We start from the raw sequence: 143,478 nt of genomic DNA, 5'->3' as shown, positions 1-143,478 counted from the left end.
GAGTCATCCAGACAACTTCCCAAGGAATAGAACTCACACGGGAAGCCTAGGAGGTCACTTCTTACACCTATTCAATGAACAGATCGTTGTTCTAAATAGGCTCAAAGTTTTCTGTTGAATCTAAGATGATTCCCTCCACAACGAACTGAAGTGGCAAGCATAACCACAGTATTGGAATGAGGTGAGTGCCAAGAACTTCCGGGCATCACAGTTTGGGGGACAGCACCAGGGAGCTGTTGATACCAGCCTGCGCCTCATGGTCCAAAGATGCTGCCCTGTCCAGTGCAAGGCAGGTACCTCTGTGTCCAGGATACCCCAACACCGAGATTTCCGAGACACTGCCTACTGTGCCCAGGGCCCGGAAATAAAGGGAGAGAGACACAGGAATGGTGAGTCTGAAGCCATTGTCACGTTATGCCCCTCAGATAAGAAGGAAATGGCTGACAGCAGATCACCTGGGCAGAGAGGGAGGAGGGGCAGGGGAAGGGTCTAGGTTGTCATGGACATGTCCCCGGAGCTCTGCTTCCTACTTGCTCCTCTCAACCGGAGAGACAGGGCTCTCTGCCCAGGGCTGAGAATGAGCAGCAGCTGTGCCCTGGGGGTGCTAGCAGGGCCCACAGCACCCCCCGCTGCCTGAGGACTAGGGGCACTTACAGAAAGGGGACCCTGGAGAGAGACAACTGCACCCCATGCTCCCCTCATCACAGACAGGGGACTCATTACTGCCCGTGAGCCTCCTCTTCAGGATGCAGCCTCTGTTCCACAGTGAAGCCCTGAGCCCAGTGAAGTGGTCTCCACCAGATAGCTATAGTTTGGGGGTGCACATAAAGAATCAGGAGATGGGGTGAGCAAGAGTTTTGGGGAAGGGGGGGACCCTGAGGTTTTTCCCGGAGGGAAGCTGGTCCCAGGAACTAACATAATAATCCATACGTTTCCAGTGCTGGACAGAGTCAACTTCTGAGCAAGAGCCCCAGACGGTGAGGACAGCTGAGTCAGCAGACCATACTCAGGACCATAGAAAATGGGGTACAGCGACACACCCAGTGCCAGGGGACCGGAAGAGAAAGGACGGCCGTGTGTGAGCCCCCAGGACACTTCCCCGGAACTCAGCGGCAGCCACTTGCGCACTGAGCAACAGGGATGAGAAAGGCTGTGGGCAGTGAGCAGGTATGGGCGGCCCACAGGTTTTTCTCCCACTTCCCTGTGTGCCCTGAACACAATGCAGGCACCAAGCAGATGTCCCACAGTGAGGGTCATAATCAGCCTCAGCTCCAGACTAGAGCCCAGAGATGGAGAGCCCGGCGGCCTGACCTGGAGCCCCAGAATCCCTCCTAGATCCCTAGGAGTCCTTGGAGTTCTGTGGGTCAGGAGTTTGGGAACACTGCGTAGGGGTTGCTGCAGCCAAGCTGCTCCCGGTCACCAGCACGGTTGCTGTTTCCAGTGCAGGGGACAGTGGCCATCTGTCCCGGGCTCTTGGACACCGAGTGGCTGGGTCAGCCCTGCCTGGGCCAAAGACGCCGGCAGGGGGAGGGACAGGTAGAACCGAAAGCTGGGTGAGTGAGGGAGTGGAGCAGAGCTGAGGGGTTCCCCACTAATCTTTCACCCAGGGCAGGTCAGCTGTCACCTGTGCAGAGTGAGGAGGACAGTGGGGAGAGAAGCGCAAGACACAGGCCAGATTGCTTAAGAGTGCTGTCCTCTAAGAGTCCAGCAGGGGGCTCCCCTGAGTCGCTCTTATTCTCTCCCTGTGTACCTATGGAGGGAGGGGTTTCTACAAATTTGTCCTTGCTCCCGGACACTCCTGGGCAAGGTCTCTGTGGCAGAATAATGCCTACCCCCCTCCGCCCCCAAAAAGATGATCATGTTCTAATCCTTGGAATCTGCCCAGACGTTGCCTTATATGGGGAAGGGTTATTAAAGTTGCAGACGGGGATGTGAGCAATCTGGCTGCGACATCTGTCACCCCGTTAATCACCAGGGTTGATTCCGCTGATCCAGCTGGCTAGGCAGGTGTCCCCTTCCTCCCTCACTGCTCCATAGGGGACCCTCCTGAAGCTGTGTGCTCGGTGCAAGAGGATGACCTTCCCCCATAGAGGAGGACCTTTCTTCAGTCAAGGGCATACAAGCAGCTGCACTCCCCTGTAGATCCTGCAAACCAGAACTCAAGGTCCCTCTGTAGGACAACGCAGGGCATTCAAACTTCCAAGACTCCAAACACATCCAAAGGAGGCAGCTCATGTGGCAGGCTGCCTTTCTAGAAAGAAAAGAGGAGGAAAAGAGAAGAAAAAACATTAAAAGAGAGGAGTTGGTATCTATCCTAATAGTCATCTCTATTTCCTGATGCTAGATACGGGCGTTACGTTCTTCTGTGCCTCGCCGGATCCTCAACGCTGTTCAGTATCCTTTTCTGATCTTTCGCCGGGCTCTGGGAGCTGCACTCAGTGGCAGGATTGATATACGCGATTTATTCACTATTGCCAGAGTCAGGAAGTTCATTTTTTTCTTCTATATTTCATTGCTAGTTAGGCCAAATCCATTCTTGAAAGGCCTTTAATTAGTCCCTCAACACCTACTCAGCAGTGTGAAACTAGGCACTAGGATCCATTGTAGAAGTGTGATTTATAAGCCTTTGGGAAGGTAAGGCTCTCCCCTAGAAATGCTGACTACCAGTCTCCTTCACCTCATTGACAAAGTACAAGTAGGCTAATAAAATCGGACACTGGGGCGCCTGGGTGGCACAGCGGTTAAGCGTCTGCCTTCGGCTCAGGGCGTGATCCCGGCGTTCTGGGATCGAGTCCCACATCAGGCTTCTCCGCTGGGAGCCTGCTTCTTCCTCTCCCACTCCCCCTGCTTGTGTTCCTTCTCTCGCTGGCTGTCTCTATCTCTGTCGAATAAATAAAATCTTAAAAAAAAAAAATCGGACACTGTCTGAGTCACAAAAATATTTCTGTGTATCTTAGAAAACCAACACTTTTTTTCTAGCCTGTAGATTAAGAAACCTAAGACCAGAATATGTTTTTAAAATAAGACCCAATTCAATGATTTTAATATGAGTATCTTTATTGAATCACATCATTTTAAATTTGTAAATCCAGAAGTTTCTATATAGTGTTATAAATGATTTTGATTGTACGTATGGGAAGTGTTCAGAGAGTTTTAATAACCACTTTGGATTTGTTCCTTCCTGTTTTTTTATAGATCTCTAGAAATGTATGATCGTAAGTCAAATTCTAGCATCAGAAAAGAACAGTTGCCTTAATTTATCTCTGATGATGGACCCATCCTCTGTATTCGACTCATCATTATGGGCAGTCCTGGCAGGTAAGATGGAGTACAAGATATTTTTAAATGACTTGTCTTAATTTTATTTCTTACAGGACTGGCTCAAGTTGCAAACCTAAATTGATTAGTTTATAAGCAAAGCAACTACATTGTTTTTAACCGTACCCTTTTTGGTATGCCTGAAGCTAATCTACTCCCTACCACTCGGCAAAATACTATTTTATTTAGGAGCATAAGAAAACAGAAAGTTTGACATCTTGTTTCCTGAATCTATTTAAAGACAGTTTTAAGGGGAGAGAAAAAAAAATAGCTTCATTTTAACCGAGTATTCAAGACTCTTCTGATTACGGTACTGCTAACAGTACTGTCACCCCTGAAACACGCATGAGAGAACGCATGAAAAGTGCTAATCGAGCTCCATGTTTCCCTTCTTTGCGGACAAAGTGGCAAAACACTTCAACGTTCCGCGTGTAAATTTCCACCCATCTGAAGAGTAATCAGTACTACATACATAGGTTATTTCTTTCCTACACAATTTTAAATAACACAAATAAACCCCATTTAATTTTGACATTTTTAGAGCTCTGCTGTCCTTTAAAAAGAAAAGGTTTCAAAAAGATATCATTTTCCAAGCAGAGTCTACTTGTTCATGAGACTAACGCCCAATCCCGACGCTGAGTGGTGTCGCTTGCTCAGAAGTGCCAAGTGTTCAGGCGTGGTCAATCATGAAGTCACCAACCCACTTTAAAGGTGAGTTGCAAGACACAACCCCCAGGGTCTGTGTTCCTGCCTGGAAGACAGAAGGATCATGTTGAGTCAGTGGTTGCGGCGGCAAAAGGGCGCACCCTTGGAGGCTCCATGTCCCATCCAGAGTGGTTAGAATTTAAAACTATGGATCCTGGGGCACTTGCGTGGCTCAGTCGGTTGAGTGTCCAACATTTGATTTAGGCTCCGGTCATAATCACGGGGTCATGAGGTGGAGCCCCATATCGGGCTCCGTGCTGAGAGTGCAGCCTGCTTGGGATTCTGTCTCCCCTCTTACTCTCGCTGCCCCTCCCAGCTCACTCTCTCTCCCTCATTCTGTCTCTCTCCCCTCACATAAACACACACACACACACACACACACACACACACACCCATCCCTCCCTCTTTTTATATATTTATGTATATTTTAGTAGGTCAGTAAGTCAAGCTTTTAAATACAAGTGCAACATCTCCTAGATTCTCATTTCTTATGTGATGATTTCTGAGTTTTCTGAGAGTGGTCAGCAAATATTGTCTCCTCCAAATTCAGTTTCTGGAATAGCACAGGTCAGTCTCCTAAGAACAGCTGTTCGAGCTGATGAAAATACAAGGACTGTGCCTCTTTGGGGCTCAGCCAGTCTAACAAGGTCATAAAGAGTTATAGGGTTAAGACAGGAGAGAAGTAGGGACTGGAGAGATGACCTCAGAAACTGTGGCCACTTTCTCCCAAAGTGTTGGCCCACCCCCCGGTGAACAGGTCAGAAAGGCTGGAGACCGTGAACAGACTGACAGCCTCCGAGAGAGACAAGGACAGGAATTGGAGAGAAGACCCTGCCAAGGACAGGGTACTTGAGATAGAATTTTGAGTGTCTACCACTCAAAACTGAACAGATGTGATTCATAACACTATATGTCAAGACATGAAGCTACAATCAAATGGACACTTACCATCTGTGTTTTGGATGACACGTGATTTTCTAAGGCGCTTGTATAGGATTGGACTGTATCATTTTCTTCAAGCCTAGAAAATAAGTGTATAACACCTATATTCAGAAGGTAATAAACAGGAAACGTTAACATTTTATGCAGCCAATGAAACACAATATAAAACAAAACAAAATACAATGTTAAGATAGTTACTTCAGTTGATAGGCTTTTCTTAAAAGATTTACTTATGAATTAAAGAGAGAGGGAGAGAGCAAGCCCATGTGCACATGGAGGGAGGGGCAGAAAGAGAGAGAGAGAGAGAGAGAATCTTAAGCAGACTCCCCACTGAGCACAGAGCCGGACCTGAGCAGAAACCAGGAATCGGGCGCTTAACGGACTGAGCCACCCAGGCACTCCAAAAGTTTGTTCTTTAAACAAAATAAGTTCAATTTTTGGCTTCCTTAGCATGAATCCCAATAGCCACAAACCATACATCACAAAACCCTATTTTACTGTTACTGGAGTAGACTAGACTTTTTTTCTTTACAAACTTTCAGGGTTTTGATCAAGTGACCGATTCTGCTCATTTAGTATCTTCTGATTCCACTTTCAGAGAGCTAATAACCGGTTTTCACATTGGAGGTGATTTCGGCTCAACTTACATTTTTGCCTCTCTCATAGCTATGCCCATGGCGGGGGTGACTCTCCGTAGACTCTGGAGAAAGGAGGAGGCTGCCCTGCAGTTTCCTGCAGGATAGAGTAGGAGCCAATGATGTAGTGACTTCACATTGAGTAAGAGTCCGCTTCTGGTCTCTTTTGACCAATCTGCAAATTGTGGGTGGGAGTCAAACTGGAAGAGATAGGATAAGACTTCATTTAAAAATTTCCATAGATTATATATAACGCCTTTGCTGATCAATATACATATATTGAAGAACTTTTGCATTTCAAAAAATGCCTTTGCTGATCAATATATATTGAAGAGCTTTTCCACTGCAAAAGATGCCTTTGCTGATCAATATATATTGAAGAGCCTTTCCATTGCAAATCTGTGCTACTTCCTATCGAAAGGTTACCATTTTAAACTTCAGTCATGGATGAATTACATATTTTTTTCTTAAGAAAGAGGTGAGTAGTAACACTGGAATTCTATCATGGGTTATTCTGGATCGTCTTGATTCTAGGTAGTTGAGTCTTAAGGAAACATTTGGAATACTGTTTTGCCGTGAGAGAGGACCACAACAGTGACAGAGACAAAATACAGAGTTTACTCTATGCCAAGGATGGTCTATGCATTTTAATTGAACACCCGCTTGCTCTCTCCTAGACAAAGGACAGGTAGCCCAAGAAGAGAGAGCCGTGACAGTTACTGACCTGAGTTAGTTCCTGTGTTTTTATTCATTTGACCCCAAATGACTAAATGAATAGCGAAAAGGTGACCATTTTGAAGCTGTCTTACCGCTCGTCTTCCTTGAAAAATTCTTACTTCTTTCAAGATTCTTCCTGAGAAGGACAAGAAGCTCGCATCAAATTTCAAATCCCAGAGTCGAAGTTCCTGTTGTATCTCCTTATTTCTGAAAGTTAAAATATTTCCACAGGATCAAACCTCCTTCAAGGAAATAAGCAAAAGCAATGATCCATTTGCAAAATTCTCCTGTAACCTAAGATGCCTTGCTGTTTGTCCTCTGTGCTGCCATGTTGCAGAGAAGGTCCCTAGTATTCTGACATCACGTCTTCACTCTCACATTTGCGCTTAGCATCTTTCTAGTTCATTCTCCCCCTCCAGGCCTCCCCAAACGTTGCATTGACAGAACAAATGGAGTTGTTCCCCCAAGAGGTCATTTTCTTCCAACCTGCCGCTTTTTAGTTTGAAAATCGGAGATGCCAGGAATTCTGCACAGGTCTCAACTTCAGAACACACACACACACACACACACACACACACACACACACACACAGAGGGAGAGAGAGAGAGAAAGAGAGAGACAGCACTTACGTCTGTATAGTATTCATCAATTTTTGTAACTCATGCTGCCTTTTTTCCGGATCCAACCTCATATGAAGAGCCAAGTCTCTCATCACCTTGTAATTTTTGTGCAGCTCATCTGTTAGACCTTTAAAAAAAATTAAAAGGATATTGCTCAACAAGCAAGAATAGATTTATACATGAGAAGTCTTGCTGGTTTTATCTGGAAGAGGAAGAGCCAACGGGGAGAACGAAGCTCTGGGTCCTACGGAGTACTGGGAAAAGCGTGTGCCTCCACATCGTACCATCCGGGGCTGGAGCGGGGCGGTCGTCTATGAGGATTGCGTAAATCTGCAGTACCGGTCAGGTTGCACAGCTGAGGAACCAGCAGTATAGGCTCGTGGGGCGTGTCCTGCTGGCTCTTTCTCCATCTGCCTTTGCTGATCAAGAGTGGCTGATTCAGTTCAGTGACCACTTGATCATATCGCTGCTCAAGAGAGGCAAGAAAGAGCACTGGAAGTTGGTACAGCCACTCTGGAAAACCGTGTGGAGGTCCCTTAAAAAGTTAAAAATTGAGCTACCCTATGATCCAGCCATTGCACTACTGGGTGTTTACCCCAAAGATACAGACGTAGTGAAGAGAAGGGCCATATGCACCCCAATGTTCATAGCAGCAATGTCCACAATAGCTAAATCGTGGAAGGAGCCGAGATGCCCTGCAACAGATGACTGGATTAAGAAGTTGTGGTCCATATATACAATGGAATATTACTCAGCAATCAGAAAGAATGAGTTCTCAACATTTGCTACAACATGGACGGCACTGGAGGAGATAATGCTTAGTGAAATAAGTCAAGCAGAGAAAGACAACTATCATATGATTTCTCTCATCTATGGAACATAAGAACTAGAATGATCAGTAGGGGAAGAAAGGGATAAAGAAAGGGGGGGTAATCAGAAGGGGGAATGAAACATGAGAGACTATGGACTATGAGAAACAAACTGAGGGCTACAGAGGGGAGGGAGGTGGGGGAATGGGATAGACCGGTGATGGGTAGTAAGGAGGGCACATATTGCATGGTGCACTGGGTGTTATACACAACTAATGAATCATCGAGCCTTGCATCGAAAACCGGGGATGTACTGTATGGTGACTAACATAATATAATAAAAAATCATTATTAAAAAAAAATAAAAAAAAAAAAAAAAAAAAAAAAAAAAAAAAAAAAAAAAAAAAGAAAGAGCACTGGTGTGACTGTCACCCGAGCCCTAGTAAAGTCACATACGTAGGTACAACAGTGCATTTCTGGATCACCAATGGAGGCCCAGGGGTGTGCTGGGATACCGTTTCCCCCGGTTTAAGAACACATTGAGATACTCTTCATGTTCTCTTAATTGAGATGTCCCAGGGATGGCCTCTTTTTGTCCTATAAGGACACGTGGCCGAGGAGAACGGGACTCACAAACATCATATTGGGGTCATTACACTAGCCTTCTCTGACTTCATAGAGGTCGATGTGGGACCAACGCTTGGACTATGTATTTCTCACTACAGTACTGTCTTAAAAATTGTTAACACGTAGAGAACTTTCCAGAGGATTCCCAAACTAACGGGGGACAGCAAACCTGGTCACTTTCTGGAGCTGCAATCCCACAGCTATGCCAAACATGCCTCCTCTGTCATTTCCCCTAAACTCTTCCAGCAGGAAAAGGCATTTGCCAAGACATCCTATCCAGAAGGTCCTATCCCTGGGCTCCAAATTCCTGTACAACAAAGTGCCTTTACTCTCCAACACAAAGTGATGACTGGTCATAGATCCTTTCATGCTGATCAGTGAGGTTCTCATCTGTAATCAGGTAGCCACATGAATTCTGGTATGATCTATTAAGCATCTTGAGAACGTCAAAGGAGTTCCTACCTTTCCTACCTGGGACAAGAAGACTTCAAATCCAGTGTTCATGGCTCTTTCCCCCTCGAGCTGAACTACTACCTTTAATTCTCATGATCTTGTTGCAGACCATGTATATTTTTTTCCTTAAAATGGTCTGTAGTTATTTGAAAGGCAGCTGGGATTCACCCTCATTCTCCTGGTTCTAGAGTCTTAAAGCAGGAACTTGTCCAGGTAGATGTATAAATATGTGTGCAGAATCATAGTGTCATTTTAGGGCCTCAACCCCCCACTCCTACCACCCAGGCTAGCAAAGCCTTTGTACGAGCTATTCTTCCCGTTGAGCATTTTGGGAAACATACTATTATTGCTCATAGCTGTCCTGTGACATCCTAGAAGGATCTCCCACAACATCAACTTCTGCATCTAAATAGGAGTTCTGTTGTCCCACTTTGCATTATTATGAAACCTTTTTTGAAAGCCTGGTTTGTACTTTCCTTCTAAGGGCTCATCTACAGATTCTGGGATTTTTCAAGATCTTATGACAACACGACAACAACTTTGCCATCTGTTTATTAGACGGAGTTCTCACCAGGGCATCCCGAGACTACCCAAGTCATTTCAATTATTTCGGCCCATCTGTTTTGCTCAAGTAAACCTGCTGAAACTATGGTCTTATGTTTCTTTGACATCCAAGGCTCCTCCTATCAACACAGGCCAAGAAGGTAGTTTGCTTTCACGTAAATGCTCTTTCAAATGATTCCCAAACCTACTGCTCTGTGATGCCAGCATGTGTGCACTTTTACATATATATATATGAACTATTATACATCTAATATATATCTAATATCAAATATCTAATAGCAAATATTTATCTAATATCAAATATATACTATCAAATATCTGTCTAATATATGTATATATGAACTTCTATGTACTAGTCATGGTATAAGATGTAAGATATTACAAGGAACAAAGCCAACATCGTTCTGCCCCAATGGAACTCCGCCTACCGGTGATGGGAGAGATTCATAAAATAATCACTCACATATAGAATTACAAATTTGGATGGGTGCTCTGAAATGCAAGGGGCACAACAGAAGGGCGGGCACAAAGGCCTTGAGGTTGTAGGCTGGTGCGAGGGGGCCGGGGGGTACAGATGATGTTGGGATACCCAACATGGCTCTTTTCAATCAATGACCTTTGTGGTGAAATGTGGAGAATGAGCAAGCAAACATCAGCCGGATATCCCTGTCTGCAACTCCATCAGAGCCTATGTCAACCCAACAATCCCCAAACCAGCTCCTCGCACAGACTCTCCCATTGCAGTAAATGACGCCAGCCTCCACTCACTTCCTCAGATAAAGCCAGAGTCTACTCTTCCTGTCCCTCACTACATCTGAGCTATCAGTGAGTACTACCCATTTGCACCTACCTCTCCCACTCTAATCCAGGTTACCATGATCACGGACCTAAACAGACTTAACCACCTCCCTACTGGTGTCCCTGCCTCCCTTTTTACCCACATACAGCCCATTCCCTGTACATTAGACGCACATCTGTAAAATAAGATACATCATTTCATCCATCTGTGTAATACCATTTGACAATAAGATCCAGTTTGTCCAGGTAGACAGGACTTTATACAACGTGGCCCCCACCTCATCCTCTGACCTCATATCCTACAATTCATACACGCCCCTTCCTAACCATGTTTACTTTTTGACAGAACACTCTAGCCTCATTTGGGATCTGAGGACATCAGGCCCATCCTGGAAGTGGGGTCTCTTCTCTCCTCCCCGATGTGCACACAGCTTGCTCCTTTCTGACACGCACACACCAGCTACTCAGAGACTTCTGTGACCAGCAGTCTGAGCCACCAGATATTCTCCGTAATACCTCTTAATTATCTGCATATATCCTTCAATATAGGTTTTCTTCTTGTCTGCCGTCTCTTTTCCTGCCACAAGGATGCACGTTCCTTAAGAACAGAGAACTCAGTGGTCTTAGGAATGTATACCCAAGATGTGTCCTGGGCACTCATTACCTGCTTTTTGGATTGAAGAAACAAGCACCAAGTGGGGGGCACAAGTGGGGATGATGCCATAATAGCACCATTCCCTTGGAGGGATGTCACGGGGCTCTGTGAAGCCCCAGTGCTTCCAAGTAACTAGATTTTGGATTCCTAAAAAAAAAAAAAAAAAAAAAGCTTGAATTTTTCTAAGTTATAAGTTCTTTCCATTTGTTACAAATATCTGTAATTCCTTGAATTCTCTTATCTGCCAAAGCTAGAAAATCAACTTCAATTTGTGTATCTTTGTTCACTAAGCGAAGTTTACTTATTTCTTTGTGAACCAAGATTGAGGAATTCATGAGTTATGAGACTTAGCACATAAGTGACATCAATTCAGATGATAATTGGTCTTTTTCTTCTTTTTGAACCAACTTCTATAGGGCTGAAATTTCAACATAACGGGGCGCCTGGGTAGCGCAGTCGTTAAGCGTCTGCCTTCGGCTCAGGGCGTGATCCCAGCGTTACGGGATCGAGCCCCACATCAGGCTCCTCCGCTATGAGCCTGCTTCTTCCTCTCCCACTCCCCCTGCTTGTGTTCCCTCTCTCACTGGCTGTCTCTATCTCTGTCAAATAAATAAATAAATAAATAAATAAATAAATAAATAAATAAATCTTAAAAAAAAAAAGAAATTTCTACATAAGGAAAAGGGTTCCTATCTGAAGTCTTGACATATTTTATTTCCTACCCAATAATCCAGCATTTTATAAAACTACCATAGCCACTTCCAAGACTTACTGGAGAGGTCATATTGGAGCCATTCTAATTATATGACATTACCCTATCTATAAGGCCCTCTAATACGTGGAAAATAGGTATAAGTCAAGTTATAATAACCCCAAAGAGAAATTTTATAATCTATATATTTACTATAAGATTATGACTTATTATGATGTAACACAAGAGCATAAGTTATACATCTATTATGAGACATACTTGAATAAGAAAAAAAGATTCAGATACATTGAAAAAGATTTCCTACTGTTTTGTAGTACTCTACAAAGGTGATTTCAGCGCCATCTGTTGTTTTAAATGTGGTTCTGGGAGTCTCGTCCCAGTTAATAGCATCCACCCGATAGGTTTTGTTGTTGTATCTGTGGAATAATCACAACATAGGGAATTTTTCCTAACGTATTCGTTGCATGGGATCATGCAAGAAATAAGAGGCTTTAAATCCTACAAGTAATTACAGGATATATCTACCTTATTATATATATTATATATATTTATTATTCTTAGTATATTCACCAAGTCGTACAGCTTTCAACACAACCCGAAGAAATACAACCCTGAGCAGTCACTCCTCGTTTCCACTAAACTCCCCCAGTCCTACTAGTTTAGTGCTCGTCCTACACATTTGCCTACCCGTCCTATTTCACATGAATTGAATCATACAATATGTGACCCTTCCTGACCGCCTTCTTCCACTTAGCATAGTGTCTTTCAAGGTTCATCCCGGCCGTAGCGTGTTCTGGCACTTCATTTTTATTGCCAAATAATATATCATTTTATAGACATACTACATTTTTCAGTTAATGAACATTTGAGTTGTTTACACTTTTGAGCTATTATGAATAAGGATATTATGGAAATTCACGAACCAGTTTCGGTAGACGTAGGTTTTCATCTCTCTTGGGGATAGAAGCAGGAATAGAATTGCTGGATCATATGGTCACCCTATCTTTAGCATCTTGAGAAAGGGCCGTACTGTTTTCCAAAGAGACCATACCATTTCACATTTCTACCAGCAGTGTTTGAGGGTTGGTTCCAATTCTTTTCACATCCTTGTCAACACTTACTATCCGCCTTTTTTTATTTTAGCCATCCTCGTGGGTAGGAAGTGGTACTTCACTGTGGTTTTACTTTGCACTTCCCTGATGGCTAATAATGTTAGTATCGTTTCATGTGATTATTGGTCATTGGTATATTTTCTTCAGAGAAATGTCTGTTCAGGTTCTTTGCCCATTTTGAAAAGTTGGGTTGTCTTTTAATTGACTTGTACATATATAGATGCAAGCTATTTATGAGATAGAATGAGAGAAAACATTTGCAAATCACCTGTCTGTTGTTTTCACTTTTGACTTTGAAGAATGGACATTTTTAATTTGATGAAGTCCATTTTTCTTTTGTCCTCCCTTCTTTGTTCGTGTCTTGTAAGATTTGCCTCACCCAAAGTGAAGAAGATTTACTCCTATAGTTTCTTCTAAGAATTGTATACTTTTAACTCTTATGTTCAGGTCTATTTCGAGTTCATCTGGAGTTGATTTTGTATATTGTGTCAGGGAGGGTCAGGTGGATATCCAGTGGTCCCCGCAATGTTTGCTGAACAGAGTATCCCTCTCATAATTAAACTGTCTTGACACTTGTGATGAAAAATTAACTGACTATAAACGTGAGGGTTAACTCTGGGACTCTCAATTCTCTTCCATCGATTTTTATGTCTGTCCTCATGCCACTGTCTTGATTACTAGAGCTTTATAGTGAGTTTTGAAACTGGGAAGCAGGAGTCCTCAACTTTCCTCTCACAATGTTGGCTAAGCCGCTTTAAACCCACACTCTTCAATTTAAAATATCTGGTCTATGCAGAAGCTTTTTATCTTGATGGAGTCCCACAAGTTCATTTCATCTTTTGTTTCTCTTGCCTTTGGAGATGTGTCATGAAAAAGGCTGCTGTGGCCGATGTCGTAGAGGTTGCTGCCTATGCTCTCTTCTAGGATTTTGATGGGTTCCTGTCTCACATCGAGGGTGGGGGAATGGGATAGGCTGGTGATGAGTAGTAAGGAGGGCATGTATTGCATGGTGCACTGGGTGTTATACGCAACTAATGAATCATCGAACTTTACATAAAAAAAATTATAAAAAATAAAAAATAAAAAAATAAAATATCTGGTCTAAAGGAAGAGTAAAAATTAAAAACTTCCTTCAAGGGGAAATTTGCTCATGGATTATAATTAAGCCCTGATTTAAAAAAATAGACACAAAGCAAAAAAAGAAATTTAGAAGGATCATATTCTGTTATTGCAAGAGAGGGTTCAGAGCAGATGACTGGATCAGCATCAGGAATTCAAGAACAGCGAAGTCTACAATGGGCACGTATCCCTCTCTCATGCTATAGAACCGGATGAGAAAAGCATGGACTGGTTCCGGCCACTGCCGTGCTAGGTCTGCTTCTGAACTTTAACACTGAGTGGTTTGAAACCTATGGGAACACCTCTTATGAGGGGAGAAGAAGTTAAAGTGATGGGATAGGTTTTGTTTTGTTTTGTTTTCAGGCAGACTTACATTGTAGAAACAACTGATCCGACTAATTGTTTAGGAACTTGCTCCCGAAGCTCTTGCTTTTTGGGGAAGCCATCGCGAAGATCCGATATTAAATCCGTTTGCATTCGGAACAGTTTATGGCTCACATCAGCACAGAGGGTGATGCTGGTTTCGTACTCAAGACTAGAAGTCACGTATCCAGGCCAGATCACCAGCCTGCAAACAGAACACACTAGATGTAAGCATCAAACTCCAAGCTCGGAACATGGAAGTGCCTCAGGGCCGGCAGTCAGGGTCTAAAATTGGTGCTTAGAAGTCAAGTAAGAAATGGTCTTTCGAAGGACCTTTTACCTGACGTGCTAGCTAAATGATCTTGGTTAAACCATTTGTATCACCACCGACAGGCTCACACACATACATACACAAGCATATATATGTGTATGTCTACCTGTGAGAATCTATAGGATATTAGGTGTATAAATTATAGACATCATGTGAAACTTTCTACTTTATACCAACTTATGATCGCTGAACTCAGTGGCCTCACGCTTGTTATAGTAGTTGCGACCAACTTGCTCCAATTCCATCATCTTCAAAATTCTAGAAATTGGAAGAATAGGTTTTGTTGAAAGTACCGTATGTATTATTAAGTATTTAGTAACACACGCGAGGATACATTCGGGGGGAAAACATCTGCCAGCAACTTTGTCTTACAAATGGTTAACAGGAAGTGCCTGGTATAAGTAAATTACATTGCGAGGGAGATATTAAGGTTCATTTAACCTCTGTTTCCCCCCTTCTTTCCATAACATACAACAAACGGTCATGGAAAGGCCATTACAAGGTCCTCCATTCCTAGAAATGAACCAAAATGGCTTTTGCAGACTATGTGCCTCTAATTTTAATTTTGAGTGTTCGTCCATCACTGTGAACATAGAAAACAAGTGCATTTCCTCCAGGGAGAAAAATACATGGACGTGCATAGCTGATGTCTGTTCCTCCTCCTGGCCAGGAACCAGGCATGGGATGTGGGGGTAGGCAGGGAGAACAACACTGAGGATGAGCCACAGAATGTAAACATGTCTACGTGAGCTTCAGGTGCCATTTCATCTCCAAGATCCTTTGCTTTCCCAGAACGAGGAGGTGTCAAGAACACAAAATTCTAGGAGCCAGCATCTGTGTTCGATGCCACTGACACAGTAACACGCAACCAAATCTCCAGGAAACTAAAGCTTATGAACACACCTTCTAAAGAGAAGGTTGTAATAGCGTAAACAGTCCGGCGAGGTGGGCATGAGTTCACTGGTGAATTCGATGGTCACCTTCACAACCTATTTTTTCAACAGGCTGACCAATTCCATTTTCTGAGATCAAGAAAAAAAAAAACACAAACAAACAAGAAGGTCTAGCAGTGCTTCCAAGCATAGTAAGCTTATTATTGGACCACAAATCAACATGTCACTTGGGTACCCAACATATGAGCATGGCAGGAGCCATCTGGCCCCCAGAGACAGATTCAGGGAGAAGATAGGATTTACGAGACCAAGTGAGGAGTCAGAATTAAACATTTACAGCTACTTTTTTTTTTTTAAGCTTAACAAGCTCCTGTAAATTATTCATTTGGTAAATATAGAACTTTATTGAAGAAAATATTAAGTTCTTCTAAAAATCTTTTTGCTGAAGGTTGAGAGAGAGCAAGAGATACAGACTAAATCATTCCATACTTCATCAGCATTTGAGCCATATTTGTCATTGAAAAAGTAAAAAAAAATTATATGTATCTATTGCTCTCATATTCATTGTAAGCACTGAAAAGAGGCATGAGGGAACATCAGTTATAACCACACATAGCATGTGGGTGTTGTTACAAGTCCTATGGGCAAGAGATCTTCCGGTCTCCTCAAACCATCGACAAAAATGGTATATTTGGGGGCACCTGGGTGACTCGGCCGTTAAGCATCTGCCTTCGGCTCAGGTCATGATCCCGGGGTCCTGGGATTGAGCCCCTCATCGGGCTCCCTGCTCGGCGGGAAGCCTGCCTCTCCCTCTCACTCTCCCCTTGCTTGTGTTCCCTCTCTCGCTGTCTCTGTCAAATAAATAAAATCTTTTAAAAAAATTTTAAAAAATGGTATATTTGTTCTAATACAGTGAAAATATGACAGAAAGAGAACAAATGTCAAGAAGGTGTCTGGGGCGCCTGGGTGGTTCAGTGGTTAAGTGTCTGCCTTTGGCTCAGGTCATGAATCTCATGGTCCTGGGATCGAGCCCCACAGCAGGCTCCCTGCTCCGCAGGGAGTCTGCTTCTCCCTCTCCCTCTGAGCCCCCCCACCCGCACACTCTCTCTCCCCCCTCCAATGAATAAAATCTTTTAAGAAAAAAGAAAAAGAAAATGTCCAATAACAGTACTTAACCGGTGATAGTAGTTTGTGAGGTAATAATAAAGAGCTTCCATCAAATATATGGCACTTTCCAATTAACTCTTTATGCTGCAAAAGCAGTTCTGAACGAACTTTTCCATCCTCAATGTCTGGCATGTAGTCAATGTTGTACTTATATGTGACCCGCTGGGGGCGAGAGGTCACTCGGAAATGGTTTGTGAACAGCTTTACGGGTCTACCCTGCGTGCCTGCAAAAACGGAGCCACATGTCAATAATGAAACCAGCTGACCAACTGCACCCAAGACAACGTGGACATCCCGAGACTGAGAGCCAAACTTAGGCCAAACAAGGACATTAACCACCAAACACATCAACATTTATATACACCTGATGTCTAGAATGCAGACCACCCATTTAGATGGGTCCTACGTAAGCGTATGTTGAGAGTTAAAATAGAAGATTAACATATTTAACAACAAGATCAAAAGAAAAATCTTTAACACACGGCTTCCAAAAAGTGGGGGGGGGAGGGGAAGGGGGAACCATAATGTAATAATGTAAACATTGTAATAATGTTCAGTTTAAAAAGAAAATCTCAGTGGGTCCAAAGAACTGGGTCATACTCTCTTAGTGGCTCTAAAAGGAAAACAGAAAGATGAAGAGTCCATCTGGGACTCTAAAATAGGTCTTCGTTTCTGCAGAAGTGGGTGCTCTTACAACAAGGAGAACAGACAGGAGGGAACCTCCCGTCACGGCGACGGGACGAAGCTCCGCACGCACCCTTAAACGCAAACGACACCCCAGCACACGGTTAACGAGAGCCATTCCCTAACCCTGGGTTGCTAATGGCCAGCACACCTGCTGTGGACTCGCTCACGTGGTCCAAGTACTGCCGGGTATCCACCACATGGTCTCGAAAAATGCCCCCAAAACGGTTTTTCTCCCTCGACGACGTCGCCTGCAGTGTAGCTGCCAGCTGCGTTTCCTCCACATGGAAACACTTGTGAAAGCCATGAGTTTTAGGTGATAAAAAAGGGGAGAAGTAGAACAGGACACTATCAAACCCCAGCTATTAAATAAAACTAAGTTAAGGTCACTGGAGGTAGGAAAGAGGATTGATTGTCCAAGGATCCAAACCATGGTATCTCAGTCATGGGTCACCCGAAAGGGGGAATGTGATCCGGAAGCTTCTCCCAACAAGACCCCAATCCACATCAGTGGATTGACCACCCCCCCCACCCCACCCAGTCATCGGTGCCGTGGCATTTGCCTTCATCAGGCACTTGTCCAGAGTGCAAGCTTCAAAGCAGAAACTTTGTCCCTTCTCTACTGGCTTTATAGGCCAATCACCTGGCACCACGCTGCCCTCTCACAGGCACCAGAAAATGCTGACTGACTGAACAGGCTGTTTAAAAAATAATAAAAAAATAAAATAAATAAATAAATAAATCTCTCTTTCTCTCTCTCTCTCTCTCTCTCTCTCTTTCTCTCGACAGGCAGGCAGGCAGGCAGGCACCTGGGTGGCTCAGTCGTTAAGCATCTGCCTTTGGCCCAGGGCGTGATCTCAGGGTCCTGGGATCGAGCCCTGCATCGGGCTCCCTGCTCCGCTGGGGACCTGCTTCTTCCTCTCCCACTCCCCCTGCTTGTGTTCCCTCTCTCGCTGGCTGTCTGTCAAATAGATAAATAAATAAAATCTTAAGAAAAATAAATTTTAAAAAATCTATGAAATGCTTTTGATACAGAACTGATCTTTTTTTTTTTTTTTATTAACAGCAACTGGGAAAAGCTTTTTTTTTTTTAAATCACCTTGTAATATGCATACAGGCCTAAGTATTTTCCAAGGTCAATATTTGGAGGACAGTGCAAAAGAATATTTCAAATATTGTGAAAGAAACCTATATTATCCATAAACCCTATACCCCTGAATGGCTAATATAGTCCATGCTCTGGACTGCAAAAACTGGTTCTCTTCAAAATGTTACTTCTGGAAGCTATTATTCCTAGTTTATGAAGATCTTATACCAGAGTCTGAATTTCTATAATAGAAAAACTATTAGGGGTGCCTGGGTAGCGCAGTCGTTAAGCGTCTGCCTTCGGCTCAGGGCGTGATCCTGGCGTTCCGGGATCGAGTCCCACATCGGGCTCCTTGGCTGGGAGCCTGCTTCTTCCTCTCCCTCTCCCCTGCTGTGTTCCCTCTCTCGCTGGCTGTCTCTATCTCTGTCACATAAATAAATAAAATCTTTAAAAAAAAAACCAAAAAACTATTAAATTTCATTTTACATATAAATTTTTATAATGCTTTTTATCAAACTCAACTAACTCCAGACCCACCCAGCAATCAAACTTATCACAAATTTCAGTGAAACAAAACAGCTGGCCCCATTAGTACTTGCTACATATAATGGACTTTACGTGAAGCATTAATCCTAACTCTTCAGACACGATATAGATGACAAAAATAGGTATTTTACTATTGTGTATTCACATTTATAATTTCATGGCATCTGGATTTTGTATCAGTTTATTATAAAAATATCTACAATGTAACACACCAAAAGCAGAGACAACAGAAGCAAAATTGGACAAGAGGGAATTTAAGCTAAAAAAGTTTCTGTACAACAAATGAATCAACAGAAGGAAAGGCACTTATGGAATGGGAGAAGATAGTTGTAAACCATGTACTGAGATACGTGGGGTTAATTTCCAAAATATATAAGGAACTCCTACAACTCAAGAGTGGAAAAAACTCTAATAACCCATTTTTTTTTTAATTGAGAAAGGACCTGAGTGGACATTTCCCCAAAGAAGACATAAATGGCCAACAGGTAGATGAAAAGATGCTCAGAATCATCAGGAAATTGCAAACCACACAGTGAGCTATCACTTCCCATCTGTAAGTATGGTTTTCTATATATAGAAAAAAAATCCAAAAAACAAAACAAAAAGACAGCAAGTGCTGATGAAGATGTGGAGAAATTTAAACCCTTCGAGAATGCAAAAATGGTACAGCTGCTATGGAAAACAGTGTGGAGATTCCTCAAAACACTTAAAAGTAGAACCACGACACAACCCAGCAATCCCACTTCTGGGGGATTCTTTCAGAAGAATTGAAATCAGAATCTCGGAGAGATATTAGCACTCCCATGTTCACTGCAGCAGTATTAAAAATAGCCAAGCCCTGGAAACAACCTAAATGCCCACCAATGAATGAACGGGTAAAGGTAATGTGGCATATTCACACAATATAGTATTATTCAGCCTTAAAAAAGGGGGGGGGGTGTCCTGCAATACGCAACAACATGACCTTGAGGACATCCTGCTAAGTGAAATAAGCCAATCCTAGAAGGACAAATACAGCATAATTCCATTGATAGGAGACATCGAAAATAGTCAAACTCCTAGAAGCAGAGAGTAGAATGGTGGTATTCAGGGGTGGGGGTGGAGGGACGGGGAGTTGCTGATCAACAGGCGTAAAGTCTCCATTATGCAAGAGAAGTTCTAGAGATCTGCTATTCAACATTGTACCTATAGTTAAAGAGTGCTGTATCGTACACTTAGAACTACTTTAAAGGATAGATCTCACGGACATAGTGAAGAGAAGGGCCATATGCACCCCAATGTTCATAGCAGCATTGTCCACAATAGCTAAATTGTGGAAGGAGCCAAGATGCCCTTCAACAGACGAATGGATAAAGAAGACATGGTCCATATATACAAAGGAATAATACTCAGCCATCAGAAAGAACAATTACCCAACATTTGCAACAACATGGACGGCACTGGAGGAGATAATGCTAAGTGAAATAAGTCAAGCAGAGAAGGACAATTATCATATGGTTTCACTCATTTGTGGAACATAAGGAATAGCAGGGAGATCGGTAGGAGAAGGAAGGGAAGAAGGAAGGGGGGGTAAACAGAAGGGGGAATGAACCATGAGAGACTATGGACTCTGGGAAACAAACTGAGGGCTTCAGAGGGGAGGGGGGTGAGGGATTGGGATAGGCGGTGATGTGTATTAAGGAGGGCACGTATTGCATGGTGCACTGGGTGTTATACACAAACAATGAATCATGGAACACTACAGCAAAAACTAAGGATGTACTGTATGCTGACTCACATAACATAATAAAAAATTTAAAAAAAATAAAGGATAGATCTTATGTTACCTATTCTCACCATAATTAATAACAATTTAAAACTTAATGGGGTGCTGGGTGGCTCAGTCAGTTGAGTATTCGACTCTTGATTTTGGCTCAGGTCAGGATCTCCTGGTCGTGAGATCGAGCCCCCACGTCATTCTCCATGCTCCATGCTTATGCAAATAGGAGCAAATCCGAGAATCAGGTCTGAGGTCTAATTGCATTAACCAAATGCTTGGCTAATATAGGAGCCTTTGCGTTCGCCTGTATAAGGATCGCTTCCCACTAAGAGGATAACGCAATGCAGGAGGTGCTCAAGGAGCGGCTCAACCTCCCAGTGCAGTGATTTACCAACCCAATCATGTTCCTAGAGTTCCTACTGCGCTTGGAGTTACTATATACAAACGTACTGTCCAAATCTGAAAAGCAATTCTATTAAACAACTGGCTAGGCTGATTGTTGTCAATCTCCATTTCTTTTCCATAAGCCTTAAAATACAGGGGGAATAAAATGCTGACTGATCAATTCATTGCAGAAAAGAAAAATAGTGGCGGGCCGTACACTCTTCCCATCCTGCCAAACCCCAAGGGGATCCTGAGGTTCTCTGCCTGGAATGTTATCACTGTGATGCGCCTTCATGGATTAAACGTCCCCCGTCCCTCACCAGATCCCTCTCTTTTTTACCTGGAGGCCGAGCTGCTCTTCTTGGCCTTCTTCGTTGTGCGGGCTGAAGCACTTGGCTTTTCACTTGCAGTGGCCGGGGGCTAGGAGGAATTTGGCCAGTTTGCTGGGTCTGCATGTTTTGGGGAACAGTCAGAAAGAGTGGTGTTAACGGTATTTGTTCATCACCCAAAAATTATTTGCCTGCAATGTGCCAACGCACTATCAGGGCATGAAGCACGTTCCCTTGTAAAGGCTCACGTGCCGGTGACGGAAAATAAAAATAATGACTTATATAGCATTCGCATGTTCATTGCCAGGGAAATGAAGAAAAATAGAACAAAGCAAAGTATGGAAGATTGGGCGTTGCTGGGAAGGGGGGGTGTGAAGGGGGTTGGTTAAGTTAACACGAGATGAAGCAGAGCCTCACCGAGAAGTTGAGACGGAATCAAAGACCTGATGGAAGAGAGTCACAAGGTCACACAAGCCACAGGTAGAGGAAAAAGAGCAAAACTTCTAAGGCGGAAATGTCCAAGGAAGGACAAGATGGCCCCTGTGCCGGGAGCAAGGGGGAGAGAGGCAGGAGAAGTCGGGGAGGTGGTGGGAGGGAAGCCGTTTTGAACAATGTGCCTCTAAGAAGTCAGGAACCCATAGAAGGGAGAGCGTTGGGCAGAGGAGCTGCATGGACCGATTTATCGCGTTCTGTGCTGGGAAACACGGAAAGAAAGACCAGGGCAAAAGCAAGACCAGTTAGAAGGCCATTTGCCGTGTCCAGCAAGGGATGCTGGTGGTTTGGACCAGAGGGTGATCTCAGAGGTGGTGAGATCTTGTCAGATACCAGATTTTTTTTTTTTTTTTAGTTGGGAGACAACAGCATTTCCTGATTGTTCATGAGAAGGGTTTGGGAGGAGTCCACTATGGAGCCAAAGACTGCGGCCCCAGCAACTGGAAGAATGGGGCTTCTTCAAATGAAGTGAGTGGGACATGTCTGGGAGAGCACATCGGGAGTGTGGGGATGTCTGTGGGGGTTCAGCTGCTCGTTTGGAAATCACTCCCAAAGAGGGGTCATCGGCTAGGGCCAACATATTCAGAAACCTTTCCATCCACTCAGGTGGGAAGTCAGTCCATTTGCATATGTGAAAACACCTGAGAGGGAAGCAGTCGAGGAAAATAAAGGAGATTTGCATAAAGGAGACTGAACAGGACTGAGCTCACCGGTGGCACGGCGGCTCCAGGTGGCATGGCGGCTCCAGGTGGCACGGCGGCTCCAGGTGGCGTGGGTTGGGAGGGCGTCCGACCACGGGCTCTGCCTCGGGCTCGGGTCCCGGCTCGGCCCGACACTGCCGTCCTGAAGGTGAGGAGCCCGAAGGAGACAAGCCCTGGAAGAGCACGGTTCTGTTAGACACCACTTCCTACAAACTAGGACTTTAAACACAGCATCACGTACTAACTACCCAGGTTTTCCAGTCACACCAACAAGACTCAGAGAAGGGTCCTGTCGCAAAAGGCAGGAACCTGGTAAAACAGTCTTAAAAATTTAAGACAAACCGTCAACTAGGATTCTTTTCCTCGCACAGAAGGACAGGACCCCATGGGTTACAGTGCTTGCTTGTAGGAGTCAGGTGTGCAGAGCTCTCGCCTACCACATACCCCCGTGGCACAGTGAGGAGCCCAGGTGCGCCCTGGACACCCCCCACCACACACACAGGCACACACACCCTGCAACCCGAACGGGTCCTCCCGACTCCGCTGACACAACTCACCTCCCTCCTCAAGAATTAGGCTCCTCTGCGGGTGGCGTACCCACGCTCTGTGGCCTGGGGTTCCTCTCCTCCAGTCCCACGGGGTCTGAGTGCGGACATCCGCAGGGCCAGGGGGGCTAAAGCTTCTCTCCAAAACGGTTAGCGAGCCTTTTCTAGGACTGGCTCTGTACCCTGTCACCAAGTGGTTGTAGGACTAGCCTAGCTGCCTTACGGGAGGCTCCCGCAATCAGCAAGACTGGTGCCCACCGGGTACCCAACTCAATTCAATTTCAACCCTGATGGCCCCGCCTCTTCCGGCCCTGCCTCCCTCCTGCCCCAAATAAGGCCGACCTTCATGTTCACCTGGCGGGTTTACAGGTGCTCTGAGTTTCCCTGGGATGGTAGTGGGTGGGTCTGCCTGCTCTCCGGCCCCACCTTACCTCACCCATCAACCATCCCCGGATTAACCTAACAGGTGACGTTAGGAAACGTGCACTTGGAGCTCCAGAAACTTAGGCCCTTACGCTTCATATTTTAACCCATAGCCTGCTGTTGCCAATACAACTAAATTGTAATCACTGTGACTATGCTTGGATCCAAACCTAGGCTCCTCTGTCATCGTCTCCTTGGCCTCGATCCCTACAAAGTGGATTTGCAGGGATGTGTAAGTTTGTAAGTATGGGGAGTCATTTTTTTTAAAATATTTGTTGTGTCAGTCTTTTTTTGTTGAGTGTTTCCAAGTTTCTGTCATTCTTTGATTTTGCTACTTAAAACATTTTTAGGGGCACCTGGGCCTTTCAATCGGTTGAGGGTCTGTCTTCAGCTCAGGTCATGATCCCGGGGTCCTGGGATTGAGCCCCTCATCGGGCTTCCTGCTCAGTGGGCAGACTGCTTCTCCCTCTCCCTCTGCCACTCCCCCTGCTTGTGCTCTCTCTCTCTCTCTGTGTCAAATACATAAATAAAATCTTTAAAAAACATTTTAAAATCACCAATTCTTTAATTTTTGTAATTGCATTGTTTTGCATTTAAATCCTTGATGCACACACTGTATACCCATTGTATTTTTTAATTTTTATTTTAATTCCAGTTAGCATACAGTGTTATTGTAGTTTCACTGGACACCCATTTTAATTAAAAGACTTTTGCCACTTTTTCTTGAATAATCCTAACCTTACCCACTGCTTTGAAGCCCCACCATAATTCTGTAGAAACCTGTGTTCTCCCGTAGCTCTAATTCCACACTCAATTCTGCATTGTCTGGTGTGCCAGTAATACAATGTTTTGTTTGCTATATCTTGAAAATATTCTAAAAACTAGAAAAGCCTAAGTAGGCGAAACACTTGAAAACCCCTGGCTATTTTTTCAAATGAATTATAGTCATTGCAGTGAGTTCCAGAATACGATAGATTCTATGGTCCTGTTACTTTGAGGTTGGATTGAATTTAGACATTGATTTACTTTTTCTGAGTTGCACAGCCCTCACTAGGATTTTCCTGGAAAATCCTTGTGCTCATAAATGATTCCGAGGAAGATGTTTGTGGGTGTCCAGGATCCTGTGTCGATAGCACCATAGAAACTGGCCCAGGTCCTTCCAGACAGTGGCCATGACTAGTGTGTGTTCTGGTTTGCTTAAGAGTCTGGTTTGTCTGGTGAAGGGCAACCCGGGTGAGAGGGTATAGGGAATCCGAGGAGAAAACTCTGGAATATTGAATTGGATGGAACACTCCCAGACATCACTTGTGGCCTCGGTGTGTGCCCTGCCCTGAGTCCAGCCCAGTCCTTGGGTATAGCAGGCTTCTAGTAAATATTTCCCGAACCTGCATTAAGCACACCTGAAATGCATCTTTTGGTAAGTACCTACCTCTTCGTGGGACTTGGGACTCTTTCCAGTAGGTCTTCTTTCCTGCTCTTCAGAAAAAGTCGTACCACTTTCTGCCCCCTGGTGTTACAGGTCATGCACTGGGTATTCTCCCAAGTTCACAGAGTCTACACCACTACTTATGGTTGGTCTTTCACCAGCAGAATGTAAGGGCCTCGAGGGAAGGGACTTGGTCTGTTCTTTCTCTGCTCCTTCTCCGGTAGATAAAATAGTGCCCGGCCAAGACGATGCGTTCAATTCACATGTCAAAAGTCAATAGATGGATGCACGAATGATTCAATGTAATGATGAATCCAGTGGGAAATCTGATTTATAACTCTTATAAACAACCCCAAATGCCAGAGAGTTGATCTAATTATCATTAGGCCCCTGATGACTTGCAGGAAGCTACCGGTGTTCTTTCTGGGCAAAAAAGGAGGGGAGGGGCGCCTGGGTGGCTCAGTCAGTGAAGCCTCCAACTCTTGGTTTCAACAGAGGTCGTGATCGCAGGATCACGGGACCGAGCCCCGGGTCAAGCTCTGTGCCCAGCGTGGAGTCTGCTTGAGATTGTCTCCCTCTGCCCCTCCCCCTGCTTGCTCGCTGTCTCTCTTTAAAATAAATAAATACATCTTTTTTAAAAAGGAGGGGAGGGCAGTGGGTGAGAAGGTGGTATTTAAGCTGGAAAATCGGGGATATACAGGCAAAAAGCGATAGATAACTAAATGCAATTTGGAAAAATATTTTAAATATCTTGGATCTAGACATACATTAATGTATGTATGTATGTGTTTACACCTGTATGGACAAAACACAATCACACACCAAAATAAGCCTAATGAAAACCAGCCAATGGAAGAGGAGGATGAATTGGAATGTGAAAAAAATACATAGAATAAATAAAGAGGTGGTTCTTTAAGAAACCAAAAGAGGAGCCAAACCACCATGCAGCCTACTTAAGACAAAAAGAAAGCACTGAGAATCTTTGAAAAGAGAATGAAGAAACGATCACAGAGAGAGAAGGGATGATGAAAGAATAATTAGCATGCCTCTGCAAATTAATAGAGAAACCTGGGTAAAAGGAAGGGTATCCTACACCATCCCGTGTAAAATCACCTCGATCACTCTCTCCCTCCTGGCTTCCCGTTCCCCTCCCCCAGCGTGCCCCCAGACGTCTGCTTCCAGGAGGGTACATCTCAAACAAGTAAACAACCACAAAAGAACACAAGATCATTTCTGGAGGTGAAGGATATGTTTAGTACCTTGGTTATAGTGATGATATCACGGGTTCGTGCATATGACCAAATTCATCAAGATGTAAACAGTAAACGTGTGCAATTTGTTGTAAAAAGGGAGAGAGAGAGAGAATATAAAGTTAATGCATTTCAGTGAAGACTATACCAGGAGGCTTTTGCTGTGCTTGAATTTTCCCTGCAAGTTTCAAATTGTATCAAGTTACTTAAAATGTTCAAAGGGCCTAGAGGTGGTGAGTACAGCTTATATATATGTATATATATATTGCATCGACTGAGAGAAGAGGCAGAGCCGAAATAGATACAGAAGCATTTGTTTGGGGTTTCAGAATTGCAGCTCCCAGAGCACAGATTTGGGCAGCAACCCCCAAAATGTTGAGAACAAAAGGCAAGAAAAATGTACTTTAAATTAAATCTTACAGCTTGCAGCCCACAGATAGATACCTGAAATATGCAGAGCGGGACGACCCTCAAAGAGTTCGTGGCCCCCTTAATACCTTCATGTATATATCTCATTAAAGACTAAAAGTAACATTATCTTGACAATAGCCAAATCTTCAAGGTCCTGTAAGACCCTGCTTTCCGCATACAGAAATTCCTTAGAAACCTAGGTCACCTCTACCATCTCTCCCTCCACGAAACTTAAAATATGTAATCAGCCATCCCTCACACCTGTAGCTGCCGCTCTTTCTACGCACAGGTCCCGTCCCCGTGCTGTAATTAAATCACCCTTTTGCACCAAAAATGTCTCAAGAATTCTGTCTTAGCCATTCACTCACAAACCCAAAACTTCAAATCACATCATTTACATCCACGTCCCCCCCATCCCAGGAAAAAAAAGTAAAAGGTTGTGGGTTTTTTTTTTTAAGATTTTATTTATTTATTCGAGAGGGAGAGAATGAGTAGGGGGAAGGGCAAAGGGAGAGGGAGAAGCAGACTCCCTGCTGAGCAAGGAGCCCCACATGGGTCTTGCCATCCAAGGACCCTGAGGTCACGACCTGAGCTGAAGACAGACTTAATTGACTGAGCCACTCCGGCGTCCCAAAAGTAAAAGGTTTTTAAAAGACAAACGGGAATGCTCGTATACGCTATTTACAAGGAATTCAGATTACAAAGATTCGTGTCGGTAGCAGAAAACTAATCTCGGCTGAACATACCTGGTTTCAAAGGCTATTGCTAAGCAAAATCTCTTACTCTAGAGAGTTCCAGGTGTTTGGGTCGGGTCCCTGGAATATTTGCAGTCTGGCCCAGTTCAGACATTCACGGTTCTCCTGCAGGTGAGGACGTGCGTGCGTGAGGCCCATCTCCTTCCTGGTATCTTGTTCCATTTTAAAACCCCTTGACATAAGTGACTATTTCATTTCACCTTTTACAATGTAATGTATCGAAGAAGATAATATTAAGAGGCCAGAAGTGAAGTTTGGGCTTAGGTCCACGTTATGTGAAAAGCACTAAGGTCCCAGTAAAACTCCAAGGAGGAAAGTAAGAAGGAGGGATAGGCAGTGGTGCTATCATCTGTACTTAAAAGTGTAAATAAAATGCACATGATCCCTAAATGGAGACCTTGTTACCACCGGCTCAGAGCTGAATGCGGCAAGCCCCATCCTCTGCACGGTTGAGATCGCCTGTGATAAATGGGAGCTCTTTGGAATGCCGGAACCCGCCTGTGCCGCCAATATTAAAGAGTTCTGTATCCCAAGAGGACAGTGGAAAACCCCAGCTCTGATTCAAATGCTGTGGATGTGTTGGCAACTAAAACACACCCAGGCTGGGGTTCTGAGAGAATTCTGTGCAGCTTCCTGAGACGACAGCTGGAATTCGGATTAGTATACGTCCTGATTCCAGGGCTGGATGTGACCTCTTAGGCACACATGCTATTGGCATGAAGGAACTCAGATTATATGGAAGCATAAAGAAACTATTAGGTCTTGAGTGGTATTGAAAAGTCATTCTAGAAAGTCGTGTGCAACAAAATTACTCTATAAAATGACATATGCTAAGAGTGGGGGTATTTCTGGGAGCATGCCTCTAGGATTGGTAGTAAAGCAACCTGAGGACCTGCCTCCAATGTAAAGCCAAATGTTCTGGATCTTTCCCCCACTGAATTAAAGCAAGACGCTTAGCTCTCGAAGGGAGTTGTCATATGGCAGGACTTCGTATTGATGAGGTCGTAGAATACAGGGGAGGTTCAGTGGGGTGGAGTCCGGAGCCAAGAAAGAATTCTTGAGGCATCTTTGGTGCAAAATTGGTGGTTTATTAAAGCACGGGGACAGGACCCATGGGCAGAAAGAGCTGCTGCCCCGGGTTGTGAGGGGTGGCTGATTATATACCATGGGGTTGGGGGAGGTGAGGACAAAGGGAGGTTGAGAAAGTACTTTCCTATGTTAAAGAAGACTCCCAGGACACTGGAGGCCTTGCTATTGTCAAGTTAAGGTCCTTGAGCCCTCTAGGAGGTGTTACTAGTAAGATGGTTGGGAGCTTCCCTGGAGAATGTTACTTTCCTCCTATCACGTGTCCTTACCAATGGGCTGCAGGTCCGGAAAGAAATTCCGTTTTATTTACATTTCCTTCTGCCTTAGTTTCCCTCAATTTTATGGAGGGGATGGAAATGTTAGGGCTTCAGGAAACTGAATTATGGGTCTCTGGAAGTTAGGCTATTGATAAGAAAGCTTCTTCCTTGTAAATCACTAGGACGTGTGTAAACTGAGGGAGACTCAGGCCTCCCAGGATTGTGCTGTCAGTTAATCATTTGTTTTTTCCTTTCCTTAGCTTTTGGGCAGCCAGGCGTGCCTGAGGAATGTCACATACATCCCCTGGGGGGGGGGGCAGGTTTGCAGGGCGTCAGTTTCTGCTTTGTCCTCAGCTTGCCTTCCGTTCCCTCATCAGTGTCAAAGTTCACTGCTGTTTGCTCTGTGGATGGTGGGACTAGTTGATGAACGCAGAAATAAGTCTTTGCAATGGGATAGGGAAGAGCAATACATAGGAGTTCTCAGGACTTCTGCTCTTTGAAGTAAAAGCCTGAGGATAGGCGTGCTGGCCCCAAAGGGAAGGACCCAGGCACCAGTCTCAGGCCAGTGGGAATCAGATAATATTGATCCCAAAGGATTTACGACAGTCTTCAAAACATGACATTATGCAGTTCCCATGTTCGGGACTCACTCGTTGGGGCATTCTCCGTACCAACAATGTTCTAGAGACCCAGTAACATCTGTTGATTGAATGGAAGATAGAATGAGAAGTCATAATTCCAGTTTCTCTTCTTCCAGTTCCGTGACCCTTTGCTAGCGTTCTATTCTTCCCATTTGAATTCTGGCTTTCAGGATGTGGCTGCAGAAGTTTCGCCATGGCTCATGGAACAGAATCAAGTTGCAACGTATTTGTCTAGGCCCACCCTCCTCATGGCATTGACCTCCCACGGCATCAGAATCCAATTCTGTCTCATGCTGGGAGAACACATGTCTCCTGAGCCTTCTCCCTGTGAGGTCATGTGACCACAGACCCTGGCTCTTCAGGCAACTTGATCGGTGATGTCCAAAGACAAAATTCACGGTGAACGTTGTATAATGTAGGGAAGCGTTGAATTACTATGTTGTATACCTGAAACTAATACAACATTGTACGTTGACCATACTTCGATTTCAAAAATTAATAAAGCAAAATTCAATCGAGTACATTTGAAGATCTAAGTGGCCATATGAAGTGGTCCACAAATCGGGCAGCAGCCTACCTAGCAAGTAGAGAGATGTTCCAAGGAGTTGTACAAAATGGCAGGTTTTTATAAGGAGGAGGGTGGGGCAAGAGAAAAGATCATTGCAGGCCAGGACCACTTCTTTTGGGGGGAAGGGAATGGGAGGGTTTTTATCACACATATTACTTGACTAGCACTCATCGGGAAATTTCAGATTGACTTTTAAAAGGTTACGTGGTAGAAATGGGAAAATTGGCCCATCACCCATGGGCTCGATGTGGTCTCTGGGTAGCTGTATTGCCTGTGCTGGGTGGGTTCTTTAGGACAGTTCAGAGGAACAGATCAATTTAGAAGCAGAAGGGAAAAGACAGGAAGAAGCTGGTGATGGTCTTGAAGGAAATAATATTTGGTTCCCATGTGGTTTTCATGTAGGGAGTCCGTGTGGCTGGCGTGGGTTTATGTCTTTCGATGTCATTAAATCTAGCTTCTGACAAATCTGTTAGATTTATGGCTAACTGAAACTTTATAAACTTTTACCTTCCCAACAGCCTGGGCAAGTTGTTACCTATGAAATCCATCCCTTCATCTGTGTGTCTGTCTGTCTGTCCATCCATCACCCACCCATGCATCTGTGTGTTAGTGCTGAGGTGAGAGTTCCAAACGCTCCTTCCTTAGCCACGACTGTGCTCAACAAATCAATCTTGAGTGATTGTGACTAAGCAATCCTACCTTCTCCCCCTATCTTATTTCTATTTTCCCCCAATATATCTTCTGTTCCAGGCAGGCAGATTTCTTCACTTTTACCCACATATACCAAGCTCCCCACATATGCAATACCATATTTCTGCCTCCTTGTGGACAGAAAAAAAGATTGCTTTTAAAGGCTTATTTCTGGGGCGCCTGGGTGGCTCAGTCGGTTAAGCGTCTGCTTTCGGCTCAGGTCATGATCTCAGGGTCCTGGGATCGAGCCCCACATTGGGCTCTCCACTCAGCGGGGTGTCTGCTTCTCCTTCTCGCTCTCTCTGTGTGCGCGTGTGCTCTCTCTCTTACAAATAAATAAATAAATAAATAAAATCTTTTAAAGTGTGTGTGTGTGTGTCTGTGTGAGAGAGAGGCAGACAGATAGATGGACGGACGGACAGAGACAGAAGCTTCTAAACTATGATTAAATTTATTCGATGGCTATAAAACTATTTACAGTTCACATTTCTCCACAAATCAGTTTTGGGAAGTTATGTTTTTCTAGGACTCTGTACATTTGGTACACATTTTTCAAATGTATTGGCATAAATGTGTTCATAAGATCCATTTGTTATCTTCTCTGTCCCTGCTGTATCCATACTTATGTTTCTTTTTAATTCCTGATATAATTTTTTTATGCTTTCTTTTTTCCTTGGTAAATCTCATTAAAGACTTAATCTATATTTACTTTCCTCAAAAAGCCAATTTTTAGCCTTATTTCTACTATCATCCCTATTTTCTATTTCATTACATTCTGTTCTCATTTGTGTACCTTCTACTGTCACTATATGAGTTTATTCTGTCATTGTTTCTGCAGAGAGCAAGATGGAGTCATTCATGTCAAGCCGTTACGCAAGCCGCCAAAGGCCCTGCAGGTAGGACCAGACATCACTGAAACCAGCGCAGGCCGGCGGCACTCAGAATGGATAAGTAGCAAAGCCAAGAGGATCTGGAAGGGCCTAGTGCTGATAATCACTAGAACCAGACGTGGTCAGCAAAGACCCAGCCCTGATTAAACTCCCTTAAAATAGGAAGACTTTTGCAGCAAACCGTCAGACCCTCCAGATGCTGACCCTTCCATGTCTGACTACATTTGAAAGACAAATGCCACCAAGGGCTCTCCCTGATTGATCCCTGAATATAGCAGAGACCCTCCGTGGCTTGAACAGAACGAGCAGGAAACGCCCAGCACTGACCCAGACCAGACCCAGTCCTCATCACAACGGCAGGCTCAGGAATAACTTTGTGTTTGGTTCGTCAGCTTCTTACCCCTTGTTCTATCTTGTTTGTCGTGACTTTGTATTGTGCTCTGCTTTGTGTGACCTGTACGAAGCCAAGTTACATGTGGAGTGAAATGTCCTCGAGTTTGGAATCCCGAACCCGCTTTGCAATTACGGTAAGCTTGTTTTATAATTGAAGAAGGTTGGCATCGGGGAAAGACACGACTCGTGGATGCCCATTCATAGCATGCTCATGACAGTTTCTAACTTAAGTTGGATTTTCTAATACGAATAATTAATGCTGTAAATTTGGCTCAAAGTAATGCCTTTGGTGTATCTCACGGCTTTTAATCTCTGGAATTTTCCTTAATATGTGTTACTGAGCTTTGTCTGATGTTATTATTTTTGTAGACATTGGACTTTAGAAGTATGTTTTAAATTTCCCAACACCGCAACAGATGATCATGCCTCCAGATCTGTTTGTACTTTTGCCAGTGTGTCTGTGGGATACACTTTGAGAAGATTCTTGAATCTAAGGGTTCATCCTGTGCAGTCTTACTAGGTATTGCCAATTCCCCTCCCTTTGGGGCTGAATGACGCTTGCTGAGCAATAATGCGGGAGACCCTATTTCAGCACAGCTACGCTAACATAGTGTATTAGGAAACTTCTCAACTTGTGTTAGAAGAGAAGTGGTATCTCGGGGGTAATTTGCATTTGAATTTGTCTTTTTTGAACAAGGTTAAGAGTCATTTGTCTTCTTTTTCTCTGAACTGTTTATTCCTGTTTCTAGCATGTTCTGCTGGAACTGTTGGTGGTCTTTTCTTCCTTATATTTAGGAATTTATTTATAACTTATAACCTTGTGATATAAGATACAATTTTTTCCCCTTTTGTACTCTATCTTTTTTACTTGGCTTTTTGAAAGTTATGCCATGCACAGTCTTTCTATTTTTCTATAATCAAATTCATCTGTATGTTCTCAGGGGTTCTTCCGACACTTACAAGTGGTTATAGTCACTCTTTCCTGCATCAACAAGGATCAGCCAGCTGTCAGTTGAAATAGGAATTCTATTTCCCATGTTTTAGGATGATGTATTTATATTCCTTTGCTTTGCATAAGCCTGAGGAGCTTGGATTGTCTCAAGGGGGCTTATGACCTATTCTGCAGTTTGCAAAAGAAAGACCCGCACTGAGCAAAGAGGAGGAAGCAGCCCAAGAGGAAGCTGATGGACGGTCTGAGAAGCCCTTGTGTGGGGACCACAGTGAACACCAGGGCCATCTTCCTCCTGGCAGTGCCGGCCTTCATCCATGTCTGTTTGGCCTAACCTCTTAGCTGAGATTCTGAGAATATTTATTGAATGAAACAGAATTTTACAGATTTTTGCTTTCATAGTTTCTTTTGTTATTGTTGGGTTTTGGGGTCTTTTCTTATTGTTGTTGTTTGTTGGCTTGTTTTGTTTTCGTATTGAAACAGGGACATGAGCAGCTGTCCATTTTGTCTAATGAGGTGACCATAGACTAGAATTTTTGCCTGTGTTTCTCTGTGTACAATTTAGAAAGTCAGGGGAATGGAGTCAAGTCGGTGTGCAAAGCTCTTTGGTCTAAATTCTTTGTTTGATTCCCTGTTTTCCATGAAGGTTTCCCTACTTCGCACTTGTTTTCCGCAGTTTCCAGAGATTTCCATTTCAAAGGAATTGGCTCTCTCAGCTCTGCCTCACCTAGTAACCACCTCATCTATAAGACAGTGATCTTCTTTGATTTCAAAGCTTTGGAAAATAAAAATATTTCTAATAGGTGAGGATGTGCACACTAGAAATCCCAATTATAAATGAACATAGACATATATTTCCGTACGCAACCTGGTTTTGTGTATTGTCTCATAGGTGGACTTTACACAAAACATATGGGTCATTTTTATAAACAGTCGTCCCATTATTCCATAGGATGGTACGTCTCACCGTACCCACTGAGGAGAATTCGCGTTGGTATCGATTATTTGCTATTATCGATAATATTAATCATAATTAGTCAAATGGGTGATTGAGAAATAGTTTTTCTTTTTCATTCCTTTTTCTCAAACGATTAGTGAGATCACATATACTTGCATAGATTTATTAGCCGTTTGTTTTATTCTTCTGTCCCTTTCTCGATCTTTTACCATTTTCTATTTATGTATGTATGTATTTATTTATTTACGTATTTACTTATTTATTTATTTGAGAGGGGAGGGGGTAGAAGAAGAGGGAGCGAGAGAATCCCAAGCAGCCTCCCTGCTGAGCATGGAGCCCAATGTGGGGTTCGACATGGCACTGGATCTCATGACCCTGAAATCATGACCTGAGCCAAAATCAAGAGTCAGATGTTGAAACCACTGAGTGAGTCACCCAGGTGCCCCACCATTTTCTATTTATAGAAAAATATTCTTTATGTCGTCTGTATGCTTATTTGCATATGAGTTGCAAATGTTTTTTCTTAAAGGCTGTGTCTTTTAGCTTTGTCTTGTCTTTTGTGGTACTGACACTTTCATTTTTAAAAATTGTGCTAAAATACACATAACATAAAATTTACCATCTTCATCCTTTTTAACTGTACAGTTCAGTGGTGTTAAATACATTCACATCGTTGTGGGTCCAGTCTCCAAAACTCCCTTCATCTTGCAAAACTGCCTCTGGCAACCGTCGTTCTATTTTCTCTCCCTGTGAATTTGGCTATCCTAGGTGCCTCATATAAGTGGACTCATAGAATATTTGTCCTTTTGTGACTGGCTTGTTTTCACTCACACAACGTCCGCAAGGTTTATCCAGGTTGTAACATGTGACAGGACGTCTTTCCATTTGATGGCTGAATATTATTCCATTGTACGTGCAGACCACATTTTCTTTATCCATTATTCACCTGTTGATGGACTTTTGGACGGCTTCCACATATTGGCTAACAGTGAATAATAGTGCTATGAATACGGGTGTACACATATCTCTTTGAGACCCTTCTTTCAATTCTTTTGGGTATATACCCAGAAGCAGAGTTCCTGGATTATGTGGCAATTCTATTTTTCATTCTAGTAACCACCCCGCTGTTTTCCATAGAAGCTGCAGCATTTCACACTCCCACCAATAGTGCAGGAAGGTCCTACTTCCTCCACGTTCTCACCAATATTTGGTTTTTGTTTCTTTGATGGTAACCATCCTGATGCATGTAAAGTGGCATCACTGTGGTTTTGATTTGCATTTCTCTAATGATTAACAATGTTGAGCATCTTTGGGGCCCCTAGGTGGCTCAGTCGGTTAAGCGGTTAAGCGTCTGCCTTCAGCTCAGGTCTTGATCCCAGGATCCTGGGATTGAGCCCCGTGTGGGGTTCCCTGCTCAGCCGGGAGCCTGCTTCTCCCTCTCCACCCCCCCAGCCACTCCTGCTCTCTCTTGGACTCTCTCAAATAAATAAAGTCTTTTAAAAGATGTATGTCTTTAAAAAAATAGTAAAATAATGTTGAGCATCTTTTCATGTGTCTGTTGGCCATTTGTGTGTTTTTTAGAGGGATGTCTATTCAAGTCTTTTGCCCATTTTTGAATTTTGTCATTTATGTTTTGTTCTTGAGTTGTGAGAGTTCTTTACATATCCTGGATCTTAACCCCTTATCAATGATTTGCAAGTATTCTCTCCCATTCTATAGGCTGCCTTTTTCACTCTGTAGATTGTGTCCTGTGATGGACATACATTTTACATTTTGATGGAGTCTGTTTATCTGTTTTTATTCTGTTGCCTGTGCTTTTCTTGTCCTATCCAAGAAATCATTGCCAAATCCAGTGTCATGAAACTTTTGCCCTGTTTTCTTCTAAGAGTTTTATGGGTTTTGGGGGCGCCTGGGTGGCACAGCGGTTAATCGTCTGCCTTCAGCTCAGGGCGTGATCCCGGCGTTCCGGGATCGAGTCCCACATCAGGCTCTTCCGCTATGAGCCTGCTTCTTCCTCTCCCACTCCCCCTGCTTGTGTTCCCTCTCGCTGGCTGTCTCTCTCTGTCGAATAAATAAATAAAATCTTTAAAAAAAAAAAAAAAAAAAAAAAAAGAGTTTTATGGGTTTTGTCTTACGTTTTGGTATTTGACCGATTTTGAATTAACTTTTGCATATAGTATCAGGTGAGGACCCAACTTCATTCATGATGCCATGAATATTTATGGCATTTCTCCCTGCTGCTGCCTCAGCCGTGGCCCCTGGCACAAGGTGCCCACCCACTGCCCACAGCTGAGCCTCATTATTGCTGCGCAGAGGCCGCTTGTCTGCAGTGAGGATGAAAAGCCACTGGGTGGCGCTGTTGCCTTGTCAATAATGACGATGAGCACTGCCAGTTGCTGGAACTCCTGGAGTAGGCTGAGTGAGAACTGTCTGTGGGTTAGATCGCTCAATCCTCCCAACCACCCTTGGAAGGAGGCAGGGAGGTGCAGAGAGGCCAGGTGGTCACACAGCCCAAGGTCACACAGTCAAGAGGCAATGGACTAAGGCTCAAATCCATAAACCAGTGGTAAAAGTTGCCAACTGTCCCTGCCTGGGAAGGGCTATGATTATTTTTTTCTAAAGTTACATCCCTCCTACTCTTTCTGAATTAAGACGGTCTTCCTTTTAGGAAATGATGGAGAAAATGGATATGTAGTGGTTTTGTGTGGGGGTGTGGGTGTCCTTAATCACCAGAAGAGCACATTTCCTGTCCAATGCCGCCCCCCCCCCCAGATTTTCAGGCGCCAAATAGGCAAGATTGAGGACCATTTCCCGCAATAAACAAGCTGGAGCGCTCAGTCAGGACATTCAGGTTCATGCGGCCCCGAGAGAATTAGACTGGTAATCCATTCCTACTAGACTACGCTCAGGAATGCAACACATAGAGTCACAAAGGCACCAAACAATGAGAATTATAACAAAGTTCTCGTGTCGTGTCGAAGGAATCATTCCTGAAGAGGAAGAGATAAACTGCCAGTAGAATCAAAGACTGGGTTCTCGGATTATCTGATGACCAGATTAAGAAAGAGGAGTAAATCTTAACATCCTGAAGAGTGGAAAACGTTTCTGACTGGTTTCACAAGAAATCAAGATAACAGAAAACTCCTTATGAATTAACATTGGCGACAAATTCATGAGTGTCCTTACTTCAAAGAGTATTAAAATTTAATCAGTTCACAAACAAAACTCAAAATGCCCAGATTATGGACATTATCACATGCTGATAGAAGCTCCGTAAAGTCTTTCCCACATTTGACAACAATCTCAAAAATTCAGATGGTGTCACACCTGACGACACGTGACACATCATTTTCTAAACTATCACTAAGAAAGGACAAATTTCTATCTTCCACGCCAGAGGGAAGGCTGAAATGTGTTTCACCTGTTCTACGGAACATACTAGAAACAGCGCTCTCCCGGGGTGTCTGGGCGGTGAAGTAGGTTAAGCGCCCGACTCTTGATTTTGGCTCAGTTCATGATCTCAGGGTTGTGCCATCCAGCTTCCCCCACCCCCCATCGGGCTACCCGTTCAGCAGGGAGTCTGCTTGTCCCTCTCCCTCCCCCTCCTCCCCTCCCCCTGCATGCTCGCTCTCTCTCAAATAAATAAAAAAAGAAAAGAAAAGAAAAAGCATTGTCCTATGGAGAAGCGATCAAAGATCGTTCCAGCAAAATAAGTTAATAAATGAGGAGCAGGTGGTAACGGATGGCAGGCAATACACGAAAACATTATTTTCTGGCGTTTGTGATGCCATCAATATTTTGAAGTTTTCTTAACTCTGCAGGTTGTCACTTTTGTTTTTTGTTTTTGTTTTTAAGATTTTATTTATTTATTTGACAGAGAGAGAGAGACAGCCAGCGAGAGAGGGAACACAGGCAGGGGGAGTGAGAGAAGAAGAAGCAGGCTCCCAGCAGAGCAGGGAGCCCGATGCAGGGCTCGATCTCAGGGCCCTGGGATCACGCCCTGGGCGGAAGGCAGATACTTAACGACTGAGCCACCCAGGCATCTGTGCAGGTTGTCACTTTTGAACCAAAATTTGTTTTTGCAGTTTTTATTTTTTCCTTATATCAGTCCAGAAAATCGGGGAAGTTTCAGACCCTGTGAAACAGGGCTTGGCACTCGCAGGCATCAGCTCATCCTGGCCCTGCCCCCACGCCCTGGCCAAAGACGCCATCTAGCTCACCCCACATTCCCAGGTGCCCCCAAAGTGCTCCATACATATGTGCCCGATGGCTAAATCTTTTGTTATTATTGGCTGTTGTCATTATTACTACTAGCAGCAAAAAGGAGAGGAAGAGGTTTCTGACATTTTGTTGAGGAAGTTAGGGCGAGGGTGGCTTTGAACTTGTAACAAGAAGAGCAGCTGGGTTTGCACACCTGTGGGATTATACTCTGGAGCAGAAGCACTAAGGAACACGGCTACCCATCACAGAAGATTCAGAATCACCCATGCTTATCTTGGATAAGCCTGTTCTAGAAGACTCTAATGAGAGAGGCCAGGAGCAAGGAAAGTCCAGGCACCCCAGAGAGGTGAGAATCTAGAGAAGCCACCGGAGCCCACGCTGCAGTGTGGCCTGAGAGCCCAGAGGCCGCTGACTGGGCCTCTGCTTCCCGCGAGCTGCTTCCTGACCCGGCTGAATGCTGCAGCTGTGCCCGGGGCTCGGTCCCCAGGAGCCGGCAGGATGCATAGCACAGGCTGCGAATGTGTAAGAATTTGCTGATTGAATAATTGGCGCCGTTTGAGAGGTGATTCTGTCGGTTTGGAACATCTGTGGCTTTTAAGAATCCTCTGCCACTGAGACTCTTAACTTAGGGTCTAGGAAGCTTCTGACACTGGATGCAAAATATAAGGTTTAAATGAGTTTTTCAGGGGAAAGCATCTAGAGAACTCACCATATTCTCCACAGTGTGGAAGGCTCCGAAGAAACCGAGGAACATGGAGAAAATGAAGCCGCGTGTAGCACGGGAAAGATCATCTTAAACCACCGTCTTCCAGACAGCAGGACTCCGGGGCTGGAGGGGACCTCTGGGATGGCCCAGTGTGCTTGAGCCAGCAGACCCAAAGATGAAGACCCAAACAGATGCCCGGATGGGACAAACGTGAGGTCACAGGGCACCCTCTGTCCCCCACTTTCCCTGGGATGGACCACAAAAAGTCTTCTGATGTAAGTGCTTATATAACCAAGAGCAGTTCATTTATTCCATACTGAGGCCTTACTCTGTGCAAGGTCTGTGCTGGATGCTGGGGACACACGGGGACAAGGTTCCCAGGCGAGTAGACACAGGACAAACTATCCATAGCATGAGTCTGTCTTATCCATCTCTGTGTTCTCCAAGCTTTGGCTGGGGTCCAGCACATAGTAGACATTCAATAATTAGCACCCGCCTTAGGCAATGGGACAGGATAGTGGTTAAGTCTTGGGCATTTGGAATCTGGGAACCTCAACGGGAACCGCAGCTTGTCCACTAACGTACTGTGTGACTCTGGGCAGGCCACATCGCCTCTCTGAGACTCAATTTCCTAGTCCGTAGGGTGAGAACTAACTTCTAGGGGCCTGGGGGCGGTGAAGAAGCTCGTTGGGGAAGGAGGGCCTGGGTGGCTCCGCTGGTTGAGGGTCGGACTCTTGGTTTCAGCTCAGGTCATGATCTCAGGGTCGTGAAATTGAGCTCCATGTCAGGCTCCACGCTCAGCGAGGAGTCTGCTGGAAATTCTTTCCCCCTCCCTCTCTCTCCCCCTGTGCTCCTACCCACCCCCAGCTTGCATGTGCGCACGTGCTCTCCTCTCTCTCTCTAGTAAATAAATAAATAAATTAATTAATTAATAAACAAAATCTTTAAAAAAAACAAGAAGTAGCAGGAGCTAATCGGTGAAAAGAGCCTGACACACACTGAGTGCTCATCGAGCCATAGCTGTACGAGTCAATATTGTCACCGTAACATCAACGAGCCCAGGTAAACCCATGGATCCCCACTCGCCTTCTGGAGAACGGGGAGGACTCAGCAGGTGGGCTCTCTGCCTTGTCCACACTGGGACCTCGGAATCAGAAACGCGGCTGTCGTCCGTGGCTGTAGGGCAGCATCTAGTGGAAGAGAAGGAAAAGTGACGGTGTCACAGGACATCTGCAAGAGAAGCCTGCAAGGCTGGGACAAAGGCTGGCAGAGAAGCCAGGAAGGTGACCCACCTGCGCTGGTGTCCTCGGCAGGGGCAGTCAGACGAGGTCCCTTCATGGGACTCAGGACCCTGCATGCCTGAGCCAGGAGGGCCGATGGAGGAGAGGCCCGCTGCCTCCCTCCCTGCCTCCCTGGCCTCCCTGAGCGCTGGGTCTCCGGCTCTCGTGTTCTGCCCCAGCGGCACCATGTCCCACATGCGGCCTCCACTGCCCCCAAGTCCCCAGCACCCAGGACGCCAGCACGGAGGAGGGCTCTGTGCAGGGCACAGCCAAGGTGTCTCCACTGCTCTGGGCCACTCGTCAGCAGCTGGGGTCTGCGTCCCTCTGACACCAGATCCTTGGGTGTCTGGCTCTGATGGCCTCTGCGGGGACGCTCACCACGCTGTCCCTTCCCCTTGCCCCATCCCCCTGCCTCCCCTTGCGCCCCTGCCCACAGCCCTCCCTCCTCCTCCTTCTGCCCAAAGAATCCAGAGCAAACCAGCCTTCTCCCCTGTCCTTGTCTGCAGCCAAGAGCAGGGGTTGGGGCAGACCACCTCCCTGCATTGTGAGGGGTGAAAGAGAAAAGTCGTGGAAAGCATGAAACACATGCATGGACACGCAGGGAGCATTCCAGAAGCAGAAGCAAATGCTGCATCTTCAGGACCATCATCAGTGAGAGAAGCAAAGAGCCCCCCTTTTCTGAAGAGCATCTGCACGTTCATGGAAATTCCTTTGTGACAGTTACCACTTCCAGTCCATTTTAAGGACGTCGGTGGATATAAACAGTAATATATTTAAAATATGTTAAGTTTAAAAAAGTAGATTATTAAAGCATACGTACCAGATACTCCAGATTTTTTAATGCCCAAATATGAGCTGAACCCAAACCCAAGTCAAGTTTCCAATGCGGCAATAAAAAATATTTTTCCAGCGAGAAAATAAAGATTTCGGGCTCATCTTAATAATATAAACTTTTAGGGAGATCAAATGTGTATTTATGATATTTATTAGTTTAGATGCAAATGATATATTTACTCACATATCGTGTAACATGTACGTATTGCTGTTTTCTACTTTCCCATTTAGAAAATGATTCTTTTTTTTTTTTTTAAGATTTTATTTATTTATTTGACAGATAGAGACAGCCAGCGAGAGAGGGAACACAAGCAGGGGGAGTGGGAGAGGAAGAAGCAGGCTCATAGCGGAGGAGCCTGATGTGGGGCTCGATCCCATAACACCGGGATCACGCCCGGAGCCGAAGGCAGATGCTTAACCGCTGTGCCACCCAGGTGCCCCTGAAAATGATTCTTTTTACTCAAACGCTTTACAGGTATCTCTAATATCAGTATTTTTTTTTCATCATCTACAAAGGGGTTTTTTAAATCTTTTAAACCAGTTTTCCAGGGCCAGGCCCTTTATCTTCCATCTATGTGGAAAGAAAGATAGGTCTTTTTGAGTCAGGGAGTTCTGACAAACAGCAATGTGGCATTTGTGTGGCATTAGGACATTGAAAAAACGAATCCCGGGGCTCTTCCTTCAAACAGCTGTAAACACAGTGCGGACACACACCGCCCATCCATGCCACCAGAAGTCCATCTTCCCGGAAAGAACTGCTCACTGAGTTTAATGTCTTTAGTGTTTGTTCTCCTGATTTCATAGGGTCACCTCTTTAAGCCTCAAAACTCACACTGAGATCTTTTCGGGACACTGTGTCTCCCCCCAAGCTGTCCTTCGGCTTTCTAAACCCAGTTGTTGAGAGAAGCCCTCCAGCTCCAGAATTCTTAAGGACTTCCTCTCCCTGGTGGGATAATGGTGGGGAGATGGGGACGCTTGCCTACAAATAAGTCATGGGGGAAGTACAGCGGATGTCACCGATGTGGGTCGCCTGGAGAGGAGGCTGCTGTGTGGGGGGTGATTTTCGTTTTGTCTGTGAGCGGCACCTTGGGAACACTCCGCGTTACAGCAGAGAGGAGTAGGGCCCTGAGTACCACACACGGCCATGGGGAAGGCTTGGGTCTGAGCACCTAGGCCCCTCGCACCAGAGAACCCCCACGGCAACCACGGAACCCAGCGTTTATTAAGAATAACCCAGTGTTGGGGCGCCCGGGTGGCTCAGTTGGTTAAGCATCTGCCCTCAGCTGGGGTCATGATCCCATGGTCCTGGGGTGGAGTCCTGCTCAACAGAGAGCCTGCTTCTCCCTCCGCCGCTGCCTGCCGCTCTGCCTATTTGTGTGTTCTCTCTCTCTGTGTCAAATAAATAAATAAAATCTTAAAAAAAAAAAAAAAAAGAACAACCCAGTGTTTGGAGGCACTACTGCCCCTACCTTAAGCCAGAATCCCAGAGGCCCGTCTGGACAAAGGAGGGAAGCGGAGGACCCAGCGCCACCCAAAGCAAGGCTGAGCTTAGATGCACGCACCTCGTTGCCTCTAGCCTAGCAGCCCTGCCTCCGCAGTGAGCACAGTGAGGAGCACCCCCGCCCCCGGGGGTCCCCCCATCCCCTGCCCGGGATGTAGGCTGGACACAGAACTGTCCGTCAACCAAGCTCACTTCCCTCTGGTTCCAGACCCACAACCTTGAGGATTTTGCTGGCAGCCAAAGCTGATCTGAAAGGGCATCTGGCTTGCAAGGAAGCTGGTGTCCCGCTTCCCGTATCCCGAACCCCGTTTCCGCTTTGTCTAGGCGCCTAGCCCAAACTTACCTCTCATGTCTGCACTCCTCCAGGGAACTGGAGACCCAAGACCTCTGAGGAAGCGTGAGGAAGGAGGAGGCAGATGAGGCCAGACAGAAGTTTGCCCTTTGCAGTGTGAATGCCACCGTGGAGTCAGGAGAGCGACTTGTCCCTATTGTCACCCTGGCCTATCCTGCCCCGGCCCTCACTTCCGTGGGAACCCAGTCAGAGCATCATTTCCCAGTTGTCACCGGAGGCCACCCTGGCTGGAGGGCAGGAGGGACGGCATTCTTGTTCTCGCATCATTGTAAGGAGGACACGGCTCTCCCTGAACATCTGCCTTGCCTGACCTCATATAGAAAAGTTTTCCTCCCTCTGCACCTCCCCTCCCAGGTCTGTTTCCTCGGATTCAGGTGTGTGTTCCTCACCGGGTCCTTGGTAGAGCAGCAGGGGCGATGCTCAGAAGTCCAGTGTAACTCTGGGAACATTCCCTTGGGGAGCTTAGGGTGCTGTTCCTACAGACGTGCTCCTCCCTCCATGCATGTCCAGAGACACAGCATTCCACTTGCACTGCCTTCCCCGGGGGTTTGGCCTGCGTTGGCTGGTTTGAGGCTGTGAGGCCCCCGTGATCTCCTGTAACAGGAGAGGGAGGCCCTGGGCCCATTTCCCTGCAGACTTGGAGCAGGTGAACGCCCACTGCTGCCTTCGGTTCCTCTTCTTGCTCCCGTTTTCCTCCTGGAACCCTGGTCTGTCTTCTACATGTTTTATAAACAAAGCCTTGTTATTTCCCCTTCACGTAATTCACCAAGGGTGTCCTTCCTGTATACATCAAGTGTGGAGAGAGTACCCACTTGTATTAAGTACATGCATGGGTGAAGGGTGGAGCCAGGTTCTTCAGGGCTGGGGTTTGAGCAAAGCAAAGGGAGGAGGCTGGAACGACCCACGTGGTGATGGATTAGAGATATCGGTGTGAAGTCATGTTTAGCTTAACAAAGATATGTAGGTTAACATACACACACTTATTTCCTGCCCCCGCCAGCTGACACGACCTAGAGGCAGCAACACCCCGGGAGAAACAACCACACCTCGCACCCGGATCTTGGTTTCTAAAACCACTTTCCAAAATAAGAAACCAGGGTTCCCTGGGGAAATAGCTGTTTCACAAGGAGACAAGATCCACAACAGGGGCCAGTACTTTCAATGCCGGCTCATACCCCACCCATAATCTGTATCGTTATCATTATTATTTTATATTTTGTGAAAAGGTCATGTATGTTCATAATATTTTCAAAAGCACACTACCGAAAAGAGTTTGCAATTAAAAATAAGTCTCCCTCCTATACATTAGCCAAGGGAGACAGACCCACCCGCAAAGAGAAAAAAAAAGCTACACATAGCCGGAGACGAAATCAACAGCCCTCACACAGCCCGGAGAGAAGCCACACCATGCTGTCTGACTTGCTCTTTTTTTTCTATCAAATCCTCTCGTATGTTTCCATCGACTTCGGTGACTCAGAGCGAGTGTCTTCTCTGTCCCAAGAGCCTTGATTAAGATCTGCTGTTGCAGCGCAAAAGAGCGTTTTATCACGTCTTCGGTGAATGAATGATCCTATATATTTACATGGCATTTACACCAGGAATCTCCATAAACGTGATGTCAGTGGATGCTTATACTCACAGGTGCACTGGAAGACAGATAAGCAAAATTATCACCTCTCCCATTTTGCAGATGCAAAAACTGAGGCATGGAGGGAAGGAAAGGTGTTCAGAGGGCAATGGCTATGGAACAGAAGCCAAGAGTACATCAGCAGGGACCCCCTGAAGCTCCCATGGGTCCACCGGAAGAAACACGTTTCTCTCCCGCCTTCTCTAGGCCTCCCCCATAAGCACACACCTAGGGCTCTGCACTCATTCTGCCGGTTTTCACCAATTTTTTCAACAACAATGGCCGCAGCAAGCAAATAACTTCAGACCTGTGGCTGCAGCTGATTGGAGCAGACATGGTCATGTGACCTGGGACAGCCTCGATTCATTGGCTGGGCTAAGCCAATCAGATTTTGAAGTCTGCCAACCAGAGGTTATTATTTTCGGGGCATTTTCTAAGTGACAGGAATAGCAGGAGCGCTTGGTGTCCATCTCCTACTCACGGCCAGCTTAGATTGATAATTATTGCTCCCATTTTACAGATGAGCAAACTGAAGTTCAGAAAGGTTAAGGGTTGTGATGAAGGTTACACAGCTAGTTAAGTAGCAGGGTTGAAGTTCAATTATGTGTATGTTTGGCCAGAGACTGCAGTCATCACCTTTCTTATGTGGTGCTGCCTTTCTTAGTGGACCCCACTTCTCCCTAAGCCACCCCAATATCCCACACCCCAAAAGTCAAGTCTTTACTGAACAACGTGCAGTTCCCTAAATGCATCATGCTGGTTGTCACCTCTGAGCACCTCCTGGGTTCTTCCTCCCGCTTTTGTGCCCTCCCTGGATCTGCCACTCCAGAGAGGTCAGTCCTTGGGCGTCTTACCCCATGTCGTGGACCTCAGTTTCCTTGTGTGCAGAATGGGAAACACACTGATTGTAACGCTTACCTCACAAGGTCCATGTGACACTCAAGTCATGACTGTGAAAGCAGTTTATAAACTTTCAAGTTCTGTGCCACATCAGTGAATGCAGTAGCAATAGTGGACGCCTGGGGGCTCAGACAGGAAGGGAGCTTAAAAGATAGAGCTGGGGCACCTGGGTGGCTCAGTCATTAAGCGTCTGCCTTCGGCTCAGGGTGTGATCCCAGGGTCCTGGGATAGAGCCCCGCATCGGGCTCCCTGCTCTGCTGGGAGCCTGCTTCTTCCTCTCCCACTCCCCCTGCTTGTGTTCCCTCTCTCACTGGCTGTCTCTCTCTCTGTCAAATAAATAAATAAAATCTTAAAAAAAAAAAAAAGAGCTGCTTTGTCGAACTGGCTGGCAGATGCGGAATCGATCTAGAGTCTAGCCGCAGAAATAAACTTTATAAAAGTACAAATAAAAATATAGAGGAAAATCAGGATAAAGGCTATAAAAGAAGCAAGGTGGGAAGGGGAGGCCAGGATGGGGCTGGTCCTCTGAACTCCAGAAAGAGGAAAAAGATCAACACATGCAAGAACTGACTGAATGGGTTTCAGGGTAGGGGGAAGAGTGGAAACTCACTTTAGAAGGTGGTTGCGGTGGTCCAAGCAAGTGGTGATAGTATAGGTTAGAGAGAGCAAGGAGTAGGAACAGGGGGTCTAGAAGTGGACAGATTCAAGACCCCCAAGGCTTGCAGAATCATACTCAATGGTGTAGGATTGAAAGCTTTCCCTTAAGATCAAGAACAAGACATGTCCACTTTCACCAGTTCTATTTAGCATTGCACTGGAAGTCTTATCTTATCCACACCCATTAGGCAATATTTATCTCTGTATGTGAAGACACAATCTTACATAGAGAAAATTCTAAAGAATATACACACTCAAACTATTACAGCTAATTAATAAACATATTTAGCAAAGCTTCAAGATATAAGATCAACATACAAAAATCAGTAGTATATCCTGGGTGCCTGGCTGGCTTAGTCGGTAGAGCATGTGACTCTTGATCTCCAGGTTGTGAGTTCGAGCCCCATGTTGGATGTAGAGATTAATTAAAAAAAAAAAAAGAATTGACAAAAATCAGTCACATTTCCATACACTAACAATGAACAATTTGAAAAGGAAATTAAGAAAACAATTCCATTTACAATAGCATCAACAAGATTAAAGAAACTTGGAATAAACTTGAACAAGGAAGTGTAAGATTTACCCACTGAAAACTACAAAATGTCACAGAAAGAAATTGAAGAGGATACAAATAAATGGAAAGATATCCTGTGTTCATGGATTGGAAGATGTAACATTGTTAAGATGACAATACTGTCCCAAACTACCTACAAATTCAATGCAATCCCTAGAAAAATCTCAAAAGCTATTTTTGCAGAAATGGAAAAACTGATCTTAAAATTCATATGGAATATCGAGATTCCCCAAATGGCCAAAACCATCTTGAAAAAGAATGAAATTAGAAGATTCATGCTTCCTTACAGTAATCCAACTTGTGGTACTGGACCAAGAACAGCTATTAGATCAACTGAATAAAAAGAGAGTCCAGAAATAAACCCATACATCTAAGATCAATTGGTTTTCTTTTTTTTTTCTAAGAATTTATTTATTTATTTGGGAGAGAGAGAATGAGTTGGGGGGAAGGGCAGAGGGAGAAGTAGACTCCCCACTGAGCAGGGAGCCTGATGTGAGGTTTGATCCCAGGACCCCAGGATCACGACCTGAGTTGAAGGCAGATGCTTAACAGACTGAGCGACCCAGGTGCCCCAATCAATTGGTTTTCAAGAGGCTACCAAGGCTATTCAATGGGGAAACCGTAGTCTCTTCAACAGATGGTGCTGAGACAACTGGATATCCACATGAAATTAAGTTGGACCCCTACCTCATACCATATACAAAAATCAACTTAAAATGGATTAGAGACCTAAATATAAAATCTGTAACTATAAAAATCTTAGAAGAAAACATAGGAGCAAACAGTCATGATCTTGGGTTTGGACATGGTTTCTTGGATATGACACCAAAACCACAAGCAACAAAAGAAAAATAGAAAAATAGGACATCATAAAATTCTAAAATTTTTGTGCACTCTCTCAGTAGGTCAGTATCAGGAAAGAGAAATGGCAACCCACAGAGTAAGAGAAAATATTTGGAAATCATATACGTAATGAGAGTCTAGTATCCAGAATACATACAGAATTTGTACAACTCACCCACAAAAAGACAATCCAACTTAAAAATGAGCAAAGGACTTGAACAGAACTTCTCCAAAGAACTTATACAAATGGCTCACAAGCATATGAAAAGAGGCTTATCATCATTAGTCATTAAGGAAATGCAAATCAAAACCACAGTGAGATACCACTTCATACCCACTAGGATGACTATACTTTAAAAAAAGGAAAAAATAAGTTTAGGCAAAGATGTGGAGAAATTGATGTCTTTATACGTTGCCGGTAGGAAGGCAACAGGGTGCAGTCACTATGGAAAATAATTTGAAGGCTCCTCAAAATGTGAAATGTAGACTCACCCTATGAGCTGTGACTTAGTGCATTCAGGCCGGTATAGCAAAGTAGCATAGGCTGGGTGCTTTATAAATAACAGAAATTTATTTCTCACAGTTCTGGAGGCTGGGAAGTCCAAGATCAAGGCTTTGGAAGATTTGGGGTCTGGTGAGAGACTACTTCCTGATTCATAGACAGCTATCTTCTCATTGTGTCCTCGCATGGTGGAAGGGGCAAGAGAGCGCTCTGGGGTCTCTTTCATAAGGGCACTAATCCCATTCTCGAGGGCACCATCCTCCTGACCTTATAACCTCCTAAAGACACCATCTCCAAGTATGCCTCCAATACACCTCCAGATACATTGGGGATTAGGTGTCAATATATGAATTTGGGGGGACATAAACATCCAGTCTTTAGCACTCAGCAATTACACTCTGAGGTATATACCCAAGTTAAATAAAATTATATACGCCCACACAAAAATTTGCACACGAATGTTCATAGCAACACTATTCACAGTAGCCAAAAGGTGGAAACAATCTAAAAGTCCATCAGTGATGAATGGAAAAACAAAATGTGTTCTATCCATACAATGGAATATTATTAAGCCATAAAAAGAAATGAGTCTCAAAAACAGAGTGGTATGTGAGAGAAGCCAGATACAAAGGCTCCATGTGGTATCATTCCATTTACATGAAATGTCCAGAATAGGCCAAGGCATCGAGCCAGAAATCAGATTCACGGTTGCCGAGGGCTGCGGGGACGGGAGGATGGGGAATGACTGCTTCATGAACACGGGGTTTCCTTTTGAAGTGGAAGAAATGTTCTGGAACTAGAGAAAGGTGATTGTTTCACCACATTGTAACGGTACTAAATGCCACTGAATTGTCCACTTTAAAATGGTTAAAATGGTAGGGGCCCCTGGGTGGCTCAGTCGGTTAAGCACCCGGCGCTTGGTTTTGGCTCAGATCACGATCCCAGGTTTCTGGGATCAAGCCCCATGCCCCATCTGGGACTGAGCCCCATGCCCTGTCAGGATCCACGTTCAGTGGGGAGTCTGCTTTCTCTATCTCTCCCTATGCCCCTCCCCCTGCTCGTCCTCTCTCTCTCTCAAATAAATAAATAAATAAATCTTAAAAATAATAAAATAAAATGGTTAAAATGGTAAGGAGTGGTGCCTGAGTGGCTCAGTCAGTTGAGCGTCTGGCTCTTGGTTTCAGCTCACATCATGATCTTGGGGTCCTGGGATGGAGCCCCACAGTGGGGCTCCATGCTCAGAAGGGGGTCTGTTTGAAATTCTCTCTCCCTCTGCCTCCCTCTGCTCTCTCTCTCTCTCACACAAATAAATCTTTAAAAACTAAATAAAATGGTTAACATGGTGAATGTAATCACCGTTTAAAAAAAAAAAGCTTGTTGATGGACAGAAGGTGGGATGAAACTGTCAGAGGGAAATCAAGACTCTCCTGGTTTCCTCTGGGAGTTATGGACTGGAGGAGGCTTGAGTACTCTCTGGGTTTCAGACTCCACTGCATCCTTTCTCTTCTTTGTCTAGACACACTCAATCTCACCCCAGGGCCTTTGCACCTGCTTTTCCATGCAACCCGAATGATTTTCCTCCAACTCTTGGCCTGCCCTCTCCACTCATGTCTCAGCTGTGCGGTCACTCCTTAAACATTCTTACACAAGCCTAACTGGCCCCTCCTCATCTCCTTACAGTTCCCAGCCCTAAGATCCCCAATGTCATGCCATCCAGTTCACAGGGTTGATCACAATCTGTTGTTTTGAGGATTTGATTACTTGTTTATTGTCTGTCTCCCCCAACTCAAATATGACTTCCATTAGAAAAATAACATCATATTGTCACCAGCTAGACCCCAAGACCGCACTTTATTCACCTGCTTGTACCCACTGACCTTTGTCCCACAGTTTTCCTTACACTCTTCTTTCCAGTTTATCTCTTAACTCAGGCAAAAGACCCAAGGGGGCAGAGCATCCTGTGATGGAAAACCAAAACTGCCTCTCAAGCAATAAGGACTTCCGGGATGAAGAGCTCTGGCGGCCCACACCGCGCAGACCAGTTTGAGCTCAACCCCCAGCTCATGCCTGCACAGATGGAACAGGCAATGCCCCACAGAGGGATGGACAGTTACCTTTACTTTATTATAATATGAAAGTCCCCGCTCAAGGAGGAACACAAGACTCATTAACATAACATGAAATGTATGTATTGGCATATTTCCTTAAGGGGCACGTGTGACCATCTCCCCTTTCTAAATATTCAGCCTCACCCATAATAAAAGGAACGCATTCCCCGTTGCTCAGGGCGTCACAGCTTTGGAAGCTATTGTCTGTGATCCACTCATTTGCTGAAAATAAGGATCCTTTCTGGGACATCTCTACCTGGTGTAGTTTCTTTCTTTCTTTTTCTTTCTTTCTTTCTTTCTTTCTTTCTTTCTTTCTTTCTTTCTTTCTTTCTTTCTTCCTTTCTCTTTCTTTCTTTCTTTCTTTCTTTCTTTCTTTCTTTCTTTCTTCTTTCTTCCTTTGTTTTTAAGATTTTTTATTTATTTACTTGTCAGAGAGAGAAAGAGAGAGTGCGCACAAGCAGGGGGCACAAGCAGGGGGAGCAGCAGGCAGAGGGAGAAGCAGGCTCCCCGCTCAGCAAAGAGCCCAATGTGGGATTTAATCCCAGGACCCTGAGATCATGACCTGAGCCGAAGGCAGGTGCTTAACTGACTGAGCCAGCCAGGGGCCCCTACCTGGTGTAGTTTCTATCTGTGGCTCACCAAGGAGCAAACTCCTGTTAGTTTGGTTACAATATGACTTATCTACACCATATCCCCAGTAGTGGACCTATAGTGCATTCTCAATAAAAACTTGTTGAATGAATGAATGAATGAATGAATGAAACTTGCCAGGGAAAAATCAGAAAAAAAAAAAAAATCCAGCCTTCTTTAAGTGAAATCAAGCAGGGAAAAGTTGAGATTAGCAGTTATTATCTGTTTATAGGAGGAAATGAGATTTTTTTTTTTTTGGCTTCAGTTTTAGAAATCTATCATGGTGAGATCATGTCATTCAGAGACCTGCTACCCACCAGAGCTATTCACGGTGTCCTAGTCCCTAACTCGCCAAAAAACGCTCTGCAACATCACTCTGTATTCTAACATTTAGCTGTTACAATTTAAAACCTGATACCAACCGTTGAGATTATAACCAAAGGAACAAATTAAGGGCGCCTTCCGATTACGAAATTGTTTATGACAGCAAAAACTGAATCGATCCGAACACGCAATAATAGAGGTTAGTAATTATGAAACAGCCATACTTGTAAAATCCTTTCATAGATATGAAAATTAATGATCTAGAGCTATATTTATTGACATAGAAAGATGTCCATTGTTTTGAGTGGAAAAGCAGGTCACATTTTTTTTTCCTATTCATGTTCATAGAAAAAGATGAATACATTACGCAGAATAATTGTATCAGGAAGATGCTTTCAACTGCAAGTAAGAGAAAACCCCAAGTCAGTGACTTGACAATGAGGAAAGAGCCCAATGTGGGATTTAATCCCACTTTGCAAAATAAGAAATCTGCCCTTCATCCCTCACCCTAGCAGCCCCCCCCCCAAGTTGTGCAGCAGGCATGAGCTCTCTTGCTCTCTCGCTCTAAAAAAAAGAAAAGAACCTACCCAGGATGGGGAAGGGGCATGTGGCCAAGGGGAGAAGGGTGGATGCCTGGACAAATTCAGTTTCATTAGGAAGATGGCGAGGGGAACGGCTACTAAAGTGTCACCTCTATCAGTATGGGTTCTCTAGAGAAACAGAACCAATTGGATTTATTTAGGAATTTTTACAAGGAATTGGCTTATGCAGTGATGGAGGCTGGAATATCCCAAGATGTGCGGCTGGCAAACAGGTGACCCAAGAGAGCTGATGCTGTAGGTCCACTGCGAGTCTGAAGACCCGGGACCCAAGAAGACTGAGATTTCTGTTTGAATCTGAAGGCCCCCCAAACACAGATGCTTCAGCTCATGCAGTCGGGCTGGAAGAGCTCCCTCTAACTCAGCCTTCTTTGTTCTGTTCAGGTCGTCGGTTGGTTAGCTGAGGCCCCCCCCCCCCCCCCCACTAGGGAGGACCATCTGCTTTACTCAAATGTGAATCTCTCCTAGCAACACCCTCACAGGCACACCCAGAGTAAAATTGCACCAAATATCTGGCCAGCCTGTGCCCCCATCGAGTTGGCACAGACAGTGAGCCGTCACAGCAATGGACAGCAGATGCTGCACGGGGCGCACAAGACTAGGATTTCTCTGGATAGTAAGTTGGTTAAGGGCATCTTGGCTTGAATCCAGCCTCTCTATGTTCCAGCTACATGCCTTTGGTTGAGCTGTTTAACTTCTCTAAATAAAATACAGATAATGAAAAGAACCTACATCATGGGGTTGATGGGTGCATTAAATGAGCTAATATGTGAGAAGTTTGTAGCCCAGTGCCAGACACATTTAAGGGCTCTAAATTACAGCTATTGTTATTATTGTTATTATATCCTGAATTGTGAGGTCATGCCTTCTGCCAGCTATTGGTGTATTGCCTCTCAGCTCCAAATTGCTCCTCCAATGATTGTTTCCCTATAATAGGCAGGACTTCCTGAGCGTTCCCAATTTGTACTGAGCCCCTTGCTGAGCTTTTTCAGCAGAGGGCACAGATGGGGCAAGGCAGGAGAAAGAGGCTTTCCCACTGGTTCTGGCTGCTGCACCATTGGGTAGTGGCGCGGGATGAGGCATAGCCTGGGAAACACGCGTCAGATGATTCTCAGACTCTGGGGAAGGCTTTGGCACCCAGCAAAGTTTATCTGCTTTGGCCTCCAGCAGAGTCCCAACACTTCCCAAGTGGATTCTAAGTGATGGCGCCCCTAGTGGTGAGTGGTCCAACTGCAGTGGACCCTGTTGAACCCCAGCAAGCCCTGCCTAATCCCATCCACGCCCACCTCCGCGCTGCTATTAAACCAAAAACTATCCAACCTTAATCTTGGAAGAAAAATCTCCAAGTTTTCAAGGAAGGACCAGCGCAGCGCAGGTCACCTTTCCAGACTTAGTGCTTGGCAGGGAAGGAAGAAACGTGGGCTCTGAAAAATGGCTCCCCAGAGCGATGTTTAGGCACCTTACTTTTCTAGAGTACCCTAGTTAACTTAGGGGTGCAGTCAAGGGAAAGAACAACTGAATCAATCTCTTGGATCCTGAGGCCATAATTCTGGCTGTGGCTCACTTGCCATGTGAAGTTGGACAAAGCTCTCTCTAGGCTTGGCTTTCTTCTCTTATGATACAAAAAATCAGTGTTGAGGGGTGGGGAGCCAATACGATCAAGCAGACAACACCTAAAGCCCTTAATGCTGGGGCTGGCACATAGTAGGTCCTCAATATATGGTTCTAATATGTGGGGAGGGGTGGCCACCAAGCAACCATTTCACATTCTCTAGGCCCCTGGTGGACTGCGCATTCTCATCGGAGGTAGTGGGTTGGTTGGGTTGTGATTCAGAGTCCCCTTCCTTAGCAAGCAGCAGGTGTGTGTCTCAGGCTAGCCAATGGGATGCTCCCTCCTTGGAACAGGAACCTCCAACAGCTGTAGGTCCTTTTACCTGAGTGGTGGTACCCTAACCACGCTGTCCTCACCAGGTGACTATTCCCGAAGGTTCTCTTTCTGGAGCTGCCTTGCTTTCAACCCAGTTCCCCAGGCTCCCTTGGACTCTGGGAATGCCCATCATCCATCCAGTTTATTCCCTTTTCCCTAAGGTAGCAAAAATCATCTTCTCTGGCTTAGGGCCAAAGACCCCTGACACTGACAAATGGAAAAGAGATTTCGAATCCCCTCAGGGGGAAGGCACACTCTGAGCTGTCCTCAGTCCTTGTGACAGGTGGGCTGAATCCTGGGGGGCTCTTGGGGGCAAGGATGCAAGTCCTTAAAGTGGACTTCAAGGCCATAACAGGACATTGGCCTCCCACCATTTTCCTTGTTCATGCCAGTCCAGCCCCACTGACCTCCGAGCTGTTTATTACACCCAGTGGCACGCTCCCACCTCAAGGCCCTTGCACTTTCTGTTCCCTTTGCCTGGAATGCTCCAGAAATCCTCACTGTCTACACTTTCTCTTCTTTACTCAAATGTCACCTCCTCAGTGAGGCCTCCCTCAAGCACCCTACTTCAAAGTTCAGACTTGACTTGTGTGGGCCCTCCCTGTCTCCTTTGCCTACTTAATTTTTCTCCAGAAACTTCCAACACACCATATCATCTGCTTATTTATTTTGTTGTCTGCCTCCTAAGCCCTGTGAGGGCAGGCTTTTATCTGACTTGCTCACTTCGGTATCCTTAGCACAGTAACCTGGCACATAGTAGGTGCTCAATAAACGTTTGTAGACCCAAGTTGCAGTCTGGGTGGCCACGGTCAGAAACTTGGTGGGTCAAGCGTTGGTCCCAAAGGGGCCATTGCCTTCCCGGCCCTGGAGGTCCTGGCTAACAGGTGCCCTATTGGGATCCTGGGAAGATCCCACTCTCCCAATGATCTGCGTATAGGGGAGGGAGCCCTTTAAGTCCTGGCCATATCTTGGAAGACTCTTTAATAATAATAATAATAATAATAATAATAATAATAATAATAATAATAATAAAACGGCAGCTATCTTTTACGGTTCAGCTGCCTTTTCCCCTAGGTCTCCGTTAAGTGCTTCACATTCACTATTTCATTTATGTCTCCTATCATTCCTATGTTGTTATCCGTCCTATGTTGTTATATCCATTTTAAAGTTGAGAACACTGAGGCTCTGAGAGTGTCAGTAAGAGTTCCACCCTCTCCCCCCGCTTGCTCAAGCCCCGCACAAAGCGGACCTTGAATAAATGCTGCCTCTCTGCCCTGCCCAATAGAGGTGGTGAGGGACTTGGGGCGGGGCTTCCCGCGGGGGGCGGGGCGCTGGCCCTGCGAGGACCGGAGCGTGCGCCGGGCTCCAGGGGACCCTCCCGCCGGGCGCCCGGCAGCGCGACGGCAGCTCTCTGGAGGGGCGGGGCGGCCGCGCGGCGGGCCCTGACGTCACCGGGCGCTCGGCCCCGCCCCGCCGCGGCTGCAGCAGCCGAGCCAGCGAGCAGGCACCGCCGCCGCCCGGACTGGGAACGCAGCGCGCGCGGCCATGGCCTCAGGCCCCGCGGGTAAGCGGGCGCGGGGCGCCGGGCGCGGGGGCGGTGGGAGGACAGCCCCGGGCCCCCGCCCCCAGCGCTGGGCTGACCCGCCGTCCCCCCCGTCTCGTCCCACAGAGGCGGACACGCGACAGAGGCTGCTGCGCACCGTCAAGAAGGAGGTGGGTGTCGGGGGCGGGGGGCAAGGCCCTGGGGGAGGGGGCCGCCGCAACCCCCCCCCCCGGAAAGGGTCTCTAAAATAGTGGTGGCCCGTGGCAGCGGGGGCGGCCACCTCGGGTGCGGGGCTCACCCGGATAGGTATTTACCTCCTGCAGGACTGGAGGCGGGTGAGTTTGGGGGTGGGGGCCTCGGGTATTGGGGGGGCTCTGGATGCTGTGTGCAGGGGCGGATACAGTGGGAGAGCCCCCCCCCCCCCCCCCAGGTGTGGGGCAAACCTGGATGTGTCTGGGTAGGATCCCCTCTTGTGGAAGAGCAGGTGGGTGGGTCTCACTAAGGTGAGGCAAGCACCTGGGTGGGCTGATTGGACGTATTGGGAGGTGGGGGCCTGGATGGGGCTGCAGAAGGAGGACCAGACTTCGGAAAAGGGGAAAGGATCACTTTGGGAAAATAACAACGCCCTTATCTCCACTTCCCACCAAGTCTCAGTCCTTGGAGCCACCCCCAGGAGCCAGGGGACTCCCTCCCTGAAAGTCCCTGGTCAGTGGGTTACTCCATTTGTGGGCATGTGCTAGGGCGTCTTGGCAGGTGGGTTCCCCTCACCCACCCCTCCCCACCCCCACACGCAGTAGGGTGAGAATCAGGCCGGGTTCAGCTGCCCTTGTGCCCCTTCACTCTCCTTGGGGCCAGCTGGGAGCCCAGTCTAGCCTTTGTGCTTGACTTCTCGCAGAGGGGTGAATCTATAGTGATGGGTTCCTGGGAAGCATTTAGATACCCGGACTGTGTGTATGCGCGTGTGTATAGAGCGTGCTCATGCCTGTGTGGGCGAGGACGTGTGGCTGCGAGTGTGTGTATCGGAGAACGTCTGTGCATCTGTTTGGAGATATCCAAGTGTGTCTCCGTATTGCGTGTGCATGCGTCTGTGTGTTTATCTGTTTCTGTGAGTATGGTGTGTATCTGTGTGATGCCCGAGTCTCTGTGTGCATGAGTGAGGCTGTGACCATGTATGTGTGACTGTATGTGTGTATCTTGCCTTCCTTATGTCACCTCACATCCCTCACCCTGGGACCCCATCACTGCGGAGCTGGTCACTCATCTTGAGTCCTCAGCCCAAGACCAGGAATGGCTGCAGACCTTGGGGGCTGGCCTGATTCCTTTGCCTGTGTGTGTGTTTGTGTGTGTGTTGAGGGTGTCAGCCCTTGGTGTCAGCACTGAGCACCAAGAAGGCCCTCCCACATGGTGGCAGGCAGCCATCAAAGACAGCCTTGAAACCAGGACCTGTTGCTGCCCCTCCCTCCTCGGAAAGCATGGGCGTATGTCTGTGTATAGGTCTCTGTGTGTGGCATGTCCCACGTTGTTTAAAGAATCAGCTCCAGGGCTGGTTGTACACTCTAGCATTTCTGCATAATAAAAAGGATGCATAATAGGAGACGTGGAATTCCTCAGAAAGACCCAGAACTTTTCAGTTTAGCCCTCTTAGAGGCACTGTGGGGACCTGAAGAAAGCTCTATCTAGATAGACCATCCTTTCAACAAAACCTACAGACCTACAATATTCTGATGACTATGTTGGGGGAGGGTGTCTATAGAACCTCCCCCAAAAGCCTTCAGGTTAAAACCTGCAGTCTCTTTGTTCATGGTTTAACTAAACCTGGTTAGTTTAGGTTAATTTGTGCTTCCCAGATGCTTTCACCTGGAATGGCTATGTTTTTAAGGAAATGGTTTGCTGGTTCAATTGGGAGGGGTCTATAGGCAGAAGAGCGTGTGAGCAAGGCATCCGGGGAGGGCAGTGCCTCTGGGCAGAGCTCAGCTGGGGCCCTGGTCCCAGCTCTGCCAGCAGCTCCCTCGGTGCCCTGGACAAGTCCTTTCCCCTCTCAAGGACTCAGTTTCCACATCTGGAGAAAGAAGCATCAGTCCAGTGTTCTTAGAGATCCCACCCATGTCAGTCTAGTCTGGGATATTGGCAGGCTGTGGGGGACACTTTGCCCCTGGTGACCAGAGCTGTGGGCTTGCACCCTCTCTCCTGGGAGCAGCTGAGTTTGGGACTTGGAATGAGCTTTCTGCCTGGCATAAGGCTGAGGCCATCACCTGATCAGAGGGACCCCTTGGCATCCTGCTTGGGACAGAACCTTGCAAGTTTGGGCAAAGGGCCTGAAGCACCCCTTGACCCTGGATCTGCAGTCAGAAGGCAAGGCTTATCGTCACAAGTTGGTGGCTGATTCTAAATTCTGCATTTCTTGGGGCACGTCATTTCAGTAATCAGAGTTTCCATAGAGTGGGGGTACTCTGTGCCGTGCCCTGTGCGTACAGTAACTTCATGAGGTGACCGAGATTGTCCTCATTTTGTGGACAAGGAAACCAAGCCTAGAGAGGTGTGAGTTGCTCAAGAGAGCACAGCCGAGAAGGTGCAAAGCCGGGGACTTAACCCCCAGGTCTGTCTGACGTCGGGGCCGGGCTCTCACCTCTTATATCCCAAATGCGCCCATCCGCATCTACATGGCAGAGTCTCAGCACGTGGGTGGCATGATCTCCATCATACAGAGGCGAAAAATGGCCCAGACAGAATCCACGGTATCTCAAAGTCACGGAGCCAGTAAAGGGAAGACAAGTTCAAGTCTTCTATGAGCCTTTTGTTCAGCATGGGTGCCCCTAAGGGCATGGAGACAAGTCCATGCCCCACTAAAGCAGACCTTCTCCCTCCTTTCCTTCCTCTGCCCACCTCTTTGGGGAGCATCTCTCCCCAGTATCAGAGAGCCAGTCTCCAGTGGAATAGTGGAGGGAAGCTCTTGGCCTAGAAATCCAGGAGTCAAGTCTGCTCTTCCTTCTCCCCACCCCCCATCTTCTGGGTTCAAAGCAACCATATTCCTGCCTGTCACAACCTTGTCCAGAGGCACCTTCCATCATTCTTTCTGGAAGGGGTGGCTTAACTATCAGTTTCCTTAGGCAAGGTGTGCAAGTTTGGGCTGAGCCACGGAAGCCGCAAAGGCCAGCAGAGTCCGTGGGGCTGGAAGCTCTGTCCAGTGCTGACTCTGGGAACCGGTATGAGCCAGCACCATGAAGCAGGTCAAGAAAGAGCTTTGGGCTCACCCAGAGCTGGGTTCAAATTCTGACATGTTTATTTACTGAGGGACATCTGTGTGCCAGACACCGGGCTGGGCTCTGTGGATAGAGCAGGGAACAAGATAAGTCCTGCCCTCTTGGGGCTGACATCCCAGTTTGGAAGACAGACCCCGATAGACATTCTAAGTGTAATTCAAGGGATCACGACGCACTTTGCACCGAAGTGTGAAGGAGAGACACTTGGCACCATAAGAACACATAACAGAGTGAAGTAACCGCATGCTGGTGGCTCAGGAAGGCTTTCTGGAGGAAGTGATGTTTGAGAAGATACGTGAGGGGTGAGTAGACCTTCTAGGTGGAGGTATGAGGTGGGAAGACACAGAGGAAAGCCGTTCCTGGTAGAGGGAACTGCATATACAAAGACTTTGTGGCTGGAGGGAGCACCGTGAACTTGAGGGATGAGAGGACCGGAAAATGGCTGGAGTACAGAGAGAAAGGAGCATGGTGCCAAAGGCGGAGGGGCAGAGCACATGGTCCTATCCTAAAAGCACAAGGAAAGGAGTGAGGAGGACATGAGCTATATGAAGGTAGAGGGTGGAGCTAAACCTGATGGCTTGTAAATTGCACAGTCTTGGACGAGCATCTGTCTTTTCCTTCGCAAGGGTCTGAGTTTCGGTTTATTCATCATGAGGATGAAGATTACTCACCTGTCAGGATAAGCCATGTGAAAACACCCACAATGTTAGCCTGAGCTGCTTCTGGGCAGGCATCCGATTTTTTTCTGTCTCCCCAATGTCGCCAAGGGAAAGCTGGAGACAGGGTGTCCTCGGCATGATTTCCTCCAGTTAAACCCAACCAGCTCCATCCTGGCTCCTTCCTGGCTCTCTTCGCCCCCCCCCCCCTTTTCCTCTCCCGTCTCCGCCCCTTAATTTTGTTTTGGTTCCCGGAGCAGCGGGGACCGGCTTCTCGTTGCCATGACGACTGCCATTAAAGGAGCCAGCCACGTGACACGAGTTGATAACGGAAGCGAAGTGACTAACTGCCTTGTTTTCTTGCCTGGTGCTGGGCCTCAGAGGCCTCTTAATGGGAAGGGAGAAGGTGCTGCTCGAGGGCAGGAGGGGAGACCCTGGGTAGGAGGCAGGGGGACGAGGCGGGGGCTGGAGAGGAGGCTCCGTGTACCTGTGCAAACTGGGGCTGGTGTGAGAGCAGCCCTGGGGAGCCCTTGTCACAGTGGCTGAGCTGGGTCTGTTTGGGGAGCTGTGCCTCCCGGCCCTCGGGTGGGAGGTGATGGGATGGGGGAGGAGGGCGTCACAGCCTAAGAAGATTGGAGGAAAGTGAGAGAATCAACCCATGTTTCTACTAAAACCCCCATGGTGCTTCCACTTTAATCCAGTGGTACTCAATGAAAGAGGGGTGACAGTTTTGCCCCCCACCCCCAGGGGTAGGGTTGCCAGATAACATATGGGTCATACAGTTAAATTTAAATTCCAGATAAACAATGAATACTTTTTTTTTTTAGTGTAAGTATGTATTGCAAAATCTGGCAGCCTTACCCCAGGGGACATTTGGTAATGTCTGGTGCCATTTCTGGTTGTCATTTCTGGGGGTGCTACTGGCATCTAGTGGGGAGAGTCCAGGGGTGCTGCTCAGCTTCCCGCCACGCGTGGGATAGCCCCCCACCACGAAGAAGTGTCCAGCCCAGAATGGCACTGTTGTTGAGACTGAGAAAACTCCACGCCGGCCACGTGCTGAGTGCACCCCAAACGTTCCCTCCTTCACTCTCCACGGCAGCCCTGAGAGGGAGAATAATTATCTCCTTCACGTGATAAAGGAGGAGCTGGAGGCACAGAGAGGTTAAGCAGCTCACTCGAAGGTCACACAGCCAGTCCGTGGGGAAGCCAGGATTCAAATCCTGCTTTGTCAGGCCCCGAAGGGTGGCCTCCCCGAGGTTCAGCAGCATCCCTGGCAACATGGCTTGGGGTCGGGTGTGTGTCGGGGAAAGATGAGGCAGGACAGGTCCATCAGTCGCAGCCTGTTTGGGGCTGTGAATGGCAGGCTGCCTCATTTGCTCCATCAGATGGTGGGGAGCTGTAGAAGACTGAGGAGCAGGAAGGGTCTTGGTTGGACCTGAGTTTCAGAACGTTTCAGCCGATAACAGGGGCCACAAGAGGGCCTTTTGCCACTTCTTGGAAGAAAACGTCCTCCTTTCTTTCCTCCTTTCCTTCCTCGCTCCCCTTCCCCTTTCCATTCCTTCCTTCTTTACTTCTTTCTTTCTTCCACAAGTGCCGATGGAGCATGTGCTGGTTATCAGGTTCTGCTCTGGGGACTAGAGAAGGAGGGAAGCAGCATCCTTGCTCACACGCTCTCGTGAAGCGTACGGTCTAGTTGGGGGACAGATAAACAAACACTAAATATTTAATGCAGGCACACCTCGGAGGTGGGGCGGGTTCAGTTCCAGGCCACCAGAAGAAAGCAAATACTGTGATCACTCGAGTCAAAGGAATGTTTTGGTTTCCCAGTGCATGTAAAAGTTATGTTTACACTAGGCTGTAGTCTGTTAAGTGTACAAAAGAATTGTGTCTCCAAAAAGCAGTGTATATACCTTAACTTAGAAATACTGTTATATATTATAATTATATTGATTATATTTTTATCTTCTATACATTATATACATTTTTAACATACTGTATACGTTTTAAGTAGGAGGTGCCGGCTTCCCAAAAAGACATTTTACTGCTAAAAAATTGCTAACCCTCATCTGCATTTCCAGTGAGTCATAATCAGTGATCACAGATCGCTGTGATAAATATAACAATAAAGTGAAGTTTGGAAATATTGTTAGAATTACCAAAGTGTGACACAGAGACAGGAAGTGAGCAAATGCTGTTGGGAAAATGGTGCTGGTATAGACGTGCTTGATGCAGGATTGCCACAAACCTTCGATTTGTTTAAAAAAAAAAAAGGAAAGAAAGAGAGAAGAAAGAAAAGAAAAGAAAAGAAAAGAAAAGAAAAGAAAAGAAAAAGTAGTGTTTGCAAGGCACAATAAAGCAAAGTGTGCCTGTATTAGAAGCCACAGGTGCTATGAAGAAAGTGGGTGGAGAGGAGGGGGAAGGGCTCTCCAGAGGAGATGGTCAGGGATGACCTCTCTGATGGGGTGACATTTGAGCAGAGACCTAAAGGGAAGGAGAGAACGCTGCTGACATCTGCAGGAAGGGTGTTCTTGAGAGAGGGAACAGCATATGCAAAGGCCCAGAGTCAGGAACAATGAAGAGCGAAGAGGCCGAGGAGTGAACAGAATGGAGGAGGAGGAGACGAGGTCAGAGAGGGAGCAGAAGGCTGCTCCTGAAGGGTCTTGTGGCCCTCGGACGTGAGATGGCAGCCATGGGAGGATTTTGAACAAGCGGGGGGAGGGCGGACATGAATTCATCCATGTTGTAGACTGCTCAGGCTGCAGGCCAGTGATAAATGCAAGGGACGAATGAGGGGCACAAGGTCATTAGGCAAGAGAGGAAACTTACCTTGTTCTTTTCTGAGCTTTCAATTCTTGGGCTAGAAACCACAGCCCTCCTCAACGCTGCCCCACTCCCCCGCTGGCCACGTAGGGGTTCCAGAAATGCTTGCCAGTTGAATGGATGCCGGAATACTGGGTGCGGATATTTTTGGGCTCTCTGATGCTTATAGGGTTGACTCAAATCAGTTCACGTGTGTCGTGTTTCCAGGCTTAAGATGGCAGAAATTCTCCTCATGAATAATGCAGCCACATCCGTGCGGTGCGTTTTGATGCTTTTTTCAGGGCTCTGGCAATGTGGCTTCCGGGAGCTTTTGCTGGTGCAGGGCCTGGGTTTCGGCACCCCGGCTGGATGTGAAGGGGGTGGCAGAAGGGCTTCCGGCATGGTTACGTCTCCTGTGCAACCTGGCTGGTTCTCCCCTGCAGTAACCCCATGAGGGGCTCCGGGAGATGGTGGTAGCATTTGTTGCTGGTTGGCAAGTAGGAAAGGGCATTTTTGTCACCCCAATGGGCCTGCAGTTGCTGGCTACGGACCCCAGGATGGGAAGCGAGGACACCAGTGCCCTTGTCCCAACCCTGCCCCTAACCACCTGTGGCCTCCTAACAGATCCATTCTCCCTGTGTCATTCTGCTTTCTAAGCGGACAAGGTCGGACAGCTCCAGGATTCTAAGAACCTCCAGCCACCAAATTTGGCCAGCATCACTTTCCGAGAGCCAAGTCTCCCCGCATTTTAGCAACTCCGGATTTGCCAAGCCTGTATTTAAGACCCGTTAAAACTCAGTAGCCGATGACACAATCTGGGAGTCTTCATTCCACTCGGGGAAAACAAGGGCTCAACCAAAGGTATTCTAGTGGGATAAAGATTTTTTTATTTCTTAAACAGCATTTACTGAACATTTTATATAGATGACCTCATTTAATTGTCCTGATGCCACCACATGAAGTGGATAAAACGCTGTCCCTTAAAGATAAGGATATTGACACACAGAGATGGCAAGTAAGTTACCAAAGATCACAGACATGGTCAACAGTACAGCTTGGGGTTCCGGCCCTGGAACCTTGCGCTGCCTTACTCCGGAGTGAAAACCAATGACCTGAATATGGTTATGAGCTAGCCTGAGCAAGGGGGGCTGGGGAAAGGTCCAAGCTTTGGAACCGGAGAGCCTCAAGTTCAAGTTCCAGCCCTGCCATTTAGCGGATGCATGAACCTCTCCGGCTCCAGTGTCCTCGTGCATCAGCCGTACCCTGTACCATGCAACACTGCTTTCACGCTGTCATTCCCGGGCATTCCCTGTATTACGAAGGGACCAGGCACGTGCTTGGCTTACCCATTTAAGAGTAAGATAGAACTCAGTCGCGGAAGGACATGTGCTGCCTGATCTGGTCAGTCACATTGAACTTGCAGACGTTCTCAGCGTGGGATCTTGCTCTCCTGGGTAAGCCCTGGTGCTGCAGCCACGGGAACAGTGCTACAGACTGGGGAGGGGGTATTTCGTGGGGTCCCGAGGAATGAACCCTTGAACAGGGGTCAGGAAGGCTGAGTCTTGCCTGGCTGCCTCTCCATCCTGAGGTGGGCAGCTGGATCTTCCCTCGGGGTCTGGTTGCTCATTGGCCTCATGGAGGTAATCCCTCGGCCAAGGCAGGTCCGACGCCCTCCTGAGCCTGCTCGCCTCGCCACTGAGCCTCTCTGAGCCCCGGGTGAACAGCTAAGAGTGCTGAACTCCAGTGGGAGGCAGTGTACTTTTAGTAGTATGGAAAGACAAGACATGAATAGGTTCTTGTGCTTTTTCTTTGGAGAACCTTGAAGGAACTCAGGTTTATAAAGGGCAGTAACAGTTCCTTTAGCCCTGAGTCCCCATTTAAAAATCAGAGAACAGAAGCCCCAAGAGTGAAGAGCCTTGGTGATACCTGGCAGCTTGAACGGATTCTCCTTTAATTTTTATTATTTAGTAAATTATGTTTAATTAGTAAGTTAGAATTATAGCAACTATCATGCATTTTTTGTCCTTTTTTTTCTTTTTTAGAAATAAAGACATCTTTACAACCACCATTTGTTAAATGCTGTCCCAAATTGCTTCCCTTGATCTCATTTAATGCACAAAGCAAGCCTCCTTTAGAGTACGTGCAAATAGCAGCTCTACTAATGAGGGAAACTGAAACTCAGAGAGGTTAAGAAACCGGATTGAGGTGGGGCTCCTGGGTGGCTCAGTCAGTTAAGTGTCTGCTTACAGCTCAGGTCATGATCCCAGGGTCCTGGGATCGAGCCCCATGTTGGGCTCCCTGCTCAGCAGAGAGTCTGCTTCTCTCTCTCCTTCTGCTCTTACCCCGACTTGTGTGTTCTCCCTCTTTCTCAAATAAAGAAAGAAAGAAATAGGTAAATAATCTAAAAAATAAACCTGGACCAACGTCACACAACTGGGAAGCAGCACAGCAGGTGTTTTTAGCCAGCTGGACCCATTTCAGTTTGAGTAATAACTTGCTAACAAAACTAGCTAGAACAGTAAATACATATACAGACATAAAGCCAAAAGGGAAAGAGAGGCTGAAAAAGTCAATTTATTGGTTCAGGGGTTTGGGACGTTTGGAGCGATGCCAGCTTCAGGTGCAGCTCTATCCAGGGGTTCCAGGGATGTCATCAGGACCCTCTCTGTTCTCATTTCTCAGCCCTGATTTTCTCTGTGCTGGTGTTCTGCCTTGCCTGTCTGTGTGAGGAAGGACAGTGTTGCCAGGCAGCTCTCAGGGTACAACCTGCCAGCTTGGCATCAGCAGACAGAGAACTTCCCCTTCCCCGTGGTTCTCCCGGAAGATTTAGGATTAGGTTTCATCGGACCAGCCTGGGTCACGTGTGCCTTTTGCGCCAATCACTGTGGGGCACATTGCTCCCATCGGTCAAGGGGTGGTGTGGCTTCAGCCTAGTGAGAGAGGGAGGGGACCCAGAGAAGAGTCAAAGTGAAATGACCAGACAGAGCCCAGCCGTGGTGTGCGGAGGGCTGCCCAGTCCTACTGGAAGTGCTGCCCGAGGACCTACTGGGTGCTAGGTGTCCGCCGGATCAGAGATTCTACTCTGGTGCTGTGCAGACACTCTATACTTGCTGTAGGGAGAGTAGCCTCAGTACCTTGAAGGAGTCCGCAACCCCAAAACCCAAATACGGTTCAGAACCCTGACAAGATGCTGGGATGGGAAGATGAATAGTTTACCCGACCTCAGCTTGCGCAGAAATGAAATGCTCCCTAATTTCTAACCCGGTGAGCCCTCCAATAACAACCACCCCTAATAATAATCATAATTAGCATTTATTGGGCACCTACTGTGTTCCGGACCTGCACCCTCCAATGGGAGCCACTAGTCACATGTGCCTGTTAACATTTAAGTAAAACTCAATTAAGTGAAGAGTCCTCTTGCTCAGTCGCATTAGCTGAGTTTCAAGTGCACAGTAGCCACACGTGGCTAGAGATCCCGCTTGGGACAACACAGGCATAGAGCATTTCCAGAAAGTTCTGTTGTGCCCTAGACATTGTGCTAAGGGCTTTACATCCATTAACATAGTTAATCCTTAGAACACCTGAGAAGGGTAGGTCCTGCTTATTAGCCCATTTTATAGGTGAGTACACAGAAGCATGGAGGAGTTGAAGGGACTTGCCCAAGGTCACACAACTGGTGAGGGGGCGGAGCCAGGGTCCTAACCCAGCCCTTGGATGCAATACCGGACTGCTTTCCCTCCTAACCTAGGCTAGAGGCGGTTAGTCTGTTTTCTGGTATGCCCTATGCGTGTTTGAAGCGACCGTCTGAGAATTCTGTTTCTTCTTTCCTGCAGCTGCCTAGACCCCCAAAGAGAATCGAGGCTGCTCCAGAGTCTGGCATGCCTTCCTCATCCACGAGGCCCATGGGTCTGTGGGAATGGGGTGCGTTGCCAGGGGAGCTGCCTCCCGCACCAGGCAGAGCCCCCAGGAGAACACTGGCCGGTCTCCAGGGTGTGGGCTGGGAATGTGAGACACGCAGGCCGTTTTCTCTGGGAATGGAGGGGCGGCGGGGGACAGATGGTCTTCACAGCTGCAACATCTCCGTGAGTGCTGTGTGCGGGAGTGTGGCTGGAAGGACCTTTTTGCCAAGATGCCCCCAGGTGAATGCCCGAGAACCAGGCACGGGGTGGCGGGGGGACCTCCTTGTCAAGGGGTGCCTGAACACCTGTGCAGGGCAGCGATGGGAGGCGTGTGTGTGGGAAGCCCATCCTCAGTGCCCAGAAGGCCCCACTCCCAGGTCAGAGCAGGTTGGCCAGTCCCTCTACCGTGCGGGAACGATGCATGGTGCCTATTTGTAGCACCCCAGTAAACGATTAACTGGGGCCAGCCTAGCAGCAGCCCAGTGAGAGAGAGGCTTTTGCTTCCCTTGCAAGGCCCACAGCCACGTTTAGGGCAGGTCAAGAGGGTGGTGCGAGAGGGAGGACTTTTCTAGCACTCTGAAGATCTACATGCCATGGCTTCATCACTTAAGGCAACCCCCCCCCCCCCCCCCGCACCGTCCCAAGCTCTCTCCCACCGCGCAGACGGGGCTGAAAAAGGACCATCCTGTGTCTTTGCTTTCCTTAGCCATCTGCGTGGATGGGGAGGGCAGGGTGGAAGTGCGTGGGTGGGAGGGTGGGGCAGGTCTGTTCTGGAACTGTGTATGAGAGAGAGAGAGTCCAGGCGAGGAAGCTTTGATCCATTCACCAGCCGCCGCCGAGCTCCTGCTGAGTGCCAGACCCCTGCAGCCCCCTTCTCGGAGAAGGCCCCAGCCCAGTGCAGGCCACGACAGGCTGAGGGCCTGCAGGACCCCTTCTGGAAGGAGGCACTTCGCCTGTGCACTGGGATCCCTGCTGACATCCTACAATAGCCCCAGAGCACAGAAAGGATATTTCCTTTCTCCTTTCTTTTTTTTTTTTAATAGACTTTATTTTTTACAGCAGTTTTAGGTTCACAGTGAAAATTGAGCAGAAAGTACAGAGATTTCCTATACATCTCTTCATCTGCCCCAAAAATCCTCTGCGCTCTGCCTGTTCCTCCCTCCCTCCCTCCAACCCCTGGCAACCGCTGATCTTTTTACGGTCTCCATAGTGTTGCTCTTTCCAGAATGTTCTACAGCTGGACTTGTACAGCACGTAGCCTTTTCAGATTGGCTTCTTTCATTCAGTCATAAGCATTTCAGGTTGGACGTTTTCCTTTTGTGATCATGATTCTCCTTTGGAAGCCGATGTGCAGCGGGGAGAGGGAGCTGTGAGGCACCCGGCACAGCTGCAGGAGGTCAGGGGTGAAAGGTCATGGCGGAGCAGAGGTGGAGCCGGCTGGTGCTGCAGGACTGGGCCGAGGGGAGCAGGGAGTTGACCATGGCTGTGACACTTGGCTGCACTGGGCTGAGGGAGCAGGTGCTTTGGCCACCTGGGACTCCAGAGTGGGAGACCTTGATTCAAGTCCCAGCCTCTTCATGGGCCAGATGGTCTCCGTCCCTCCTAGGTCAGCTGCCTCACTGGGAAAATAGAATAATAGCAGTGACACCCTCATTGCACGCTTGTTATGAATCTTTGGGTTCACAGATGTGAAGCATCCATGCGGCTTGTGGGATGCACCAGCCGGTGTTGAATGAATAAATGAACCTACTGTGTGCCAGGCTCAGTGCAAGGGCATTAGTCATGAGTTCGAGTCCCCACTCTGCCATTCAAAAGCCATGTGCTGTTGGACAAGTATTTAACCTCACCAAGACTCCGTTTCCTCATCTGTGAAATGAGCCCTCATACCCATCTCACCTAATTACCCTGAGGATTAAATGAAATAATGCCCCTAAGCACAGCGCCAGGCTTGGTGAACACCTTATCAATATATGAAGCACTTACTCTCCGGCTGCCACTGTGTTAAATGCTTTTGATGTATTATCTTATGCCTGTGAGGCAAATGCTGAGACCCATTTTACTGATGGGAATGCTGAGGTTCAGAGAAGGGACATGATTTGCCCAAGATCATGTGTGCAAGAGCTGGGGTTTGAGTTCTGGAAGTCTGACTGGAGAGCCCAGTGCTCATAGCTGACCATAGGAGCTTAGAAGAGGGGGGGAAATCACATCAGCTTTACGGAGGGCTCTTGGGAGGGAGTGAGGAGAAAGGCAGCTCAGTGAGTCCCGGAGGATGGGGTGGTTTCTCCAGAGCTGGAGATGGAGGTAGGAGTAAGTGGGGATATCAGGTGGAAGGGCCGGCACAAAGCAAAGGCAGGGGGGTGGGAATGGTGAGTCACACAGAAGGAATGGCACGTGTGACCCATGGAGCTGGGTGCGGGGAGCGGGGAAGGGACGGGATTTGGCAGGAAAGGAAGGTAGGGCCACAGGGTGGAAACAGTCACAGCTAGCAGCCCTGTTCCAGCCCCTCCCAGCTCACCTCCTGTGTGCCCCACCTATAATAAATTAAAAAATAAAAAGCCGCCAGCTATTTCTATGTAGTGCTTTTTCCTGCCACATTGTCCTTACATCTGCTCCTTCCTTTGAGCTCCAAGGTGGCTCTGTGGGGGCAGTTGCAGGGGACAGCTTTAGAGTTGGAGAAACCACGGACCAGAGAGTTCAGTGCTGTTTGTACTTTAGATCTTGAGCATCACCTCCTCCAGGAAGCCCTCCTTGACCTCTTGACCTACCTCACCAGGTCAGGTTTCTTTGTTATCTGTTCTCATAAAAGCAAAGTTTTTGCTGCAGAGAACTAGCCTCACTTTTTGTTGTAATGTCCCCATTTGTTAGATTTGGTGAATGGTTATCTCGATAGATGTCACCTCTAGGAGGACAGGGATTCTACGTGCTTGTCACCTTGTACCAAACTCATAGGAGGTGCTCCATAAACGTTGAGTGAATCGGGGACACTTTTGGTTGTGACAAGTGCTGGGAAGACAGGTGTTAGCAGAACATGGAAGAGATACATTTATCCCTGCTTGGGTATGGAGAGTCCAGGAAGGCTCCCAGGAGGAGGTGACATCTGGGCTGAAGCCTGAGTTGCACTTAGCGAGCTGGAGCATGTAGGGAGGGGCACCTGGCAGAAGGCATATGTGAGCAAAGGCACAGAAGAGCCCACCACGTTGCCTCAGGGGAGCTGTGTCTTAGGGTCAGCGGTCTGAGGCAGGACTGGAGACACTGGGCTGCTAGGGCATCTGTACCTCGTCCTCAGCATCCAGGGGGCCTGCACGGGAGGCGGAGCCTGCCCTCTGCTCACCGCCCTGTCCTCCTCACTTTGCCCAAATGCTGAGAGCTATTTTTAAAGCCACCCCAAAGGCCCTCCAGACACCCTAAATTAACTGGCCTTTCCACTGTGAGTTTCTCGCAGACGTGAGAGGCAGGGGGTCTCTATCTCATCAGCTGCTGCGGGCGCAGCATTACTCACCCACCTGCCCTGCCAGGCGCCAAGCACCTGAGACCCCAGCTGGGGCGCGGTGTGCTCTGAGTCAGGCCTGGCGCAGCAGGCCTTGGAGAGAAGCAGGTGGCAACTCGGCTGGTTTTTATCTTGGCCTAAGGTGCGCTATGGGCACCGTGCTGGGTGCTTTACCTCAGGGGTCCCCGTGGGCCATATCCAGCCTGTGTGTGCACCGCCCTTAAGCTAAGAACGGTTTTTACATCCTAAAAAGGGTTGTGAAAACAAGAGACGATGGGACATAGACTGTGTGTGGCCTGCAAATAGGTTTGACGGATTTAGCAAGTCAACATTCAGATTGCCTGCTTAAATTTGAATTTCAGAGAAACAACAGATAATCTTTTAGTATGGGTATGGTCTACATGCAATATTTGGTACATCCTTATCCTAAAAGAAATTCCTCACGTATTTGAAGTTTAGATTTCACCGGGCAGCCTGTATATTATCTGGCAGTCCTACTGTAAGACCTGATGTGTTTGCTCTCTGACCCTTTACAGAAAACGTTTGCCCACCACGGCCTTGAACACACAGCAAATGAGATCGGGTGTCAGAGGGACTTAAAGACGCTGCCTGGAACCGAATTTGATGATCATTAGCTGCTGGCATTAGCATTGCTAATATAATCACAGTGATCACCCGACATATATTGAGCACCTCCTGTTTGCCCGGCACCGTCCTAGAGATGGACGGTAAATAGATAGTGAAAGTCAGGCCGTGATCAATTCTAAGCAAAACTATGCAGCGGCAGAAGGGGGTAGAGAGGGCCGTGCATGAAGCTTTCTTTTATACAGGGTGGCCGTCCTGAGCCTCTGCCCTCATTCTGAGCACTGCGCATGGTTTGTCCATGAAATCTGCACATAGCAGCCCTGACAGGTGGTGTGAGTATCCATTTCACAGATGAAGAAACTGAGGCCTCAGGTCACCCTGACCTCAGGTCACCAATTCCACAAATTGGAATTTGACCCAGGCCTCATGTTTTTACTGACTTCACTAGGGTGCCTCCCTTTCTATAGTGCCAGCTGTGTGCCGGGTCCTATTTGGGGCCCTCTGCCAGTATGTTCCATAATCCTTATGGCAGCCCTACACACTGGGCTGTACTATTCTTCTCCAGGCATAGAAGGGGTGAGCACAGCACTACGTGGAGAGGTGGGGTGGAGGGGGTGCAGTAGTGAGTTGACCTGGAACCTGGCAGGGTTCCAGGTGGGCAGCATGAGGGTACCTGGGTATGGGGGACAGGTGGCAGGAATGAAGAGGCGGGGAAGACAAGGCAGGCGGGAGAGCCCCAGGAGCACCCTCTTCCGGCTTTGCGGATTGGTCCGGATTTCCCTGACTCCCTCTTGAGATTACTCCTCCTATGTGCTACTTAAATATTTGCGGGTGGAGGGTGGGAGGGCGGGGCAGGTTTCTGAATGGTTGCAGGGTGGGGCTGGACGTGGGCAGGGGCTAATGCTCAGAGGTCCCACGTGGAGGGGTGGGGCCAGCCACTGCTCCAGAGGCCCGCTAGGTCCCGAGTAGCCCGTGGATGGGAAGCTGGGGTAAGTGCATGGAGCCCAAGGGCCCCTTAGCAATTGCATATTCACCTAACTCACACTCACGAATACCCACTGTGGGCTGGGACCGTGAACCTGGCAGTCCCTGTCGTCTAAGACTGGCTCCTGTTTGTAGAATCCCTACTGCGTGCCAGGTGCTGTCTCCACAGGCTGATTCAAGGCTCCCATTACCCAATGAGATGGGGGTACTACTATCATCCACCCCATTTTACAGGTGGGGATACTTGTCCAACATCGTGAGTGGTCAAGGATTCGACACCAGCTCAGTGACTCCACATTCTGGCTCTTAGCCTCTCAACTGCCTCCTAACATCCTGTTGTTAGGACCAATAAGCTGGTTCCAAAAGAAGTGAGCTCCCCATCATTGGAGGAATGCAAGCAGATGTTGGAGGACTCCTCAGAATGGATGCTGGACAGGGATGAAAGCTTCCTGACCACTTTAACCTTTGAAGTCCCCTTGCCCCTAAAAGGCTGCCACAGGATGTGGTTGGCAGAGTCAGGTCCAGGTGGCCCAGGTCTCCTGACTCCCAGCTCAGTGCTTTTTTGGTCCCCACATTGGGCGAGACTGAGGAACATAAGTTTCTCAGCACCTTAGGATTTCAGAGGTCCTGACCCATTTCTGGGCAGGGCCGGAAGCATTGCTGACCGTCAGTTCAAGGCCTGGCTGCGCCCTTTCCTGGTTTTGTAACCTTAGGGCAAATTGCATAAACTCTCTGAGCCTCAGTTTATCCATCTTTGAAATGGGGATAATAGTGTTCCTGTGAGGATTAAATAAGGTGTTCTAAACAAAGTACCTGGCACATGGTAGGTGCTCAGTAAACATACTCTCTCCCTCTAAACTGGGTGATAAAAGCATCTTGTTCAAAATGGCCTCCAGCTTCTGCTGTGAGACAAAGTATTTGTTAGAATAAAGCCCCTGGGTCTGATCCTGCCTCCTCTGTGTGACCTTGGGTGGGTTATCTAATAGCTCCCTGCCTCAGTTTCCCCATCTGTGAAATGGGAATAATTTGGTAACCTACTTCATTCGGGTTTTCACGCTATGAACAGTCCCAGGAACACAGTGAGTGCGAAAAACGAGCAGCAAGCTTCAGCATCGTAAAACTCCTACTGTGTGCTAGCCAGGCCTGTGCTTTTGCAAATAACAGCCCATTTAATCCTCACCCCTGGACGTGAGGGATCGAGCAGGGACGCACACGGGTCTGTGTGGCCCCAGAGTCCCACCAACAACAGCCACTGTGCTGTGTGAGTCGGGCATGATTCCAAGGCCGAAGCTTAGAGAAGTCACAGAGGCTCCTGCAGGGAGCCAGGTGGCCACGGTGCCCCCGCCGCCATCCCCAGACCACCCCGAGGTGCCTCAAATCTGTCAGCCTCCACAGTGGACCTAGTCCAAGCCCATACCTGGGAGCCAGAGAGGCAGAAAGTGGTTGAGCTGAATTTTGGAGGCCTTCTGTGGCCCTCTACCCCGCGCCCGCAGATCGGGGCAGTCCCCTGGGCTGGCCCCCCCACTCCCCCCCACGGGTGTCGGCACAGCCTCTTTCTCTGCTGTAAGGCTCTCAGCGACCTTTCCCGGGGAGGCTTCCACCCCACTGCCTTTTAATTTCCTCTTCTGGCCTCAAGCTGGCAGCCTGTTATTAACTTCGGGGGGCAGGTTCTAGCCCACAGCTGGGAGCCAGCTGAGGTGGGGAGGCCCCTCACTTGTCGGAGCCCCTCCCTAAGCTGAGTACCACCCACCGGTGCTGCATTCCTCCTCCTGCTGCCCACCCCGCCCCCAGATCCATCCCCAGGACGAGGCCTGCAGCCAGCCTTTCCTGGGGATGACCCTTTCTGAGTTTCAGGGTCCACAGCGATAAGCAGACAGCCTCCCCCACTCGGCAGAGTTTGGACTCGAGACAACGTGCATGTACAGTCCGGGTAGCAATAGGAGACAGGTGATTCCCCCAAACTGCGTACGGTAAGGTGAATTTAGTAAAGGCGCTGTTGACCAAGTGGGGGCAGGGTGGGGGCCTAGGATGCAGCACCCTGTGGTTGTAATAGTGGGGAACCAGGAACTGCCAGCTCTCCTAGTCTGACATGGGGGCAGCGAGAGGTGGCCAGAAGGGACTAGCTGTGTGGGGAAGGTCCCGGGAGGGACAGGAGCCGTGACTGCTCAGTCTCTTCCTAAGGATTTTGGGACAGCTGCTTGTTTTCTGGCCTCCCCTCAGTCCCCTGCCGGAATCCGAGCATGCATGAGAATCCCCTGGAGCGCTTGATAAGTGGCCTGGAGTTGCTGATTCCTTGGGTCAGGGGTGAGCATCTGTATCTCTAGCCAGTTCCCAGCAGGGGCCGGTGCTGCTGGGCCCTCTGTCAGCAGCTCTGCTCGCCCCGTACCTGTCTTAGCTGGTCCCACCTTTGCCGCACTGGAGTGAAAGCTCTTCCAGGGCAGGACCACCTGGCTCCCTCCCTCATGCTCTGTGCGCTCAGGGTATGGGGGCCTCTTGCCTCCCGCCGAGCTGAGTTCACCGGGGGCGTGTGAACCGTTTGCAGATTGTCCCTGTTGACTTGTTGCCCAGAGGCCGCCATGCTGTAGCTTGGCGGTCCCGAGCGGAGGCCATTGTCGAGATGGAGGTCAGCACGCAGGCTTGTTAGGGTGTGCCTTAGGGAGGAACACCCGGGGCAGCAAAGTGAAGCAAGCGGGAGGGAGCCAAGGGAGAAGATGGGCCACAGGGCTTCCGTGGAAGCCCCACAGGGTGTTCCCAGGGAGCCGGGATGGCCCTTCAGAGCTGCCCCCAGCTGGGCAAGGAGGCCAGATCTTTACAGCCCACATGTTCCAGCCCCTGGGTGGGGACCACCCGGGCAGGCAGTGAGGCCTTGGGGGAGGTCTTCCCAGCGGCTGAAGTGATCCCTGTCCCCTAAGGGACTGGTAGCCGAGGGCTCTCCGGCAGCCCTCCTAGCAGCCTCCAGTCCCGAAGGGGTCTGTGGGGCACAGTGTGGCACCTACCACATCATCAGGACCTGTGCGAGGAGCCAGGGAGGGACCAGAGGCCTCCCTCCCTATCCCTGAGTCCTTTGGCCCCTGTGCCCCAAACCGAACATGCTCTCGCTACCCCTCAAGCCCACAGAACCCCCAATGAAGACCCCTGCCCATGCGTTTGCCAACAGCTGGCTTCTGAATCTTCGTTTTGCTGGGCCAGGCCATCCTGCGACACAGAGAGGCAAAAGCCCCCCAGACTCCCTCCTGGCTTGTGCTGAGATGCGGAATAAACGCATCAGTGTCGTTACCCGCCACATGCAGGGGTTAGGGGTCCCCCAGACTTTCTGGAGGGAGGGAGAGGAAAAGGAAGGGATTGTTTTGAGTGCATCTGACCCCTATTTCTGGGGTGGAGTGTGGTGAGTAGAGGCTCTGCTTGGAGTCAGATTGACCAGCATATAAACCTCAGCAGGGTGACCTTGGATTTTTCTGATGACCTTGGCTAGGTAGTAACCAGTAACCTCTGAATTTCAGTTTCCTTGTCTGTAAAGTGGGGGGTAGGGGCCACCTGGGAACCGTGTCGTGGGGATTACGTGGGACTTGCCACGTGTCTCGGGTCAGACTGCCGTAGCCAAAGACCACAGATGGAGTGGCCTAAGCAGACATTTGTTTCTTGCAGTTTGGAGGCTGAGAAGTCCAAGGTCAAGGTGCTCACCGATTTGGTTCCCAGTGAGGGCTCTCTTCCTGGCTTGTAGACCACCGCCCCTTTTTTATTTTTTTAATTGACATATAATGTATTATTTGTTTCAGAGGTTCAGGTCTGTGATTCATCAGTCTTACACAATCACCACTTTAGCATAGTGGTGTGCACAGCGTGAGTGAGAGCATTATTACTGTTTTCAGAAACAGGCCATTGGCTGAACATTCTAGAGTAGCATCCAGGGCCTGGGTTTAGATCCCGCTTCCGCCTCCTGTTCACTGTGTGCCCTTGGGCTGGTGGCTTAGTCTCTCTGATCTTCATTCTCGTAAAAATAGAACCAACCCTCAAAAGGCTGTGGAGAGGGTACAGTGAATTAATAATATGTTAGGCCTAGAACTCATTCACTTGTTCATTCGTGCATTCTGTGGCAGGGAAGCGCTCAGTCCAAGGGATGAGGATAGGAGTGGGATGGCGAGGATGCTGATGTGGCTGTGGCCGTCTGTCCTGGCTGCCACGATAGGGAACCGCGCACCAGGGGGCTTGGACAACAGAAATTTCATTTCTCACAGTCTAAGATCATAGTGTCGGCAGCTTTGGTCCGTTCAGAGGCCCACAAAGGAAGGCTGTGTTCTGGGTGTTCCTTGTGGCTGGCCCTCTTCTGCCTGTATGGGGGAGTCTTCGTGTGGTCTTCCCTCTGGAGTGGTCTGTGTTCGGATTTCTTCTTACAAGGACACCAGTGGTACCAGGTGACGGGCCACGCCACTGATCTCGTGGTAACATAATTACCTCTGTAAAGATCTTGTCATCGAACAGGTCAATCACATGTTAAGGTACTAGGGGTTACGATCTCAGCCTGTGAGTGGGGGGCAGGGACAGTTCAGCCCATAGCAGTGGAGGAGGTGACAGTCTGTGGGATCTGAGACGTGGGTAGAGGAGGCGTGGCACAAAGGAGGTGAAGGCATCCTGAAAAGTGGGAGCTGAGCGGGCCTTTGAGCCCAGAGGGGTAAACTGAGGCCCCTGAGGGCATCTCCTAGTTGGTAGCACAGCCAGGACATAAAGCAGAGGGATTTTCCATCCCGGCTTTCTTGTGTGGATGGAACAGATGGGGCCTGGCAGTCTCTGCATTCGCCACGGGGGAGGACATGGACAGGTGGCAGGGCCCCTGTGTCAGAGTGGCTCTGGCAGGCAACAGGCAGATGGCCACCTCCAAGGAGCAGGGGGACATTGGCAGGAGGGCTACAAGCTGCCTACAAGAGGGCTGGCCGCTGGGAAGAGCTGGGGCCGGCCCTGCGGTGGGGTGGTCGACCACATTAGCTCTTACCCCACTGCTGTCCCCACTGTGTCCCCACTTGTGTCCCCAAGGCAGGCAGCCTGGGCCAGCCTGGGGCTGCCAGGCATTCTCATACGGGATCAGTGAGTCGGGAAAACACTCCCGTGCATCCCTCCTTTATCTCACACTCTTACTGCACGATCCTGTGGACCCCAGAGGGGTGTGGGTTTGCTCCACATTGGGCAGGTCTCTGGCCCCAGCTGCGTGGCCTGCCATTGAACTGAATTCTGGCACAAGCTACCTGGAGTCAGTGTCAGATCCCACAGGTTCGGGGCCCAGTCCTGCAAGCCTGCCCCCCACTTCAGATACAAGTCTCAGATTGTCTCCAAACCCCACACTTTGGGGATTTTTATGGAGGCTTCATGACACAGACATGATCGATAGTTAACTCAATCTCCATCCCTTCCCCGCCCCACCTTCCCTGAGAATGATGGATAGGGCTGAAGGTTCCAAGCTTCTCATCAGGGCTTGGTCTTTTTGGTGACCAGTCCCCACCCTGAAGCGATCAAGGAGCCCACCAGGCATTGCCTCATTAGAACAAAAGACATTTCCTATCACGGAGGAAATTCCAAGGGATTTGGGCATTTGGCGTCAGGAACTGGGGTCAAAGGTCAAATATCAGATCAGAAGATGCTCCTCGTGCTATTACCACTTAGGAAATTACCAGGGTCTTACAAGCTCTGTGCCAGAACCTGGAGGCCGAGACTAATAGGGAACATATTTTTTATTATTTCACTGTCCTTTCACCAAAGGACAAAACCAGCTGTCCACTTGTTCTTGTAAATAAAGTTTTATTGGAACACAGCCACACTCATTCATTTACATATGGCAGCTCTCATGATACAAGGGAGGGAAGTTGAATATTTGAGACAGAGGCCAGATGGCCAGCACGGCCACAGATGCTTACACTGCAGATCTTTACACAAGTTTGCAGACCCCTGCCCTTGTGCTTTCGGGTCTGTAGTGCCGGGTGCCAGGTCTGCCCCTGGAACTTCCTTGTTGTGCTGACTTGCAGAAGTGTCTAAGTCCATTTGGGCTGCTATAACAAAAATACCATAGAGTGGGTGGCTTAAACAACAGACATTTATTTCTCATGGTTCTGGACGCCGGGAAGTCCAAGATCAAAGTGTCTGCTGAGAACCCGCTTCCCGGTTCACAGACGGCTGTCTTTTCTGTGTCCTCACTTGGCAGAAGAGGGAAGGGAGCTCTCTGGGGTCTCTTTCATAGGGGCACTACTCCTGTTCATGACCTCATCACCTCCCCCCCCCCCCCATACCATCACACTGGGGATTAGGATTTCAACATAGGAATTCTGGGGGAACATTAACACTCAGTGCATGGCAAAGCCTGTCCTTCTCCCCAGAGTCTCTGTTCCTTCCTCTGTAAATGGGAGATAATTACCCTGAATTGTTGGAATGAGCCAATGAGGCAAGGCAGGCAGGAGAGCACTTTACAAACTGTGACACTCTTGGGACTTGCTGGTTCTGGGTCTCTGCCTTCCACCTGCTTCTAAACTCGTCCACCTGCTCATCTTCAAGGCACCTCTTCGTCTTTAAGGCAAAGCCCCTTCTTTCCACACCCCCTGCCGGCTGCCCTTGGTGGCAGTTTCTTCTGCAAGATTGATTTTCTTTCTTTTTTTTTTTTATTTATTCATTTTATTTATTTTTTTATTTATTCATTTGACAGAGAGAGAGAGACAGCCAGCAAGAGAGGGAACACAAGCAGGGGGAGTGGGAGAGGAAGAAGCAGGCTCCCAGCAGAGAAGCCTGATGTGGGGCTCGATCCCAGAATGCTGGGATCACGCCCTGGGCTGAAGGCAGACGCTTAATGACTGAGCCACCCAGGCACCCCCGACTTTCTTTCTTTTTAACCTGGTTTTACCTGCATACATGTGTTGGGTGAGCAGAGGAGTGGGGTGCAAGGACCAGATATGACTTGTTCGGGCTGGCTGCAGGTGTCTGCATTATCATTATTAAAATGCTACTGTTTAATGAGCACATACTATGATTCAGGCACTATGTGGAGTGCTCTCTATTGCCTCATATAAATGTTGCCGTGGGCGGTACACATTCTTCCCACAGATACTGAGTGCCTACAATGTGCCAGGCATTCTTCAGGTCTTGAGACTAGGGCAGTGATTGACATATGTGGAATTCCTGACCTCGTAGATTATAGAAGCCCACGAAGTTGGAGATGCCCAAGACAAAATAAGCACCATGTGTAGTGGGCTAGAGGCGAAAAGCATTATGGAGAGAAATAAGCAGAAAACACAGAGTTGAACCGTGTTAATTTCCGGGGAGAGAGTGTTCCAGCAAAGGGAACAGCACCTGCAGAGGGCCTCAAGCCGGGTCTGTGCCTGCCAAGTTGGGCAGACCACAAGGAGAAGTGGTGTGGACTGAGTGATGGGGACGGTAGGGGAGGAGGTCGGGAGTTCAGTGGTGGCTCCAAGTCGAGCAGGGCCTTGTGGTCCATGGTGAGGACCGGGGCTGTCCTGAGTGAGATGAGAGCCCTGCGGGGTTCTGAGCAGAGGAGGGAGGTGACCTGACTTACCTTTTCTTTTTTTTTTTAAACTGCAAAATATTCATTTATTTACACTGTATTTTTTTTTAAAGATTTTATTTATGTGTTTGACAGAGATAGAGACAGCCAGCGAGAGAGGGAACACAAGCAGGGGGAGTGGGAGAGGAAGAAGCAGGCTCATAGCGGAGGAGCCTGATGTGGGGCTCGATCCCAGAACGCCGGGATCATGCCCTGAGCCGAAGGCAGACGCTTAACCGCTGTGCCACCCAGGCGCCCGTATTTACACTGTATTAACACATGATCTCCACACTTCTAAAAAGTGTAGTAAAATACACAGAGCATAAAATTTACCTTCTTCATTGTTTTTAAGTTTGGTAGTGTTAAGTAATTCACATTGTCGTGTAGTCAGTCTCTCTCCATCTTACAAAACTACAACTCTGTACCCATTAAACAATAATTCCATTAAGCAAGAATTCCCCAGGCTCTCCTCCTTCCAGCCCCTGGCAAGTGCCGTTCCTGTTTCTGTCTCCATGCCCTTGACTGCTCCAGGCATCTCCTATAAGGCTGCGTCTCTTTGGGGCTGGCTTGCTTCCCTCAGCACGATGGGCTCAAGGTTCCTCCATGTTGGAGCAGGTGTCTGAATGCCCTTCCTTTGTAAGGCTGAATTACACTCCCTCGAATGTGCCCTCCCCATCTTGTTCAGCCGTTCATCCATCGATGGCCCAATGGGTTGTTTCCACCTTTGGCCACTGTGGATAATGCTGTCGCGAACGCGGGTGTGCACATCTCTCTCTGATACTCTGCTTTCAGTTTTTTGGGGGTGTAGACCCAGAAGCAGAATTGCTGGATCCCATGGTAATGTTCTGTTTAATTTTTTCAGCAACCCCCATACTATTTTCCTTGGGAACTGCCCGATTTTGCATTCTGCTAGCAATGCACAGGGGTTCCCGTTTCTCCATATTCCTACCCACACTTCTTATTTTCTGTTGTGCATAGCAGCCCTCCTCACAGGTGTGAGGTGGTATCTCACAGTGGTTTTGATTTGCACTTCCCTGGTGACGAGTGGTGTCGAACATCCTCTCATGTGCCGGGTGGCCATCCGTAGATCTTGTCTGGAGGACGTATCTATTAAAGCCCTTTGCCCATTTTGGAATCAGGTTGTTTTTTGTTGTTGGGCTGTTAGGAATTCATCATCTATCTAGACGTTAGCTCCTTATCAGATACACGATTTGCAAATATTTTCTCCCATTGCATGGCTTGCCTTTTTCACTGTTTATCGTGTCCCTCGATGTACAGAAGTTTTTTTACTTTGATGTAGTTTGGTTTATTTCATGTTCACTCTGCTGCCTGTACTTTTGGTGTCACAGCCAAGAAATCATTGCCAAACCCAGCGTCATGGCGTTTCTCTGCTGTGTTTCCTTTGAGGAGTCCTATGGTGTTTGCTCTTCTGTTTAGGTCTTTGATCCATTTTGAGTTGGTTTTTGCGTGTGGAACAGTGAGGGTCTCCCTTCATTCTTTTGCATGCGGAGATCCGTTTTCCCAAGAGCACTTGTGGGAAAGACTGTCCTTTCTCCCCATTGAATGGTCTTGGCACCCGTGTCAAAATCATTTCACATATACTGAGAGACGTGAGGGTTTATTTCTGGGCTCTCTATTCTTTTCCACTTGTCTTTATGCCAGTATCTCAGTGTTTTGATTACCACAGTTTTCTAATAAGGTTTGAAGTCAGGAAGTGTGAGACCTCCAGCTTGGTTCTTCCTTTTCAAGATCGCTTTGCTTCTTCATGGTCCCATGAGATTCCATGCGAATTTTAGGATAGATTTTCCTTTTTTCTGCAAAAAAAAACCCCACCCAGAAACAACAATAAGGGCAACAAAATGCCATTGGGATTTTTGTGGGGATTACATGACATCTATAGATTGCTTTGAGTTTTATTGACAATGATAATGAGTCTTTTGATCTCTGAACACGTGGGATGTCTTTCCATTTACTTGCCTCTTTACAAGGTTCTCTCAGCAGGTCTATTAGAGCTTTCAACAGCCAGGTCTTTCACTTCCTTGGTTAAAGTTTATTCCTAAGTATTTCATTCTTTTTGACTCTATTATAAATGGAATGTTGATCTTCTTTTTTGATTGCTCCTCGTCAGTGTTTAGAAATATGGGTTATTTTCACAGGTTGATTTTGTGTCCTGCAACTTTGCTAAATGGATTTATGACCACCAACAGTTTTCTTGTGGAGTCTTTGGGGTTTTCTGGGCATAAGATCATGCTGTCTGCCAACCGAGATCATTTTACTTCTTTCTCTCTGATTTGCATAGCTTTGATTTCTTTTTCTTGCCCTCATTCATCCGGCTAGAACTTCCAGTGCTGAGGGCAATAAAAGAGGTGGGAGCAGTCTTCTTTGTCTTTCTCGTTCTTGACTTTGCAGGGAAAGCTTTCAGCCTCCCACCATTGCAAGGGACGGTAGCTGTATTACGTTGAGGTCGTTTCTTTCTATTCTTAGTTTAGTGAGTGTTTTCTGAGGAAAGGGTGTCGAATTGTGTTAGATGCTTTTTCTGCATCAACCGAGATGCTCTTGTGGTATTTTTTTCGCTTCGTTATGTTAATGTGGTGTATTACGTCGGTTGGTTTTTGTGTCTTGAACCATCCCTGCATTTTAGCAATAAATCTTAACTTGGTCAAGGAGTGCTGTCCTTTCTAGATATTGCCAAATTCTGTTTGCTAGTATTTTGTTGTGGATTTTGACATCAACATTCATGGGAAACATTCGTTTGTACTTTTCAAAGTAATGTTGTCCTCATACAACGAAAGTATTCCTGCTTCTTAAATTTTTTTTTTTTTTTGGAAGAGTTTGAGGAGGATGGATGTTAATTCTGATTTTAGTTACTCGAATCTTCTCTCTTTTTTTCTTAGTCAATCTGGCTTAAAGGTTTGTCAGTTCTGCTGATCTTTTTTTTTTTAAGATATTTTATTTTTTATTTGAGAGAGAGAGAGATCACGAGCAATGGGGAAAGGTAGAGGGAGAAGCAGACGCCCCACTGAGTGGGGAGCTGGATGCGGGACTTGATCCCAGGATCCTGGGATCATGACCTGAGCTGAAGGCAGACGCTTAACCAACTGAGCCACCCAGGCATCCAGTTCTGCTGATCTTTTTGAAGAATCCACTCTTGGTTTTCTTAAAATTTCCCATGGTATTTCTGTTTTCTATTTTGTTATTTCTGTTCCTGCTAGCTTTGGGTTTAGTTTGTTGTTCTTTTATAGTTCCTCCAGGGGTAAAGTTAGATTGTTGATTTCAGATCTTTCCCATTCTCTTAACATCAGCACTTCCAGCTATAAATTTCCCTCCTATCACTGTTTTCTTTGCACCCCATGGATTTTGGTATGTTGCGTGTTCATTTCCATTTGTCTCACGATATTTGCGAATTTCTCTTGTGAATTCTTCTTTGACCCATTGGTTGTTTAACAGTGTGTGGCTTAATTTCCACTCACAGGGTTGGTTTCTAGTTTCAGCCATCCTGATCAGAAAAGATACCTCGTATGATTTCAGCCTTTGAAGATTTGTTAAGACTTGTTTTGTGCCCTCTCTGTAATATGTCCTGTCCTGTATGCGCAATTGAGAAAAATGTGTTTTCTGCTCTTGTTGGGTGGAGCGTATCGTATGTCTCTTAGGTCCAGTTAGTCTATAATGTTGTTCAGGTTCTCCATATCCTTATTGATCCTCTGTCTGGTTTTTCTGTTGACTTACCTTTTAACAAGATCCTTCTGGTCGTGTTAAGATGTCTCTCAGGAGGTGGAGGCAGGGAGACAAGTCAGAGGTTGCAATGTCAATCCAGGAGGGACATGACTTGGATTAAGGCCACTGGGACCGGAGAGGTACTGATGGAGAGGATGAGAAATGGTCAGGCTCCAGGTTGGCAGAGGTAATAGATTTTATTGACTCTGGGAGTTGGTACTTGGTAAAGGAATTTGCCTAAAGTCCTACCTCTAGTAAGTGGTTGGGCTGGGATTTGAACCCAGGCCTGTCTGGCCCCCGATTCTTAGCTCTTAATAAACCACTGTGCTTTTCCAAAAGCACTCCTGACCCAGCTGCCTGGAATCCCCCCCTCCTTCAGTACCCAAGGGACATCCAGGTCTGGGTGCTTGGCAAGCCCCCCCGGCAGGTTCTCAGACACTAGGTTGTAGGCCGGCATCACTGTATCCTGCCTCAGGGGAGCAAAGGAAAGTAGGAGGCAGGTACCTGGGGAGAGGCAGAGGTGGGGAAATGCTCTGACACCGTGCGGGCTTAATGGCACGTTGCAGAAGCACTCAGCCCCTGGAATCTGACAAACCTGGGTCTAAGCCTTGACTCTCCTTCCCACCAGCTGTTGGACCCCAGGCAGATGACACCACCTCTCTGTGCCTCTCTTTGCTCCCTTGACAAACAGGGGGGATGTTAATGCTACTACTCTCTATTTACCCACAAATAGGGTGACAAGAAACTGGTTTTTTTTTTTTTAAGCTAAACTATTCTTCCAACGCAGAAGCCAGTCACGATATTTCAAGCTGTTTGTTCTTCAAACCGAATTTTGCTGAGCCCCTATGCTGTACCCGAGCCTTGGCTATCAGGCGGAGTGCTCTCCCTCACGAGGTCCCCAGCCTGGCAGGGAGGATGAGATCCATGTCAGTCTGATGGGTGTTAGCAAAGCCAGTATGGGAGCCCTGAAAGCAGGAGAGTTTATTCTCCTGAACAGGCAGTATTCCAGCCACGGCCAGGATAACAGTAAAAAGAGGCCGGGTGAGGTTTCAGGCAGGGTGATGTGTGCGCACCCTAACATTTATGCAGACACCCTCTGCTCCGGGCTCCGAGCTCAGCACACAGTGTGCGTGACCTTGTCCAGTCTTCCCATAGCCCCTGGAGGCAGGTGCTATTCCTCTACGCCCTTTACCCAATGAGGAAACTAAAGTTCAGAGAGGTGATGCGATTTGCCTAAGGGAACACAGCTAGAAGCGAAAGGGGCCAGGTTATGGCAGCTGGCGCAGAGATCGAAGAAACTGGTAAAAGTCAATGGTCCAGCTCTTGCTTCCTAGCCGTGTGGCCTTGAGTAGGCCTGTTTGCCTCCCTGAGCCTCAGTTTCCACACCTGTGAATAGGACCCGTTCCACGGGTTTGGCTGGCTGGATATTTTTCAGCCTTAGAAATGCAGCCGGCAAAGCCCAGCCTGGGGGCTGCTGAGCTCTGAGGTCAGCAGCTGCTCACGGGGAGAGTGCTGACTTGGTTGTGTGAGGCGGACACCGCCATCTGTTTCCCGCAGAGTGGGACCTGCGATGCTCTGAGTTCTGTCTTCCCCTCCAGGAGGCAGCCAGAAGGAAGGGAGAGAGGGGCATGGAGAGCCTCAGATTGCTCTTCGACGGGGCCATTGATGAGCTGGCCTGGCTGAGGCCGAGGCTGAGTGGGCCACGGGGCAGCCAGGAAGCCCACGGTGGGGGGGAGGGGTGGATTCAGAACTGCTCCTGTCACCTCCACGTCACAGCCCTGGGGATGTGGAGCTGGGACCGGCATTGGAGGTCATCTCTCCTGACCTCCTCAACCTCAAGGTGGGGAAATTGAGGGCCTAGAGAGGAGAAATGCTTTGCTAAAGCCCCATAGTGATTCCAGGCAAGTGGGGCCCAGAATCCAGCAAAGCAGAAGGGTGTTCACCACCAGAGGGTCCCCTCTGTGAGCAGAGGCACAGCTGCCCTTTCGGCACTGGGTCCCCCCTGCCTGGCACCTCAATGGGGCTCAGAAAAGGTTTGTTGAGCGTGTGGGGTTGGTAAGAAAAGCACACACCTGGGGAGTCAGACTCAACCTGAAATTCTGTCTCCACTCTGGGCCAGCTCTACTTCTCTAGGCAAGTAGCTTCACCTCGATAAGCCTCAGTTTCCCAAAACGAGATCACAAACCAGGTGGTGGGTGCCTGAACAGCGATTTGAACCCAGGTCTGCCAGCTTCCGGGGCTGATCTGTCAACTACACCTTTCTGATTCTTTTATATGCTTGTTTCCTCCCTCCCTCCCTCCCTTCCTTCAGAAAATATTTATTGAGCACCTGCTATGCACCAGGCACTGTTCTAGTCTCCTTGCATACAACAGTGACCAAGGCAGATGAGGCCCTGCCCCCAGGGAATTTATATCCTAGAGCAGGGAGACAGTAAGAAATGCCCAGGACAGGAATAGTGTTAAGTATCCGTAAGGAGCTATAACGAGATGTGGATAGAGTCTTGGGGGGTGGGGGAAGGGCTGTTTCAGATAATGGGGTCCAGGAAGGAGATGACATTTCGTGTGACACCTGAAAAGAACCCCCCCACCCCATGCAGAGCACCTGAAAAAATAATTCCGTAAGATGAGAGGTGTGGAGCTCTGACAGGCCACGGTCCTCAGACTTAGAGAAGACACGGTGAGCAGGGTTTGGAGGGAAAGCAGTTATCAAAACACCCTGGACGGCCTGAGAAGGCCCAGAGGGGCGACACAGCCCTCTGGGGTGGCTGCACCCCAGGTCGCATTTGGGTCTCCCCTTCCAGCTGCCTCTGCTTTCCAGGTGAAGCAGATCATGGAGGAGGCCGTCACGCGGAAGTTTGTCCACGAGGACAGCAGCCACATCATCTCCTTCTGTGGTGAGTCCATGCCCCATGTGGCCTTGAAAGTGGCTTCTTTCTTCGTGGGCTGCCTCGGGGGAGTGGCATCTTGGCGAGCAAGTGTTCTCACGCTGCTTTTTTGCTTTGTGACTCCAAAGTTATTTTCGGATTCCCGGGAGGCTCCATTAGGGAATTTGGAAATGCAGAAAAGTCTAGAGAAGAAGTAAAGAATGGCCTCTGTACCCCACGAGGAGTTAGTCACTGCTCACGCTGGAGGGACTGACTGCCTTCCCCGCCCGTGGGCTCAGTGCATGGCGACCCACACCACTAGTGATGCTGGTCTTGCATCTGACGAATGGGCCCCACACCCTTTCCTCGCCCTTCCTGCGGCTGTTGCCAAATAAAGGGAGAGGATGGATGGGCTTTAAAAATATAGGGAATCAGGAGCCATTGACCCGTCCTGAGGGATCACGTCCAGCTGGCTCAGCAAAGGAGGCAGGCCCGGGGCTCGGAGCATGACTCAGACTACTCTCTTTGAACCAGCTATGCTCACAAAGGTTCCAGAAATAACCATGCTGCCAGGTTCTGACTGTATTTCCACTGTGGCTATAGACCCAGGTTTTGCGTATCCCCAAAGTCAGGATTCAGCTTCTAATCAATGTGTACGTATAAGTGGGGGTGTATCTTTCTCCCTGAAAACCTTTTTATTTCACGACGAGTGTCTTGGGAGGAAGGACACGCTGTAACTCCCCTCTCACGGTCTTGGCCTCCTGGAGAGGCCCGAGCGAGGAGACCTGGCCGGCCCTTCAGCTTCACCCCAACGGCTGGGCGCCCCACCCATGGGGGAATAACCGAGACCTGGGAGCCCGCTGACGTCAGTTCAGCCCCCTTGCAGCCAGGCAGACCTGGGTTCAAATCCCTTCTCTGCCACTTGTTTGTTGGGTGACCTTGGCAACATTTTTTTATATTTTTTTAATTTAATGAGACATGTTTGTTTAAATTACATTTATATGTATGTTTGTATACTTGCATATGTATGTATATATGTAGGAATGTGTATATATATACTTACATGTATATGTATGTGTATAAATGTATATATACACACATAAATGTGAATATGGGAATATGTTTGTTTTTTTTTCTCTTGGACATCTTTATTTGCAAAGAAAATAACGGGCATGCCCATTTCAGAATGTGCGACCATACCTACCCGTTAAAGACTTAGAGGAATAGAAAGTGATAAAAATCATGATAATTGTCGAACTTCAACCACAGTGTTGGGATGAGAAGTAGTGTGATGGCACTGAATAAGGCCTGCAGGGTCTCCCTGAGGTGTCTCCGATCCATTGTTCCTTATGAGCCATTGTCGGAGAAGAATCAACCAAGTCTCCAATGCCTGGATAGTTAATTAACTTGTTGCAGTATAGACAAATGAAAAGTGTTGTGCGTGTAAGCAAAAATGAGGGTGTTAAAGAGATGCTTAAAATACCCAGAGTATTTTAAGCTCGTAGGCAGATTAGGCAATAGGGTGGACATTCATTCAAAGCCAAATAATTGCTGGGATGCCTGGCTGGCTCAGTCAGTAGAGCACATGACTCTTAATCGTGGGGTTGTGAGTTCAAGCCCCACGTTGGGCATGGAGCCTACCTTAAAAAAAAATTTAATAAGGAAAAAAGTAATTGCTGACAACAACAACAAAAATACCCCTAGACAAGTAATTGAACCAAAACTTCTCAGAATTTCTCTTTGCTCACAACATGACGCCGGCCAGACTCTTCACCCTCGGACTGCTGGCGTTTTCCTTGTGTGGAGTAACAGCAGCTAGCACAGTCACTTGATGGGGTTTTTCCACCGGGATTAGGTAAGGTAAACCTCAACACCGGTCTGACACCTGGTCGATGCCCTATAAGAAGTAACTCTTACAATAGACTCGCTTTTCCCATCAACGTTGATTGTACTCCTATTACATACCAGAGTGAGCTGGCAGTCTGCTGTGTAAGACAGAAGGTAGGAAGGTACTTAATAGAGGACTTGTCAAAGTACCAGAAAGAAGATTGGGGCCATCAGAATGGCCTACACTGTGACTGTTTCCCAGGAGGGAACACTGAGGCCCAGAGAGGGAAAGCAATTTGCCTGAGGTCACACAGCAAGTTAGTGGTAGAGCCCAGGCTAACACCCAGGGGAAACGCAGACACCAGAAGGTGATGACTAAATCCTCTCCAAATCTGTCATGGAGGCACAAGTGTTGTGAGCACACCTTGGGCTCAGGCCTGGGTTTGAATCCCAGCTCTGTCACTCATTTGCTGGGTGACCCGGGGCAATTCAGTTCACCTCTTAGAGACTCAGTTTTCACATCTGAAAAATGGGGACGGCTTTTTTTTTTCTTCCTTGGCTGTAGCAGAGATAGAACGAGATCTATAATGTTGGCTCTTCCTGGGATCACAGTAATGACGTTGATGTGATTCCTTAACCCAGACAAAGCTCGAGAGTCCTGGGGTCCAGTCCCTCCTCCCTCACTGGCAGGAACAATAACTAATGTTTCTAAAGCACGTACTATGTGCCAGACTTTACACGAAGTGCTTTCCATGCATTTTTTGCACCACATTCTTTTTTTTTTTTTTTTTAGATTTTATTTATTTATTTGAGAGAGGGAGAGAGAACACAGAGGGAGAGTGAGAGGAAGAAGCAGACTTCCCACTGAGTAGAGAGCCCTACGTGGGGCTCAATCCCAGGACCCCGGGATCACAGCCTGAGTCGAAGGCAGATGCTTCACTGACTGAGCCACGCAGGTGCCCCTTTCCACCTCATTCTAGCAGCAACCTTTTAAGACATGTGTTCATACTATCCCCATTTCACAGATGAGGAAACTGAAACACAGGGAGGGGAAGTAGTTGCCCAAGGTTACATGACTGCTTAGTGTCTGGGAGAGGACGTGAACAGTCTGACCTTGGGCAGTGAGCATAGGTTAACTGCTCAGCTCTCCTGGTCCCTTTTTGAGGGAGTGGGAGGTAGGGAGGCATATGTGCTTTTCCCTGTGATGCTTTCACAAATTTTGTGATTTGGGACCCGCAGTTCTCCAAGGCAGCTCTTTGTGGCTGGAGTTCTGAGCTGGGTGCAGGGGAGCGTGGGCAGGGCCTGCTGACTGACCACTGTGTCCCTGCAGCGGCTGTGGAGGCCTGCGTCCTGCATGGGCTGCGGCGGCGGGCGGCTGGCTTTCTGCGCAGCAACAAGATTGCAGCTCTCTTCATGAAAGTGGGCAAGAACTTCCCGCCGGCTGAGGAGCTGAGCCGCAAGGTGCAGGACCTGGAGCAGCTGATCGAGAGCGCGTGAGTGCGGAGCATGGGCAGGGCACACCCACGGAGGACAGTCCGTGTTCCTCCCTGAGCTTTGCAAGAACCCGCTCCTCCTGGCACTCTCTCCAGTCTCTTTCCTGCTCCCCAAACCTGCCAGACTCTTTCCTACCCCAGGACCTTTGCACATGCTGTACCTATCACCTGGTTCACACACCTCATCTTCCATGGCTAGTTCCTTGTCATCATTCAGGCCTTCCCCCAGTTAAGGGTAAATTCCAACCCTCACCCCATTTCTCTTTTAGATCATCAGTTTACTTCCCTGTGTTATCACCACCTGTAATTACTACTTCATTTGTTTACTTATATTTCGTCTATCTCCCTCACTGGACTCTGAGCTCCATGAGAATAGACAATTAAAATCTGTTATTCCCCATTATGTCCCCAGTGCCTGCACAGTGCCCAGCACCTGGTAAATGCTCAAGAAATGATGTTGAATGAGTAAGTGCCTCTTGGGAGCCAGACCCTATTCTGAATGCAGGAAGACCACAGTTTAATGAAGCCAATATGGTCTCTATCTGTGTGGACCGGGTGTGACTTTGAGGCAACCATTGAAGGGGAGCAGTGGCTTCACTCACACACCTTAAGGGCTGATTGTGTTTCCTGGGGGGAGGCTCATGGCCTGAGTGTGTGTACATGAGCCCCTTCCACCAGAGTCACCCTAGAGTCCCGACTGTACAGCCAAAGCCTCAATCTGAGGCCAGCGCAGGGATGTCAGATAGGGTTCGGCTCCAGTTCTGCTAGAGGCTGCCCGAAGGACCTCATTGTGAAAGACTCTGGAGCTGCTGTTGGGTTTCATGGGAAAGAATGCGTGGATTGATTAGCCATGTCTGTTCCAGGCAGGAGAAGGGAGAGAGAGGCACACGTGCTGTGTTTGCCTTCTCTGCCATGGGTGATCACTCCACTGCACTGGACGGGAAATGGCCCTTGCCTTGCCTTTCAGGCCATGCCAGCCCAGAGCTGCTGGCCAGAACTGCGTGACAGGCCGGGCTGTGGCTTTGGCATTGCCAGCTCCCATTTGGAATCTGACTCCTCGGCCACATGGTCTTCAGGTGCCTTCCAGTCCATCTGCTAAATACCCAGGTCTTTGCTGATAACTTCGTAAAGGGATGGATTTTCATGGGACTTCCATAATATCGGGAGTGGCTTTCTATGGAGGAATTAGAGATATCCTTGCCAGGTGGTAAGAGAGAGCCACTCATTCATTCATGCAGTTGCTCATCCAAGGCAGAAAGAAGGGGGAGAGAGAACGAGAGAGGGAGAGAGAGGAAGAGAAGAGAAATACCATTATGAGAATCTGGCTTGCCCATCAACAGCTTATGGAAGTGTCTGTTTCACTGCATCTTCACACTCACTCGGTATTATGATTTTTTCAACTCTTTACCCACTTGCCAGGAGCTCTTGTTTTAGTTGCCATTCCTTCATTTCCTAGAGAGGTTGGGTATTTTGCCGTTTGCATACTGGTCCTGTTGGATTTCCTCTTTTGTGAATATTCATTCTCTTTCTTTACTGGTCTTAAAGGCGAAACCAGATCCAGGGCCTCCAGGAGAATGTGCGGAAGCTGCCGAAGCTGCCCAACCTGTCCCCACTCGCCATCAAGCACCTGTGGATTCGCACTGCCTTGTTTGAGAAGGTGCTGGACAAAATTGTGCATTACCTGGTGGAAAACAGCAGGTGAGCGGAAGAGACTAGACGCCTGGGTGTGCTCTGCCGCCACCTGCTGGCCCTCATGGGAATTGCAACCTATTGCACAAAGCAGCTTTCTTTTCTCCCCCTTGATATGCACCTGAGTTGAAAGAGATTAAATAAAGGCCTTCTGGAAGTTTGCCTCTGAATTAGCCTGGTTTAGAACCTTGGGACAATTCAGGTGCTTGCTGGCAATGCAGAATCTTCAGATTTGCAGTGGGTGTAGGATCTTGCAATCTTAGGCATCTTTCTTCCCCCACGAATTAAGCCTACTGTCTCCTTGCGAAGTGTGGCCCTAGAGGGGTCATTTAGCTCTTCTGTCTCTGCTCTCATTTGGTAAATGGGACAGGGATTGCTGCCATTCTGGAGAAGAAGTGAGAAGGGGCGTTAGTGAGTACACAGCATTTTAGAAATAATGAAACCTTTTTATATTTTCTTTTCTAGCCCAGATCAACCTGGTATAAAGGTTTTATAGTGTGAGCCCTCTTGGCAAGCATTTACCCATTCATTCATTCATTCATTCATCCTGTAAACATTTAATGAGCGCCTACCATGTGCCAGGCACTAACCTAGGTGTTGGGGATACATTGATCTCAACTGTCATGTTCAAAACTTTGATGTTATGCTAAGAGCATGGGGGAGCCAGGAAGAATGAAGAGACTCTTTGTGGCCAGTATTCCTTTCCAGCCAGAGAGAGAGAGGGAAAGAAGGAGGGAGAGAGGGAGAATATGAGGGAAATATCTGAGAATCTCCTCATCTCTTGGTGTACGAAAGTGTCTGTTTAACCACATCTTCACATGCAATGGGTATTATGATTATCTTTTATTCTTTGCCTGTTTGCTAGGAAAATATGCATGAAAGTATAGAGCAAAGTGCTTTTTCTCATGAACCTCGTATTGTGGCAGGGAAAACAGGTAACTAGTACTATATATGGGATATATATGATGACTATTCCAAGTCAGGTGGGTGGTGTTTAATCTCCTCTGGATGGTCAGGGCAAGTGTCCTGGAAGACATGGCAGTTAAGCTTCTGTTTGAAGGGCATGGAGACATTAGCCACGTAAAGGGTGTGTGGGGAAAAGAGTGTTCCCAGCAGGGGGAACAGCAGGTGCCAAGGCCAGGAGGCAGGAGAGGAACTGGAAGAAATCCAGGCCCTGGAGTCCAATGAATCTCTTCACCTTCTAGTAAATTGTGACATATCTCTGCCCTGTGCCCTAGCATGCGTTCAGGGCCTCTGTAGATATTGCCTTTGGCATATGACCTTGTGTTTTCTGCTGAATAAGCTGGTCAAAAGGAATTAACGATTTATTTCAGCAATAATGCCAACCCCTTTCTCCATTAAGCTTCTAATTTTTTTAGATTGACACAGAAGTTGTAACATTAGTACAGAGAGTCTCCTCTACCCTCAGTGATAACATCCTCCATAACCATAGTACAAGGATCAAAACAGGAGATTGCCGTTGGTAAAATACTGTTAACTGAACAACAAACTTTATTTGGATTTCACTAGTTTTTACATACACTCATTTTTTTTTTTCTATAGTTCTATGGAATTTTAACGCACGTATAGCTTTGTGTAACCGACACCACAGTCAGGACACAAAGCTGTTCCAGAACCCTGTCACCCCAGAGTTGCTCCCTGGGACTACCCTTGATGGTCACATCTTGCTCCCAATCCTACCTGCTATTTTTAAAGGCCGTATTCCCAAGGTTTATGCTCAGGTAACTCTGCTGGCCTTGGGAATAGAAACTGAGTGGCAGAGTGGAACGTGACTTGAAGCCTTATCTTCAGATCTGAAACCAGAACATATAAACTTGCTGCTGAGCATGTCCAAGGCATGCCAGTTCCACTTTAGCCAATATTCTGGTGGATAGAGGATTCCTCTGGGGCAAAATGACAATGATGTTGCCACCGCTTCGCGAGAACTTGCCGGTGGCAGAGTCTGTGCTGTCGCTGTACAAGCAGGTGAGCATTTAATCCTCCCAACAGCCTGGGCAGGTGGGTTTTGTCATTCTTCCCATTTTACAGCCAAGGACACTGAAGCTCAGAGAAGGTAGTCACCTGCCCAGGGACACACAGTGAGGGCAGGAATGGTCGAGCCAGGTGCCTACTCAGTCTGTCTCCCTCCCGATCCTGTGTTCTGCATCCCCCTGCTGTAGGTTGGGAAGAGCCAGGCTGGCTGGGTGTAGCCTACGTGCACCTGCTGTGCGGCCTCCAACAGGTCACTTCCCTTCTCTGAGCCTGAGATCCCTCAGGAGTATGGGACAAGGTCTTTTCCAACTCTAGAATTCTGTTTCTAGATTGTGTGAGTTGGCAAAGAACTAGAAGCCACTACACGACAGCTCAAACAAAGAAATAAAAAGCAAAAACAGCACAAACGTCGTATTGCCCGCATCACGGGTTATTTTAAAGAGCCAGAAGCCAGGGGGCGCTCTTGCGCACATCAGGCCAGCGTCATCCAGATTAGCTGTCTGGGCAGGAAGTCCTATTAATACAGCTTTTCTGTGCACACCACAGCCAAAAAGCATCTTGTTGCCTCAGTAACATTAGAAGGGCAGACAACATCCGAGCCCCTAAGCGATTTGCCGTCTGAAATGGAAAATGCAGTAGAAGTAGATAGAACCAGCCAGGAGCTGCTTTCTACTTATTTTTCCTGTTAACTCTCATTCTGGCTGTGTCATAGCCATGTATCAAGCAGTGAAGTGCCAAGCACGATGCTAAGTGCCTCACATCTGTCGTCTCTCTCAAAAGTCCTTGCAACAGCCCTAGGAGATCTATTTTTATCACACCCATTTTACAGATGGGGCATCTGAGGCTCAGAGAGGTAACAAGAGGGAGACCAAACACAGTCGGCTCTTAACCACCAAGTCGGAGTCAATTGCGTGCCCTCCGCTGGTCGCCATCCAAACCTGCCTGTCCTTTTCTCTCACTAGTAAGTACTACGAGAAGGAAGCCCTCCTGATGGACCCGGTGGACGGCCCCATCCTTGCGTCTTTGTTGGGTAAGTGGTCCAGTGCTCTGAGCTTCCTCTGGATCTCTGGGCTCCGCTCACTGGTGCATCCAAAGGGCCTCTCTCTTCTCCTTCCAGCCTCCTCCATCACAACATACCAGTTCCCTGGCTCTGGCCCCCCGGGGTCTGGTGCTGGCCTCTCCTTAGGAGGACCCTGGGGCGTACTCACCGGCTGGAGGGGAGAAGCGGTGAAATCTGTGGCCCATCGGGGTTGGGGGGTAGACAAGAGGGTGGACTGTCCAGGGCTCTGGATTGCCAGCCCCCGTATGCCCCACAGTGGGGCCCTGTGCCCTGGAGTACACCAAGATGAAGACCGCGGATCACTTCTGGACGGACCCCTCGGCGGACGAGCTCGTGCAGAGACACCGCATCCACAGCTCGCACCTGCGGCAGGACTCACCTACCAAGCGCCCGGCCCTCTGTGTGAGTAGGGGTGGGCTGCGGGGCCCTGGGAGGGAGTTGGGCTGGGTTCGAGACTCGGTGTGGAGATGGGGAACGCAGTAGGACCCTGAGGATCAGTCCAGGCCTCATCCTCCACCTCCTCGCACACTGCCAGATCCAGAAGAGGCATTCGAGCGGCAGCATGGACGACCGACCATCCCTTTCTGCCCGTGACTACGTAGAGTCCCTGCATCAGAACTCCCGGGCCACGCTGCTCTACGGCAAGAACAACGTTCTGGTTCAGCCGGTGAGAGATATCTCGGGCCCAGATCTTCCACAGGGCTGTCTGTTTTCAGGGTATAGAGGAGGACTTCCCTCTGGCTCCAGTTGCGCATTCATTCATCCAACGCCCACCTGTATAGCCGTCTCTTCATTCATCTGCCAGTCCTCCATCCATCCATCCATTTGACAACATGTCCTTCTATCCATCCATCCAACTATCCATCCATCCTCTTCATATCCATCCATTCAATCATTCATCCGTCTATCCATCCATCTACCCATCTTTACATCCGTCCATCAACCCATCTTTACCTCTGTCTGTCCTTCCATCTGTCTTTATATCCATCCATTCATCCATCCATCCACCCAATTATTCCATCCATCCGTCTTTACATCTACCCATTTAGTCATTCATCCGTGCATTCATCCATCCACGTACCCACATACCTGTCTCTTCATTCATCTGCCAGTCCTCCATCTCTCCATCCGTTCGTCCATATGACAGCATTTCCTTCTATCCATCCATCCATCTTTATATGCATCTATTCAGTCATCCATCCATCCATCTACTCATCTTTACTTCCTTCCATCCATCTACCAATCCATCATCCCTCTGTCCATCTACACATCTTTACATCCATCCATCCATCCATCCATCCATCCATCCATCCATCTTTATATCCATCCATTCAGTCATTCATCCATCCACCTACCCACGTATTTATCTCTTCATTCATCTGCCAGTACTCCATCTTTCCATCCGTTCATCCATATGACAACATTTCCTTCTATCTACCCATCCATCCAGCCATGCATTTATCCACCCATCTTTATATCCATCCATCCATCTTTATATCCATCCAGTCATCTATCCATCTCTCCATCCATCTACCCATCTTTACATCTGTCTGTTCATCCATCCATCTTTATATCCATCCATCCATCTTTATATCCATCCAGTCATCTATCCATCTCTCCATCCATCTACCCATCTTCACATGTCTGTCCATCCACACACCCATCTTTACGTGCATCCGCCCATTCATCCATCTATCTGTTTGTCCATTTATCTTCCAGTCCATCTCTCCGCCCACGGGAACACGTAATTGACACTCATTAGTTAAGATAGTCCTAAAACTTCTTCACATTTTAGGGTTTAATCTTCGTATCACTTTTTGACTTAGAGACATCACTGTCTATATTTTTCCCCCAAATATTGTTTTCTGTTCCATCAAAAAAAGGGGCCAACAAGCTATATAGCTCACGGGCCAAATGCAGGGCTCCACCTGTTTTTGCAAATAAAGCTTTATTGTAACAGCCATGCCCATGACATATCGTGTATGGCTGCTTCCAGGCTGTAATGACGAGATGACTGGTTGCAACAGAGCCTGTATGGCTCACAGAGCCAAAATGTTTCCCTGTCTGGCCCTTTGTAGAAAGTTTGCTGACCTCTGATCAAGAGTGTCGGAGGTGCAGTATTCCTTGCAAATGTGTGCACTTGGTTGTGGCTTTGCAAGACAGTCTGGAATTGTGGACATCTGTGCAGCAGTGAATGGTGTGTCTGCTCTGCCAGTATCACACCAGTGTCCTGTTGCCCTGTTGCCAGCTTCTCTGCACGCACAATCACTTTTTGATTCAAAGATGGATCGGTCTAATCTTTTTGAAGGCATTTAAAATAGCACCTGTACTCCACACGTGAAGTAACAAGCACGCTCAAAACTGAACAGAGGGGCACCTGGGTGGCTCCATCTCAGGTCATGTTCCCAAGGTCCTGGGATGGAGTCCTGCATCGGGCTCCCTGCTCAGCGGGGAGCCTGCTTCTCCCTCTGCCTCGGCAGCTCCCCCTGCTGTGCTCTCTCTCACGCGCTCTCTCTCTCTTTGTCAAATAAATAAACAAAATCTTTAAAAAAAAAAACCCAAAAACCTGAATTGAAGTAACAATGTCTGAACAGCCAGGCCCGAGTCTGCATGAGGTCAGGCATTGACCACTATGTCGTGATCGTGAGACGTGAGGTCGTTATCAGATACGTCCCCATTTCAGATACATTAACATGTGAAAACCATTCGTGAAACAGTGCTCCGTCATGGGGCTGCAGGCATGTGTGGTTAAATGGGGACCATGCGCAGGAGGCCCAGCCGTGCTTGGTACACACACTAGGTGCTCAGTAATTGCCTCCTGTATGTGTGAGGCTTGCAGATCGCCCCCTCCCTCACACCCCACTTGGGATAAAGCAGAGTGAGCAGGTGAGACACTCTGCAGGCTAATCAGGAAGACAGAGGGTCGGGCTGCCGGGCAGGGAGTACAGTGTGGGTATTTGGGGGTTCTGGAAAATGTCTGTGGATGGGACATTAGAGCTCAGCTGCCCTCTTTCTCTCCCTTAAGACTGGCGAAAATGATGCCAGATAAACGCCTTCTGTTAAGGAGAGGTTGGTGTTGAAGAGGGGTAGAGCCCGTTCCTGATTCTAAAGAGCTACCAACCCCGCCTTGCAGCAGGGCCCCTGGACCTTGGTTGAGGGGGAGGAGGTGTGAGTATGAAAGTAGGGGGGGTGCGGGGAACCCATTCTGCGTGGTTGGTTACAAACTGCTTTGCTTAGCATGGCCACCTGGAAGGCAGGATCTTCCAAATGGCCATGGCCTTGGAGCGCGTGACCCAACCTCTTGGTTCTGGTTATGCATCCTAAGTCAGATGGGCCGGGGTCCACGATCACTGTGACTCCGGCGCTTTGACCAAGCCTGTGCCCTCTCTCTGCAGAGGGATGATATGGAGGCTGTGCCAGGGTACCTGTCCCTGCACCAGACAGCTGACGTCATGACCTTGAAATGGACGCCTAACCAGCTGATGAACGGGTCGATGGGGGACCTGGACTATGAGAAGAGGTAAGGTGCTGGGTCCCTCTCCTGCCCTTGCCACGGGGAAGTTTGTGCTCTGTCCCTCGTGCCCTGCCCTGGCCCGCTGCTCTGTCTGGTTGTTGCAGTCGCTTGGCCCAGCCTCCCTGCAAGCTGTGGCCTTATGGATAGCTCATTGGGAAGATCAAGAAACCAACTAGAAGAATCTTAGGGCATGGGAGTTAGGCAAACCCTGGTCAAAACACCAGCCAGTGGGAGAAATCTTAACAGAGATCTGGGAAGCCTGCCAATGGCAAATATTCCCCCATCTGCTGCCTCCTTTCCCATCACTCAGTCAAGAAGGAAAGCAGGAGGCATTGGTTGGTGGGCCTCTGGTCCAGGACTGTGTCTCCCTGTGATACCTTGCGATTTATAAGGCTCAGCAAAGGCTTTGGGGTCATGCTCCGAAGAAACTCGGAAACCAGGGACTCCCTGCTGCAACCCCCTGTTCCCCCGCAATTAGGGAAGGGCCCTAGAAGGACTGCAAACAGAGGGAAGGTACTGTGCAGAGTGTGGCCGGCCTGATTATTTCAGCTCGAGGAGTCCTGGCAGCTATGTATAAAATAAGGGCTCTTTTCACGGAATGTAAGCAGAACACCATACTGTGTTCTGTTTCGTGTCAGGCTTCAGCCTGAGGAACCCCAGGCCTTGATGAGATAATGCTGTTCTCTAAGCTGACCACTTCCCATGCAGAGGTGGCCATCTGTCTTCAGAGATGGTCAATGGGAGGAACAGTCCGTTTTAGGCTGGGCCACATAACTCAGCTCCAGCCAGACTCCAGAGTGTCTGATCAAGAAACCCTCCCCGAGGAACAGCGTGGGGCTGAGGAGATGCCCTTGGCCCAGGATGTTATTTCAGTCTATTCATCTTAAACTCCAGCCCCTCCCTGACTTCCCAGCTGAATTTAGATCACACGGAGCTCTGAAACTCCTTCATAGCATCTATAAAATTGTGCTCACGTAATGAATCTGTGCCCACCTGTGTGCCAGCTGTTGTGTTCTAGACCTCATTTCCGTGAAGGCAAGGAATCTTTCGTGCTCATGTCTTCTCTCTATCACCTGCCACCCATCCTAGCACAAAGTAGGTGCTCGGATAATTTCTGTGAAACAAAGCAGGGAAGTCAGGGGACGTGGATTCGTTCATCAGATATTAACGGAGCACCTGCTATGTGCTAGGCCCTGTGCTAACTACAAGAGAGAGAGCAGATGCAGAAAAGGAGAGGAAAACCTTTACCTTCTCAGAGCTTACCTTGTATTTACATTATACTGGAGGAGAAAATGAATACGCAGGTAAACGGGTAAATGTATATTACGGGACCAAGTGCTTGCTCGGTCCTCATCCGGCTGGGTGACTTGGCGTATGTCTCTCACCATCTCTGGGCCTCAGTTTCCCCCTTCTATCAAGGGGGCTGGATAAGTGATCTCCCCAGAACTCAAAGGGTTCCCAAAGGGTTTACAGGAGCTCCCCATACATTGAAGTCTCTTCTGTCAAACATCACAGCCTGAGGGCCCTGTTTGTTGGTTGAACTTAAGCCCAGGGTTGTGTGGGCAGAAAATTTTTAATACTAGTGTTTTGGAGAAACATTGAGCCAAATGATTGCCAAGCACCCCTCACCCCATCCCCTCTAGCTCAGATCACTGGGGCCTCTATCTTCCTCCCTTACGTTTTTCTCTGTGACATTGTAGACACATCAATATTTGGTTCCAGCTAAGTCATCACTTTCAAGGTCGCTATTGATGGGGCTGGAGACTTCCCCAGCCCTGGGCTCTGAACCCCCATCTATCCTTGTTACTCCTGCCTGGAACCCAGAGCTCAGTGAAAGAGAAAAAGCCAGGGGTCAGAAACATGGGGATTAGCGTGTAGGACACGGGAGCGCCCAGGGGCTCCGGCGTCTCTTTGGGGACCAAGAGACAATGAAAAGAAGGGGTGTGGTCCTCGTCTGAGGAGCTTCAGGACCTCTTCTCTTGTCCCAGCCAGCACCCTCTCTTGTACAACCAGGGTCAGAACTCCCCAGCTGGCTTTCCTAGTGTATGGGAGGAAATATCACCAAAGAGTGGCTATTTGGGCTCTGGAGTCTGGCTGCACTTGGCTCAGATCTCAGCCCTGCCATGGGGAGCAGCAGCTGGAACCCCCACACACCGCAGCAGCTGGAACCCCCACAAACCAGTTTGGAAGTGTCTTAACACCTACCCTTACCACACGACCCAGCAGTTCTGCTCTAGGCAGCTGTGAAAACATGTAAAAGGAAAACAGAAGCTCATCTCTTGCTCCTTCCCAGCGGAGTGATCTTGGCCAGTGAGTTTCACCTTCCCGAGCCTCAGTTTGTTCCTCTGATGTAAAATGGGGATGTGGTAACGGAACCTCAGAAGAGGCATACAGGAAAGAGTCAATGAGAAAATGCAGTTAAAGCCCTTAGCCAGAGGCTGGAACCCTGAGGCTGTTGGTGTCAAGTTACCCAGCTCCTCCTTGCTGGTGTCTGGTGGTAGTTGGAGAGTTGCTTGGTTTATTGGGCGCCCTAGCACATTCACCATTAGCTGTGAATATTTTCTGAGCATCTCGCAGAAGTAAGCAAAACCCAGTCGCTGTCCATTTCAGCACCTCTCAGGGAGATGGGAAAAAACACAGCATTGCAACCCTAGGTGATGGGCAGAGTGTGGGTGTCTGGGGAAGGACTTCCTGGCCAAGACTCGCATGCGAGGAGCTCCATAGAGGCTGGTACTCTGAAAACTCTTGTGTGCTTGGCTACTCTCCCAGGACGTTCACTCTGTGGACCCTGGCGAGGCTGACTCTGGTGCAGGAAGGTCCCTTAGAGAGCTTCTCGTCTAACTTCCTCGTGTTACAGCTGGGGAAACTGAGGCCCAGAGAGGAGAAGGGACTGATTCAGTATAGTTGGTGGCAGTGGGATTTGAAGTCTGACCTTGAAGCCTGTGTTGGTTCAGGTCCTCCCAAGAAGCACGTGTGGACAGAGTTAGACATGCAAGAGAGCTGTAACATGAGAGCATCTGTGTACAAGAGTGAAGAACAGAGGAGGCAGGTGGGACGTTCAGACCATGAAGCTGGTCTGACCCCTGTGAACACGGAGGGGAAAGAAGGAAGGAGCAGGAAGAGTCTCAGACGCTGCAGTTCTTAGAATGTTCAGCCCGATCCATTGGGAGTCCCTGGGCTAAAGTTGGCCCTTAGAGGAGCCCCCCATGCTGTAAGAATAGGCCCACACTGGCATCCCCATGTGCTTAGTCCCAGCTGAGAGCAGCCCAAGGGAAGCATGGCCTTGGTGCAAACGTGTTGGTGGATGCAGGGGCGGCCCCTGAAGCTGGTGGTCAGCTCTGCCCCCCACAGCAAGGTCTGAAGGACACCTGTGCAGTGCATTCCCCTGACTGCCACAAAGTCCCGGTTCCTGTGAGCCCCACCTCCATGGTGTTTGAGGGGAAAAGCGATCTGGTTCGGGACAGCAGTAGGCTTTAAGCTAGAAAGGGAAAACCTTAAGTATGTCAGCACAGAGACCATTAACCCAATACTCTTTTACGTATCAACACTGTGTTGAGCCCTTGAAATCCATGATTCCACTTAATCATCACAGCAGCACTATGGGGTGGGTAATTATTATCACGCCCGTTTTACAGAGGAGGAAACAGGCTCATAGAAGCCTTCAAGTCACATTGCTGGGACCTGTGGGGTCAAGGCTGTTGAGTGGCTATTCTAACCGTATGGACGCACAGTGGCCTAGCGTTGGGGTCTGAGTCAAGACTCTTAGATACCAGTGACAGGGAACCAAACTCAGGCTGACTTAAGCATTGGCTCCCATGAACTGAAAAATTCTGACACAGTGGCTTCAGGAATGGCTGGATCCAGGGACACAAACAATGAGGACCCGAACTTTTTCCATCTCTTCGTTCTTCTTCCCTGTTGATGCCATCACCAAGCGGCCTTTCTCTTGCTATGGCCCCCTCCATTTCCAGACTTCTATCACCTTTGCCTTTACTAACAGAAAGGAGCATCCTTTTTCCAGTTTATTCTAACATGAATCTAACAGTTGAGCCTCATTATTTCTGCTTGGGTTGCAGGGCCGTCCCTGAACCAGTCACTTGGCTGGAACAGTGGAATATGCTGACCGGCCAGGCTGGGGTCAGATGGCCATTCCTGGAATCCTGGCATAGAGGGTGGGTGGACTCCGCCTCAGCCACACGGACTGAGGTTAAGAGAGGAGTGTTCCTTAGAAAACTGGGGTGCTGGGACCAAAGAAGGGGAGATGGATTCTGGGAAGCCTGGAATACAGATGTTGGAGACAGGTGGGTCCTAGTGAGAAGGGTGCAGGAGCGCATGGGTGTGGTTTTGTGGCCTCCTGGGCCCTTTGCCACAAATCGGTGAGCAGGCGTCCTGCAGACCTAACCATCCCTCCCCTTCCAGCGTCTACTGGGACTATGCCATGACCATCCGCCTGGAGGAGATTGTGTACCTGCACTGCCATCAGCAAGGTAGGGACCATGGGGGAGCATGGGGCTGGGGTGTTCCTCCTGGCTCCCCTGCCTGGCCCCACCTCCTTATTACCTGTGCAGCCTCAAACAAGTGACTTCTCGCTGAGCCTCGGTTTCCCCATCTGTAAAACAGAATCACAACAGCACCTACTCCTGGCGTTGTTGTGAACATCCTGTGACATATGATAAGGGCTCAGCACCAAACCCATGGTGTTAGGTGCTCACACCTATTGAGCGCTTATGATGTGCCAAGCAGGGCTCTAAACAGCTTGGCACGAGGTCACACACCCTGGGAACTCCTGAGTTTGGACTCGAAATCAGGTCTTTGTCATTCCAAAGCCTGTGCTCTCAAGATCTGGGATTAATAACTAGAGTTCTCCTTTAAGGCTCAGAGAAGGCACATTCAGAACAAGCAAAAGGCCATCCTGCTGTAGAAAGGAAGTGATCCATGCCCCACCAAGGCACAAAACATGAAGCTTAGTTAGTGAGACAGACCTGGGTTCAGATCCAGGCCCCGCTGTGCAGCCCTGGGCAAATTACATCACCTCTCTGAGCCTTGGTTCCATCACTTGTAAAACACACAACAAGAGATATACCTCACAGGTCTATTTTGAGCATTCCAGTAAGACACTGCCTTTAACATGCTGTGCTTATACACAGTAAGCGCTCAATACATGCTAGCAAGTCAACTACTGCCCTGAGAAGGGATAGGTCTGAAAGCCTCCATGCAGAAATAGGTCAGGCTGATTCATAGAGGGTGCTTGAGGGACATCAGATGTTTGGGGGCATCATTTCCCTTTGGGGGGGTGACTTCATTGGGGCCAACCATAGTCTTCTGGATCATGTCCTCTACTTCCTGGTCAGCGACCGTGGCAGGTGGGATGGAAGGGGCTTGGCGGGGGCTAAAAACTGGCCCTGACCTTCTGCCCAGGCCTTTCTCAGAGCCTTGGAGCAGGTCTGTGGGTCTGGTTTGACATGCCTGGGGGGATGTGTATGCCGGGAGGGCCCCGTACCCATGCCTCATACTGACTTCCCGCTGGATCTCCTCTGGCTGGGTCGTGGTGGCAGTGGACAGCGGCGGGACAGTGGTGCTGGTCAGCCAGGACGGGATCCAGAGGCCGCCCTTCCGCTTCCCCAAGGGAGGGCACCTCCTGCAGTTCCTCTCGTGCCTGGAAAATGGGCTGCTCCCTCATGGGCAGCTGGACCCTCCACTCTGGTCTCAGCGGGGAAAGGTGAGTGATCGCAGGGGACCCAGGGAGGCTGGGGTGGGGGTCAGCCATGGGGAGTGGTCATTCTTTATTTTTTGAGAGAGAGGAGCATGCGTGCGTGTGCAGGCGGGGTGAATGAGGGGTGGGGAAGAGGGAGAATCCCAAGCAGGCTCCATGCCCAGCGTGGATCCCAAGACTCGGGGCCGGATCTCACGACTCTGAGATCATGACTTGAGCCGAAATCAAGAGTCAGATGCTTAACCGACTGAGCCACCCAGGCACCCGGGGGAGTGGTCATTCTTGCCCATGGATCCTTAAGTGGCTTTGTGGGCACATACTCACCCCACTGAAACCCTCAGGCTGTGCAGATTGTGGGGACAGGTGTATCCCAAGGACTGTGCAATGGGACACGTTCTTTCAGGGCAAAGTATTTCCCAAACTGCGCAAGCGAAGCCCTCAGGGTTCCGCCGAGTCCACGTGTTCAGACAAGGAAGACGACGAGGCCACAGATTATGTGTTCAGGATCATCTACCCCGGCATGCGGTCTGAATTCGGTAAGCTGCCCCGTCTCCGGGCCCCCTGGATCCAGCTGTTAGCCGATCATGAAAATGATTCCAGGTGTTTGGAACTAGAGGACAAGTGGTCTGGACTCTGGGGCCAGCAAGGGGACCAGAAACCAGGAAGTTAGGATCTCGGCTTCCCCCCAAATGAGAACCGTGAGCTACTTAGCTTCATAAAGACGCACCTGACCAGGAGGTGGCCTGGGCTAGTGGCCGTGGGCTCTGGAATCCTGGTTGACCTGGGGCAAGTCAATTCACCCTCCGTGTCTTGGTTTCCCCATCTGCAAAATGGGGATATTCAGAGCACCTGCGTCATAGGGCCCTTGTGGGGATTAAACGAGATAAGGCTCTTGGCACAGAACACGTACATTTTAGCTGCTGTTACACTGTTTTGCTTTTACCTGTCTCTGTTGTCAGGATTCAATGAGGTAAAGAGGTGATCACTGTAGAATAAAGCCCCGCACACAGTAGGCCCTTAATGAATGACAGTGGAAACAACGGAGGGGAAGCCAAGCCCTGGGAGCACACGAGACGCTAATGTATGTCCGACGCTTTGCACGGCGGCTGCCCTGGTGTAGACGCTTGGTTAACGCAGACCGTTACTGTCAAGGTCATCGTTACCACGGGGTTATCATGAGGATTAAGCGAGCTAATGTTTGAAAAGTTCTCCGAAAGAGGCCTGGCATCTATTAAGCACCGTATGGATGCCTGGTCAACAACTCAATATTAAGTTGTAGGTTCCTTCTGTCTACCCCATTTTATTTGACCTTTGGTGGCCCTATTGTTCCATTTGATGGATAATGGCTCTGAGCCTCCGTTTGCTTTAGTGACCGCGGCCGGGCCGTGAGAGGCTCTTTTGAAAGCAGATGTCCTTCCTGGCAAGGGTGGGCTAACCGTGCCAGACCACTTCATGCTCCAGCTCTCATCCAGCACGGAGTTGGATCTGGGGTGTGGGGCCGGCTTGGCGGTAAGCTCTTACGTTGCTTGGGTTAGCCTCTAATCTTTACTCATGTATTCATTCCTCATGGCCAGTTAGGATCAAAGCTTCATGTTTCTGTGCCATCAAGAGCCATGGAGTGTCCTGAAGTGTTCATCACTACATCTGTTCCTACCCAGGAGCAGGGTCTGGAACCCTCCAGCCTGTTGGCCATACCACGACTCTCACAGCCCCATCAGAGAGCTGATTGATCAGAGGGGCCCGATGCCCCAGGCCTGCCTTCCCAGGAAACTCTGCACAGGGGTTCATCCAACAAATAATGTGTAGGCACGTGCTGGGAGCCAGGCTGGGTGCTGGATGTCTTACTTGGGGGCGGTCCATGTTAGTGTGCCACGGTTCTGCCTAGGTCAGCAGAAGAGACATGGGCTGTGCCCACCCACACCCCTCCGTGCCTGTCGCTCTGCAGCCAGCTCCCATCCTTAGAGTCTCTCTGCCTGAGAGTCCCTTCTGCCCGTGGGTGGGGCGGGGTGGAGGTGTCTGGAATCAGTGCCTCCCTGGAGCAGTCCTCAGCCAAGGATGGACAGGAGTTGGTGTATCAGTGTCGCAGCTCCCTCGCCCCCCACCCTGGTGAGAAAGCTCTGGCCTGTGTGTTCTACACATCTCCCAGAGCCCCCCACCACACCCCCCTGGGAGATTGAGCACCAGTTGCCCATGGTGGTCACCTGAGTGGTAACCCTTTGCTCTGCCTTCTCGTGTCGCTTCACCTCTCTCCTACCCCTGCTTCTTGGAAACATCTCCCAAATATGCCCCTGGGACTCGAGTTCTTGCCTGGCTCTGAGGAAACCCCAGTGAACTCCGTTCAGCTAGAACACAGCTTCTCGATGGTAGCACCACTGACATTGTAGACGGAATAATTCTTGGTGGTTGCTGGGAGGGGGACATCGCATGCCTTGAAGGATGTTGAGCAGTAATCCTGCTCTCCACCCCCACCACACCCAACTGCCTAGTAGCAGATCTGCCCCCGCCTCCGCCACCAAGTGGTGACAACCAGAAATGTCCCCAGGTACTGCCAGCTGTCCTCTGGGAGCAAAATCGCCCTCGGCTGAGAAAAGCACACATCCCTGTGTTCACCTCTGCCCCTGCAGTGTGGCCAAGTGACTTGCCCTCTCCAGGCCTCATTTCCTTGTGTGTAGGATGGGGGGGAACAGCACCTCCCCAGCCAGGATCCTATTCTGAGAAGTTGGTGTGATGATGCATCAGACACCTAAAGTGAAATGCTTGACGGATGCTCAGTGAGTCAAAGTAGTACCATGTGTGGAGCGCCACTGTGTGCCAAGCCTGCCTTTGTCCCTCCCGTGTAGTATCTAAATTAATCCTCACCATGGCCCTCCAGGGCAGGCACCAGTGTCCTCACCAACCCGTTTTACAGAAGGGAAAGCTGAGGCACAGAACGGTCCAGAGTTGCACAGGTAATCCTCGGCATGGTTGGACTTTACACCCAGGTGCCCTGGCTCCAGAGCTTGTGCCTCTCACAACCACTCCTTGCAGATTGTTTTGACATATTGTAGTCTCACCCGCTTCATCCCCAAGCTCCAATTCAGCCCCACATGGCAATGGCGCCCCATCCTTGGTCTATTTTTTCCAGGGGCCTGAGCCTCCCAGAGCTAACGCAAGCAGTCATGTGTGGTTTTCAGAATCTTTGAGAACAAGGACGTCCTTTCTGAAGAAGGGCCTACATCAGAAATGGGCAAACTCCTTCCTGTGGTCCAAATTCGGCCCCCTGCCTACTTTTGTAAATAAAGTTTTATTGGAACACAGCCCCGCCCATTCATATCCATATTGTGTGTGGCTGCTCTCACACCGCAGCAGCGGAGTGGGAGTGTTGTGACAGAGACCGTATGGTCCACAAAGCCAAAAATAGTTACTCTCTGGCCCTTTATAGAAAAAGTTTGCAGATGCCTGCCTCAAATAATAAGAGAGAAGAGTTTGGCCCTGTGGGAGGGATGAGGGGCCATAAATGGTTCTAAACCCCCTCTCAGTGTCTTCCTGCCTCTGTCTCCACCACCCGGTCTGTGTGCACAGAGGAGGCAAAGACAAGTTCTGAACCATGGAGACAGGCTCAGAGTCAGAGGAGGGCATTTTCAGACTCCTGTGTTGCTGAGACTGTCTGTACCATCTGGTGTGGTAGGCGTGAGCCACATGTGGCTCCCGAGCACTTGAAATGCAACGAGTTCGAAGAGAGATGTGCCTTAAGTGTAAAAGACACCCTGCATTCTGGAGACTTCGGAGCAACAACAGGAAAGAATGTAAAATATCTCATCAGCAATGTTATATTGACTCTGTGCTAAAATGGTAACATTAGGGATACACTAGGTCAAACAGAATATACTGTTGAAATTGATTTCATCTGTTTCTTTCCCCCCTTTTAGTGTGGCTACTAGAAACTTCTAAAATAAGCTGGTGGCTCAGGGTAGATTCCTATCGAACAGAGCTGGCCTAGGGCAGGGTTGACATATTGGATGAATAATTGTGTGTTGGGGGGGGGCTCTTGTCCATTATAGGATGGCGAGCAGCATCCCTGGTCTCTACCCACTGGATAGATGCCAGTAGCATCTAGCAAATTCTCAGGTTGCGACAACAAATGTCTCCAGACATCGCCACATGTCCTTGAGGGGCCAGAATTGCCCCAGTTGAGAACTGCTGGTCTAGACAGAGCATGGATGGTGTTGAGGGGGGTTATCGGTCAGGAGAGTGTGAAAAGGGTCTTGGGGTCTGATGCCCTGGGTCGGAATCCCAGCTGCACTGTTTGTTTGCTGGGTGGTCTTGGGCATGATGCTTCCATCTGTGCCTCAGTTCCCAAATCTGTAAAAGGGGATAATAATAATAATAATATTTGCTCTCAGTAAGTGATAGCTGTCGTTAGCTGAAAGAGAAAGGGGACCTCGGTCAGAAAGAGCTGTTATGCCAGTTACCACCTGCGGGGGCTGTGGATGGTTCAGTAGTGTTGCCATTCTGAGCCTCAGTTTCCACTCTGCAGAATGGGAGGAGAGATGCGTCTCCCACAGGGGCATTAAGGGTGATAAAGCAATCCCTGTACAGCAGCCGGCACACAGTAGGGCATTTTATAAACATCAGCATTCTTTCTTCCTCGAAGCCAACACAGTACATGGTAGCTGTGCAGAGCCGGGCAGGGGGGAGGTCAAGCTCCGAGGAGGGGGTTCTTTGGCTATTTCAGGGTTCTGCAACCTCAGACATTTCATTTCACTGATGCTTTTTGTTTTGTGTCTCAAGTTGCTTCTGACCCTCTGGGCAGCCCTGCCCCCGGCTCCGCGAGCCCCGCCTGGACGGTGGTTCCTGCCGGCCGGTCTGTGCTGGTGGTGGCCAGAGGCGGTCAGTGGGCGCGAGCCAGATGGGACGCCACCTTCCCCATGTTGGGCCGGAAACAGCAGCCCCCCAGTAATGTCTGGGCTCCTCCCACGCCTGGGGCTGGGTGCTGGCCACCTCCGCCATGTTGTCATTTGAGTCGTGGTCCCCAGGATGAGGGAAGCCGGAGACAAACGGATGCTCTCACGCTGTCCAGCCTCCACGTGGCAGAATGCAGCTTGGAGTATTGCGGGGTCCATAGGGAAGGGGTCCGCTGCTGATGCTGGTGGAGTGTGAGATGCTGGAGCCGGGGCCGAGGCATACTGGCCACAGCCTGCTGAAGCTGATCAATGCTTCCCTGAGATTGGCGGAGAACGGGGGATGCTTTTCTAGAACATTTTACAGGGGCTCACTGGTCTTTCTTGGCCAGCTCATCAGTGAGTCAGCTTGGGGAGGAGCTTTCTGCACTAACAGTGGCTAGGGCTGGGCCCTGTCAGCTACTGAGCTCTGATGACAAGTGGCCCTGGGTCCATAACTTCCCCAGCCTCGCAGCCCAAGGGAAGAGGCCAGGGATTACCAGTCATCCTTGAGGGGGCAGGGCCTGTGGGACAGATGTGCACCCTTCTCAATCTCCTAGGTCAGGACTTGGCAAACCAGGGCCCAGGGGCCGGAGCCAAGCTCATGCAGTGCGACCCATGAGCTAAGAATGGTTTTTACATTTTTTTAATGATAGAAAAAAATCAAAAGAAGAGTAATATTTGTGACCTGTAAAAATACGAAACTCAGATTTCAGTGTCCTTAAATAAATAAATAAATATTGGAACATAGCCATGCTCACGTGTTTGCAGCTTGTGGATGGCTGTGTTTGCACGATGATGGCAAAGTTGAGTGGCTATGATCGCGGCCAAATGGTTCACGAGCCCTAAAAATGTTTACTGCCTGGCCCTTGACGGAAAATGTTTCCCGAGCCCTGTCCTAGAGAAAACAAAATGTTTGCACCTGTCTGGAACTGCCAGGAGGCCAGGAAGTTAGTGATAGAAATTGTAATGTGTGAGTCACCGTTGTGTCTGTCATGCGGCTCTGCAGATGGGGCGGTTTCCATGGAGCTGGCAGGGAAGGCGGTGAGGGACACTCCAAGTGCTGCATCCTGGGGCCATGTGATCACAAGTCACCAGTGTCCGTGTTAGGAGATCAGTCATGCTCTCTTGGTTCTCGAACGTGGCTGCTGTTATCAAAATTTTTTTGGATATACAGACATAAGGGCTGTATCTCCAGGAGGTTTAAATTCAGTAGGTCAGGGGTGGGATACAGGCATGGCTTTTTAAGAAGCCCCCCCCCCACATGATTCTGGGTGGGGGTTGCCCACCTGTTTGAGACCTATTGATGGAAGAGCCATATGGCTCAGGATGATGGACAGTGCAGGTGGCCTCATCAGCAGGAGCTCCATTGGGTCCCTCGTCCTTGGCGCCCTGCCTCATCTGTTGAGTTAGGCTCCCTTCTGTCTCCCCAGTAGACTCTGTCTTCCAGAGAGTCTGTCTCTGGGGACTCGGGACTATGAGCCGTCCCCAGAAGCCTCCAGCAGGCTCCTCTTCCTTCTTGTCAGCCTCCTGTGAGGACGCTTGAATGACAACATGGTGAGGCTCGGCCTCCTGCTCTGGGACTGGGTCTGTCCCTCTTGTCTCTCTCTCCTCCCCCCACGCCCCACTTCTTCCTCTCTCTTCAGCTCTCATCAGCTCTGCCTGTCTGCTGAGGGCCCCAAATCTTGGTGGTGGTTTTCCCTGGATCAGGTGGGCTCACAGTTCTGGTTCAGATAATGATTGGGGTCGCTGTCTCTGACTGTCACATTCAGGGTCTTTCCCTGTCCCTGTGCTGGCCTAGGGGTGAGCTGGTTGCTTTGGGATGAGCTTTCTGTGACCCGCATAGGCTTAACCGGGGCTCTTGCTCCGACCCTCCTGTCCACCACAGTCCCGCAGGACCTGATGGATGTCTCCGTGAGCAACCTACCACCCCTTTGGCAACCCAGCCCCCGGAAATCCTCCTGCTCACCCTGTTCACAGAGTGGCCTGGCCGATGGTGGCTCATCCAATGGCTGCAACCATGAGAGGTATGAGGGGCTTAATCTGTGGGTGGAGGGTGTGGAAGGATTTGCCAAAGATTGGTAGATACCCATGTCTTGCCCAGCACTGAATTCAGAAGAGAAACATAAGCTATGAGATCATCGAGGTCTGGGTTAAATCCTAGCCTCATGAAGTCCTGGCTTCATTACATGTATCAGTCAGGATAACCAAGGTTATGTTGCAGTAACAAACAGTCCTGGAATCTCAATGGCTTAGTACAACAGAGGTTGATTTATCATGCGTACTGTGTGTCTATCATGGGTCAGCTGGGGGCTCTGCTTGCACCACATTCAAGGGCCTGGCTGATGGAGCCACACCTTCTGGAATATTCCCAGTCGCAGTGACGGAGGGAAAGGTAGGTCTGGGGTGCCTGAAGGACAATGAAATGCTCCACCCTGAGAGCACCACATACTCTTTCTGCTCACGCCTCATTGACCCCATCCACAACATTCCAGGAAGCGCAGCCCTATCATGCTCCTAGAAGGCGGAAACTAGCAATACTACTCGCTGCCAACCACCCATGCCTCCATTTGCTCCTCCGCCGAATGGGGATACGAATGCTTGCTTTGCATAGCTATTGTAAGGACAAATCAGATACTGGTCTAACGTGGCCAGCACGTGGTACCCAGCCCCTGGAAATGTTCAATTAAGTGACGCTTCTTATTTTATTGGATAAAGTTAGACCCCCCCAGATCATCTATCTCCTGGCCCACAGATCTCGTGTGTCTTCAGGGCTGCTCAGTGCAATAATGAGACTGGTCTTGTTTCCCACCAAACCCGCCTGGCCTGGCTGGGGAGAGTGGAACCCCTTTTTCCATGCCAGGCCCCTGGCCCCATGGGTGGTCCCGTCTTTAGCCATAGGAGCTTAAGGGGTGGGAGCTGGCATCACACTCTTGCAGTCATCCAGGGCCTGGTTTCAGCACGTGGTCCAGACCTGCAGCAGCATCCTGGGGCAGATCTCAGTCCGTCTTGCCAGACCTACTGAAGCAGAATCTGCATTTCACTGGATCCTAAGATCGTGTGTGCACTTTTCAGTTTGAGAAGCTTTCCTGTAATCAGAGAGTCTCCCACGTTTGTGTGCATCAGAATCACCAGCGGGAGGTGATACTGGTTCCCAGACAACTTCCTCAGGGGCCCCGATTGAGTCGGTCTGTGCGGGGCCCAGGAATCCACACATTGGAGAAATCCCAAGTGATTCTTGGGCTGTGGTCCAGGGGCCACTGAAAAATGATGTTGTAACCTAGTATCCCCTCTCGTGGCATCTGCTTCCACACCTGGAGTGACGGGGAGTTCACCACCTTTCACAAGCCAAGTCCCCTGTGGGACAGCTGTCCATGTGGTGCTGTTCTTAGGTAAACTGAGCAAGCCTGAGCCCCACCAACTTGAGGGTACAACGAGGGTGATTTTAATGTTTAATGCCTTCATGTGTGTAACTGGAACACCTTAGCCATGCCCCCATTCCTGTCTTGTTGAGTTTTCCTGAGTGTCCCCAGGATGTCCTGAGAAAAAAATATGCAGATATTCCTCCACTCTGTTCTCTGTGAGGATGCAGTCCCATCAGCAGTCCTTGATTTCCCCAACAGTACTGGGGCCTTACTCCCCTCTTCTCTTTCAGCCAAAACAGCCCCCCCCCCAAATTCCCATGCAAGGAGAAGCTCTGAGGCGTCACCTCCTTTGCAACAGCCAGACTCTGAGTCCCAGTTCGGCTCAGTTTGGTTTAGCTGGGTCACTTCAGAAGTCCGAACTCTTTCTACAAGTGACAGAAACCCACTGCAGACTGGTTCAAATACAGAAGAAAATCTCAGCAGAACTGAGGAGTCTAGAGGTGCAGTGACTTCAGGCATGGTTGGTTCCAGACGCTCAGAACACAAATGTCTCTGTTTCTTCACCTCTTGTCTCTGGCTGCCTCCGTGATGGTTTCATTCTCAGGCAGGCCCTTCCTACGCAGTGGCAGAAATGGATCCCAGCAGCCACTGCCCTACACCCTCTGGCTTAGGAACTTGAGCAGAGAAAAGAGTGTGTATCTCCCCGTAGTTCCAACAAAAGTCCCAGGGCTCGTTCTCATTGGCTCAGGTTGGATCACATGACCACGTCTTACCCAATGCCTGTGCCTCCAGCCTGAGTCCTGCACGGGGTCGAATCAGCCCCATGCAAACCACAGAGAGTTGGGGAGAGAGTGACCCCAAAGCTGATAGGAGAAGTGGACGAATGGGTAGAAACAGTAGTCCCCCCAGAGTCCCCTTGGCTGGTTGGTTTTAATCTGCCCCCTCCAGGTAACGGGCTTCACTCCTCCAGGAAACGTGGGCTCTGTGTGGTCTTTTCTAAGTGTCCCCTCTTCCTCCCCCTGCAGGGCACCGCTGAAGCTCCTCTGTGACAACATGAAGTACCAGATCCTTTCCAGAGCCTTCTATGGATGTGCGTACTGGCCTTTTTTGCCACTGTGGTCTACGGGCACGTTGATCGAATGCCTGTTGTATGGCATCAGTATTGGGGGAAGGAGCCCGGCTCTGGCACGTGAACCTCGGCTCCCCTAGTTCCTGGATGTGTCTAGTTTTAGTGAAGTTACGCAGACTTCTCGGAGCCTGAACTCCCTCCACCAGGGACTGGGCATAAGTTTTATCTCTAGAGAGGGCAGCCAACGATGGGGCTCCTCGTGGGAGGGGTTTGGTTGGTCACCGTTGCATCCCCAGTGCCTGCCTTAGAGGGTTTGTTCTCAGAATTAAAAGAGAAGCCTGTATAAAGCCCCTAGCACCCAGCATTCCATGTCATGGGTGCTCAGCGAAAGTCCGTTCCCCTCACCTGTGGGCAGAAGAAGAAGAGTAAGGAGAAGTTAAAAATTAAAGCTTAAATACACGTATTCTGATTATTTCCAGTTAGCATATGAGGAAGCTAAGGCACAAGGAGGCAGAGTGACTTGTCCAAGGTCACACCGCTAATGCAGGACAGAGCTGGGACTCAAACCTAGGCCTGCCTGACCTCAAAGGCTGTTTTGTTTGTTTTCCTTCACTCTGCTGTGTTGATTCTTAGCACGTTTTATTTTCCCAGCCTCCCAGCCTAGATGAGGGAGATAAATCATGTGTATTGTCAGGGATTCTAGAAAAGTGTTAATATATCCTGCGTAGGCCTGGGGAATAGCAGGACCAGCCGTGTGCCCGAGCGCCTGGAGGGGCAGGGAGAGCGTGAGCTCCCAAGAGCAAGGATTTTTGCGTGTTCTGTTATCACCCATCCCCAGTGCCTAATGCAGGGCCTGGCGTGGAGCAGGCCCTGGACGAGTATTTAGGGGACCCAAATGGAAGAGCTTCCTGGAGGAAGGGTTGGGGGTCGAGAGGGATCTCGAACAATGTTATCGCATTCAATGGCTCGTCCCTGGTGGTGGTTAAGAGCCCAGGTTCTGGTGCTGTGCAGCTTGTGATCAAATCCCAACTCTGCACTTCCTAGCAGTGTGACCTGGGCAGGAGACAGAAGCAGTCTGTGCCTCGGTTTCCCCGTCTATAATGTGGAGAAGATAGGAGTACCTGTTTCATATGGTTGTCATGAGAATTTAGTGAGTTAAGTATGTGAGCTCTGGGCAGCTCCCTGGCACATAGCGCGTGCTTGTGTAAGTGTTAGTCACTCCCTCCTCCTCCCCCTCCTCTTTCCCCCTTCCCCTTCCCCCTCCCCCTCCTCCTCCTCATTACTGGTAGGGGCCTGTCCTCAGGCCCCAGAAGGGTCCTCTCTGGGCGTTGATAAGGGAGAGTCAGAGGGCGGGGACACAGGCCGAGCAAACACACTCTGGCATTTGCTGAGTGCCTCTTGTGTACCAGGCACTGTGCCCTCCAGGTGCCCAGGGCAGAGCAAGTAAGGGGCAGCAGGTTAGTGGGTATCCCTTTAAGAGTGCAGAGCCATCTCTGAAAGCAAACCAGGTACATCTCCCAGGGCCTTCTTTATCCAGCTGCACTTTGCACAAGATTCGTCCACCTCTGCCATTCTCCTCCCTTGGGACAGATTGGAGGCACCCAGAGGCACAGCGAGCCTGTGGGGTCACTTACCACCTCCTTCCTGCCGCCCCTTCCCGGCCTCCTGCCCATGGATTAAATACCTTGGCTTCTGGCAGAAATAATGTCACCCTGGCCCAGGCCAAGAAAGGTGATCGGACGTCTCCAGGCTCACCCAACTATTAAGCAGTCAGGCCAGCAAGGGATTTTGCCCCTCAGAGCCCCTTCCTCGCCTGGAAGAAAGGGATGGTGGGACTTTCTAGGTCATGAGGGTTCACTGGGATTGCGGGCGGGGCAGTGCTTTGAGATCCATGAGACAAGGCAAGGTGGGTTGGGTGGTGGATGATGGCCCTTTCCCTCCCTCTCTCTCCAGGGCTTGCCTACTGCAGACACCTGTCCACCGTGAGGACCCACCTGTCAGCCCTGGTCAATCACATGATCGTGTCTCCAGACTCGCCCTGTGATGCTGGGCACGGGCTGACGGCCAGGATCTGGGAGCAGTACCTTCAGGACAGCACAGTAAGGCTTGGCCTGGCTCGATCTGCAGTGGGGCAGACAGAGCCTGTGGGGGGACCGTCTGGTTATCTGAGCAGTAGACCCACCTGCTTGTGAGGACTCGAGGCTGTTATGACACCTTTGGGTTCTGTATACCCAACGCAAAGGCCCTTCCCTTCTTGAGAGTTCCAAGACCCACAGCCCACTTCTGCCTGTAAGGGTGAGGATCAAGGAGGATGGAAAGTACATATTCTTGTCTAGAAGGAGTAAGAATGAATCCGTCACCAAGCATTTATTAAGCACCAGCTGTATGCTCAGTGGTGCAAGAGGTGCTTTAAGTCCCCAGCAGGAAGGAACTTACAGCACAGTTTCTTAGAGTGACGGAGGTAGCGAAGTCAGAGGAGGCAGCTGGGCCAAGGAATGCCATGCCCGCCACGTGCCCCTGTGCCTCAGGGCCAGAGAATCCTCCCATTAGATATTTCACCCGGAGACAGATTTCTAAGATTTTCTTATCAGAAGGCAAATGTCCCCGCAAGGAAGGTGTTTACGTTTGAAAAAAGCTTCACAGTCGGAGAGTTTGGGAAACAAGATGAGTCAACTTTTCTGTACCCTGCAGCACTTCCTAGAACTTTGGCTAGGCTGATACACTTGCCAGTCTCAGGAAACTGGGGGTGGGTGGGATGGGGGGGGAGCATATGGAACAATCCCTCAAATGTGTGGGACCACAGGGACCTTTGTTGGAAAAGTACCACCATGGCTGGTGTGGAAGGCAGAATCGATTTTGATAGACACTAGTCTCACTGCCGCCAGCAGCAGGCTTTCAGAAGAGAGACCTGATTTCTCCACGCAGGATGAACGCGGTGGCTCAGTCCACTGGGTGCCTTCCCACCCGGGCCCTGGGGAGGGCCTGGCTTCGCCACGCTGGGGAAAGGTGCTATCCTGTGTATTCATTTGGGAATGCTGGGGGACTCTGGGAGAAACAAACTGGTTCCCAAACCTGGACAAACAGAAGGGTTATTTGACATTTCTTTTTGCCAAAATTAGCTGTTTTTCTAAACAACAGGAGGAATGCCTGCTTACTGGGACAACTCAAACAAGGAAGAATGCAGGTGTATAAAACGAAAATTGTTTAGGTACCTTCTTTCTGCCACAATGCGTTCGTTCTGATCGCCTGAGTTAATGAATAGTGTCAGTTATGTAGACACCCTGACGTATATTTCCGGTGCTTATACATTCATAGATACGTCTACCTAGATATGTCTGTAATTCTTATTTTTTTTAAATAAGGTGACGTTATATTTGTATTTTAAGCAAGAATTTCAGTTTATATCAAAGACGTCTTTCAGATCTGTAGGTGAAGTCCTAAATGCTAGCACCTTAACACCTCACAGATGAGTAGCCCATAATTTATTCAAATCTTCCCCTAATGATAGACAACGGGGCTCTTTCTCTTTTTAAAAACTATTTCAAACAGTGCTCCAGTCAGCATCTTTATAAGCACATACCATTCTGCCTAGTGCTTTTATTTCAGGGGTAGATTCCTAGAAATTGATTGATACGCATTTAAAATTTAAATAGATATGCCAGCTTACTTTCTCAAAAAAGTCGCAGTGTTCATAATCCCCGGGGGCCTGGGAGAGTGCACATTTCCTGAGGAATCCGAAAGATTTAGAGACTTCTGGGCTCCACTCCAGTGTTACTGATTTAGCATCTCTGGGAGTGGAGCCCAAGAATTTATATTTTTTGGAAGTTCCCCCAAACGCTTCAGTGATCTCCCCAGTTTGGCAGGTACTAGTCTAAGGACAAGTTGGTTGCAAAAATAAATTAGTCAAAAATGAAAATTTTTCGTCTAACACTTTTGCAGTCCTTTCACAAATGGGCCGTATTTTTACCCTTCTTGGTTGCATTGTTGTATTAGGGTGGACTGAGCTGCAGTATAACAAATGTCCCCACTTTTTCAGTTGCTTGACATCATGGGGTGTATTTCTCGCTCGCTGAGGAGTCCTAGGTGGGCATTCCTGGCGAGTGGGCATCTGCCCTCCCTCCAGAGGGTCAGGGGTCTTTCATTCTCATGGCCCCACCATCCTCCAGGGTCTTAGGAGAGGGGAAATGCAGAGTCTGAAGGGAGTACCCCTGCTCCTTCAAAGCCATGGCCTGGTAATGGCTTATAGCACATCCTGCCACATCCCATTGGCCAGCACCTCATCACATGGCCACACCTAACTGCAAGGAAGGCTGGGAAATGGAGTCCAGCTGTGGGCTCCAGGACCCAAGCAGGTGGCTTTTTGATGAAGAGTTTACAGCCCCAGACACAAATAGTTCTCAGATTTTTAAGCAGCTTTGACAAGGCTGTCTGCAGAATACAAGTTAAAATTTCCAACAAAGACAAAAGAGTGGCTGGTTTTGCCATTGTGGTTGGGTACATCTAAGACGTGCATTAAGATGTAAAATCAGTGGGACGCCTGGCTGGCTCAGTCAGAAGAACATGTGACTCTTGATCTCAGGGTTGTGAGTTCAAGCCCCATGCTGGGCATTGAGCTTACTTTAAAAAATGTCACATATGCTTGTAATTTTGGAATGTAAAGAGATAGGAGGAAACAGAACCCTACTACCCTTCAGAGTAGCTTTCTAGTAGTCATTGGTACTTTCCATACACACACACACACACACACACACACACACACACACACACAGATACACAAACATGAACAGATAGGACCTACTGGTCGCCCAGCGTGACTAATTATAACTGCAAAGTCTTTGCCTGAAAATGAATTTTTGAAAAGAGAGTAAATCCGTTGGACAATACAGCAAACAGTTGTTAAAGTCGTCCTAGTGTGCACAGGAGTCATAGTGCATGAAGAACCAGCTGGAAATGTCCATTTGGGGTTTGATTTGCTTTTAAGCAATTTTCTTTGAGCTGAGTCAAGATTAATAACTTTGAGCTCATGCTGCCATATCGACACAATGCACAACATGGACTAAAAATTCAGTAGAAATGTTCGTTCATTCTATACTGACCTTTTGGGATTTTTTGCAAAAAATGGGTTCACACTAGATATGTTCCGCCTCTTGGGGTTTTTTTCCACCTAACAATACACTTTGAACATCTTTTTGTGTAAGTTCTCACGGATGCGCGTCCTGCCCTTTCTCCTCCTGCCCTTTCGACGTGGTGTTCCCATGTAGGGATCCGTTGTTCCTCCGTCAGCGGGCAGTTGGGGGTTTTCCCATATGATGCCAGGATGGCTGTCCCGGTACACACAGCTTTGCTTATTCACAGCATGATCTCTAAAGGCCAGGTCTGAGAAATAGGGCTGCCAGGTCACGGAGCCCTCCTTCTGGTTTTCTGTTGATCAACCCTTTACTTCCTGCCACCTACCACAGAGCTACGAGGAACGGGAGCTGCTACGTCTCATCTACTATGGCGGCATCCAGCCAGAGATCCGCAAGGCCGTGTGGCCCTTCCTCCTGGGCCACTACCAGTTCGGGATGACAGAGGCAGAAAGGAAGGAGGTTGGTTGCCCCTGATGGGCAGTGGGGTCTTTGGCAGCAAAAGGTGGGGCTGGGGGTGCTCTGGTTTCATGCTGGACCAAGATGGGGCAGGGGAACGTGGGAGAGCCAGGAAACCCCAGGGTGGGGCTGTCCGGTAGAAATACAATGCAAGCCACAGATGCCATTGCTTAAAATTTTATTTTGGGAGATAATTATAGATTCACATAGTTACAAGAAATAATGCAGAAGGGTCTCGTGTATGCTTTATCTAATTTCTCCCAATGGTAGCATCTTACAAAACTATAATACAGTATCACAACCAGGGCATTGACGTGTGTGGTGTGTGTGTGTGTGTGTGTGTGTGTGTGTGTGTGTGTATCACCACCCCAGTCAACATACTGAACACTTCCGGTGCTACCAGGGTCCTCGTGTTACCCTTTTTGAGCCCCACCTCCCGGCCTAACACTTGGCAACCACCAGTCTGTTCCTCCTTCCTGCAATTTTGTCATTTGGACGATGTTGTAGAAATGGGATCATGTCGTATCTAACCTTTTGGGATTGACCTTTTCACTCAGCGTAATCCCCTGGCAGTCTGTCCTTTCTATGGCCAAGAGTTCCGTGGTGTTCCACGGCCTGGGTGAATCACAGTTTGACTATCCATCTGTTGGCAGATAGGTGGGTTTTGTCCTGGTTTGGGCTATTACAAAGAAAGCTGCAGTGAACATTCGTGTTTTCGTGGGAGTGTAAGTCATCATTAAACGCTCAAGGGTACAATGCTGGGACGCACACTATGCATGCGTAGTTTTGGAAGAAACTGTCAAGCTTCTGCAGCGGCTGAGCTGTGTTCTCTTCCCACCCGCAATATCCGAGTGAGCCACACCTGCACCCTCCCTGGAGTTTTGGTCTCGTTGCTGTTTTTTTACGTTAGCCACTCAGACAGGTGTCAAGGAGGTTTCATTGTGGTTTTAATTTGCATTTCCCAAATGGCCAGTGACAGTGAACATCTTTGCACACGCTTACTTGCCATCTGGGTATCTTTGGTGAGGTGTCTGCTCACGTCGTTTGTCCATTCTCTATCTGAATTGTTTGGGTTTTTACTGTTGTATTCGGGAGTTCTTTATACACTCCAGGTATTCCTTCTCTGTTGGATAAATGGTTTGCAAGTATTTTCTCCCAGTCTGTGTCTTGTCTTTTCATCCTCTTAATGGGGCTTTTGCAGAGCAAATGTCTAAATTTTTTATGAGGTTTAGTTTACCAATTTTTCCTCATGTACATTGAGCTTTTGGTGTTGAGTCTAAGAACGTTTTGCTTAGTTAGCCCTAGATTCCGAAGATTTTCTCCTATATTTCTTTTCTCAAAGTTTTATAGTTGCACGTGTTACGTTTAGGTCTGTGATCCATTTTGAGTTCCTTTGTGTATACAGGGAGTGGTTGAGGTCGGGGTTCATTTTTTGCCTTTGATGTCCAGCGGCTTCAGCCCCATTCGACAGAAAGGCCATCCTTCCTGCACTGAACTGCTTTTGTGCCCCCGTCAGCAATCAGTTGGGCCCGTTAGTGTGGATCCCCGTTCCGTTGCATTGATCTAATGCTACCCTGCTGTGAGTCGTCTCCAGCTGATAGCACACCTACGTTGATCCTGAGTGTTCGGTTAATGCTTTAGTAGTCCTGTTTTGGAAAGTAGAAAGAACCAGATGCCCATAAATATTTTTGCAAATGATAAGTTCACAAGCAGTTGCAAAAACTGTGACAAAGAGGTCCTGCCGTACCCAATGGAAGCATCGCCTAGAACAGTAGCTCATTATCAAAACCGGGACGTTAGCGTGGGCGCCATAGTGCTCGCTTGACTACAGGCCTCACTAGGACTTCACCAGCTTCTGCAGTAGCTCGTGTGTGCACACGCGTGTGTGTGTGCGTGTGTGTGTATGGGTAGGTCTGTATCATTTCATCAAGGTGAAAGTAATTTTAATAATACATTTTATTTAACCCAACATACCCAATATATTACCATTTCAGCCTGTAGTCAATATAAAAATTATTGAGAGATTCTGCATTCTTTTATTCATACTAAGTTCTTTTTTTTTTTTAGAGATTTTTTTTTTAAAGATTTGATTTATTTATTTGACAGAGAGAGACAGCCGGCGAGAGAGGGAACACAAGCAGGGGGAGTGGGAGAGGAAGAAGCAGGCTTCCTAGCGGAGAAGCCTGGTGTGGGGCTCGATCCCAGAACGCGGGGATCACGCCCTGAGCCGAAGGCAGACGCTTAACGACTGCGCCACCCAGGCGCCCCATATTCATACTCAGTTCGTAAAACCTGGTGGTATTTTACATTCCACATCCATGGACCACCTGTGCTATTATATATTTGTCAGTAAGTTGACTCACTATGTATATAGCTTATTTATTTATTTATTTATTTATTTATTTATCTTTTAAGATTTTATTTATTTATTTGACAGAGAGAGAGAGACAGCCAGCGAGAGAGAGAACACAAGCAGGGGGAGTGGGAGAGGAAGAAGCAGGCTCCCAGTGGACGAGCCTGATGTGGGGCTCAATCCCAGAACGCTGGGATCACGCCCTGAGCCGAAGGCAGACGCTTAATGACTGCACCACCCAGGTGTCCCTGTATATAGCTTATTTAAAAAGATATTTGGTATGCCTGCCATCAATGGAAAACTGACGCGACTTGGTGTAATAGAAGGAAACCATAGAAATAAATAGGATATGACAAAAGGATATAATTCAGTTCCACGCAGATGCCGTAGCCTGCCTGAGACCAGCTCTCTCTTTGTCAGGAAGCGGGTTTCTGAAGTGTGATAGGAGGTGTTCAAGACACTGTAGCACCAGGCTGACCTTCCCCGTAATCTGAAAAGTTAAAGGGGAGCTGAAAATAGAAATCACACCGTGATTCCATATGATAAGACCACATGCCAGTGAACTGTCTGAAATCGTCTCGGAAATAGCGGGAGGCCCCCGCCACACTTCACCCCTTGCCTGCTGGGCTCCCGGTGAACAGGAATAGCGTTCTGGGGTGCCAGGCCCTGTGCTTGGGACCGAGGACCCAGCGATGCGTTAGACGAGGTCCCTGCCAGGTTAGGGGGGTCATGCAGAGTCCAGTGGAGGCAAACCCAGGGGTTGAAGAGCTCATAGGAGGCACCACGGCCAGGCAGAAGGCGACCTGCTCACTTTCCAGGCAAGGGGGGTGAGGAAGGGCCTCTAGAAAGAGGGCCAGCCAGAGCAAAGCCCAAGGGGAGACTCGTGCATAACGCGGTATGTGTGTGTTATCTGTGTGGGTTTGTGTGGGGAGGGGCGGGAAGAGCATGGTGGACATGGTGGCTGGCACATAAAGGACAGGAGGGTCGGGGTGACAGTGAGAGGTGGGGCTGAGGAGGAAAAAAGAGGAGGCTGCTGAGGGGTAAACGCATAGGAGGGGCCAGGCTGGGACAAGCAGGCACCAGGAAGGAGGCTGCTGGGGTCGTCCTGGTGCAGGGTCATGGAAACCTAGCCTAGAAAGGCAGTGGGAATGGGGAGGTATGCTGGGACGAATCTTCTGGAAGTCTGTGGGAGGGAGGACAGGCCTTTGGGCAGGGTGGACCCTGAGTCTCTCTCTGGAAGCCCTGAATAACTAAAGGATTCCCCACTCCTCCCAGCCTGGACACGGAGCAAGCTCCCTGCCCTCTCTCTTCACACCCCTCCACACCCTTACTTAGATCAGCCTGTCTGCCCCGACTTGTGCCCAGAGGCCGGGCTGATTCAGAGCCTCAGTTACCCGGGCCATGTATCAGGAACAAGGCCAGCTACCCTCCCATCTGCCGACATGCCACAAGGGAAATGCTTGAAATCTGTAGTCCTCCTGTAAGTCCAATGCAGGAGTAAAGGGAGAGGTCAGTTTTGTTCATCTTTGTATCCTCGGCACCTGGCCCCGCACTGGGCACGTGGGAGGCCCTCAGTAAATGTGTGTGTGTGGGGGGGGGTGGACGGGTGGTGGAGTGGGGCCTCCTACTCAGCTTCTTTCCCCTGTGCCTAGCGTGGTACCTAGCACATTGTAGGTGCCTCCCGAATTAGGGGTGAATGAGTGAATGAGGAAGGAGAGAAGGTAATAAGAAAGGAAAGAAACAGTCCTCTCACTTCAGTACGCCCTGGGCTTAGTATGCTCCCTGGCTCCACGGATATTTGAATGTGTGAATGAATGAATGAAGGAATGAATGAATGAATGAAGAGGAGGGAGGAAGGGAACATTGAAAGAAAGACGCAGCCTCGCGCACGTTTGTGTATCCCCAGGGCCCAGCCAGTGCCCTGAACATAGTGGGTGTCCGTTGGATGTCCATGACATCTGGGGTGTCTCTGGGGCTCAGGGTCCCAGGTCGGAGCTGGCGTCCTCGTCTGGCTTGGGCTGGCTCTCCCCAGGGCTGACCTTGTCTCTGCCCCGGCAGGTGGACGAGCAGATTCACGCGTGCTATGCGCAGACCATGGCCGAATGGCTGGGCTGTGAGGCGATCGTGCGGCAGAGGGAGCGGGAGTCCCACGCGGCTGCCTTGGCCAAATGCTCGTCAGGGGCCAGCCTGGACAGCCACCTGCACCGGATGATGCACAGGGACTCTACCATCAGCAATGAGGTGATGGGCGGCACCCATCTGGGAGCACGGGGGTGGGGGAGGGGCGGTAAAGGCCAGGATCTGCTCCGTGTAGCTCTTGTAGGGACGGTGACGGCTGTCTGGAGCCGTCACCCCTAGCATGTGGGTGGGAGGTGACCTTGGAGTTCGAGAGACCTGCATTGGAATCCAGCCTCACCATTTCCTGGCTGTGGGGCCTCCAGCAAGCACCTTTACTTCCGGGCCTCAATTTCCACATCTGTAAAAGGGGAACACCCACTGGCATAGGGGAGGTTTGTGTGCAGCTCACGTGAGATCGTGCATACAAAGCGCCTGGCACAGCGCTCGACTTTTCACGTATTCGGCACATGCGCACTAGGCACCGCGTCCTGGAATGTAGGGAACGCTCCCGTGGCCACGTCAGACCTCTCCGCCCTCACAGAAGCGCCAGCTCGGCAGCCCAAAGAAGGAGCTGAGAACAAGGTTAATTCTCTTCCCCAGCGAGGCACACTCATCGGGTTGCCAGCAGTCACGCTGCACAGCATAGCAAGCGACCACCAAAGTCAGTGGCTTCTGACAGTGAGCCCTGAGCGCGTCCTCGTGGGTCTGGCTCAGCGGAGCACTTCTGAGCGGGGCTGGCAGGGCTCACTCTTGCCCGCTGTCAGCGCCTGGTCCGCTAAAAGGTTTCTTGATCTTCGCTGGGCTCTCTGCCATGTCTGGGGTGACTGGGCTGTGCCCCACATGTCCCATCCTCCAGCAGGCCGAGCTGGGCATGTTCTCATAGTGAACGCAGATCACAGACAAAGTGGAGATACACGAGGGCTGGTTAAATGTCTGCCCTGGCGAGGTTGCTCACATCCCCCGGCTGCCGCAGGTCCCAGGGCCAAGCCTCGCAGCCGAGTAGGCAGGAATGAGAATTTCTAGGGCAAAAGCATGTAGACAGAGGAATAAGAAAAAATCAGGCCATTAGTGCCAACCAGTCACTGGGAGTTGAACTTAAATAGTAGCCAGAAGTCTCAAGTACAGGGCAGTTAAAGGTAGGGTTTTGCTGTTGCAGGAGTGGGAACTGGGGTCCCCTGGCTGCTGTGTGGCCCTGAGGCTCCAGGGAACAGAGGGATTCCCCCCCACACCCCCTCACTCTCATTGTACAGATAGGAGGCTGAGGCCCTGAAGGGACCTGCCCAAGTCAGGAATAGAGATGAGGCCACACTTACAGAATCCCTGCCCGAGCTGAGAGCAGGGCCCCAAAGCCGGGATACAGCCTCACCCCTGCTCTCTCGGCCCCTTTTTCTATCAGTCCTCCCAGAGCTGCAGTTCCGGCCACCAGCATGTCCGCCTGCAGAGTGACTCCAGCAGCAGCACACAGGTGACCTTCCAGAGGCCCTGCCCCTTCCCCATCCTCCCCTTCCCCCACTCACCCTCTCCCCTCCAACCTGGAGTAAAGGGATGGGAGGTCCATCATCTATAGGTCACCTAGGGTTTATTTGTTTTAGCTTTTCATGCTAGCATTAAAAATGGAGTTTTTAGGCACACAAGTAATATATTAATCTCTTCTCCCTGTAAAAAATTAAAATATTGCAGAGAAAGCTAAATTTGGCTTTGATCATTCCTAATACCCACTTGCCCTCCCTAGAAATAGCATCATTTTGCTGTGTGTGCTGTCAGACCCTACTGATTGCCTGTACGTACACAGAAATATGTACACGGTATATAGAGGACATATTGCAATGTTTGGTAATTTTTGAAAATTTCTACATAAATGCCATCGTGTGTGTTGGCCCGCAGCTTTCCATTTTATTCAGTGAAATGTTAACTCATCTCACTTGATATTAAATGAAAAAGCAAAGCACCCAAAATAGGCATACTATGTCACTTCTTGCATACAAAGAGGAAATATTAATATTAATATACCTATTTTCAAAAACAATGGATGAATAAGCCAGAAACGAATCAGAATGGTTGCCTGCAGGAGTCAGGGGAGGGCTCAGGAAAAGAAGCTACATTTCCCTGAATAGCCCTTGTTTCCTAGTTCCAACTTTGGAGTTAGGTACTTTTTTTTTTTTTTTTTTTGCATAATTTAAAACAGTTGAATCTAGAAGAAATTTTGAAAAACCAAAAACGTGATTTTAACAGCAAATCAGATTGGTGACATAAACACACAGAGAAGAAATACTTTGTGTTCCCTTGGAACATGGTCCTACATCCTTGATAGAATCTGACCTCAGGACACAAAGAACCACAGAACAATCTTTGAGATGTATCCTGGAGGCTTTTCCATGGTAGTTCATACATTATTGAGCTACTTTTGAAAATTAATCCGTAACAGCCAAGCACGTGGATATACTATGCTGTTTTTAGCCTGTTCCTTCTGTTTTTAACTAATGTTTTGCTTTAAAAACTATGTGCCTATCATTTTGTGTGATGAAAGTTACGCTCCTTGCCACATGAATTCCCTAGTACTCTCTCCTCAGGCAATTTCAGTGCTTCCTTATTTCTGGATTATTCTATGCATTTCCATGCAATAGGTCACTTTTTTATTTTTCACAACGGGAGCTTGTATCATACCTGGTTCCACCCCATCCTTTTCCCCGACTGTATAGTATTCCACGTGCATGTTCCGTATTTGAACCAGTCCCCCACTGATGAATATTTAGGCTGCTGCTGGAACCAGGCCACAGGGGACATCCTCTATCTGTCTGTCTGTTTTTGTGCACCTTGTCTTCAGGTGTTTGAGTCTGTGGACGAAGTGGAGCAAGTCGAGGCAGAAGGCAGGTTGGAGGAGAAACAGCCCAAGATCCCCAATGGGAACCTGGTGAATGGCACCTGTTCCCCGGACTCTGGCCATCCCTCCTCCCACAACTTCTCCTCGGGCCTCTCGGAGCACTCGGAGCCCAGCCTGAGCACAGAAGACAGTGTCATGGACGCCCAGCGGAATGCCCCCCTAGTGCTTCGGCCTGGGGACAGCAGCGTGGAGGACGGGCAGAGCAGTGAGGCCACCACCTCCCGGGACGAGGCCCCCCGCGAGGAGCTGGCCGTGCAGGACAGCCTGGAGAGTGACCTCCTCGCCAACGAGAGCATGGACGAGTTCATGTCCCTCACCAGCAGCATGGACGTGGCCCTGCCCGAGAAGGAGGGGACTGCCATGGAGGGCTGGGGGGGCGGCGAGGTGGAGAAGCACAGCCAGGTGGACAGTGAGGACAACCTCTCAGAAGAGCCCGAGATGGAAAGTCTCTTCCCCGCCCTGGCTTCTCTGGCCGTGGCCACTTCTGCTAACAACGAGGCATCCCCCGTGTCCTCCAGCGGCGTCACTTACTCTGTAAGTCGCCAGGATTCTCCTCCACTCCATGTTCTAACCTAACAGCTGCGGGAGGGTGGGCATGTCCCACGAGCCTCAGTTTCCCAGCACGACCTCTGCTCTGTTACATTTTCCCCGGCGCAGAGGCTGCACTGGAAAAGCCCCTTTGGGAAGGAAGACAATATCATACCAGGCTCTGCTGTTCAAACCACCCCAGGTTCAATCCCATCTCAGGCACGCCACTTTATCTCTCTGAGCCTCAGTTTCCCTATCAGTCGAGTACCTTCTCTCTTGAGCTGTTCTCAGAATTAGTGAGTCTGGTCCTCCGTGCCTGACATGCGGTGAGCTCTCAGTCCATAGCAGCCTTGAGGATGAGAATCTTGGCGTATGATCAGGTCCAACGTCCTTTAAATCCTCAAGTTTGCTTTCTTGCCAGAAAGTCCAAGCCAAAGGATGTCAACTGAACGGGAGGTTTTCGGAGCCAAGAGCCGTGTTTCCATTTTCCTTTGAAGAACTTGTTATTTCTATCTAAGATACATATGCCCATAGTTTGTAGAGTCAAACAGACAAGGCTGAATAGGAAATCAGAAGTCCCCCCACCTGCCCCCGTGGAGCTCTCCCCAGAGGTCATAGTGGTTACTTACTCTGCCCAAGTTATCTGGTGTTTACCCCCGTGTCCGCAAATAACATACTTGTATTGCTACTTCTTGATCTTTTTTTCCCCTTTTTTTCTGCAATTCCAGACATTCCACTCCCACACCCTCGCCCCATAAGTGACACCTTCCCATCCCCATCCATCCACTACAGTTACAATGATTTCAGCTAAATGGCTCTTGTTCACACTCGTATAACAACAGAATGTATATGCCACGTAGGAAGTGGTATTTCTTTTTCTTTCCTACAAAAACAATTTTGTTTTCTCCAGATGCGTTTTGATTTCCTTATCTCTGTTGTCTTTTCCTACGTTTGCTACGTATGGGTCATCGCTCCATGCCCCCAGCCTCCGCACTCTGCCAGTTTTCTAAATCTCTCCTGGAACACTGCGGACACATGAGGTTTTCTGTTCATTTGTATGTCTCGCGAAGTCTCTCCAGTGGCCTTCCCCGGTCCACTGCTCCCAATGGATAGCTGTCATCTTAGATTTTTCTCCACCTGTACATGGAGGTTACTTTTGCTTTTGAATTATGCACCTGTGTATGTTGTAAATCTGATTCAAAGCTGTTAATTATCCAGAGAGATCTATTTTACAGTTCATCTGACACCTTGATTCAAAACAGGCAGCTATCCTTGAGACCCCAAATGTTAGTTTTTCTTCCAGGGTTCCCTTACCAGGGATGGGGCTTTTGAGGGGGTCCCACCTTCATGCAGGAAAGTCTCTTATTAGATTCCTTACCTTAGGGGAGAAAGACCCCAAAACCATTCAACCCAACCTTACATTTTGCCAATTTGGAAGCTTCCTTCAAGGCAGAAGCCAGATTTGGTATTTTCTTGCCTTTCTGGGTTAAATTTTGGCCTTGGAATGTTCCGTATTTTTCTTGTCATATCATTGGACCTTTTCATCAGGTGGGATCAAGGCAGCAGTCCAGCATATGGTGGGAACCAGACTCCCGCTCGCTTCCTCCCTTCTTCCTGTCCGGTGTTCAGTGGGGGAGGGTGGGCTGCCCCTCCAGCTGGTTATAACCCTCGTCCACTCAACGGGGACCATTCGTCTGTGCACCTTAGAGAATTGTTCTGTTTCATAGAAGGGAGAAAAGCTAAAAGAACTTCCATCCCACAAAGTGAAAAGAGGCTTTCGGGGGAAACAACAGGAACGAAATCAAACACCCACCCGGGCCAGGGAGAGGACGTGCTTTTCAGTGGCAGCAGGAGAGGGCGAGGAGGGAGGAGGGAGAACCCCTGGAATCCCACCTCTGGGAGGAGTTGGGGTGTAACTGTTCCTTCCTCCCCGTCCCCCGGGTCTGCAGCCGGAGCTCCTGGACCTGTACACGGTGAACCTGCACCGCATCGAGAAGGACGTGCAGAGGTGTGACCGCAACTACTGGTACTTCACGCCCGCCAACCTGGAGAAGCTGCGCAACATCATGTGCAGGTGGGGGGGTGGGGGGTGTGTGTGGGGGGTGTGCGGGAGGAGTGGCAGAGACAGGGCCCACAGGGAGCCCAGCCGGACGGCAGCCTCTGCCCCTGGCACCTTGCCCACCTGGCGTTTACACCAGCCCACGCTGACAATAAGATAACAATCAGAGCAATGATCATAACAGGGAGCATTTATTAAGCACTTACTGTATACAGGCACTCTCCTGAGCCCTTCACTAAACACTGTTTCACCTCGTCCTCACAGCAAGCCCGTGGGGTGAAGTGTTACCCCCGTCCACAGGGGAGGAGATGGAGGTTGAAGGCCAGCGCTTTGCTCCCGACCCCCAGCGGGCAGTTGGCTGAGCAGGAGCTCGTACTCACGTCTCTTGGGCTCCAGAGTCTTGTGCTTTGTTTCCTTAAGCCAAGACCTGGAGCCTCTCATTACTTTTCACTGCATACTGAATATTTTCTTTCTTAAAATAAGAAGGTAACTCAGGCTTATTAAAAACCTCAATCACCCAGCGAAACCACAAGTTCCTAAGGTCTAAAGAGAAGCTGCTTCCCTCTCCAGTCATAATGCCCCCTCGCCTAGAAGAAACTACTGCTAACAACTGAGTAAACATCCTCCCAAGCCATGTGTATATTTATGTGTAAACTAACATAGTAGATAGTGTGTATTATATAATATCACATGAGTGCATATGTGTTTTAATGTTTTTTTTTTATCTATATGGGATTAATACTCTGTTTTCTACGAATTGCTTTATACACTTAATAATGCATCGTGGGCATCTCTCCAGGCTGCTCTAACTCAGGGTTAGGGCTATACTAGTGTAGCCCACAGGCCAAATCCGGCCCACCACTCGTTTTTGTAAATAAAGCTTTATTAGAACCCAGCCATGCCCATTCGTTTGCATAGTCTCTATGATTGCTTCTGCAGAGTTGAGTAGTTGAGACAGAGAACGCACGGCGTGCAAAGCTGAAAATAATTATTATCCGGACCTCTCAGGAAAGGTGTGCCAACCCCTGCCCTAACTCATTTTTATTAATAAGTACTATCCCTTAACTGTTCTATTTTACAGTCTCCTAAGCAATCATTGCCTCTCAAAATTGAGTTGAGGAGATGCAAATATAATGAACTTTAATATAGTATGTTACATTAAAATGAAAAGGTGCTGGGGAAGAAGGAAGGATAAACCAACTTTTTCTGGGTTATGGCCTTGGGAGAAATCGTGGAAGGCCTTACAGAGGAGGTGACATTCAAGATGGCCTTTGGCAAAATTAGGAGAGACTCAAGAAACCACTTGGCATATACGTACCCTGTGGTGAGGCCACCTGGGTTCAGATCCTGCCTCTGCCATTTATTATTAGGTGTATGACTCTGTGCATGTCACTTGTGTCTCTGGGCCTCAGTTTCCTCATCTGTAAAATGGGATATGATAATACCTTTCTCATGTGATTATTTTGAGACTTTCATGGTACAATACATGTTTAGTGGCTAAGTATACAGTAAATGCTCAGTAAATATTAGTTCTTATTATTAAGGGGCAGATGGGAACTCCAGGCACAGAACTGCTAGGGCAAAGCACAGGGGCATGAATGTGTGCCAGAGGGGAGGAAGTACCAGGAGGTGGTGGTGGGGTTGTGAAGATGGGTGGGGAGGAGTGAATGCCATGTACCCCCAGCGAAGGGGTTTGCATGTTGTCTTGTCATAGTGGGGGGCCTGTGAACATGTGGTGCTTTGAGTTGGGCTTTAGGAAGGCCATCGTGGTGGCTGAGAATAGGATATTTGAAGAGTGTCAGATGGGGGAAGGGGATGCAGGTGGGAGCTGAAGGAGTGAGTGGTCCAGGTGAGGGGTGGGGGACTGCGTCAGGGAGGAGGGAGAGGACGAGCGGGTTGGAGAGACAGGTCGTGAGTGCCATCCTTGGGCTCCTTGTCTCTCTCGTAGCTACATCTGGCAGCACATTGAGATCGGCTATGTCCAGGGCATGTGTGACCTCCTGGCTCCACTGTTGGTCATCCTGGATGACGGTGAGTATGTCCTCCCCACTCAGGGCCAGGGGCGCAATTTTCTCCCTACTGCAGAGGAGGGGATGTGAACCTCATTTTGTGACTCCATGGAATGGGTCAGTGCAGGTGCTCAGAGGACCTGTTGGTGACCACACCAAGGTCCTAGTAAAATAAAAAGTCTCGTCCACATTAGCCAACACTTATCGCCAGGTGCCCAACACCCCGCCAGGCCTTCGCTAGCCACTGATTGTACAAACGTGAATGGGAACAAAGAAAAACCCAGGCCCAGATGTCTTCACTGGTGAATTAATACCAATTCTTCACAAACTTTTCCAAAAGGTAGAATTGGAGGGAATACGTTCCGACTCACTCTATAAGACCATTCCTTATATGAGGACCCATTGGTACCTTGATACCTATACCAGACAAAGACATGACAAGAAAAGAAAACTACAGACCGATGTCCTTTATGAAAAACAACAAAAATCCTCAGCAAAACACTTGCAAACTGAATCCAGCAAGATATAGTAGGACTATATACCATGGCCAAATGGGATTTATCCCAGAAACACAGGCCGGTTCAACGAATGAAAATGAATCCATGTAATTCACTATACTAATAGAATTAAGGATAAAATGACATGGTCATCTTAGTTGACGAGGAAATGGCATTTGACCAAATCTGACACCCTTTCATGTTAAAAACACTCAACAAGCTAGAAACAGAAGGAAACTTCCTAAACATGATAAAAGGCACCTAAGAAAAACCTACACCTACTTCATACTCAATGGTGAATGACTGAATGCTTTCCTCCTAAGATCAGGGAAAAGACAAGGATGTCCACTTTTGCTACAGAAGATTCTAGCCAGGACAATTAGGGAAGCAAAAGAAATAAAAGGTAGCCATACTAGAAAGGAAGTAAAACTATCTATTTACAGATGATGTGATTTTTGCACATAGTAATCCCAAGGAATAAGAAAAAAAGTATAGGAGGGGTACCTAGGTGGCTCAGTAGATTAAACATCTGACTCTTGATTTCGACTCAGGTCATGATCTCCAGGTTGTGAGATCGAGCCCCGTGTCGGTCTCCATCTCTGGGCATGGAGCCTGCTTAAGATTCTCTCTCCCTCTCCTGCTCCCCTTCCTGCGCCCCCCCCAAATATTGGCGCTAATAAAAAAGTTCAGCAAGGTTGCAAGATACAAGATATATATACAAAAGTCAGTGGTACTTCTATACATGTGTGTTGAACAATCCGAAAGCGAAATTAGGAAGGCAATTCCAATTGTAATAGCATCTTAGAAGATATTTATGAATAAACTTAACAGAAGAAGTGAAAGACTTGCAGATTCAATTCCAGACTGCTGTGATACAGTGAATATTGCACTAAAGCGAGTCAAATGAATTGTTTAATTTCCCAGCGCATATACAAGTTGCGTTTACACCACACTGTAGTCTGTTAAGTGTGCAGTGGCATTATGTCTAGAAAAATAATGTACTTACCTTATTTTAAAAATACTTCATTGCTTAAAAAAGAATACTGACCATCATCTGAGCTCTCGGCGAGTCATAATCACTGATTACAGATCACTGTAACAAGCATGATAATGATGAAAGCATTTGAAACATTGCAGGAATTACCAAAATGTGACAGAGACACAAAGTGCGCAAATGCCATTGGAAAAATGGTGCCAATAGACTTGCTCGATGCCACAAACCTTTAATTTGTAAAAAAAAAAAAAAAAAAAAAGGCAGTATCAGAAAAGTGCAATAAAACAAGTATGCCTATATACCAAACCTGTAAAACATTGTTAACAAAATTAAAGATCTAGGGGCGTCTGGGTGGCTCAGTCATTAAGCGTCTGCTTTCGGCTTAGGTCATGATCTCAGGGTCCTGGGATTGAGCCCCGCATCAGGCTCCCTGCTCAGTGGGGAGCCTGCTTCTCCCTCTCCGTCTACCCCTCCTCCCTGCTCACGTACTCTGTCTCTCTCAAATAAATAAAAGCTTTAAAAAACTTTAAAAGATCTAAATAAATGGAAAGACATGTCATGTTTATGAATTAGAAGACTTGGTAGTGTTAAGACGGCAGTACTCTCCAAATTGATCTAGAGTCAGTGTGATCCCTATCGATATCCCAGCTGCATTTTTTGTACAAATGGACAAGCTGACCCTAAAACTCATTTGAAATACAAGGGACCAAGAATAGCAAAATCAATTTTGAAAAAGGAGAAGATGGTAGAGGACATACAGTTCCCAATTTCAGGTGACCAAAATCAACATTACCAATCCTAAATCACGTGGGTAGCAGGTGCCCGTGACACGATGGGATTAAACTGGCATGTTACCCATGTGGTCTTTGTCCCAATAACCCCAAATCCCAGTCTCATCGTGAGAAAAACATCACAAATTCCAATAGAGAAGGCTCCCCTGGAATACGTGACAACTGCTCTCACAACTTCCAAGGTCATGACAAACAGGGAAAGCCAGAGAAAGCATCCTGGCCAAAAGGAGCCCCAAGAGAGAGGAGACCTGTATGTAATGTGTTATCCTAGATGGGTTCTTAGAACAGAAAATAAATAAACAAATAAAACTATGGAGTTTACTTAATAATGTGTCACCAGTGGGCCATTAATTGTAACAAATGGACCGTGCTAACGTAAGATGCTCCTTATAGGGGAAACTGAGTGTGGGGTATATGGAACCTGTCTCTACTCTTCTCAATTTTTCTATAGACCAAAATGTTCTAAAAAAAAGTATTTTTATTTATTTTTAAGATTTTATTTATTTGCCAGAGAGAGAGCACAAGCAGGGGGAGTGGTAGAGGCAGAGGGAGAAACAGGGTCCCTGCTGAGCAAGGAACCTGATACAGGACTTGATCCCAGGACCCTGGGATCATGACCTGAGCTGAAGGCAGATGTTTAACTGACTGAGCCACCAGGCGTCCCAAAAATAAAGTCTTTTTTAAAATGAGGATCTTACTGTGCCTTGGGAAACTTTCTATCTAGTGTAACTTTCTCCAAAGTTACCAGGTGTTAAGAGAAAAAAAAAAAAGTACCATTTTCCAACAAAGTTTCCTAAATGCTGGCTAAAACAATATGAAACAGGTTTTTTAATTGCAGGGGCGCCTGGGTGGCTCGGTCGTTGAGCGTCTGCCTTCCCCTCAGGGCATGATCCTGGCGTTATGGGATCGAGCCCCGCATCAGGCTCCTTCACTGAGCCTGCTTCTTCCTCTCCCACTCTGCCTGCTTGTGTTCCCTCTCTCTCTGGCTGTCTCTCTCTAAAATAAATAAATAAATAAAATCTTAAAAAAAAAAAAAGGTTTTTTAATTGCAGGACTTCTCAGAGCCTTTACTTTCCCAGTTATATGTAGTCCCTCTCTAGCATTTCCCAAAGTTATTGGACCCTTCCTCTGCATAATGCCTATTAGCACCCTTACAGTTGTTGTTTTAATTCAGTGGTTCCCAGACTTGAGAAATCCATGAACTGGTAGAATTTCGAAAAAGAAAAAAAAAAAGTTTGGGATGAACAAAACATCATCAACTTTTTATTAGAACAAATAGGGATGTTTTAAAAAGAGTATCAGGGTGCACCTCAGTGGCTCAGTCAGTTAAGCATCCAACTCTTGGTTTCGGCTCCAGTCATGGTCTCAGGGTCGTGAAATCAAGCCCCACTTCCAGCTCCACACTCAGCAGGAAGTCTACTTGAGATTCTCTTGTCTCTCTCTCCCTCTGCCCCTCCCCCATGTGTACATGCTCTCTCTCTAAAACAAACAAGTCTTCAAAAAAATAATAAAAAGAGGATCTGGTATCACCATCATTCCCTAAAAGAAAAGATACTTCGATCCCTTGAAGGTGGAAAGCAGTGGGATACACTGACTCTCCCTCGTCTGTGTATTTCTCCTCTGGCTGCGGACCTCGTGAACCAGCTCGGGGCCTTTGACCTTGGGATCACCTTGGGAGCTCGGGTTCCTTGGGCAGTGGCAGAGGTGACCGTTTCTCCTGTGCTCTTTCCCCAGAGGCCCTCGCCTTCAGCTGCTTCACGGAGCTCATGAAGAGGATGAACCAGAACTTTCCCCACGGAGGCGCCATGGACACGCACTTTGCCAACATGAGGTCGCTGATCCAGGTATGACGGGTCCTGTTCAACAGTATAACGTCTCCCACCGCAGCCCAATTGACCTCAAGTCAACAGACTAGCCACGCTTAGTCGAACTCAGTTCAGTTCATTCCAACTCCGTTAGCTCAGATCAACGCCACAGGATTCATTCTCACTGACCATTTATTCAGTCCAGGCCCGTGGCCACGTAATAAACGAGATGTAGCTTTTGCCCTTAAAAAGATGTTTGCTTGTCAGGGAAATACAAATCAAAACCACACTCAGTTACCACCTCACACCAGTCAGAATGGCTAAAATTAACAAAACAGGAAACGACAAATGTTGGCAAGGATGCAGAGAAAGGGGAGCCCTCCTACACTGGTAGTGGGAATGCAAGCTGGTGCAGCCACTCTGGGAAACAGTGTGGAGGTTCCTCAAGAAGTTAAAAATAGAGTTACCCTATGACCCTGCAATTGCACCCCTGGATATTTACCCCAAAGATATAAATGTAGTGATCCGAAGGGGCACCTGCACCCCAATGTCCACAGTGGCCAAACTATGGAAAGAGTCCAGATGTCCACCGACAGATGAATGGATAAAGAAGGTGTGGTTCATATATACAATGGAATATTACTCAGCCATCAAAAAAACCCAAAATCTTGCCACTTGCAATGACATGGTTGGAACTGGAGGGTATTATGCTGAGCGAAATAAGTCAATCAGAGGAAGACAATTATCATATGATTTCACTCATATGTGGGATTTAAGAAACAAAACAGAGGAGCATACATCTATGGAACATAAGAACTAGGAAGATTGGTAGGAGAAGAAAGGGATAAAGAAAGGGGGGGTAATCAGAAAGGGGAATGAACCATGAGAGACTATGGACTCTGGGAAACAAACTGAGGGCTTCAGAGGGGAGGGGGTGGGGGAATGGGATAGACTGGTGATGGGTAGTAAGGAGGGCACGTATTGCATGGTGCACTGGGTGTTATACGCAACTAATGAATCGTCGAACTTAACATCAAAAACCAGGGGTGTACTGTATGGTGACTAACATAACATAAAAAAAAATATAATAATAATAATTAAAAAAACAGGGGAGCATAGAGGAAGGGAAGGAAAAAATAAAACAAGACGAAAACAGAAAGGGAGACAAACCATAAGAGACTACTAATGACAGGAAACAAAATGAGGGCTGCTGGAGGGGAGAGGGGTGCAGGGATGGGGTAACTGGGTGACAGGCATTAAGGAGGACATGTGATGGAATGAGCCCTGGGTATTATAGAAGACTGATGAATCACTGACCTCTGCCTCTGAAAATAATAATACACTGTATGTATTAATTGAATTTAAATTTAAAAAATAGATGTTTGTATCGGTCCTTTTCCTCAAAGTAACATCTGGATATATTTCTCTGTCACACGCACACAGCTTTATTGAGATATAATTCACATACCGTGCCATTTACCCTTTTTAAATATATAATCCAGTGGTTTCTAGAATAAATCGCAGTGGTGAAACCATCACTAATTTCAGAACATTTTCAGCACCCCAAAAAGAAACCCCAGTAACCATGGTAACATCAGTTCCTCTCCCCAACTCCTGGCAACCACTAATCTACTTTCTGCCTCCATAGTTTGACCGAGTCCGGACATTTCATAGAAACGCAGTAACGTAACGTGGCCTTTTGTGTCTGGCTTCCTTCCCTTAGCATCACGTTTTCAGGGTGCATCCGTGTGGTGGTGGGTACCAGGAGGCCATGCCTTTTCATTCCCGGATGATGTTCCATTGGACGGCTCTGCCATATTTTGTGTATCCAGCCAATCATTGACGGACACTTGGGTTGTTGGTTGTTTCTGCTCTTGGGCTCTTGGGAATTGTCCTGCGCCGAACATTCGTGTACGGGTCTTTACGTGGCAGTCTGTTTGCATTTCTCTCGGTGAGATCCTTAGGAGTGACATTACGGCTGCCCCACGCTACGTTCCCCCAGCCGCATACAAGGGTTCCAGTTTCTCTCCATCGTCACTAATGCTTTGTTGTCTGTCCTTTCGATTCTTGATTCTTGTCCTAGTGGCTGTGAAGTGGTATCCCATTATGGTTTTGATTTGCATTTTCCTGACCCATCATGCTGGGCGTCTCCCACATGCTTTATGGTTATTTGCGTATCTTCTTTGGAGAAACAGCTGGGTTGACCTGTGCTGGGTTGATTTTCGGTTCAATCCTTTGCCTGTTGTTTAACTCCACCCGGTCGTAGGGGCTGTGTGGTGTCCGGTAAGAGGGTCGTCCTTTATTCAGCGGACCCCTCTGGGCTACAGCCTCTTGCCGGGAGGCTGATGCCAACCTTCTCTCCCGCGGGCAGATTCTGGACTCAGAGCTCTTCGAGCTGATGCATCAGAACGGGGACTACACTCACTTCTACTTCTGCTACCGCTGGTTCCTGCTGGATTTCAAACGAGGTATTGACTTCAAACCGGGGTGTTGTTCCCAGACTCTTTGCAGCAGAGCCTCAGGGGAAGAAAGGGACTGTGGAGGCGAGGCTGGGGGTGTTGGAGCCAATCCAGAGGAAGAGAGGAACATCCATTTATCGAGTTCTGGCTATTGGCTCACCTGCCCTGGTTTGCAATGACACTATGCCAACACATGTTGTTACGGTCCCCGTTGTACAGATGAGGAAACTAAGGCTAAGAATTCAATTCAGAGGTAGGACCAGGAAAGCCAGGATCTTAGGCCACCTCTGTCCACCTCCTAAGCCCCGTTAGTTCCTTTCCATTCTGTTCTGCTGCTTATCGGAGGCAAGGCACCCCTTGTCCCGTGCGGCGTGTGGCCCATGTGATTTAGAAATGGGGTATAGCACAGCACCCCATGGGTATTGTGCAAAGTGGGGGTGACGCTGATAAGAGTATCTACCCTGCAGGGAGATGTTTATTACATGCCAGGTAGTGTGCTGAGCCATTCCTATGTATTTCCTCTTCGAGCCTCACCCCACTTACAGAGGAGTAGAGGGAGGGGCTGGCGGAGGGGAAGTAACTAGCCCAAGGTTGCCTTGCCAGTAAGTGGTGGGGCTGGATTCAGGCTGAGTTTATTGGACACAGGAAGCCTTGCTCTCCACCATTGCTCTCGTTCCTTGACCAGCCCCAGAGGGAGCAGCCAGCTCTGCCCGTGTGCAAAAGCAAGGGGATACCCCCCTGGGTGCTAAAGGAGGTGTAAGGTGCAGGGAGAAAGGGGGACACTGGTCAAGGGGCAGAGCAGGGACAGGTCAGTGTAAATCAAACCCAACCATGCTCAGTTCCTCCCCTTACAGAAGCTGGAAGCTTACAACCCCCTAGTCTGCTCAGCCTTTTCTACAGGTAGGGAAACTGAGGCTTCTGACGGTCACGTGGCGGCGTGCAGGTCTCCTCCCTCCTGACCTGAGCTCTCGCTGTCTGCTGCATGAGGACAGAAGTTCAGGGCACCGCTGGCCGGGGATTTTCCCAGAGGGAGGGCAGCACCGTGTGCTCCATGGCTGACCCTCTCCCCGCGCATGTGCGTACTGGTGTCTCGGCAGAACTCGTCTACGATGACGTCTTCTCTGTCTGGGAGACCATCTGGGCAGCCAAACACGTCTCGTCCGCCCACTATGTCCTCTTCATCGCGCTGGCTCTGGTGGAGGTCTACCGTGACATCATCTTGGAGAACAACATGGATTTCACGGACATCATCAAATTCTTTAACGGTACCCGCATGACCAGGGTGTCATCTGAGGGGTGCGGGCTTCTGAGGAGCCCCTTCCCGGGGCCTCGGAGGGTGGGAGATGCATTGAGATTGACACGCGGTGAAGGGGACACAGCAGGGGGGGGGGGTCCATCCACTTCTTGGGTCTCTTTCTAAATGGATGAGTTGACGTCTTGTAACGCAGAGAAAGCATTTTTCTCTGGGATCTAGCGGAGGGAGCATGGCTGTTGAGATCAGGCTCAGGGGCAAACCCTGACTCTGCCACTAACCAGCTGTGCCCGTGGACAAGTCACTTCCCCTCTTTCTAAGCGTCTCTTCCTCGTCTGTAAAATGGGGTAAAAGTGTGCCTCGGAGGGTTGACGTGCACAGAGGCAGCCGCGGGAAGGCATTTAAGTGACGTGAGAAAGGCACAGCCTTGGAAATCAAACAGATACGGATTCCGATCCAGCCACTTGGGAGCTGTGTGACCTTGGGCAAGTGACTTCCTGTCTCTGGGCTTCAGATTCCGTGGGGATAGAATGGTGCTAACACCTCCCTCGCAGAGATGTTGGGACAATTAAATGAGACAACGTGGGTAAAGCCTATCACACGATACCCGGCTCATCTGAGGGGCCCCCCACTGCTGGAAGCTCTTGCTACTATTATCGCTATTTAAAAGTTTTTAAAAACTAAAGATGATTTTGGGGGAAAAAAAGCAAAAGAAGGGGAAAAAAAGCCAGTTTTGACCTTACCCCGGAAACATTTTTTTTTTTAAGATTTTATTTTTAAGTCATCTCTACACCCAATGTGGGGCTGGAACTCACAACCCCGAGATCAAGAGTCACGTGCTCTGGGGGCGCCTGGGTGGCTCAGTCTGTTAAGCATCTGCCTTCAGCTCAGCTCCGGTCATGATCTCAGGGTCCTGGGATCAGATTGAGCTCTGCATCAGGCTCCCTGCTCAGTGGGGAGCCTGCTTCTCATTCTCCCTGTGCCCCTCCATACCCCTTGTGCTCTTTCTCATGCTCACTCTCTCGCAGATAAATAAAATCTTTAAAAAAATAAAATAAAAAGTAAAGTAAAATAAAATAATAAAAGTAAATATATGTCACATGCTCTCCCGACTGAGCCAGCCAGGCACCCCAGAAACATTATTTTATTTTTACTTTTATTTTTACTTTTAAAACAAAAATTTTAGGGGCGCCTGGGTGGCTCAGTCGTTAAGCGTCTGCCTTTGGCTCAGGGCGTGATCCCGGCGTTCTGGGATCGAGCCCCACATCAGGCTCCTCTGCTATGAGTCTGCTTCTTCCTCTCCCACTCCCCCCTCTTGTGTTCCCTCTCTCACTGGCTGTCTCTCTCACTGTCAAAAAAATAAATAAATATCTTTTTAAAAAATTCTTTATAAAAATAAAATAAAATAAAAATTTTATGTTGGAATAACTGTAGATTTAAAGAAAAGTTGCAAAGATAGTACAAGGAGTTCTTGATACCCTCCACTCAGCTGCCCCTAATATCTCTACATCACATGATCCTAGAACATTTGTCACGACTAAGAAGTTAACATTGGTACGTTACTATTAACTAAACTACAGACTTTATTTGATTTTGCCTGTGTTTTTTTTTTTTAAGATTTTTATTATTTGAGAGAGAGGGAGAGAGCATGAGCAGGGGGAGGGGCAGAGGGAGAGGGAGAGGGAGAAGCAGACTCCCTGCTGAGTAGGGAGTCCGACGTGGGACTCGATCCCAACACCCTGAGATCATGACCCGAACTGCCTTCAGTCTGCCTTCAGACTCTTAACCGACTGAGCCACCCAGGCGCCCTTTGCTTGGTGTGTAAGTGATGCCCTTTTTCTGCTCCAGCATCCAACCCAAGAAACCATATGGCATTTAATGGCTTCATTATAGAAACCGTTTTTTCCCATCCCATCTTTTCCGCAGTCAAAAGAAAATAATATTTTTATTTCATTCTTAAATAAGCACAACAATTAATGGGATACGTCCACCTGTGGGGCTTGTGCAGCTTCTCAAACCTTGGAACCAGATTGGACACCATTACCTTCATTTATGTCCTGTTCCCTAGTGATTTACACGTGGCTTTTGCTTTTTCTCCAACTCGGTCTTTCAACTGCTTGCAGAAGACCTAGTGTTGCAAAGTTATTAAGTCACTGATAGGAGCATAGTGCAATTTGTGACCTCCCTCACGCTACTCGTTTGTGGGGTATTGAACGGATGTGGAATATCATTGTGGCTTCCTCACAATTTCTGTGACTTCACAGTGGCACCCTGGGGTACCGTGGTAGCCACTTTGGGAACCATAGTCTTAGTGCCTTTTTCCTGGTAAATGATCCGGTAACGATTTCCAGTAAATGGTCCAGTAAATGATTTCTTTATGATAAATATTTAGGTTTAGGATTATTCCACTTTAAAGATCCAATCATTTTATGTAGCTCTTAATAAAATTAGTGTTTTTCTTTCTCCCCTCCCATCTCCTGTCGTTTCATCCTTTTGTACCTTTTAACATCATCACTGTGTGCTCAGCGTTGCTTTTTTTTTTTTTTTAAGATTTTATTTATTTGACAGAGAGCAAGTGAACAAGAAATAGCACCAGTGGGGGGAGGGAGAGGGAGAAGCAGACTCCCTGCTGAGCAGGGGGCCCGATGTGGGGCTCCATACCAGGACCCTGGGATCATGACCTGAGCTGAAGGCAGCCGCTTAACTGACTGAGCCACCCAGGCACCCCCAGCAGTGCTTTCTTGAAAGGTCCCCAGTCGCGGTGTTTATTCAAGGTGGGTGGGAAGACTTAACTTTTTCAAGCACGCACTGTGAACCCACATCCTCTCGTTTGGTCTCACGGCAGCCTTGTGAGGCAGAAACTATTGTAACCCCCATTTTACAGATGAGGAAACCAGGGTCCAAAGGGGCAGGTCTTCCCCAAGGTCTCTGCTTACAGAGCTGCTGCGGGATGATTCCAGAGGACGATGATGGGGATGCCCCAGGGACCCCCCTCTAGAAGCTGCGAGTGGGGCCCCAGGATGGACACAGAGGAAGGCTCATATGCTCTTCCCTTCTGCTCTTTCAGAAATGGCCGAGCGGCACAACACCAAACACGTCCTGAAGCTGGCCCGGGACCTCGTGTGCAAGGTGCAGACTCTGATCGAGAACAAGTGAGGGCCTCTCACCCCGGCCGTGTCCGCCGAGCCACCGCCCGCCCATCCAGCCCGCTTTTCCTCCCGGCGGCCCCGGGAGCGAGGTCCCGGTGTCTGTTCCTGAGCATGGACTTCTGTGCAAAGAGAAACTACCCCAACTTTGGCCGCCCAGGCAGGTGGGGTCGAGGGGTTGCCCCTTCAGCTCAGCCTTACGTCTCCCCGTTTGACCAAAGATTGTCGAGTCTGGGATTCCTCCCTTGTGGGAGTCGGGGTGCGTCCGTGGACGGAGGGAGCATTTTCGTGGGTGGCTTCTAGAATGGTTGCCTCTCTCTGACTCTGTCCCAATCCCTCCAAACTGTCCTGTCAGATGCGACGTGGGGAGGGAGTTTTGGGGGGATTTGGTGTAGGAGAGGTCTGTGGGGCTGCCTCTGTGCTCTGAAAGGGGCCTTTGGAAGTATTCCAGAACACGGCTGGAAGGCTAGCTTGGAGCAGTTTCTGCACTTCGGCCCTGTTGACATTGGGCTGGGTAGCTCTTTTCTGAGAGGGGCTGCGTATTGTGGGGTGTGGAGCAGCGACCTTGGCCCCTATCTGCTAGACGCCAGGAGGGCCCCCTCCCCAACCCAGTTGTGACCACCAAAACGTTTCCAGATATGGCCGGATGTCCCCATTTGAGAACCGACTGACTTCGAGGAGGGGCTACCGGTGTATCTCCCTCCCCGCCTTTTCTCTCTCCTGTGTCGTGAGGCTTCCTCCCATTCAGAGAAGGCCCGCAGGAGTCCACATCCCTCTGAGGGTCTGCATTCCCTCTGTTGTAGTCTCTCGTTCTTTTCTCCTCCACCTGACCCCAGGAGAGACTTCTTTTCTTCTTTTCAAGAAAGGCCTCTCCCTGGAAGGTCTGTGTGTGAGACAGCCTGAGGCTCCCTGGGGTCTGCCCAGAGCCCCCCCTCCACCCCAGGCAGGGCAGAGCGCAGGTCCCTTTTCTTCGTCTCCTAGGGAAGACCTCGCCTCTCCTAGACATTGGGTCTGGTGCGCCAGAAGCTGGGAACGTGTGTGTTGGTGAAAGCCACTTCCAGAGAAGTCTGGGAGGCGGGCTTCTCCCTAGGTGCCTTTGCTCGCTCAGGACAAAGGAAGAAAAGGAAGGCAGAGGTCAGCCTGGGTAGACGGGGGCATGTGTTTTCCTTGGGAAACGTGCTGAAGAACTGGCTAAGTCTGGGCACGGTCCCCTCCGTGTCTTCACACAGAGGGCTGCCAATCACTGACAGACCCTGAGCTGGCTGGTTCACCCTGGCTACCCGTCCTTCTGTCCAGCCGTCCTGCCAACTCTCTTCTGAGAATGCACGGAAATCTCGGGAGAAACAGCGTCAGGTTGGAAGGCTCCTCCCCAGAATGGCAGGGAGGCATTTGGAGAGGGGAGGAGACTCAAAGCACAGGGAAGCGTTCATAGAGAGGGTACGTTAGTCCTCTGTCCTGAACAAACCAGGAGGGGGAGGAATCCCTGCCCTGTGTGCTTGTGAAGGCTAACCCCTCGGCCCCAGTGCCTTCAGCTGCACCCAACGCCCCTAGTCCCTGCCGCGGGGGCCTCTTGAGCAGGACAGACGAGACCCACATGATCCTTGCCTCCAAAGAGTGTGCTCCGGGACAAATGCATGTCCTAGCTCCGGTCTCCGCCTTCCCAAGATGGGGGGAAAATGTGTGAAAGGTCCCTCCCCTCCGGATCAAAATGTATCTAGCCACTCAGCCGTTCGTTACAGAGGACATCATTTTAGCAAGACCCAGGTCCTAGACCTTCCGATTCTTATTTATTTTCTCGACAGACCAGTCACAAAGTACAGGCCACAGTCCCCTCTCCGCCTTCTCTCTCGTGGTGTTCCAGAGACGTGTCCGTGGTTGTGATTTGGAAGCACTCCTATTTATTCGGCTTACTGTGCTTATTTCGGTCTCCGTATACCGTGTGCGTCCTTGTGTCCTGGAAATCGAGTGTGTGGGAAGTCGTTCTGTCTATGGAGTGCCCTCCTCCTTTTCTCAGTGTTGCCAACATATCTTGTAACTGTTACTGAAGCGTTGTGTCTATATATAGAGAAAATACATATCAACAGAGAAATGTGTGAATATGGGTTATTTTTCGTTTCTGTACTTCGGGGAATTTTTTTTAATACAAAGGAGAGAAACATTCCCTGTGGAAGACTGTGTCAATCCCAGTGACCCAGACCCAGATGGGGATCGAGTCTCATGGTAGCTGCCTGCTCTTTCCCCAGGAGGTTCAAGGCAGGTGAAACACTTCTCACTCCCTTGTATCAGTTAGCTGTCAGCATGAGTAATGCTACGTAACAAAGCATCCCAAAATTCGGTGGCCTCACACTGCCATTTGTTTCGCTTGCAATTCTGTGGGTTGACCATATGGGCTGGGAGGGTCTTCTGGTCTGAGATGGACTTCTTCATGTGTCTGTGATCAGCTGATGGCCAACGAGGCCGCTCCGCTTCTGACGGTCGGCTGACTCTTGGCCAGGAACGTGGGGGAAACTGAGCCACGCATGTCTCACCCCCTGGCAGGCCAGCTCAGGTGTATGTGGCCATGGTGGCAGTTTTCAAGAAAGCAAGCAGAAGCGTCAAGGCCTTTTGAGACCTCGGCTCGGCACTGGCATGGAGTCATTTGTGCTATGCTCTGTTATTCAGAGTAAGTCACATGGTGAGTGCAGATTCTAAGGTGGGGGATCCCCCAAGATCCAGTGCACAGGAGGGGTCCCCCGATGGTCTGCCGTTTGACTTGGGGTCATACCTCTAAGTTGACACCTGCTGAGAGAGCTCGTTGTTCACCTCTGATGTTCCCACAGACCAGCAGCTTGACCCCCTTGACATCTACAGTCCCCGCTTACAGCTACCATTCAGAGCCTTCGTCATCAGGCAACGGGGACCTCTCATGGATGTCCACCCCTTGCAGCCTCTAAACACAGGCCAAGGGAAGCAGCTAGCTTTCAGCTGCAGAAGCAAGACAACTCAATCTAATGAGCACCCATCAAAACTGCAGGTTTTATATAGAAAAAGTTAGGCGTGGTCAATGACCCACAGGACCACGCAGTTCCCTGGGGATTTTCCATTACGTCCGGGTGCCGTGCAGGAATTCTCAGTGTCTTCTTGGCTTGCTTTCTTCGGACCTGTGGGCACACTGATTTCCAGCCTTTGTAGACACAGGGCTCCTTGAAACAGCGGACACCCCTTGTGATCAAGAGAAAATAGGACCGGGAGACCCCTCTGCCTCGAATAAGGACAGAGTCTTCCTGCAGATCGTTCCTCATTAGAGGCTGGAGAATCGCTCCCTTTGGCATTGCAGAAACAGTTCAAAGAGAAAATTAAGGGACGTGGGGGCCATTGAGAGGTTATGACAGAGGGAACGTGGGTGACAGGGGCTGGGGGCTGAGTTTGGGCTTCTACTCGGCGGCATCCGCTCACTGCTTTTCGCACTGGGATGCTGCTTGGGTCTCAGGGGGTGTCCCTGCGCGAGACTGACTTGCATGGACGTGTTCCTGCTGATATCCTGATGTCAAAACATGCCTCTGGGTCCCTTTGAGTACCACGTGATGGCTTCCTAGGTTTTCTGTTACTTTATTCCATTATTCTATTATGTTCTTCTTCTTTTTTTTTTTTTGAAGATTTATTTATTTACTTAGAGAGAGGGTGTGCAAGCAGGAGGGGCAGAGGGA

At 48.5% G+C, this 143,478-nt stretch overlaps 1 protein-coding gene across 2 annotated transcripts; it reads left to right on the top strand.

Moving 5' to 3' along the window:
• The first annotated feature begins 54,830 nt into the window (after positions 1 to 54,830).
• Positions 54,831 to 141,881, top strand: LOC113266820 (small G protein signaling modulator 1). Of its 2 annotated transcripts, XM_048221569.2 has the most exons (26): positions 54,840 to 54,913; positions 55,019 to 55,062; positions 84,629 to 84,704; positions 87,832 to 87,994; positions 89,540 to 89,692; positions 92,638 to 92,705; positions 92,992 to 93,137; positions 93,271 to 93,402; positions 96,131 to 96,255; positions 100,669 to 100,736; positions 101,805 to 101,968; positions 102,366 to 102,498; positions 106,733 to 106,897; positions 108,770 to 108,908; positions 111,272 to 111,336; positions 113,269 to 113,414; positions 116,775 to 116,903; positions 121,312 to 121,494; positions 122,768 to 122,836; positions 124,196 to 124,786; positions 126,730 to 126,854; positions 128,788 to 128,870; positions 132,865 to 132,974; positions 135,307 to 135,403; positions 136,492 to 136,659; positions 139,714 to 141,881. In XM_048221569.2, exons 1-26 carry the CDS (start codon positions 54,895 to 54,897, stop codon positions 139,800 to 139,802), a joined length of 3,450 nt encoding a protein of 1,149 aa, XP_048077526.1. In that variant the 5' UTR covers positions 54,840 to 54,894; the 3' UTR covers positions 139,803 to 141,881. The 2 variants fall into 2 exon arrangements, with proteins under 2 accessions (XP_048077525.1, XP_048077526.1); XM_048221568.2 differs by lacking the exon at positions 106,733 to 106,897 and having other exon boundaries at positions 54,831 to 54,913.
• Positions 141,882 to 143,478: the final 1,597 nt, after the last annotated feature.

This window comes from Ursus arctos, unplaced genomic scaffold, assembly GCF_023065955.2.
Source record: "Ursus arctos isolate Adak ecotype North America unplaced genomic scaffold, UrsArc2.0 scaffold_34, whole genome shotgun sequence".
NCBI classification, from domain to species: Eukaryota; Metazoa; Chordata; class Mammalia; order Carnivora; family Ursidae; genus Ursus; species Ursus arctos.
The sequence above is the reverse complement of the archived record's forward strand: the minus strand, read 5'-3'. Positions and strand labels throughout refer to the sequence as shown.

Bases quoted from the DNA above. Each gene is read 5' to 3' on its own strand.
- LOC113266820 (XM_048221569.2), top strand. The intron at 100,737-101,804 runs GTAGGGACCATG...TCGTGGTGGCAG, and splicing joins CCTGCACTGCCATCAGCAAG to TGGACAGCGGCGGGACAGTG. The intron at 132,975-135,306 runs GTATGACGGGTC...TCCCGCGGGCAG, and splicing joins ACATGAGGTCGCTGATCCAG to ATTCTGGACTCAGAGCTCTT.